This window comes from Osmerus mordax, chromosome 2 (genome assembly GCF_038355195.1).
Source record: "Osmerus mordax isolate fOsmMor3 chromosome 2, fOsmMor3.pri, whole genome shotgun sequence".
NCBI classification, from domain to species: domain Eukaryota; kingdom Metazoa; phylum Chordata; class Actinopteri; order Osmeriformes; family Osmeridae; genus Osmerus; species Osmerus mordax.
In genome coordinates this window covers 23760541-23882436 of record NC_090051.1, presented here as the reverse complement: position 1 = coordinate 23882436, position 121896 = coordinate 23760541, and the positions used below count along the sequence as shown (strand labels likewise).

Below are 121896 nucleotides of genomic sequence, written 5' to 3'. Positions count from 1 at the left end.
AAGTGAAGCGTGTTGCATTGAAACTGTGCATGGCTCGCTGGGTGTTTTTCCTAATAGTGCTTTGTCTTTTCATAGGCAGTTTGTGGTTTACCGAGAATATATTTGAGTTTCACTCAACTATTTAATCGAAGTCAAATATAACTTTTCATACAAAATATCGATTCATTTCAATATGGTACAGTAATATGTTTACTGTGATGCCCTCATTTGAAACACAGAATTACATCTCAAAGGATGTAATCAGTTAACTGTTTTTCCTCTAATTCATGTAAAGGATTCATAAGAAATCACATTTCCACAATGGTGGAGATTGTGGCCACTGTCTTCCCTCAGGTCACCTATCACCTCACGTAGCCCCAGACCTAGATACACCAGGAAGAACTAGTAGGACACTGCTTTAGAAAATTCTACAGAAAGTCTACAGAAAACTGAGAAAGATGGATTTTCCTCACAACATACATTTTTTTATTCAGTTATACATTCCAAAGCACGGCATCATAGCTTCACATCCCTGCCTTCTGTTGTCATGATGTTTCAGTGTCAGACATCACAGACTTGCTCCCCGAGGGCTGCACTAGCAGACACATCTCTCCTTTCAACTACAAGGAATTTGTCTTATTTCAGAGACTCAGACAATGCATCATGTCTCAGACAGTACATACCTAGCTGGCTACACATAATTACACTCAGCAACTCTTCTGTCCACTCTCACCAAGTTCAACAACTAGATGGAAAGCAGAATCCATATGTCTTTTCCTTACAGTTCTTCTATCTAACCCTGCTGTAGAGTGTGTATTAATGTAGTGAGCCTGGAATGCCGGGTGAGCACACATCCAGTGAGCTGCAGACACGTTGGAACAGCAGCCCAGGGCTGACAGACAGGTTACAGTAACCGCTCCACTCGGCCTGCTTCTTCTCAAATCACCTCATTTCCCCACAGGGGAAGGAAATTACTCGATGCACACAATGTCTGAATTAAGGAAGTAGGGATTTGGATGGTATTTTTAATATGACGGCAGTCTCTTAAATGTCTGGGACAGTGATTAGGAGAGTGGTGTTTCCAGGTGAACATTTTGTTTGTTTCCACCTCTGTCACCCAGACTCAGGAACCCCCAAGACCTCTTCAGACACCAGATCGTGACCAGCTACGCCCTCTGCTGGCTGCTGGTTGTACATGTGAGAACCCTGACCCATGAAAGCACCACAGGAAGACAAGTGCAGTTGAATATCCCAATCTGTGAAAAACGTTTCAGAAACAAATCTCAAAAACTGTGAAATAACGGGTCCCTCTCTACAGTTGGAATTGTTTTCACCTTCCTGGTTTGCACCTTCCTCTTACAAAGTCAGAGTCCACCATTGGTTCACATCAAAACATGGGAGATGCTACTCAGTGTCTTAGATAGCATTTGCGGCAACCCCATAATGCATTCTACATTGATACAGACTGATTTCAGATGATTAATCATTAAATATAATATAGATTGTGATGTATACCAAGATGGATTAAAAGTGTAATTGGATAATAGGGGAGGGCAGTTGTGTTCTGTGCAGGCTTATGTTTACATTTACATTTATTCATTTAGCAGACGCTTTTATCCAAAGCGACTTCCAAGACAGAGCTTTACAAAGTGCATAGGTCACTGATAATAACAACAAGATAGCCCCAAAAACATTGCGGGTACCAAAACATGAAGCACATATTGTGAACAACCAAAATAAGTGCCAAAGGGAAGAACCATAAGAGCATGTAGTTAAACAAGTTACAATTAAACAACATGAATCGCTGCAAGTGTACCTGTAGAAAAGCAAGCAACAGTAAAAAATATTTCACAGCGAGTACAACAATTTAAATCAGTTACCACTAACCAACAAGAGCAACAAGACTCTAAGCAAGAGTCATTGTGATCCTTGAGGAAACTAACATGGGCTCCAGCACACCATTCCTAAGTACCGGTGTACTCCCGGAACAAGTGCGATGTTTCTTATCAATGGACACATTCCTCCAGACCCCCCCCCATTCTCATGTCAAACCCAAGACTGACACACAACAGGAACAGCTTGACATCTATTTGAACATCAATTACCCTCATGTGTGAACTGTGGTCTGTTCTAGATGGGCCCAACCTCTCTCTTGCTCAAGCAAGACCTGAATAAATAAACCAAGGTTAAGACAACACCGTGATCCTTCCTGTGTCAAGTTCATTTTTAAGAGCCGATGGGTTTTACATGGAAGGACTTAGTGTATGAATGACAGTGCATGTCCTGGCAGAGGTTTGGAGTTTACACAGCCTAGGGTCATGTAAAATGAAATGTGAAAATGAAATGTGAAAATGAAATGTGAAAATGAAAAATGTATGTGATTCTAACCCCCAAACTCAACATTCAGTCATCAAAGAGGAAAGTCATGATTCATGTTGACAACAGCAACACTAAATGTATTACGGAGAGAACTGCTAGTAATAATGTCTCTTTCTTTTATTAATAGTTTAATCTAATTTTGAGATAACTGAGGTTCTTGAAACTGTGCCCTTGGTAAGAGAAGACAAGAAACATTCAGTTTAAATATGGGCCATCTTGATATCGAACATGAAAACTAACTAAACGATGGCTTACATATCTGTTTTATATTCATTATACAAACGAAAAACATGTAATTGAATCGACGTCAATGACACTGATTAAAACACTTGAACAAGTATTCTGAACACCTTAACGTACACATGAAATCAGAGAGTGTGAATATGTGCGTTAGGACCCAGGGGGATTCCCTTGTGTCTGGTAATATCGGCCAGTCTCCGTCGCTCCCGCCGCCGGCCGCCAGAGCGCTGATCAGCTGTTCATCTGGCGGAGCACCGCTCGTGGACCAAGAACACTGGGAAAAGTTTTACAACTTATTTTCCTAAATATTCCATGTACCCTGTCACCGTCACAACTAAAAAGCAAAGATGAAAATCAGGTATTTTTTGGGAAATAATTCATGCTAGCAGAAATTGAAAGACATCGAAGAAAGATGTTGACGATCATTTGATGTGCTACCTCGTTGCAGGTGTTCCTCATGGTTGGAGTGGATAGTTTTCTGCGTCTTGGTTCTGGTGACTCCAACAGCATCGCAATGGCCAGGTAAGCTGGAATCAGAACATGCCAATGAAGCCTTTATACTTTAAATTATAAGTCTATCGTCTTCTTGGAGTTTCCTCAAAAAAATCAGATGGCAAGAGATTTGTATTGTTCAGTTTTACAATCATTTAAAACAACCGGCACTTATTTTTTACGAATGACCACACGTGGTGGTGATTCCACTAGGATAGTTCATCCTTCTCTCATGTGATGGTCGCAATTCTTCCCTGGTCGCATCGTGCACAACAGAACATGGTTAACATTGAGCGGATGATCCTTTTACACTGGCTCACGCTTGTGAACAACGTTCAACGTTCTTTTGAATATAAAATTGAAGCATTCTGTTTGCATCATTTACTAAATCAGTGACTGTCACCTGAACACATTTTAGTTTGGCATCTCATATGACAATCTAGCAGGTCATCTTTCAGTTACGAAAGAGCATAGAGTACAATTAGGCCACAATACAGTGACGTTGATCTCAAATGACCAGCAGTGTATGACTAACTCTGAAGTGACCCAAATGGCTTTGGACTTGAGACGTTTTTAAAGATCGAGCTTTAAAGATCAAAGTCTTCCTTCAGAAACCTGCATTCCAACTGTGTTTGTTCAACATCTTGCTCGTTATCTGACCAGAGGGTTGAGACCCTGGATTGGTAATCTGGGTTGAAAGATGAGTAAAGCACAGTGCGAGTAGGGAGGTGGGCTGGAGAACACAACACTCCTCACACACTTTATAATTCATCCTTCAACCTAAACGCTGCATTCCAGTATATATAAATTCAATAGAAAGTTTGTCAGTTGATTGTGCAGTTGTCAGATGATATGCCATGGGAAATTGAGAAGCGTGTCATGAATATTTTATTAATGGATATTGCAGTGACGGGTATAAACTGCATTTACTGTAGGATGGAAGTGTCACAAGCTGTAGATGTAGGGGAGAGATGTGTGCTGCTTCCAGGGGTCATCAGTCTTCATCTCCATTTTCTGGATGTCAGATGAACATTCACATTTAAGGGAAACAACAACAGTCTTGAGTAGTTTCACGTCTGGAACCAATTTGGCCTTAAACTGTACTGTCTTATCCAGTTAGGATTTATGCACTGTGTGAAATGTCACACATTGGTGGAAATATTTTAAAGAGGGGGGATGGCGAGGTAGGTGTACGGGGACCCCAGCCAGCTCATTAATGGCTGAATTAGAATCTGCATTAAAAATCACAGCAGACATGTTGTCCGTGTCGCGTGCAGAGCAGAGCAGAGCAGAGCAGTAGACGAGCTGGCCTGATGAACACGGTCACAGCCTGACTGGCTGCAGTTAAACGTTTGTTTTTCAAAGTGTTTTCACTTCCTATGAGAACATACTAATTTTGATACAATGCTGCATGTGTCTCATTTTTTATTATTCATTTAATATGAATGGACAACATTCTTCTTGGTATGTTCTATCAAAGGGATATATCCAAAAAGATAATGCATCAAAATGTCAGATGTTCAGTTTGCTAAGTTGGTCTTTTGATAGTTTGTTTCCACATTTTGAAGTGACACTGCATGCCGTTACTCAAGTCCATTCATTGTACCGGTAATTGTGAATACTGTAATGACAAACTGCAACCACCGAGAAGAGGAGGTCTCGAGCAAAGATCGACCTGTCAAAACATCTGTTGACTTGTTCCTGATAGCTTTGGCCCCTGACAACATCTGCCTCCATTCCTCCACTCCTTTGTGGAATGGGGCCTGATAAAGACACTTAACAGCAGCTTCAGCTCTGGCCAAACCTTTTTTGTATTCTTGCATCACATCATCATCATAACATCATGGTTTCCAATATCCCGTGGTTCCCTTTTGCTTGTGACATCTGTAGAGTCATTTGCACGCTTGAAGTGTTATTAATAGGGCAAAACCAACTTCATAAACTGTTGCCAAGCATGTATTTCTTTGCTCTTGGTGGATCTATTCGTGTTTTCATTGAGAAAGTTGCTGCTGTTTGTGCATTGGGTTCTAAAACCCTGCATGACCTTTTCTGGTGTGTAAATGGAGGCTGTGGGGGAGTTGAAACATGTTAGGGTTCCTGCTTGACTTTGAAGCTGTTGTAGCTGACTCAGTGTCTAAACACGTTTTGTAGTGGGAAAGCCCAAAAGTCTGTTCAAAGTCTCCCAACTTCAGTCTAAAGAGATCTGGATGTGCTGATGTTTTGTTATCTTGAATGATACATTTTATGCTGCTCTTCCCAGTCAAGTCAGCCTGTATCATTTAGTAGTTCTTCTTCTAGTCATTTCCTATGGTGGATTAAGGGCAGAGGCACATTCCACAGGTGTAGAGAACCCAGGCTGTGAGGCCATGGAGGGGACTCGCTGGACCTTGTAGCATCTAATCCAGGGATTTTCCAGTCAATAAACTGATGTTGTCTTGGCTCAAGTATCTGCTCAGTCATGAGCTAACTGCAGTTAGGATGCATGACAAATAATTCACCCCCCTGAATTGTGTGAGAATATTTGGCTGCTGGACATGTAATGTGCGCTGTGAGTGTGTGTGTTGGGGGTAGGTGTGTACCTGTGTGAGTGTGTGTTGGGGGTAGGTGTGTACCTGTGTGAGTGTGTGTTGGGGGTAGGTGTGTACCTGTGTGAGTGTGAACTAGCCCTCTGATAGCCATTCATTACTGAGAAGGGAAGACAGGCTTGTGTTTCTTGGACTGTGAGGGATTGACCCCACCATGCAGTCCTTTCTTCCTCCTCACATCACTGTGACCACTTCCCTTTCTGGCCAGTCAGTGAGAGTTAGTGTGTGGGATGTCGTCCAGACAATGGTTGTCGGATCACGATGTATGGAAGTGGCAAGTAATGGACCACTCTCGCCTCTTAAAATCCCATTGGATGCCCTGCTGTAAAAACATGACATTCCACTGACAAGTGTCCCTTCTGGACTGATTTAGAGAACGAAAAGAAACTGCCAAATCGTTTTTTCGTCATTGTAGTTCCGAAGAATCTCGTCTTTCTCTTTTAAAAGCATGAAATGTGCTGGTTAGACCACACCAGGGGACTGGCGTCTAAACCACCAGGACTCTGAGAAATGAAATGGAGACCCAGTGTAGTTTACTTCACTAAGGATGTATTATGACATGAAAGCCAGGGTTGCTATATCCTGCTTGGGTTTCTTAATCCAACTCATCTGGACTGTGTTTTGTTCACCTGATCAGATTTTGGTGACCATGTCGGCAGAAGAGCTAGGGCTAGGCTTTCCAGATACGATCGGTGGTTTCCCTAGCCTCTTAGTACGCGTCAGTGTTTCCCCTAGGTTTACAGCTTGGAGGGGGTGGGGTCGCGGTGGCGGGGGGGGGGGCACGGACACAAACACAATGTGTGCGATACAGAGAGGAGGTTTAAGTTTTTCATCATTGTAATAAAAACGTCTTCATTTAGCATATATTTATTCAAAGCAGTGTACAGTATAGAGCGGGATTTGAACCTGCAATGTCTTGATCTGAACTATTGTCAATTACCATTTAGCTCAAATGCCATTTTGAAAAGGACCAGCATTACATATTTTATTCTGAAACCTCAATGATGCTAGAAATGAAGAACTAAGTTTCAGCAAATGATCAAAAAACAACAGCATGTGTGGCACTTGAGTATTCTCTTTGTTGTCGTCTGTCTGTTTGGAAAAGAGAACTGCTCAGATGTTCCCAGCAGGGAGCCTCTGGAAACATCTGTTGTGTTTGCCCGTGCTGAGAGAGCATGACCTCCAGACCTCCTGATCTCTGATGTTGTCTGGGTGACCCTGCCAGGGCTGTGCTCTGTGCCAAGAGCTTGGATGTGTTCAGGTTCACCAGACACCTCGGGGAGAAGGAAGTACTTTCAACGGTGCTCCACTGTACAGTCATCATACTAAACCTGCCCCATAGCAGATAAACAGGTGTCATTGGCCTGACCAGATCTTGGTTGGATGGAAATCTGTTTGAATGGGAGGGTGGCCAGGCCCATTTGCCAGAGCAGATAAAACATGAGCTCGCTAGTTCACAGGCTATGGTTGCTGGATGGCATAAAATATTATTTTAGCAATTTTTTGTGCCAATGCCAAGATCTTAAGACATAAATGAATGTATTTGGGACAAGTTGTAAGAAGATGGAGGGATCAGTAAAACTTATAAATATTATACAGCTTACTGACATTCTTTGATTATACAAATGGTGCTGCTCTCATGCTTGACTCTTGAGTTTGTAACTTGACCCCGATAAATAATACTGTGTTTTAAGGCGTCAAAGGAAGATGTTAGAGCAAAAAGCGTAACTATCCGACACGCTGCAGTCTCTGTTACCCTTAGAATATGGTTTTGTTGCAGTTGCCATGTGTCAATAAATTGTGGTCTGTGGCTTTGTCCTGTGTTTGCCATCTCCCTCTCAGGATACACAGCAACCTTCTGAAGGTCGCTGACAGCTGGTATCTGTATTTTTACGTGCTGTCTCTTGTGAGCTTTTCAGGTGCTTCTCTCTCTCTCTCTCTCTCTCTCTCTCTCTCTCTTTCTCTCTCTCATGCTGACCTGATGTTAAAATGGTGGGTTGAGAGAGCCAAAACACAGAGGGAAACCATAATTGCTCCCTTTGCTTTTAAAAGAGTAGGATTTGTAGTGCCACTTCTTCTGCAAACCCAACCATCTCCAGCGCTAATGCCCCCCCAGCACCTTCTCCACTCATCTTTCCTGTTCTGCTGGAAACCCTCACTTATCTGACCCTCTCTCTTTCCCAGCCTTAATCCAATTGACAGCTAGCACGGCAGCTAAACGTTGCTCAGAATGCTCCAAAGCTTCCAACATCCTCTAAAGCTGTTGGAGCAAAAACTAAGACTTTCTGAGACTGTCCTTTTGCTTCCTTTTCCTTCTGAAAGAGCTGAAATGATGGAAATGTTAGTAATAACAGTACAAGTAATAATTCTTGATACGGTATTCATGTCTTGGCCTTTTGCAGTCTCTCACTGTGGAGAAACAGGGTAGACCCTTTTTAATGTAGACACAAAGTGTGACCTTCAATGTTTTAGGGCTTCACCAGGCAACACATTTATTTGCCTTTTAAAAGTAGTTCTAGATGTGTTGTTGCAGTTAAATATTCCCTGGTCTTTGAAGTTATTTAGTTTGATCAGAAGTTGCATTAACTGGTACACTTGTGTTGCTTGGGGAGTACTATGTTCCACTTAAATCTTAGATTAAAGAGAAATTGTGTTTGAGTTCTCACACTTTGGGGACTGCTTGCAGAATTATGTTACCCTGTCTCATTTGAGTTGACTTTCAAGATATTTTAATAGATTCTCTGAGATATCTGAGTAAACATGAAACTAAGATTTGTGTATTACTGCTGTTAGCTTTTCTCTGTATAACACTTGGCTGAGCCTGCTGTGTAACAGATGAGGTCCCTCCCATCTCCCTGGTCTGTCTGTCGGTCATGACAGCCTGACTGGCCACAGACACGGTCAAGTGCTGGTTGCCATGGCCATCAGGTTCAGATTTGTCCCGACACAAAGCAGCGTTTGGCCCCTGCATGAGAAACCAAATATCTCCGCCTGGCTGTTGGTCCCTGTGTCCAGCTTTAACGAGTGTTTCCACAGTCTCTCCTACTGCAGGATGAGAGGTGTAGGGACAAGGGAACAAGGAACAAAATAACATACATAGAAATATATAAATAGAGCATTTTAATGCTTGAAGCTGTTCTGACATAAGGATTTTTGAAACGTCCATGAAAAATAACTTTCGTTATTTACATTTATGCATTAAGCAGACGCTTTTATCCAAAGCGACTTCCAAGAGAGAGCTTTACAAAAGAGCATAGGTCACTGATCATAACAACGAGATAGCCCCAAACATTGCGAGCAGCCAGTTATGGTGACTATCCACCTAGAGACTGTACATACTCCCCTCAACGGTACAATGGTTTTTATGAATGAAGAGTCCATTCACGACTTTTGCCGAGGCCCTGTTGGGGGAAACTATTATACCGTTTAGATCTCCCTCATAGTTCTGTCCCCCTCCCTCCCTTCTGCCCCCCTCCCTGCCTTCTGCCCCCCTCCCTGCCTTCTGCCCCCATCCCTCCCTTCTGCCCCCCTCCCTCCCTTCTGCCCCCCTCCCTTCTTATCTTCTTATTGACTCTCGGGATGTTCAAGCCTTTTCAAGACATTACCAAATTCCTCCCTTTCAGCCGTCCTTCAGAGCGCTGGTCTCCAGAGAATCTGTTCTTGTCTATCTCACCCTGCTCTCACCCTGCACTGGATTTGCAGTGTCAGTTACCTCTCTCTCTCTGTCTCTCTCTCATGGTGTGATGTGAGAGGTCAACCGCCTACATTTGAGCTTGTCTGGAAAGTTGCGAGGTGTCCTTGTCCCTGTCCTTGTCCCTGTCCCTGTCCCTGTTGAAGCCAAGCTACCCACGTCTCAAACAGACGCTTCACCTCATTTCATAATAGAGCTACAGATGTCTGAGAATTACTCTTCTATTATCCTGAATCAAATACTACTTGTAAGTTAACCTTTTTCTTCCTCCTTCCCAAAAGTTGGTCAGTAACATGAGATTGTATGAGAGCAGCTGTACTTTCAGAGAAAGCCTTCTCTTGATGCTTGGTTCAGCAGGGGAAACTGTAGCTCGACATACCTGTGTTGGAAATGGGTCTGTTTTGATGAGCTCATTCAGTTCTTCCTGCTTTTTCTCAAAATAAGATATTTGTTGAGGATCTAAAATAAGGGCAAAATGGTTAGATGCAGGAAAATTACTATAAATCTGATTAGCGGTTTTAGTTCTGTCCCTGGCTGATTTCCTGATGCTGAGTCATGCCACTGTCCCCTCGTGGTAGCACATTCCCTGCTGAGAGCCAGCTCTCTCCCAGAGAAACAGCCCTCCATTCTGGTGCAAGACTGGCATGTCAGGCCATGGCTTTAAAACCCTCTTCTTGGCTTGTAGTCGAGGACACGTCCTCCTCTTGGCAAAACCAGTGGTAATTTAGAAGACGAAAATGTATGCATACCATTGGGACAATCCTCCCTTAGTCATTGGACAGTGTCAACATGAAGCACCAGGTGATATGAGTTTCTGTGCAGACTGTCTCTGTTTTCAGGGCTCGCAGCAGAGAGACCGTCGTAAATGCCTCTTGTGAACAGTTTTCCGAAGCTGCTATTGTCTTGTTTCTCGAGTCAGGGAGCTGGCCGGACCCTGAAGGACACCCTGTCTCCCCCCTGTAGACCAGGGCCAGCAGGCAGGAGACCAGCAGGCAGGGGACCATGCATTGAGACCCGGGAAGATGAGGGGACTTCAGCCAACTGGGTGGTTGATAAAACATTTTGTGAGCCAGTGAAAGATTTGCTGGTCCATTCTGTCGGAGCCAGTGGTGTTCTCCATGTGTCAGGAGGGTGGGCCTTTTACACGACTCATCAGAACACTTCTGTGTAGCCGGCATCTTGCTTTCCTCCTCTCAGACTGAGTGTATCCTGAGGTGAGATGCCTTCATATTAGAGCCGCAGAAATAGACCCTTGTATGGACCCTTGTTTCGCTCTGAACTGCCATGTGTGGGAAGTGGTCTAGCCGGCCCTGTCCTCTGTCCAGCCGGCCCTGTCCTCTGTCTAGCCGGCCCTGTCCTCTGTCCAGCCGGCCCTGTCCTCTGTCCAGCCGGCCCTGTCCTCTGTCCAGCCGGCCCTGTCCTCTTTCCAGCCGGCCCTGTCCTCTTTCCAGCCGGCACTGTCCTCTGTCCAGCCGGCCCTGTCCTCTGTCCAGCCGGCCCTGTCCTCTTTCCAGCCGGCCCTGTCCTCTTTCCAGCCGGCCCTGTCCTCTTTCCAGCCGGCCTTGTCCTCTTTCCAGCCGGCCCTGTCCTCTGTCCAGCCGGCCCTGTCCTCTGTCCAGCCGGCCCTGTCCTCTGTCCAGCCGGCCCTGTCCTCTGTCCAGCCGGCCCTGTCCTCTTTCCAGCCGGCACTGTCCTCTGTCCAGCCGGCCCTGTCCTCTTTCCAGCCGGCCATGTCCTCTGTCTAGCCGGCCATGTCCTCTGTCTAGCCTGCACTAATTAAGGCCTTGATACTGTCTTTCTAATGAAAGACCTCTTTGTTCTGGCGCGCTTCTGCACATGTAAACCCCCCGGACCTGATGCAGCCCTGGGCCAGAACGTCATCTCCCCCCTCGTTAACACGGATTCAGCTGAGGTTTGAAGGTGGGCTGGGGTTTTCTCCCAGAAGACTTGTTTATTGTGCTCCACCCACCAGCGGTGTGTCTAGTCGCCTCTCAAGGACTTTACTGTGTGGATCTTAACGTGTGTGTGTGTGTGTGTGTGTGTGAGGAGGGTTGGGGGGGGGGGCAGAAAGAAAAGGTCATCGTCTACTTGGCTCATTAATCCATGACTATTAGATGTCTTAGGCTGAGTGTTACCAAGCAACAAGGATTAACATTGGAGAATGGGCAGTCACTGTGCTCTGCTGGTCTGCTCCGCTGCTAGAAAGTGGTGCCAGCTTTAAACCTCAAGTTTATGCTGCTGAGAGACTGACCCGTCCATTGTTATTTTAACAATTGTGGGGAAATACACACGCTTCATTTGACTCGTTGCCATCCTTCTTCATTTCTTTTTTTTTTTACTTTCTGTTGGGTCTAGTGCCATCTCAGATTTCAAGGACTGCAACTCCAGTCTTCTTCCACAGTGTGGACTGCAGAGCCTCACAAAGAGAGGCTCTCAAAGAGAGGCTCTCCCTTTCTTTTGAGTGATTTTCTTTCTTTCATGGTCAGATTTACTGTCAGAGCCCTGATCTACGCTGACATGATCTTGAAGTGCGGCGCGAAACTGGAACTCAGCACTTGAGCGAGGCCTCCTCTCTTCTGAGGAACTAGAGGACAAAGAGGCCGGACGGCTGACTGAGGCAGTTTTCATGCAGACCTGAGCAGTGCTGGAAGTGAGATCTGAATGCACATTCTTTCCCCATGAATCCCCCACCGATACGGGATCATATTTACTTATGCATTCAGAGGCGCCAAAAAGAGCCAGACGTTAATGGAGGCAGAAGGGAGAGGATGTGTTACTGTATGCAGGTGTACTTCTGCCCGCGTCCGCAAGCTGCTTGGTTATATGAAACCTGTACAGGCAGGTAGAATATGTGCATACTTGATGCATTCATAAGAATGAGTTTCAGTGCCTCCGCATGGCATTATCTCAGCACAACGTGGCGTTCAGAAGTGGGTAAGGGTTGAGCCACTCAGTCAACATCCTTCTCCCATCGTGAACGCTTTTAATACTTTATGATTTTTTCAAAGGAAAGGAATACACAAGACTAGAGCTGCTTTTCTAAGAGACACATGGAAGATAAGCACCAGTGGTAGTGTATGAGAAGTAGCCCACCACTTATTTAAGCCCTTCTGAGTAAATGGTATTGGAGGACAGACTGAGGTAACAGCTGTAGTTAAAGTAAGTACAGGACTCTTCATGTGAGAAGGCTCTAATCTAAGAAAGGAAATTGAGGTGTTTGACGTTACAAGATGCTGTGGTTTAGGCCTGAAAGTGTGGCTGGTTTTTAATCTCACTTCATCCCATTTCATCTGGTCACCCAAATGTACTTCCTCTTTTCTCCTAATTATAACTTGACACCTTCATGATCACTTTGGTGTTAGTATTTGTCGGTGGTTACTGGGTCCTTGTTGTGTATCATTAGAAAGCGCAGCAGTATGTCAGCAGTATATTGCAGTTTGTCATCCAGCAAGCTAGAAAACCCACTGTGGGATGTATTAAGATCTGAGAAGACATTTATTGGGTCTTATATTTTATTTATTAAGTTACTCTGCTCTGTGTCTATTTGGTGGTCAGTGATTTGGGATGCAGAACATGTCTGTTACAGTGGATGTGCTGTAAACCCTCTCAGATCTGAGGGGATGTGCTCTAAACCCTCTCAGATCTGAGGGGATGTGCTGTAAACACTCAGATCTGAGGGGATGTGCTGTAAACACTCAGATCTGAGGGGATGTGCTGTAAACACTCTCAGATCTGAGTGTGTGGGAGGGAAAGGGGGACACCAAAGGAGCCACATGCCAACTTCTTGGTAGTTGAATATAAGCTGAAACATGATGGGATGTTTACTGGCAAGCCTAAACCACACAACTGACAGGATATTACTTACATCTGCAATCTTGGTATAAGCTTCTCAAAGACATCTAATATGCTGAAGTAGAAATATTCAGCTAGGAAGTTCTCACAAGTAAAATATTCTTTACAAAATTGTACTTTTTGATTCGCTCAGAGAGACACATGTTGGTAGATCTATTCTACCTAGCCATGTTTAAAGGGTTTAAAGGGTTATCATTGTTTATATACTATACAGTAACAGGAAGAACTAGTTTAGTCTTCAGCCTATTCTACAACATTCATCTTATGCCATCAATCTCAAGGTTAAAGCGGGGATGGTAAGTCAAATCAGTTTCCCTGAATGATTGACAGGGGAATGCCAAGAATGCTATTTAGTCAGTGTCATCATGCAGTAGCCAGGTGGGCCCCTGTTTCATTAGATATTAGAGCTGGTCCTGGAACACGGCGCTAATAGAAATATAGCTGGAGTATTAGCTAGTCTTAGACCCTCACCTTTAAACACTGGTTAGGAACACTTTTACTTCACATTGGTGGTTTTCAAACTGTACTGAGAGGCCGAGAATCAGGTTTAAATGGACTGAGAAGGTACAGGTCAAAAAGTAACAACACACAACCTTGCTGTAATCTGAACGTTTACATGTTTTGGTGCTCACAAGACAAACCTGGCTGTGTGTTGGCATCAGCACACAGGAGGTCACATGCAGGCCACAAGCACACACTCCTCACATCTCTAAAGATGTCAACTGACCAGCAGCCTTGTTGCCTGGAGACACCAGGGACTGTCCAGGGAGTCACACAGCCACACATTAATTCAACATATTAAAATGAAGCTTAATACATGGTTTTGTGTGTCAGTGTGAGTTGCTGTCTCATTAGAACCAAGCTCTGCACTAGGCTTCCTGCTGTCCTAGCTTCCTCTAGAGATTCTCTCCAAGGACACAGGAAGTCCGGCCTGAGCCCAGGACCTCCTGTCTGACGTCTCATCTGAGGCGCCGCGCTGCAGCTCCCACGTCCGCGCTGCGGAGGAATGTGGGCCGGCCATGCTGCCTCACCTTGTCAGGTGACAGGGATTAGCGGTGTAATTAGTCCACTCCTCGGGGAAGTGACAATGCCTGGGTCTGTTCCCACTGCTATCTGCTTAGCGGATCAGCAGAGCCACCCAGACCCCTTCTCCTCTCCCCTCTTTCCCCCCACTTCTTCAAAAAAGTGTCCCCCCCCTTTATGATCCTCCAGCCATATTCCAGCCACCTAACTTGTCTGGAGTGTTCCTCTCCGATGAGGGTTGCCTTGTAGGAAGGTTTTCCCAGGCCTGCAAGATCTTTCATGTCTTTATACAAGCACTTCTCCCTTCTCTGTTTGAATAGCATCAAACCTGAATCAGAGCTTTTCTCCCTGGCTCGTTTCCATGGCTCGGGTGAGTTTCAGTTTGAACAGAAGCAGGGTAAAGGAAGCTTGGGGAAGAAGTGGGTCAAGTGGAACGTAGAGGGGCCTGAAGACTGCAGGGTGTGAATGTTCTACACGTTCTCTCTTCAGCGCAGGCTACAAGTGTCCCCTCTCTGAGGACCTTTTGTTTGTTGTCTCAGTGGTCAATGCTTCTACCCTACAGTTGGCTTCATATGTTTTGTAGCATACAGGATGCTACGCTAGGCTAATCTGGACAGGCACATTGTAGCATACAGGATGCTACGCTAGGCTAATCCAGACAGGTACATTGTTGATCACCGTAAAACGTATATTTTGAAGTTGATTGGGGCCCTTAGGGTACTTGTCTGGGAGTGTTGTGTTAATGACGTAAGGCTGGCAAGACAGATCAAACTCATGTTGAGTAGGAATGCTTGAAGCCATGGTAACTGTTTGCTGAGCACTATGTTTTTATGTTTCCATGTATCTGACGACGAACACCTGACAGGATCTTTGATGGACTGATGGGTGGATTCTGAAATGGGCCCTTCATTACGTTTCTCAGCATTACTCTGTTACTTCAGATGTGCTGCTGAAGTGTGTAAATTGCTCACTCGGAAGGCATCTTTCAAGTGAGACACAGTACTTTTGTAATTTTAAGTTTTGCAGACAGGCAGAAAGCAATTGTGAATTTCGACAGTTTTCTATTGGAGTTTAGTGTGCTGGCTTGCCTAGTCATCAGTATCCAGACTCTAGATGAATATACAAACTTTATAGTTTGTCTCGTTAGCCTTTTTGAGGCACGCAACAAAAATACTGAGAAGAAAAAGCTGATTGTGTAATGTCATTTAAATGTTTTGTGAACTATAAAGATCAACCCTCCATAGTTTTTACAGTCAGCGAGTCATCAAGTTTTTCAAGGTTAGGATATCAACAGAAATCCAGAAGTCTGTATTTCTAACAGGTTCTGTAAGGGTTTTTTGCAGATAGAACTAGTGGAGCACAGGGCTTTAGACCATCCACATCACATTATCACCCTGTCAGCAGGGAGAGCAGTTTAAAGTCCATCTGTGTTTAGAGGTACACAGGTACTGTACCCAACCCTCCCAAGTCATTCAACAGGTCGCCACTGAAACTGCCTCCCACAGAAACAGCTTAACAAAAATAGAGAACAGGTTGGTATTTCATTTCAAATTCCATGTTGGAGAGCCACTATGGAAACGTTTAATAAATAATGTTGTGCTGAAGTGCTCTGTGGGCGAGAGAGTGTTAACGGACAGCAATGCTAACGCTGTCATTCTAGAATGCATGGCCTGAAGGCAAGAACAACTTACCCTCCCTCTCTTCCCCCACATCCTCTAATACCTACCCCATCCTCTAATACCTACCCCATCCTCTAATACCTACCCCATCCTCTAATACCTACCCCATCCTCTAATACCTACCCCCTAGGGAGTCAGGTGGCTGAGCGGTGAGGGAGTCGGGCTAGTAATCCGAAGGTTGACAGTTCGATTCCCCGTCATGCCAACTGACGTTGTGTCCTTGGCCAAGGCACTTCACCCTACTTGCCTCGGGGGGAATGTCCCCGTACTTACTGTAAGTCGCTCTGGATAAGAGCGTCTGCTAAATGTAAATGTACCCCATCCTCTAATACCTACCCCATCCTCTAATACCTACCCCATCCTCCCTACAGCCCTCCTGCTAAGGGGGTACCTGCCATGTGTTTGGAGCTCACAAGCCAACACTGCTCCAGAATACTGTGTTGGCATCACCCAACTGTCCTGCAGGGTGTCCTGCAAGACAGCAGCCTTTCAGGGTGGAGATGTGTGTGTTTAGAAGTGTGGGTAAGATATACCACAATGACCTGCCACTATTCTAACCCGAATGGGCTGTGTATAAGGTTAGGGTTAGTGTTGGGTTACCCGCCCCACAGTGCCACAGGCTCTGAGGTATTCACATGCATTCCGGCCACGCATTCCACCCACTTGGTACATCCACTCTGCAGACCTCCTGGATTACTGAATGCCACTTAACATCTCTGATCAGAACAGAAGCAGCAGTCACTGTTAGTTATTAAACTTGGTTTCTAGCCCCATCGTACACTGCAAAACCTGAGACAATATTTGCTACTGTAGGTAGATGAAAGCACTGGTTTGATAAAACACGAAGTACACCTTAGGGCAAAATTGTGAGGTAATTTTATAGGCACTACTTGATTGCACTACTTACTGAGTTGAACAGACAAGCCCTCTCAGAACAGTCACTGTCTACATGCAGGGATGACACACAGACAGACCATACCTGACACCACCCCTCCTCCACCAGGATTCTGTTTCAAAGGTGGGGGTGTGCTGTAGGCTGATACCGTACAATAGGGGAAGGGTATCAATTCTGGCCCTGCTTTGCTTTCTCGTTCTATTCATGTGATGAGCCTTGAGTCGTCTGAGTACAAAACAACCAGCTCCTCCTCCATGCATGCTGTTTCCCTGTCCTGTGTTGTGGCTCCTGTACAGCTGATGAGTGGATGTGTCTCTTCAGGAGAGGAAACAGCAAACAGCAGCTGTTCTCTCCTGCATTGTTCAAATCCGATGCCCCACTTAGTCTTTTTATTTTGTATTTTTATTTTGTATTTTTCTTCATCCATTCCCTTTTGTGCTAATCCATATCATTAAAAGTATTTTACAAGATGTTCAGCTCCGCCACCACCCCCCCGTAAAACTAATTGGAGAATGTACAAACTGCATCCTGTGTCTGATGGGCTCCCATTATGCCCCAATTAAGTTCCCTGTTTGATCGTCCTCCTCTATAACTAATTGTCTCTGGTGCCCTGGGCTTCTGTTGTTGTGTTTATTCCCCTGATGAACGGGTCTTTGTTGGTGTGGAGAGAAGAAATAGGCCGATCACACCCCGGTCCAACTCCTCCTCCTGTTCACCTACCTCCCCTGACTGAAACCCCCATCCCTCCGGGGGTTAGGGGCGAGCTTAGGCGCTGGTGAAAGTGTGTGTGTGTGTGTGTGTGAGGAGGGGATCTCCCCCATACCCCTGAGTGTAGGTCCTTTTATCCTGCCTCCTCCTTTTGATTCATCTAAGATTCTCTCCACTGAGCTCGAATGGCTGTTAGCTCAGTCGCTAAAGACCAGGCAAGAGGTCAGGTCAAGAGGGGGCCTTCACACACACACACACACACACACACACGGCCCATCCAGTAGGGTCTCCGTAGTGAAGTATCCTGGACTGTGTGGAATGCTGGACAATAGAGGTCGACTTCACTCCCCTCAGTACCTCTGAGAGAGGACCAGGGAGAGAGACAGCAGGCTGTCTAGAGGACCAGGGAGAGAGAGACACCAGGCTGTCTAGAGGACCAGGGAGAGAGAGACACCAGGCTGTCTAGAGGACCAGGGAGAGAGACAGCAGGCACTGCCTCTGTCTGTACGCGCTGCAGCAGGGCAGCCCTGCCAGTTCTCTCTACACTGTCACATCTTTCATGTTTCAGGATGAAAGGGGATTTTCCAGCCCACTTCTCCTCCGTAAGGACAGCTTAGCAGAGTCCCCATGGGCTGTTTAGGCTCCACACCCTGGTAGCCTTGTATTTACACACAAAGCTGTTATAAACGTCAGGTCTCAAGGCCCACCCTGGTCTACAAGGTAGTTGTGGGTCGCTTAGACGACCTAACCTTGAAAATGTGTTTTTTTACAAACCACAAAATAGAGCACAACATTTTACCACAGCGTATTTCCTCAGGAAGCACACCAACCGCAGTGCACAGACGTGGACATGTGAGGCTATGGCATTCATATCGTTCAACCTACTCTTACGCTACATACGCCAGTGATATGCTTCTCTGTTTTCTTGTTTTTGGAATTGAGTCAAAAGCTCTGATGGGGTCTTGCCCCAGCTATTGGAATATTTGTGATCAAATAAGCTGAGTTTTCTCTCTGAACGCTTTCCCATCGAGCGCCAAATCCAACAGGTCAGAGATGTTTGACTTGTCTAAGCTCTCTGCTGGAGAGGATGTCAGCGTGTGCTCAACATCCTGCGAGTGGAATGTGTTCCCCAGCCGCCACGTTTATTTGGATTCTGAACCGTAAGTTTGCAGATGCGATAAGCATTAATGTGGTGTGTGACTCTTTTCTACATCTTAACCTGGTTTATTTATCATCACAAAATCCAGGAGACTTTTTTCTGGAACAAGGCCTAAGTGATATTTTTCTATAAGAAGCTTGGCATAGTGTGCATTGTGCCTCTAGTAATTTTTGAATTCTGTCAGAACTTTCTGTCTCATTTTGCAGCAAACTGTGGGTGTTCATCCCCAGATGCAGAGAACAAGCTGAGGAAAGCCCCGATATATGAACTAATTCACTGATTGAGAAACCTTCCCAGTGACGTTAAACTGCATCATTAAATCTTGTCATGCAGTTGATCTGGAGACAGTATTTTCAAGCAGAGCTCTGTGTAAATCTTAATTTCCTAATGCGTTCCAAAGTGTAAAGGATGTGAACTAAATCCCACATGTGGCTGAAGACGCACTGTAATTTCCCTCTGTCAAACCCACATATTATGTTCCCTACACACTGTACCAATTATTCTGTTATTTAGCCTGTCCCCCCCACCCCTCACCCATGGAGCCACAGAGCTCAGTGTGAGCTGGCAGTTTGTGCGTTAGCTCAGGTCTCTCTTAGCAACGCTGCAAGCAGGACTGAGGGGGTGTCAGTGATACCTAGCAAGGCCCTGATTCCTTCCCAACCCGCTCTGAGCAGCCTGCACTGAGAAGGCTTACTGCCTGTTAGGACTCATTCATGCAGTGTAATGGTGACATGTAGCCTGGGAACCAGACCAATCGGAGCGGATGGTTTATCTGTTCTGGTAGATGGGTCTAGCCACCCTCCCTTTCAAACTGATTTCCATCTGACATAAAAAGTGCCGGGCCAATCATGACAGTGATTCTGATATGGGGCGGGTTTAATACAACAGAGGAGGGCAGTGAGGCGTAAACAACCAAAATGATGCTTTCTTGCTATGATTGGTTGCATCTCCTGCCCTCTCCTCTCCTGCCCTCTCCTCTCCTCTCCTGCCCTCTCCTCTCCTGCCCTCTCCTCTCATGCCCTCTCCTCTCCCATCTTCCTCTCCCCTCCTGCCCTTTCCTCTCCCCTCTTCCTCCCCCTTCCTCCTCTCCCCTCCTGCCCTCTCCCCTCTTCCTCTCCCCTCTCCTCTCCTGCCCTCTCCTCTCATGCCTTCTCCTCTCCCATCTTCCTCTCCTCTCCCCTCCTGCCCTTTCCTCTCCCCTCTTCCTCCTCCTCTCCCCTCCTTCTCCCCCCTCTTCCTCCCCCCTCCTCCTCTCACCTCCTGCCTTCTCCCCTCTTCCTCTCCCCTCTCCCCTCCTGCCCTCTCCCCTCTTCCTCTCCCCTCTTCCTCCCCCTCCCCCTCTCCCTCTCCCCTCCCCCTCTCCTCCCCTCCTCCTCCTCTCCTCCCATCCCCTCCTCTCCCATGCGACATGGTGCTAATGCCCAGCCTGAACCAACATGATCGGAATGCTTTTTTTCCCTTCTTCTTCTGTAGAAAGGCTCTTTTGTTCCGTCAAGATAATTAAGTTGGAATGTATTCTCTTCGGGGGGGGGGGAGAGAGAGAGACTGTCAGTGGGTGGGCGGGGGGCAGGAGAGGTCTCATCTGCCCTCGACACCCTGCCGTACTCGGCCCAGCCTGCATGGTGCTGTTCTCCAAGGTGTCATCACCAGGGTTCTCTCACAGTAAGGACAGCGATGAAACCTGTTCCTGATGGATCCTGCATGACGGCTAATACTGAAGCTGACACACTCCTTTCAGTTCACTTCTCTGGAGGTGGTTCCTACTGCTATTGTCTCATTCTTTCTTCTCTTTCTTCTCTCTCCCCCTCTGTTTCGGTGGTTTGGCACAGCCTCCCTAGCTCTCTCCCTCATTCCTTCTCTGTGTCTCTCTCCCTCTCTGAAACTCACCAGGACACTGTTTCCTCCTCCTGGTGGTTTGGTCCAGTCTTGTATGGAGCCTTTATTCCACAAACAAACACAATGACTCCTCCTTTGCTTACACAGGATTATGTAAATTAAGTTTCAATGAACATCCAAAACCACAGCATGTCCTCTTCATCCCCTGGCCTGTTAGTGTGGCCTCATGCTGGTCACTCCCAGGCGAGCGGCCTCATACAGTTCAAGTGTGTTGAGGATGCTATGGTCCCGTTCCAAATCACACTGGGAGTCTGACTGGACCACAGGGTCTGACTGGACCACAGGGTCTGACTGGACCACAGGGTCTGACTGGACCACAGGGTCAAAAGACAGAGGGAAAGGTTGTCCATCTTGACTTTGTGCATTTTATTGTGAACCGCTTGATCTTAACACAGAGAGAAATACACAGACAGACATAAAAGCATTCAAGCGCACACACACCGTGCAAACACACACACAGTGCAAACAGACACACACACCGCAAACACAGACTATCCGCTCTTGAGACCAACACCTGGATGGTTTTTATCTTGCGTGTCTTACTGTGATTGAAGCCCATCAGATTTAGCCAGACAGGGTAGGCTTTCTAAAACACACTCAGTGTTGTTTCATGTGAAACTCATGCATCAGAAGGAAAACAGTCTGTCTAATGTAAACCGACCGAGGACTAGGGTTTAAGTCTGTGGAAAGCTGCATTAGCACCTGGAGATACTGGTTCAGCTCAACTGGTCCTCCGGTCCTCCTGCCTCTGAGGAGCTGTCGGGATTTAGCCCTGACTCACATCTTCACACGAGGGGGGATTTCTCTTCCATGATGAGTCACTCACTCTCTATTTGTGTCTATAAACAAGTCAAGTCAATATTGAGACATGAAAACCAAATATATATCTGAGGCCAAGTACAGCTTCGCCTCCAGACCAGTCAGTACAGTTGATGATTTATGGCGCTTGTTATGAGTCTTTGTGTCGTGTGTGTGCTTGTTTGGGTGTTGAGGTGGGAAGGGGAGGTAGTGTGAGGTGTGGAGGGTGTGATATTATCACTGTAAATAGTTGTGAGAAAGTGCAAAGGTTCTTTCAAGTTTCAAGGTTCTGCTGTATGAACGAGGCATCTGAGAGCAGGGTGATTTGGTGTAACTCATAGAGGATGCCCTGCTAGCCAGGAGGTGAGCGTGATTGACTATAAAACACACCTCAAACCGTCTGCAAGCCATGAAAGAAGCAGCCCTTTTGTGAAGTCGTGTTGCAACCCATCAGCTTCTGCTGAATACACGTCCTTGGGGGGCGAAGATTCAGTTTGTTTGTTTGGAAGCAGAGCCGCCGGCACCCAAAGACAGGCCTGGTTTTATGAAGGGAGCTGTGCCACGGTCAGGCTGGTGTCTGTGTGTGGGAACATGAATGCTGGTGGGTTATATAGGGGCAGACATGCAACTGGTGAAACCAAGCAGGCAGCTACACGGTGTTATGCAGGCCCAGCACAAAGACTAGAGGAGTTAAGACATTAAAGACAAGCTGTTGTGAACCATTATCATCCTTACTGCTTAGTTAGGGGAGGCCTTACAAAGTGGAGAGACACAGACACACACAGACACACACACAGACAGACACAGTATCACAGTATCAGGTGGAGGGGCATTAAGGGGCTTCCTTTAGCAGACGGCATGTTCCAGCTCCTTGTTCTGTGATGTACACACACACACCCCCCCCCCCCCCCCCCACACACACACACACACACACGTGTAAACATTTGCATGCACCCACACACGCATCCTACACTCTTTTAGATGCTGCATCAAGGACAGATACTCTCTCTCTCTCTCTCTCTCTCTCTCTCTCTCTCTCTCTCTCTCTCTCTCTCTCTCTCTCTCTCTCTCTCATACCCCTCACTTACTGCCTGGGAAAATACCAAGGATAAACAACAGTAGATTATTCAGATATAAATATATACTGCACAGAGTCCTGGGGGATAAACACATCCTCAACAAAGGCATGTCAGTTAGGAGTTGTTGCGGATATTACTTTTTTCAAAGACAACAAGGTTTATGGACTAACTTCCTGGGATGTTAGTCTTGTTTTCCGTGCTGGAAACGGTTCCTCTGAAATGTTGTTTTGGGGGAATTCAGGGGGATTTCACCAGCTGCTCTGCCACTCCAATCGAGATGTTAATCCCTCAAGTCAACACTTTGACTTCCGGACATCCGGCGGTTGTCCAATCTTCCAGAGCTTTCCGAGGTGAGAGTGAGGAGCTGACAGCAGTTGTGTGCCACCTGTTTGGCAGTACTCACATCATCACAGATCCTCTTTCAACCTTGCCTTTTTCCTCACTTTTCCCTTTGAGCCACCAAACTACAATACCCTACTGTGTGGTGTGTGTGTGCAAGTGTGTGTGCGTGCAAGTTCGATGCTGTAGCTGCAGGATGAGTCCAGGGGGCAGAGCAGGAATCCCAAGTATGTGTGGTGCAGGACAGGACCTGACACCTGACCTCCACATATGACCCTGACGCCTGGTTCTGTTCTGTCAGATATCTGGAGGGGTTTCTCGTGCTGAGGATGATTTCAGTTTTGTGCTTGTGGTCTCCTGTGCTGTCCCCTGTGACATCCTCACCACACCCTCTCTGTCTCCTCAGTCCTAAGTAGAGCCCAGTTTCAGCCTCATGTTCCAGCAGCAGCCTCTCCTCGGTGGCAGGGGATGGTTTGGACCAGAGGTCGCCTGGCCAAGGTGCTAAAGGGAAGAGGACAGTGACTCTGGTCTGAGTCTGGGTCAGACACAACAGTGGGCCTCCCTCACTGGAGCCCAAACCTACCCTGACCACAATGGGTTTGGCAGGGGTCAAGTGGCTGAGCAATACCGTGTGTGTGCGTGTGTGCGTGTGTGCGCGTGTGCGCGCGAGCGTGCGTGCGTCTGCCTAGTACCCTCCCCTCCCTTCAGGACTGTTGTTCTTGTCTTGGTCTGCAGGTGGGGGAGGGTGTTAGTAACTGGGTCCTTTTTCCTTTTAAAGCAGTGTCGCCTCGCTTTAGTTCACATGTAGACCATTCAGCACCAACAGCACCTGCTCTTTAACAGGCCGCTGTGGTACGAGCACTAATCCAGAGAGCCAGCGGGCGCAAGGAGGAGAGTTTGAACTGGCTCCTGTCCGAGTAGCCCGCCCCTCGCCTGAGGTCTGCTCTGGGAGTGAACCTGCTGACCGCAGAGTGGCTCCTGCGGGCAGCCACTAAGCCGGGATAATGACAGTCCTGTGATTGAGAGGCTGTGGGTTTCAGTGAGGTCAGCATGGCTGAACGGGCTTCCTGCTGCTCTGGGACTGGCAGCTCCCTCTGCTGGTGGGAAGGTAGAAGTCAGGCCGTAGTTGGGTTTCTTAAAGATCCTGTAAAGCAGATTCTATGATTTGCTTCTCAGTACATTATATAAGTGTGAAATGAGTTCATGAAAGCATGTGCAAAGCGCAAAATCTTTGTCCCACTGAAATGTGTAGTTAGACCGTTGAACAGTTAGTCTTCCGTTTTCGGCTCAGGTTTTGTATAGGCGGACCGATCTACGTCACAGCGACCTATCTACATCAGATCAGACGGTTGCATTCTGTTACTCAGCTGGTACGATGCAAAGACAATAATTAACACATAAGACACTCAGACTGCAGGTAGGTCTGTTCTGATATCTGCAATTGATTTAGCTAGTTGTTGATGTTGTTGCTAAATTCGAGGGGGCGGAGCTTCAGCTCCTTCAGGCGACACGCCCCCCAGTCTCAAGCAGAGAAGAGTGCTGATTTTCTCACGATTTCAAAGCCTAATTTAACATACTTGTCTATGTTTTTTTTTCATTCGAATTTGGATGGGTAGTTAACAACACATTCGTCTGTGATGTGATGAACTTAAAACTCATTTTCACCATCACATCATGACACTACTGAGGCCTGACTTGTTTACATGTTTACACGAACATAAGCACTTCATTATCAACTGATTACATCAATAAACATCCCAATCAATCACAGTTTTTTTGTTAAAAGCCACATCCTCTAACACAAGTCCCTTCTGTGCTCAGTCTCTGAAGCGTGCTGAAGTCACCCCAGCAGGACGCAGTGTTGCTCTGCACGTAGCCTCTGTTCCTCCAGGCCGTCTGTCAGCCTTGCTCCTCACAGCCATGTTCTCTCAGCCGGGCTGTTTGTGTTTCCACAGGTGTGTGTTTGGAGAGCGCCTCACCTCATCATGTTTGAGTGTTTGCTTACTTTGAAATTGCCTGCTGGAGGGCCAATCAGTGACAGGGAATAATACACCTGATTAGATCAGAAACTATGGCTGCCTAGCAACAAGCAGCACTTCACTCTGAATCTGAATTTACGTATGTGACCTTTTCATTTTAGCACTTTCTTAATACAGTATACTTCCTCTACAGCATGTGCAACATTACTAATATTCCTTCATATCTCCTTATGATTTTAGTTTCTCTTTGAGTGGGTTACCATTACTTTGATGATAGCGTTCAACACAACTCCTAAAAAACTTATCATCAACAGTTACATTATTTTACAACAACCCATTCAGGGGTAATATGTCGTATACCCAGCAGCTGTGTGGTAGGCCTGTCCTGTCATTGCCATGCTTGTGATTTCCATTGAACTCTGTGATGAAGACCATGACGTTAGCCACATCCTACATGATCACAACATCACTGACTCGCTGACTAGAAGGGGACACAAAGGAAAAGTTTCAGGTGAGCTGGGATGATGGGACTGGTGTCTGGCCCACCGCTCGATCACTTCAACAGGAGGAGCCACTCTCTGACCAGGAGGGGGAGCCACCTGCATGTGGCCCCCCACTCTCTGACCAGGAGGGGGAGCCACCTGCATGTGGCCCCCCACTCTCTGACCAGGAGGGGGGGCCACCTGCATGTGGCCCCCCACTCTCTGACCAGGAGGGGGGGCCACCTGCATGTGGCCCCCCACTCTCTGACCAGGAGGGGGAGCCACCTGCAAGTGGCCCCCCACTCTCTGACCAGGAGGGGGGGCCACCTGCATGTGGCCCCCCACTCTCTGACCAGGAGGGGGGGCCACCTGCATGTGGCCCCCCACTCTCTGACCAGGAGGGGGGGCCACCTGCATGTGGCCCCCCACTCTCTGACCAGGAGGGGGGGCCACCTGCATGTGGCCCCCCACTCTCTGACCAGGAGGGGGGGCCACCTGCATGTGGCCCCCCACTCTCTGACCAGGAGGGGGGGCCACCTGCATGTGGCCCCCCACTCTCTGACCAGGAGGGGGAGCCACCTGCAGGTGGCCCCCCACTCTCTGACCAGGAGGGGGAGCCACCTGCATGTGGCCCCCCACTCTCTGACCAGGCAAGCTGCTGCTAAGCTGAGTGGTGCAGACGTAACCCCGGGGGCTCCGGGGAGAGGAGCAGGAGTACAGAGGAACATTTGACTGTTATTACACAACCGTCCTCAGCACCTTTTATTGGGCTGATAATGCCATCACCATGGTGATGGCACCAGTCCCATAGTTTAAGACATATCGTTTTGATGTTGTGAAGGGTATATTGCTTGTTCTACTGTAGACTCTGTTGCAGTCAAGCAGAAGAGGATGTCTAGATTGTATGTTTTAGGTGTGCGCAGGATTACTGTTGTGTAGTTGCTGGGTCTGATGTGGCTGGGGATCTCGGGTCCTGACACCAGGACGACTGCCCCTCCCAGATAGCAGCTACCAGCTGGGATCCTGGGAGTTATTACAGGCATGGCCTGGACCCATGATCTGTGGGTGTCCTACTGACAACTCTCTGTGTCCTTCTGCTCAGCTTCTGTCCTTCTCTCTCTCTGTCTCCTTCTCTCTCTGTCTCCTTCTCTGTCTGTCTCCTTCTCTGTCTGTCTCCTTCTCTCTCTGTCTCCTTCTCTCTCTCTGTCTCCTCTCTCTCTGTCTCCTTCTCTCTCTGTCTCCTTCTCTCTCTCTGTCTCCTCTCTCTCTCTGTCTCCTTCTCTCTCTGTCTCCTTCTCTGTCTGTCTCCTTCTCTCTCTGTCTCCTTCTCTGTCTGTCTCCTTCTCTCTCTGCGTCTCTATCTCTCTCTGTCTCCTTCTCTCTCTGTCTCCTTCTCTCTCTGCGTCTCTATCTCTCTGTCTCCTTCTCTCTCTGTCTCCTTCTCTCTCTGTCTCCTTCTCTCTCTGTCTCCTTCTCTCTCTGTCTCCTCTCTCTGTCTCCTTCTCTCTGTCTCCTTCTCTCTCTGTCTCCTTCTCTCTGCCCTCACTCTCCTCTCCTGTCTCTCTAGCTAAGACCATGGGATACATGTTCTCCTGTTGTTCAGGAATGTGTTGGGGGAGGGAGGGGGCAGAGGGGCTGCTGCCTGCCTCAGCATGACTGTGGAGAGACCCTTCAGGACTGCCTGTCTGCCTGCCTGTCTGCCGCCTGTCTGTCTGCCTGCTACAGTGCAGTTGTCAGAAAGTCAGTCATTTAGACCCTCCCTCTAACTCTCCTTAATTTTTCTCCTCCTCTTCCTTTCTTCTTTTCTCCTCTTCATCTTCCTCCTGCTCATGTCAGATATGTCATCCTGTCCATGTAATGATACAGTTTATGCACATTTGGTTTAGCAAATGTACTACAAGCATGCACCTCATCAGAGCTGGGGGGAACAAAGGAAGTCAGGTGGCTGAGCGGTGAGGGAAGCGGGCTAGTAATCTGCAGGTTGCCAGTTCGATTCCCCGGCCGTGCCAAAATGACGTTGTGTCCTTGGGCAAGGCATTTCACCATACTTGCCTCGGGGAGAATGTCCCTGTACTTACTGTAAGTCGCTCTGGATAAGAGTGTCTGCTAAATGACTAAATGTAAATGTAAATGTAAACTGAGCAGGTCAGAGGTTGATGCTGCTTCTAGTGACGTGAGCGTCATTGGAAGGTGTTTCTGTCCTTATCTGACAGTACTGAGGTCACTGGTATCCACCCCGCCCAACACCCTCATCTCTCCTGTCACCTTCAGCGCTTTGGGCTTGAGTGTTGGTGGGGTGTGAAACTGGTTCAAATGAAGGGTAGGATGGGTGGGTGACCCCCTGAGCTGACTAGAGAAGGAGGCAGGGAGGCAGGGGGAGGCAGGGAGGCAGGGAGGCAGGGGGAGGCAGGGGGAGGCAGGGAGGCAGGGGGAGGCAGGGAGGCAGGGGGAGGCAGGGAGGCAGGGGGAGGCAGGGAGGCAGGGGGAGGCAGGGAGGGGGGACTGGCTTCTGCCCTGTAGACTAGTTTGTCAGCTCAGCTGTGGGGAGGTGATGCGGTGAAGAGAGACCTCACACCACCTCATATCCACGTCTTATCTGCTACGACGGCTTTTTATACGCTGTGGGAGAGTCCTCTTATCTAGTGCTTCCTGGCCTGGCATCAATCACCCCCTGCTCTCCTCCTCCCTGGCAGGACAGCCCTGCTCTCAGCCCTGCTCTCAGCCCTGCTCTCAGCCCTCCTCTCAGCCCTGCTCTCAGCCCTGCTCTCAGCCCTGCTCTCAGCCCTGCTCTCAGCCCTGCTCTGGAGACTGCTTCAGAAGTGTGTTTTGAAGAAGCTCTGACTGTATTTCCTTGTGTTCACAAGTCTCACAGTACTTACTCCAGGCATTAATACTCTGAATCAGTTAGTCTAGACACTGAGGAGGGACTGAGAGATCTGTCAGCAGTCGACAGTCAGGTGGAGATCAGGAACAGCAGAGGATGAATCACCTCCACCACCAGACGGTTACAATCCCCACCTAAATCCTTCTTGATGTCACAGTTGGTGTCTCGATGTGTGTGGATGATGCTGTGGAATAACCATGCATCCCAGTAGGGTCTGGGAGAATCTTATTCCTTCTCCCCATACTGATGACCCTTCTCAGTCAGCTTGATTTCTGACTGGGTACGCTAGCTCGAGCTCTGTAATGAATAATTTCATCCAGGAATGGAACATAGCTCATTTTAAGGGAGAGTTAAACTATGGTGAAATGTGGATTGTGTAAAAGTGAAGGATGAAGGCAACATGACTTCTCTAATGATCCAGGGTGGGGATTGGCTCCAGTCCAGGCTTGTGTGTCAGTGTTTCTTCCTACCTTTGCTGTCATAAGGCCCTCATGAACGTATATTGGTGGCAGTAGGCAGAATGATTAGTTATTACTCGTTTGTTTACATGACTGCGTGAAACAGTGTGTCCTTACCCTGGGGGGAGATGGTATCAGACAGGACAAATCACAAGCACTTCCATGTATGTGTTTGAAGTCTGTGGTTCATTTAGGCCAGGAGATGTTTATTCTGCTGCTCTGTGACATGCCCAGTTACCCCAGGGGGTACAGCTAGTGCTGTATGTGTCTGTGTGTGTACATACACTCTGTGTGTGCGTGCGCATGTAAACATGCCGGTGGTGAATGAAGTAACAAGTAACAGAACAGTATGTGATGCTCTTCTTATCTTTACCCGTCTCTCTCTTGCTCTCTCTCAGTATAATCTGACTTCCATTTCCGCTGCTTGCTGTTCATTTGTTCATTCTCAGAGTTTGTGACATGTTTACTTTCCTATGACCCTGGCTTTCCTGTGTCTCACAACAGGCCCTGACTACGTAGGGGAGGGGGGGGTGCAAAAGGCCCTGTACGGGGGTGTAAAACCTTCCCAGAGAACCTCCTGTACATGTTCGTCTACTAACGTCCAACAACTTGGATGAAAAAAAGTTTCAAAAGGTTAAAAAAATATTTTCCAAAAAATAAAATCAAAAGGTTTGCATCATTGATGAGTACTTGATGATAACGCTCCTATACTCTACTGTTCTCGATCTGTTCTCGATCTCTTTTAGGCTTTTCTGTTCTCCATTTCCCTCTCCTCCTCTCTCACTGTGTGTGCAAAAAGTTTTGAAAGGTTGAAAAAATAGTTTGGGGAAAAAAACATTTCCTCCAAAACTATTAATGATGTTTTGAAGGGCTAAAAAAATATTTTGTCAACAAAAGTTTTGAAAGGTTGAAAAAAATCAGACTTGAGACGAGCCTTAGACCAGCCTTTTAGATCTTATCTGAGACCAGCCCGTTAGATCTGATGTGAGACCAACCTGTTGACCAGCCTGTTAAATCTGACCTAAGACCAGCCTTTTAGATCTAACCTGAACATCTAAAGTGTATTTTTTAATTCATGTATTAATATGATGTGAGGTCCAGTTACCAGCGAGAGACTAAAGCACGTAGTAGTCGGTACGTCAACTTTTACCAGAGTCTTTTTAAACATGAGTATCTGTACTTTTACTTCAGTGAAGGATGTGTGTACTTTTGCCATCTCTGCTCAGATATCCATACATTATTCACAAACGCAAAAAAAAGTATGCAGCCTTTGAAAGTGGCTGTGCATTAGGGCACTTGATATGGAGGGATGTGCGAGGTGGAACATAATACTTAGTAGTGACAGATAATTGTCTGGCTCAAGACCTATTGAGTTACTTTCAGCCGTTTTTGGTTGGGCATCTTAATTAGGAGGCTCATTCAGGGTTCCATTGATGACTGCAGCCTCCACGCTGCGGCCGGGTGGGGTTACAGAGGTATCGTCTCTGAGGGGAGGGGGGAGGGGGGAGGGTTAGGAGACAGGAACAGCAATTTGGGTATTTCTTCTTTCTCCGCGATGCCTGTTGTTTGCATTAGCATGGCAACACGAATACGAGTCATACAAGCTTAACGCTTAAATGAATCAAGTTAAAGGCAGACCTCTAAAACACACTCAGTCCCCCTGAACAGACTCCTAAAACATTCTCTAAAGGTCATAATCGCAGTTTAACTGTGACATGGCTGAGACTGACATTGAGGTCCCTGTGTGACCAGCAGCATGTGGTGAGGAGTGGTGAGGGGTGAAGGTAGCAGGGCTGGGGAGGGGAGGGGAGGAGGGCTGGCAGGGGAGGAGGGCTGGCAGGGGAGGGGAGGAGGGCTGGCAGGGGAGGAGGGCTGGCAGGGGAGGAGGGCTGGCAGGGGAGGGGAGGAGGGCTGGCAGGGGAGGAGGGCTGGCAGGGGAGGAGGGCTGGCAGGGGAGGGGAGGGGAGGAGGGCTGGCAGGGGAGGAGGGCTGGCAGGGGAGGGGAGGAGGGCTGGCAGGGGAGGGGAGGAGGGCTGGCAGGGGAGGGGAGGAGGGCTGGCAGGGGAGGAGGGCTGGGGAGGGGAGGGGAGGAGGGCTGGCAGGTGAGGAGGGCTGGCAGGGGAGGAGGGCTGGGGAGGGGAGGGGAGGGGAGGAGGGCTGGCGGGGGAGGAGGGCTGGCGGGGGAGGAGGGCTGGCGGGGGTGGAGGGCTGGCGGGGGAGGAGGGCTGGACCCCCACACGGGCCCAGGGGGCTCCTTCAGTACCCAGATCTCATCCAGACAACCCCCAGTCTCTCATCCCTGAAGAGCTGTACACATTCTTCCTCTCCAGCCGAGACGGTTCTCACCCACACTATGGCTTCCCTAATCCTAAACCATAGTGTTATTTGTTTGTACTGTACAGTTGGTTTACTCTGCATGGTTATCAAACAACGAACAACTAAGTATTTATGATAACATGTAGAATGTGGGTTAGTTTTTACTGATCCTGCACAACCCCTGGAAGGTCATACTGCATTGGCATTAAAACCACCAGGATATGAGTCTCCAGGGACTGTTCAGACCATGAGAAACGTCCAGAAAGAGCAAAGATGCTTCAGTTTGAAGGGAGAGTTAGCATGATGTTCTGAGACAGCATTCCTCTCAGACTGCCCCACTGTAATTACCTGTTCCACATAAAAATACCTTTTAAGAGAGCAGGGACAGGATCTTTTTTTAATGACGCTTACAGATCAGGTGTTAAAGTAACAGCGCCTGACATGACAGATGGTTAAAGGCAGTTTTCTTTGTGCATTGAAGAATCTCTTGTTCCCAGATTTCCTGTGTTGAAAATATGATCGCTCAAAGTGTGAATGCCTAACTTCCATGAAGTGGAATTTTTCTCCCTTTTAGGGTCTTTTCTAAGTAAGCAAGCTTTCCGATTTTGAGGACGGTGACAGCTTGACAACAAGGATATTTTCGCCCACCCACTTTAACGGCTCTTTCAGTACAGAGTCTGAAAACCCTACGAACTCTTCTCCCTTTCTCACATCTCTTGTACACACCTTCAGGCCCAGCCTGGGATTTTGTATCTTAAATAAAAACACAATGTTGGATTATTTATCCAATAGCATCACTGCCAAAGCTCTTTTGTTCCGTGCAGTCTGATTCTCTGAGGGGATTTTTGAGTCACAAGGATTTAACAGAAGAGTACTCATAAGAATGGTGAGAGAGGGGGAGGGAGAAAGGAGGAGAGGGACGGAGAGCTTAAGGGACTCCCCAAAGGAGATGTGCAGACGGCAGTCTGAGGATCAAAAGAGAGGACCGTTTTGTCCTCCCTGGGGAGGATGTGAGTCAGCCCTCTCATGTGAGTCAGCCCTCTCATGTGAGTCAGCCCTCTCATGTGAGTCAGCCCTCTCATGTGAGTCAGCCCTCTCATGTGAGTCAGCCCTCAGGGGGAAAGGGAGCACATGTGAGTCAGCCCTCAGGGGGAAAGGGAGCACATGTGAGTCAGCCCCCAGGGGGAAAGGGAGCACATGTGAGTCAGCCCTCAGGGGGAAAGGGAGCACATGTGAGTCAGCCCTCAGGGGGAAAGGGAGCACATGTGAGTCAGCCCTCAGGGGGAAAGGGAGCACATGTGAGTCAGCCCTCAGGGGGAAAGGGAGCACATGTGAGTCAGCCCTCAGGGGGAAAGGGAGCACATGTGAGTCAGCCCTCAGGGGGAAAGGGAGCACATGTGAGTCAGCCCTCAGGGGGAAAGGGAGCACATGTGAGTCAGCCCTCAGGGGAAAGGGAGCACATACCTACTCAGGACAAAATGATGTATTATTTTATAATATATTTGTCAGGTGGCTGAGCGGTTAGGGAATCGGGCCAGTAATCTGAAGGTTGCCAGTTCAATTACTGGCCGTGCCAAATGACATTGTGTCCTTGGGCAAGGCACTTCACCCTACTTGCCTCGGGGGGAATGTCCCTGTTCTTACTGTAAGTCGCTCTGGATAAGAGCCTCTGCTAAATGACTAAATGTAATATTGTATTTTAATCTGATCACCAAGCAGCTGGGTTAGTAGATGTTTTGGCTGTTTGCAGCATACAGTAGATGTGTTTGCAGCATACAGTAGATGTGTTTGCAGTGTACAGTAGATGTTTTGTATGGCAGAGATAATCAAATAAAATAAAATTTATTTGTATAGCCCTTTTTACACGCAAGCATGTCACAGAGGGCTTCACATACGCCCATAGAACTGCCCCTCAACCAACCTAAACCCTCAAGGAAGACAAGGAAAAACTCTCAACAGGAGAAAAAAAATGGAAGAAACCTTGGGAGGAGCAATTCAGAGAGGGATCCCCTCCTCCAGAGACGGTTGGTGAGAGAGAGGAGCAGAACACAGGCTAAACATAGTCATACAGTGTCGATGGGTTTTGAAACACCAAAATCCATTTTTCAACTTTATAGATGTAGGACAGGACCGGGAGACTCGCGACCAGGTCCAGCGTTGGCTGACCGACGACCAGGCAAAAAAAAAAACTCAAACCCCCCACACCATAAGGGATGTGTGTGGGGGGGGGACAGAGAGAGGAGAGCAGGGATTAGAGAATGCCAGGAGCAGCTAACAGTTACAGTCATAATAGAATGAGATCCCCACCGGTCAAGTGTGGACTGGTGCAGCAATTTAACAGAGCAAAAAAGGGGAATTTGATGCAACCCCACACACCAAGACAGCGACAGCCCCCCTCGTTTGGAACATGAAATCTGTTCCAGGGGAAGAGAACTCTAAAATAAGTTATACTTATAGAATAAGGATGGAAACAACCCGTCCCCCGTTGCCTCCAACTAGTAACATACTTACCTTTAACAGTCGTAGAATTGACTAAACAATAACGTTTTTAACCTAATTTTAAATGTCGAAACAGTATCAGACTCCTTAATTGAGACGGGTAATTTGTTCCAGAGAAGAGGTGCTCTATATGAGAACGCCCTACCTCCAGCTGTTTTTTTCTTAATTTTGGGAACCACCAGATAGCCGGCATCTTGAGATCTAAGTGTCCTTGCGGGGCAATAGGGTGCAAGGAGACCGGAGAGGTACAGTGGTGCCAATCCATGCAGAGATTTGTAGGTTAGTAGTAGAACTTTGAAGTCAGCTCTGGCTTGGATAGGGAGCCAGTGTAGAGAGACAAGAGTAGATGTTATGTGATCAAACTTTCTTGTTCTGGTCAATAGTCAAGCAGCAGCATTTTGCACCCGCTGTAATTTTTTTAGGTGGGTAATTGGGAGGCCAGAGAACAACACATTGCAATAGTCCAATCGGGACGTAACAAATGCATGTATTAGTTTTTCGGCATCATCCTTTGAGAGAAATTTTCGTATTTTGGCAATATTACGTAGATGGAAAAATGCAGTTCTGGTAATTTGCTTAATATGGTACTCAAACGAAAGGTCTGGGTCCATTGTGACTCCTAAATTTTTTACTAGCTGGCTTTGAGAGACTTCTAGGTCTAAGGTCAGATTGGAAAAATTATTTCTATATTTTTTAGGACCGAAAATTTGAACCTCGGTTTTATCAGAATTTAGAAGAAGGAAATTTGCAGTCATCCAAGCTCTCAACCTAGAAACACATTTTTCCATAGCATGTGGAAATTCTCCAGACTTTATAGACATATATAGCTGAGTATCATCTGCATAACAGTGAAAATTTACCCCAGAGCTTCTAATTATGTTTCCTAAAGGCAGCATATATAGTGAAAATAACAGAGGGCCTAGAACTGAACCCTGTGGTACTCCGTATTTTACAGTGGAGCTCCTGGATGAGCAGCCATCATAGTGGACATATTGTGATCTATCAGATAGATACGATCTAAACCACTGAAGTGACGTACCAGAAATCCCAACATAGTTCTCCATAAGTTCCAAGAGAATCTCATGATCCACCGTGTCAAAAGCTGCACTTAGGTCTAGAAGAACCAGGACAGAGATAGAACCCGCGTCAGAGGCTAACAGTAGATCATTGACTACCTTGGCTAATGCAGTTTCAGTGCTGTGGTGGAGACGAAATCCAGACTGGAGAGGTTCATAAAGCTGATTTGAGGAGAGGTGCTCAGTGAGCTGTTGTGCCACAGCCTTCTCTAAAATTTTGGAGAGAAATGGCAAATTTGAAATTGGCCTGTAGTTGCTAAGACAACCTGGATCCATGTTTGTTTTTTTAAGAAGGGGCTTAATAATAGCTTGTTTGAAATCGTTGGGGACTTGGCCAATTACAATAGATTCATTAATAATACTAAGCATGGGTGGTCCAATAATAGGGAGAAGTTCCCTACAGAGTTTGGCAGGGAGGGGGTCGAGAAGGCAGATAGTGGGTTTCGAGGAGTCTATCAGCTCGATGAACGCTTCCATAGAAATAGGGTTAAAGTGAGTGAGTGATAATACAGTCTGTCAAGACCAGTGCCTAAACAAGCTTCCAACCTTTCTCAGGAATGCAGTTCAAATTCACATATTCAACTGCAGATCTGGGATGTGCAACCACATTTTACAGTAAAAGGAATTGTTTTGTCATTTCAGAAGTTTTGCAACATTTCCCTCAGGTCTTGAAACCATTATTTTTTTTCTCATTGGGTCATGTTGATTGTTGCTGTCATTGACCTTGGCATTGGCAAATTATACAATATAATTCAATTGTCGGTTTTTGACAGTTTTATCTTGACGAGGGTTGCTCTCCTCCTCCCTAAAGGTGCATGAAGCTTGTTTCCTATGAGGAGGGTTAGTGGCACCAGAGAGTCAACATGAAGCTTGTTTCCTATGAGGAGGGTTAGTGGCACCAGAGAGTCAACATGAAGCTTGTTTCCTATGAGGAGGGTTAGTGGCACCAGAGTCAACATGAAGCTTGTTTCCTATGAGGATGGTTAGTGGCTCCAGAGAGTCAAGCAGCTTTACAACAAGCTTCGGCTTGTCCGAGAGGACAGATCTGGGCTCTACTGATGGACCCTCTGTGTTCCTCATGTTTGTCCTCAGTATTGTCAGAATGTCTTTCATCTCTTATTCTGTACCTTCATGTGTAAATGGCTGTTAAAAAGGAACACAATGCTTTGTTGTGCTTCTGTCCACAAACACCAGACACAATGTTGAAGGTATTTTGGCCTGAGTGATTGAGAATGGACAATAATATGAAATGCCTTGAAAGAGTTCAAAGACATATAATTAATTATTATCCTATTTAGAATCTCAGATAGCAGGAACAGATGTCCTACTCATGCCCAGACTAACAACACAAGGTGTCGTAAACCAGGGTCAACCAGAACTGTAGTGACCCACGGCAACCCTGGGTCACTTGTCAGGCTGCAGGGTAAAGTTGTCAGTCTGTTGTCAAGGCCCATCCTCGGACCACCCCACAACACCAGGAGCACCAGCAGCAGGAGAGATGATCTTCCCTCAGCTGGTCTGCTGACTCCCAGAGAGCCAGGGCTGCTTCCTCTAGCACACAGCTCCCCTCGGCACACAGCTCCCCTCGGCACACAGCTCCCCTCGGCACAAGCCGAGGGCTGTCGGCTGGCCCCCAGCTCTCCTCAACCAGTCTGGACAGGAAAACGACAGCAGGATGACTCTGTTACCACACACAGCATAGAGCGGAAAGCAGGGGGTGTGTAGGAGGGCAGACTTAGTGGAAATTAATTGTGAGGTAGGGCAGAACGCAGAGATTTATGAGGGGGGAGTATTGGGAGGAGGTATGCAGGAGGTGGGAGGGAACCACTTCTTACCCCCCTCATCCACCGTCTCACCCAGGATCAGCTCTGAGCAGCTCTGTAGACGGAGAGCAGCTCTGTAGTCTGAGATCTGAGATCAGGGAGTTCACGTGCCAACTCAGGGAAAGTCCCTCCAGAGAAGAACACTTTAAGGATGTCTGATCTAATCTAATGAAGCGAGTATCAGATACGTTGTTAAATAATCTTGTTTAAAATTGATGATTGCAATATCACTGTCAATGCAGTTCAGCTGTTTGTGTTTGTTTTGAACTGGAGCTAACCCACACACAGTATGTAATCTTATTGAATGTTTTTGTTTCAAGTCTCTGATTGCAGTATCAAATCTCAGAAGTAAATTGCAGTAAACTGCCTTCCTTCATATACTCTCCCCAGTTTAACAGTGTTTGAACTTTTAATCTATAGGTCTGCAAAGTACCTTATTTTAAAGTTTGCACATAAAGCTCAAGTCAAGGGGAACAAATTGCCCTTTTTTTGTTAAACATTGAAAGGCGAGGCAGACACTTTTCTAAAGGTGTCACTCAGCAGGAGAGAGGCTTTTCAGCGGCACGACAAAAGGAGGAGCTGGAGGGAGGAGCTAGGGGAGGGGAGATTAGGAGGGCAGCCAGTAAGGAAGCAGACCCCCTCCACCCCCTCTCCTCCCTCCTTTCAAAAGGACCCTCCTCTTCAAGTCTTCCCCTTGCCTGGTGGGCTGTGTGGTGACTCTGCAGGCTGACTAAAGGAGAGAGGATCTGTACAGTTGGGCATGTCAAAGTTCACTTTGGGGGCCTGATATTGCTGGATGTGCTTCTAGAGGGCAGGATGACTAAGATGGGCTTCCAGCTGGGGGTTTCACTCCTCTTGGTGTTGTGGCTCGGCCGCTCTCAGGCCTGGTTCTTTTCCTGGTCCGACACCACCACCGCCGCCCCGCCTGCTGATCGGGAAGGCTCGGGCAGCGCAGGCGCCAGCGGGGATCCGGACAACATCGCGGGGGTTGGTGTGGAGATCATGGATGTCGCCACGGGGATTCGTAAGTTTGTACAGACGTGGGATAAGGACACGGAAGGCCGCAAGCTGACCACCGTGAGGCCCACTGCCCCGCCCAGGAGAGCCAGCCAGACTGGACCTTCATCAAGAGGAGGCAAACCTGGTAATGGCATGTCTTCACTAGAGGGGAAGGGGTTTGAGCCCAGTCTCCTGGGATTTTCAGGGGAAGAAAATGGATCTGGGTCTGGATCTGGGTCTGGATCTGGGTCTGGATCTGGGTCAGGATCTGGATCTGGGTTTGGGTCTGGTCAAGAATTATCGTCTAGGTCTTATTCAGGGTCTAATAAAGTTGTGTGGCAGAGCCAAGAAGCAACCGTTCTGCCTACTGACCTGTCAGGGTTAGTTGAGAGTAACAGCACTTCTGCGCCTGACCAGCTAAAGCTGGGCATCTTAGAAAGTTCATGGGATGGACTCAACACAACAGCTGAGGGTAATGTCACTAGTCAACCGCTAGACAGTCAGATTATTCAAAGCCTAAATGTCCCTCTTGAAACAACCGTCCTGTCAGGTTTGGTTGAGAGTAGCAGCAGGGTTCCAACAACAACAGATGTGCCGAAACTGGACCTTTTAGAAGGTGTGTTGGGTGAACTCAACATGACAGAACACGCGAGCAGTTCCATCATAGATAGTGAGCTGGTCCAGAACCCTAACGTGTCTCTGGAGCCATCCAGCAGCATCAGAAACACCAACATCAGCTTCAGTCGGAATGCTAACGATTCTAACTTGACAGAGTATTCTGTGGAATACACTGTCTCAGGTGATTCACTAACCCCTTCTCAAGGCTCTGTGGTTGCTAGCCAGGCCCCGGTACCTGAACCCCCTCGCTGCCTGCTCATGGACAGCACCTTCCCCTTCTGCTTGTCCATGGGCTGGGACAGCTTCTCTGTTCCCAACCACCTCAACCACAGCACCGTGGAAGAGGTCCTCGCTGTCCTCCACGACTGGGCGTGGCTCTTGCGCTCGTCCTGCCACCATAGCTTGGAGTGGTTCCTCTGCCTCCTCCTGGTGCCCCGGTGTGGACCCCGGGGCCTGGCCCCCGTGCTGCCCTGCCGGGGCTCCTGTGAGCTTCTGAGGGACAGCTGCTGGTCTCTCCTGGACCAGGGACGCCTCCCGGTGGAGTGCCACTCCCTCCCCGAGGAGCAGGACGATGGCTATCAGTGCTTGTCAGTTAGTAACCAGAAAGGTAATCATTGGTTAGAATGGATCCCTTGATACGGAATCCATTTTGAACCAGACATCAAATATCCTCCCTCCCCACTCCTGCAGACAATCCCTCATCCCCTAACACTGTCTGTTTGTTGGCTCCCGATCCTTTGACCTTTATACTTGTCAGTGTTCAGTGGGACTTGGTCACTTTAGTTTTATGTGCACGGTGAAAGTAGTAAAGGGAACTAATTTGTTATATTTGTATTTGCCGACGTCTCTTTAGAGGACTGTGAGCAAATGCTTAACAAGCATGGCACAGACGCTTCATTAACAGCCTGAACCAGATGCATGTCAATGAATGTCTATAGTCTCCTGGTTGCATGTGACTGAGCACTCTCTCTCACACACACACAAACACAGGCACATATACACATATATACACACACATACACAAACTCACATAGACACATACATACAGGCACACATACGTGCACACACACACACACACACACACACACACACACACACACACACACACACACACACACACACACACAATGACACAGTGGATCAATAAATAATATAATAAAACTTGCACAACTGATTTGGTTTTCTGTAGATCTTATATGAAATAATAAAGTGAAATGTGATTTTTGTTTGTCAAGTTGCAGACTAAATAGACTTCTTTTACACAGAGGCCTGTTAGACTGTAGACGTCTGAACTGTTTTAAATAACTTGAGATCCAAGCAATGCATGTTTCAGGTACTCATGGTTTGATGATTTGAATTAACTGAGTTAGACTAGCGAAATTAGCTAAAGCTTGCCCTTTGATCCTTTGATGAATCTATATGAAGTCTGTATGTATAGGACCTGTAAGTTGAATGGCTGCAAGTGCAGGCAGAGGAGGGAGCCACACCTGGAGAGGAGCAGTAAATCCTGTACATTCTCTCCTGGCATGTGATCAACACGTGATTACATCTCTGCATATCTGTAGCAGGCAGTTTACTGCACACGGGATTTCACTGTCAAGACCATAATAAGGAAAATCATTTATTTCTAGAAATGAATGCATAGTATGGATATTTTTCATTGGAGAATGCACCTTGGTTTAGGAAATGCTTGTGGACATTTTACATGTTTAGTTTTAAGTAGACAAATTAAGCTGCCATGTTCCATCTCACGCATGATAATTGATTTGAGGCAGGTTGCGGTGTGATCTTTACTTGTATTCCTTATGTGTGGAGTTGTATTACTTGGACTAAAGTTAGCTTCTTTTTAGTTTGCCGAGTGCTCTCTAACAAGCTGGTCTATCATATAATAATGGATTTGATTGGTTTTCAAGAAGAATGAAAGTCACCTTAGTGTTTTGAACAGACAAACAGTTGGTCAGTTTTGAGAGCTGTTGGAAGGTTGTAACTATGGAGAAACAAGCGTGTCTTGTTTCAGCTGCAGGCTGCTGTCTTCTGCTGCTGTGCTACAGCCACTCTTGCTGCTGGACTCCATGTCTCTGGTGCTTGTTCCTTGTACCTCTTGAGCTACTTAGAGGTGTGGGGGGATCCAGTGAGATTCTCTGAGCTATTTGAGGAATGTTGGTAAGTAAATGATAAGGGTTAGGGTTAACTTATAGTCCCAGGTCCTACAGTGTGTGAGGCATGTGTTCCTGGTAAAGCCTGTTGCCTTAAGGTGGAAGAGGACCCATGCTATCAATATATCAGATTCAACTCTTCTCACCTCTCTCAACCTTTATGGAACCATTCATTCAGGACTTGTCAAAAGACAAAAGGTATGTCACAGATTGATGGTTGAGTTCAGGTGTCAAACATAAATCTGAAAGATTGATCTAGAAAGACATGCTCTCGTATCTGCTCATACCTTCTATGAGGCGTCTCAAAAAATGCCTGTAAACCCCCCCAAAATGTTAATCTATTCATTTAAACTATAAATAACCAATGCTCCAGGCCTCATGTTCCCTGTTAAAACAGCAACCGTATCCACCTTTTCCAGCCATTCAATTGTAGGTTCATACATTAACTACTTCCCTGGTCATCAGGCTCTGGTTTTACTAGATGGAGTGAAGCTTGAACAGCCACATTAATGTGTCCCATGACCCTGTGAGGACCTGCCCTGAAGCTAAACTGCTCTACTTCTTAGTTTTTATTATCTTAGTGACCTAATCTCGCCTATTTCCAACCCTCCATAATCGTACAACCTCCCTTGTCAACTGACCAAACTGGCAGTAGTGTATTGTTGTAGTTTTGTCATGGTTACTATATCAGTCTTGCTGCTATCCACAGCTCCGCACGGCGTTGGTGGGACAAGGCACGGCTCTACTCCTGTCAGTACAGTGCTCCTCCGGCCTCCCGTCTGTCTGACTCCCTCTTTGTAAGTTCATCATTCACTGGTGATGAACTGCCAAGGAAGAATCTTTCATCATCTCTCTTAAAAAATGGTGTACTGGAATGTTCTGGGGGGGGTTCTCACTAGGGGCTGCTGTAAAGACCCTACACGGCGCAGCAGACTACAATGGGGCATTTCACACACATCTATATGTGAATATATACGTGTGTGGGAGAGTTGATGCCCGTGGGAAGATTGCAAAGATATTGGCCTGTGCTTGAATGAATCAGAGGCCTGTCGCATGCTATCCTCCTGACAATAGCAGAGCGCCCCACTGGCATGAAAGCAGATTGTTAACGTGCATTAGCTTGTCCAGTTATGTCTCTTCCATGGCAACTAGCCTTTTCCTTTGAAGGGCAAGCGGTCACAGATTTAAAGGGTCGGGGTCAATTGCGTTTTAACAAGGTCAGATCCAAGATATGAATCAAAAAGAGCGGTGGGAAATTCCTGTTTGAGGCCAACAGACAACTGCTCAAGTTCTGTTATTGACTTCTTACTTTTTTTCCCCATGAATTAAAATGTATGTGGAGTAGTTTCAAGTGAACTGCTATAGTGGTCTGTTGGCAGCCAAAGGAAGAATCCAATCCCAGAGTCAGGTCAGTCTCCTGGGGATGGAGGATGTATGTGTGTGTGTGTGTGTAGTGTTTTTATGTTTTGTGACTTTGTATTACCAGGGGCGTCCTGCTGTAGTGGGTTCTGACACTGATTAGAGACAGTGAGATCCCACTGTAGTGCGGTATTGTATCCTGCGTCAGGAGTGGCACTAGCCATGCAGAAGTTAGCCCAGTCTAGCCATGGAGAAGTTAGCCCAGTCTATGCTCTCAGAGGGTTCCAATTATGAGTACAGCGTATCCTAAATTCTTCACTGCCAGAAACTCATTGCCCCTCTGGTTTCAGTTTTAATCGAAAGGCTTATTAGTGGTACAAATACAGAAACATTCATTGTATAAATACAGAAAGGTTTCAAGGTGAGGTTCAGTCTGGTCCAGGTCCATTCTGATTCAACACACTGCAGTTTCAGCTTCATATACTTACAGAGACAACTAACTAAGAAATAACAAATTAACAGGCCGTATATAATTCAGTCATGTTTCAAGTGATATACTTTGGAACATTGCCTAAGAGGACATGAAAGACGTTGCAGTGAGGAACAGTGTAAGTGCTGGAGGATTACAGGTATGGTACTTAGAGTATCACATTACCCCCTTAAAGGGCAACCACACCGCTGGAGGTGATCACATTTTCACCGATTGAACTTCCGCTCTTCAGAGAAGGCTTACATGGAGTCAAGTTTTTGTAGAAGGTTTTCAGTATTTCCAGTAATATTCATTTTCAAATGATTTGAAGTTGACCAAATAACTTGTTTTAAATAGATAAATGTGTCTTCAAAGCTTACTTTTGAATTGGCCTATGACAAAGGAGTATTTGTGTTTAGTATCAGTGCTGAGTTTTGTTAGAAAAATCCTGCTGGTACTGTGAGCCCTTCTTCTCCCAGCCAGGGGTGATGTACCAGTCAGGGGCTTGTGACTGTCTTAAGCCCTGTTAATGTGATACAGGATTCACAGTGTTATGTGCAGTGTGATTAAAATAAGTATTCAGTCAGGCCTGAATGCTTTAATTATCCAACATGCTGCACGACCTGTTGCCTGTCTACAACTGTAAGACTTCCTTCCTGTCATGGAGGTTAGGTAAGCTACACTGTCTCTGTCAGTCTCATTGTTTTTATTGCCGTTACCTCAGCGATAAGGAATTCGAGAGCTGGGTTTCTGCTAAGTCAATGTTGCTTTAAGTAAACTTGTGCAATGTTTTCAAAAGAGGTTGTATCAGTGTGAGATTCTGAAGACTAATGACAAATCCAGGCTCACCTGTCTAGAGGCAGCCGTTGGTGTGCTGAATGATAAGGCAGACAATAGCTGCTGGTTGGTTAGCAGCTTGCTTAGTCTTTGAATCAATGTAGAATGTGCATAACATAATGCCGAAAGACAAATCGTAGGCTGGTCAATCATTACTTCCTTTTTACAGTAAACAGATTCTAATTATACGTGCACAGTACACATTAATAACACTGAGGTAACTGTACAGTGCTTTTATTGGTCGTTTCCCCACAACTCTTAGTGTATGCTATTAGGTTCTGGGAACCTTTCCTCCAATGTCCAAAAAAACATTGTTTACTAACGAACTTGATGTGATGTTTAATTCACTTGTGAAGCATTGAAGGATCACCCTGATAGCAGAGCTCGACTTCACGAGAGACAACGTTTGTTCAGTGCTCAGTGTCCAGATTTGACCTTTGACCCCATGAGCACAAGTCTGGACCACAGACGAGAGGGTTAGAAAGTGAGAGCTGTTGTCAGAAGGGCCTGAGGGATGTTGGGGCTGGTATTGCAGCTGGGTCCTGATGGTTCTCCCCTGGTGAGACCTGGAAGGAGATCTGCCTCCAGACACGGTCCCAACCACTAATCCTCAACTGTCATTTCCCTTTCTCTCACCCCCACCCCCACCCACCCCTCCTCACCCCCACCTCTCACCCCCACCCTCAGAGTGAACTTTAGAGGAAATGTTCTGGTGAATGCTGACTTATCAAGTGCAGCAACCATCTTATACAGCTGTATGTAGGTCAGAACACACTCTCAGAATGTATATGTTTCATATCTGTGTATGTTAAGGTGGTGGGAAAATGTGTGGAATTTGGGGCTTGTGATCAGTAAATGGTCCTGACAAGATAAACTAGGACCATAAAGCCTGCAAGCCTCTCTTTCAGAGGCAGGTTCTTTCTTGGTCTAAATGACTTGTTAAGCTGTCATTGGTTGACAAAAGGTTTTTGGAGAAGCTGAATGGAGATTCTAGTTAAAATGCTAATGTTGAACTCCTTGAAGACTGTGTTTTTGATCAGTTGGACTGAATGACTCCTCTGGCCTTTCTAGAACACTATCTGGGTGTATTCGTATGGACAGCAAAAAAAAGGATTCCTTTAATGGGTAGTTGGCCGGTCTAAACCTTTCAACCGTATTTTGAAAAAACGTTAATTGCTGGAAAATTGTTTTCCTTTTTAATCCTGTTGCTAGCACTTTTTTATTGTTGACTGAAGGACATTTTGAAATAAACCTGCTGTACACTCGTCCAAATCCACGAGCCTGTCAGTATCCCCACCACAAAGGGTTTTAACAAACTGATTGCCATATTGTAATTTTTGTATATATCGGGTTAGGGTTAGTTCACCTAATATTGTTGGCATCTGCTAAATACACTATATTGGTAATATCACAGTGTGCACTTCTGGTGAGGGAAGTGAGTTGTGTCTGTTATGAGGGTTTCTGTAGGAATGCGTCAAACACACTCCGACACAACAGGTCAATTCCAGATGGCACCAGGGCCCAACATGTGCTGCGTTGCAGGCAGAACAGAACATTAGATGACCACATCTTCAAGAAGAGAGAGAATCATGTAAGATAAAGTGGTGAAGGAGGCTGAATGTTCCAGAAGGAATGCTGTGATCTCTGGAAGAACCATGCTCTGTTTTTCAGATGTGTCCTGCATTCCTACTTATTACTGTCCCTTAACTTTAATCTGCCGGGAAATCAGTTCTCCTCAGCTGTCCTCTGCCAACTCCTCTCTATGGTTGTGTGAGAACGTGCAACATGGTGGATTGTGTCTCAAAGGTGTCCAATGCAATCTGCCAACGTTGAAACGAGTCGCCTACTTTTCTGTGAGGAAGTGGAGTATTGCACACTTCGGTTGGACACTGTGTGACTAAGGCAGGGTCAAATTCCTTAGTCCAACGTTCAGGCAATCCTCATCAATGTAATCTTTTCCTGAACTTTGTCTGCTGGCATGCCCTTGTGAACTCGCCCTTAGTTATGCTGGCAGAGATTGAGTGGTTTGCGAGGACTTGTGCAGACCCACTACTAGTCCCTCCAGGCTGTTCTTCCACTCCATCACAGTCAACATTTAGTCATTTAGCAGACGCTCTTATCCAGAGCGACTTACAGTAAGTACAGGGACATTCTCCCCAAAGCAAGTAGGGTGAAATGCCTTGCCCGACTCCCTCACCGTTCAGCCACTGAGTGGCTGGGACATGGGGCTGGGTCATGGGGCTGGGACATGGGGCTGGGTCATGGGACATGGGGCTGGGACATGGGGCTGGGACATGGGGCTGGGACATGGGGCTGGGACATGGGGCTGGGTCATGGGGCTGGGTCATGGGGCTGGGTCATGGGGCTGGGACATGGGGCTGGGACATGGGGCTGGGTCATGTGGCTGGGTCATGGGGCTGGGACATGGGTCTGGGACATGGGGCTGGGACATGGGGCTGGGACATGGGGCTGGGTCATGGGGCTGGGACATGGGGCTGGGACATGGGGCTGGGACATGGGGCTGGGACATGGGGCTGGGTCATGGGGCTGGGTCATGAGGCTGGGACATGGGGCTGGGACATGGGGCTGGGACATGGGGCTGGGACATGGGGCTGGGTCATGGGGCTGGGACATGAGGCTGGGACATGAGGCTGGGAGAGATGACAATTTATTGTTTGCTGTCAACGAGGCAATGGTCAAGGACCCACACCTCCCTAAGGTGGCTAGAAGTGGGCCTCCACGGAATGTGGAGCCATGTCTAGGTTTACTAAACTGTTCATTTCATGTTTAGCATTCTTGATCTAGTCACAACATTGGTAGACACCAACTGTGGGTTTATCTGTGTTTTTACATTAGATTTTAAGCTTATTTGTGGTATACATTTAGCCATTGACTGCTTGAATGGCGACATTAAGTATGACCCCCAAAAAATGGTTTAATAATATTCATTGCAGATCTGACAAACCTCTTCCAACTTGTTTACATGGCCTTTTAGAGGCTACACAGACCTAAGAGTTGATCCAAATACCTCATGTTTTTCCTTTCAACAGGCTAGGACTAATGATCCACAGTGCCTATTGTGAAAACTCCTTTTGCTTTGAACATGGTGAACATAACATGATGCAGTACAGTTCAAGACATTAGTCATCAGGTGGGACTCCTTCAAAGGGTTGTGAAGTGTCCTGTTTCGATCGCTAAACAGCAATTTCAGTTATCAAAAACACTGAGCAGCTGACTTCCTTTTTTTGCATATGATTTGGCCCTTTCAACTAAATCACACTTTTTTGTAACACTGTTTTTTATAAATGTAAAAATCCAGAAGTGTCCTATACTTCAAAAGAAACTGCTTTACCAAAACCTCTCTGAAAAATGGCACAGAATGATGCATGGTTCTCCTCACCGTGAGGATAGCGTTCTGAGGGGAAACTTGGGTTCTTTGTTTTCTACCCCTTAAACGTCTTCTATTCACTGCCCCTATGATGTCACCCTGGTGACTAGAGCCCGAGGGCAGATATTTAACCCAGCAGGTCCTCTAGTGGGACACTCGGCTGATGCCACCAAACCTTGAGGATTTTCAGCATTTTAGTTTTGTGACATAGTAAGTCAGAAAAAAAAAAGAAATCTTTGTCAAATGTTTTTCAGACTTTGTTTATTTATTAATGTAAACTGCTATGATATATGGTAAGATATCGACAAAATTGAAGTCAAAATAAAGAGGGAAGGATGTTGAACTAAGTTCACTAACAATAAATTGTGTTGCTATGGTGCAGCTATGTTGCCTGTCTCTAGTCAGGAAACACAGGGAATCTGCAAGTGCACAGGTTTCTTAAAAAGGCTATATAGAATTCCCCATATCCCCTAGTTACTAAGAGCTTGACTCCCTACAATTTCGCTTTTCTGAAGCAATATTTAATAGAAGCATGTATTCACAAGGGCTCTTTGGGCTAAAGGCCTTGCAGTGTCTGTGAGATCAATCTTGTCATATTTTTCCCATGAGAGCCTTTTGTTTCTGCCCTTTTTGGCAATGTATAAGTACATTTTAATAAACGAGCACATTATTTTAGGGTCTTCTGTAACAGAAATGGGTCTGTTTTCAATGTGATAGTCTCGCTATCGGGAGAGGATCCCAAGGTCTTTTATAAAATGTTTTCGTTGAAATATTTCATTTGGGGTCATGTTGGAATGTACAGTATTTGCATTGTAAAGTAATGCATTAACAGTGTTTTTAGCTGGGAATCCAGAGTGGTTTCCTGAAAATTTTTGTAACATTATTGTTGGTGGGAAGGCCAAAGAATCACATTTTCCAGTTTATGAAGTACATTAAACGGAACCTTTTTCACAACTTGCCCCATTTCAAGCCCTCCGCCCCCAAACACACGTCACAAAACAACACAGTGTGATGACAGTCTTTCCCTTCCCCCTCACACACCCCAACTCACCAGAAGACCACCCACCTTCAACACTAATCAAGCTCTTGCTAACACATCCTGCCATGCAGCCCACCCCCATCCTGTGTTCCCCAGTTACTGTGACCTCACTTCCTGTCTCTCCTCCCCTCCAGACGAGAGCGGAGTGTCTCTGCTGCAGTTGATTGGTGACCCTCCCCCGGAGGAGATCTCCCGGGTCGAAGGGCCGGACAGGAGCCCTGCCTACGTCTTCGGCCCGGATGCCAACACAGGCCAGCTGGCTCGCGCCCACCTGCCCAGCCCTTTCTACAGGGACTTCTCCCTGCTGTTCCTCCTGAAGCCCACCTCCACCAAAGGAGGCATCATCTTCTCCATCACCGACGCCGCCCAGTCCATCATGTACGTGGGCGTGAAGCTGTCGGCCGTGCAGGGCGGCAAGCAGAACGTTGTGCTCTACTACACCGAGCCTGACTCTACCGAGTCGTACGTTGCGGCCACCTTCGCCGTGCCCTCGCTGAGGGACACCTGGACGCGCTTCTCCATCAGCGTGCGCGACGACAAGGTCGTCTTCTACCTGAACTGCGACTCAGACCCCCAGGTGGTGCGGTTCGAGAGGTCGCCTGATGAGATGGAGCTGGAGGCCGGGGCAGGGGTGTTCGTGGGCCAGGCTGGGGGGGCCGACCCGGACAAGTTTCTGGTATGTACGGCTGGCTCTCTGGTCTTGTGGTAGAGATGTAAGGTTGGAGGGGTTGTTGAACCAAGTACTCTAAACTGAGTTCAGTGTTGCTTATCTTAAGTCCTGTGAAAGAACAGCATTGGTGTCAGGGGTAAGTGGAATCGGAAACAAGCCGGACAAGGAAGGAAAGTTTTTTTCAGTCTCTAAAAATGTTAAATCTGTCGTCTCAGCCAAAGCCAGGCATGTGAAACGGCTTCCTGCCTGGGTGAACCCCTGGATGATTTCATCTGCCAAATTGGCCTGCTTTTAAATCCAAACATAAAATGTCTCACCCCTTGTGAGGTGAGAAGCTAATTGCCTCGCCTCAGTCGGGTGCAGTCCACTCCCGCTGACCTCAGCAGCTGACCCTGTGACCTCTGACCCCAGGACCCACCTCTGAGGCAGACAGGTGCACTACAGCCCTATATTTAAACCAACATGAGATAATAGTATTTACGACACTATGTTAGTCTAGAGGGAAACTATTTTAGGTCATTTACACACAAGTCTGGTATGCAAAGAGATGTTACATTTACATTTAGTCATTTAGCAGACGCTCTTATCCAGAGCGACTTACAGTAAGTACAGGGACATTTCCCCTGAGGCAAGTAAGGTGAAGTGCCTTGCCCAAGGACACAACGTCATTTTTCACAGCCTAGAATCGAACCGGCAACCTTCTGATTACTAGCCCAATTCCCTAACCGCTCAGCCACCTGACTCCCGTTCAGGTGTCAGATGTTGCAGTGAGTAGAGTGAGAATGGATGATCAAATGTTGATGTAGATGAACATACTGAAAATCATGATTTACTTGAACCTTGATGGAAGATTTGTATTACTTAAACATTGCATTTGACTGCAGATCATGAGGTTGCAGGTTCAAATCCTGTACATTTCTTTTTGTTTCTCTGGCTAGGAGCATCTGCTGATTGTATACCATACAGGAAGTCATCCACATGGCTGCTGGTGTAGCTGCATGTCCACGACAAGCACAAACCCAGCTCACAGAGTTAGCATCGTCAGAACCAGTCCTGTGTTTACTTGGATCTTAAGGAGAAACTCTGGCAGATTGATTTAAGACTAAATTACATTTACATTTAGTCATTTAGCAGACGCTCTTATCCAGAGCGACTTACAGTAAGTACAGGGACATTCCCCCGAAGCAAGTAGGGTGAAGTGCCTTGCCCAAGGACACCGCTCAGCCACCTGACTCCCGGTGAATCAAGAAATTAGGTGAATCAATATGAAAATCTCTCTCCGTTGTAATGCTTTGATGGCCATCTTTGTAGGAGCCAGCTGAGATGAGATGTTTAAATAAATCTCAGCAAGTCTTTGCCTGAGGTCAGACATTTAGTCCTGAAGAGTTTCTTTCTCTGTGGGAGGGTCACTCCACACTCGTCACTTAACCACCTCTTGGTTGGCCCTCCTCTAAAATGGTCTTGTGAATTTCATTATTTAAATCAAATCATAGCTGATGAATAACATTTGCATCTAAACATATATTTTTCAAGTTTATAAAAATAGACATTCCATTCTTGAATTTAATTAGTCTTTTTTTTTGTCTGGGAGTAATACAGAATAGAATATATTTGAGGACAGTTATGTGTCTTCTCATATTGTTGTCCAGTAATGCTTTTTAAAATGGCGAATAAATTGTGCATACAATAGTTAATAGTTTTCGCTGTAAATGTATAGATTCAAGAATTACTAATGTATGTGATGGTATGTAAAGCAATTCAAATAATTTACTAACGATTGTAAATGTGGATTCCATAGAACAGTACATTACGTAGAACACACAAACACTTTCTAGTTCTTGAATAGGGACTTCCCAGATGCATAAATAGAAGCCATGCAAAAGCCACTTCGTAGAACTCCTGAAATCTTTGCGTTCAACCTTGTTACAGTGGCCCAGAATTATGTCCTCATGAACTTGCTTTAAAAGCTATTCTGGGACATAGAATCATGTGATCAAATCAGAGACATGGAACCCTGACCAGGTTACACAGCGAGTGTGATTACCCAGATGGTTGTGCTCTTTGATGGACATGAACACAACATCGATGTGGGTAGATGAACTATGTTTTTATGGAACATGAATTGATAGGAATGAACTGTGAAGGAGATAGTGACAGACTGAGTTCCTGATAGTCTCAGAGTACAGTGACAGCTCTGGGGTGGTCTGGAAGCGGGGACTGCCACAGTAAACCCTGAGGTAATGATGTAAGTGTGAAGGGGAGTGTGAGATCAGACAGATCTGGGGTCGTCCATGTTCAGGTGAGATGATCAGTGCATGGGAGGAAGGCTTATTCAGGTGAAGAGGAGACGGTAGGTTACTGTACCTCGCCACGGTGACGCCTCGACAGCCTGTCACCATACCCACAAACATGTAGAGGTTGGCTTTATCAGATGTGTCTGTGTGTGTGTTCTCTCAGGGGGTGATCGGGGAGCTGCAGGTGGTGGGAGACCCCCAGGTGGCTGAGAGGCACTGCGATGAGGATGGGGATGACTCTGACGGGGTGAGTGAACTCTGACCCCCGGGGTCACCCATTCGCCCATTCATCCACGAACAGCGGTGCAACATCACAGCCTGCTGGCTCCTCAGCCTGCAGAGCAGGAACGAAGCTCTGCAGGGAAGAGCTGGACCAAACCAGGCTGTTTCTGAGGGAGTTCTGCTAGGATGGGTCATTGCAGTAAAGGGAAGTCATCACTACTATAGTGCCCTTGCATACAGAACTTGTGGATTTTATTAAGACACTTCCAGCGTCAGACATTTTGATCATCAAATTCAAAGCCATAGTGAAGATCCCAGCTCTTGTAAAGATGCAAGGAACATCAGTCAACAAGATTTCAAACTACGGCCTCTAATTTTGGTCTTTTATGTCCATCTTTTATGTCCTTATTTGAACAGTTATTCTCCTAATTGGCATCAGTTTACACATCCTGTACAAGACACAGCAGAACAGAGATGTGTTGGTGTGTGTGTGATGAGTTTTCTACTCTATTTTGAGTAATAGGTTTTGCGTAAACCAGATGATAAATGTTCTGGTATCTTTTTACTGCAAATTTGTCTGTCTGTAGCCAGCTCATCTGGTTTGCAGTGTGACAATATTGAAGAATACTTCTGTCTCTCCTGGCAGGCTTCAGGAGATGGTGGAAGTGGGGACATTGAGAAGAAGCCAGCATCGGTATGGACATCGACCAAAGCATATTTAGTTTTATTCTCTAAGTTCTTCTTCTACATTTTCTAAGATAAGTTTTCAATGTACAGGACAAGGCTCAGGATTAATGTCCTCTACGGACAACTCTGGAAGTTCCAAACATTGTTCTGTGCGACCGGATACACCATAAGTGAATAACATTTCCTCCTCAACCCACTCGTCCCTGGGTTAGATTAAAACCTGCAGAGTTCAGAGTGAACTTCCAACCTGGATGTTTCAGGCAACCTAAATCTGGTGCTTGGTTGACTGATTCTTTTTCTAGATTGATTAGATGTTAAAACATGTTGACACAGACAATGTAGAGGTGACTGCTATATATTTGTGTGCCTTCCTGTCCAGTCTCTCACTACTCTACTAAATTCTCTCACTATCTTTCATCATCACAGCCTGGAAGTGGATATGTCTGGAACGGAGCTAAATGGAGTTGGGTGAACAAGGACACGGTACGTTCTCCTGTGTGTTACAGTACACACACACACACACACACACGCACACACACATGCACAACACCTTTATGTTTAGAAAGGTCAACATTTTCTCTTTCTTGCACTCATTGACTCTGTTTGTACACACACAGACACACACACAAACACAGAGTGTAGTCTGAAATGAAGCGCTACCTGTGACCCAGAAGCCCAGTGTGAGCATGCCCAGGCTTGCCAGAGGAACAAACAGAAAACCAGATGGCAGCTCTGGGCCGTGGATTCACAGAGCTCCATTTCACTCCCAGGACTGTTTGGGTTTCTTGACTGTTTTCTCGATCAGTATTAAAATTTGAGTCTGGAGATGATGATTCTTCGTGGGGGAGGTGTAGAGGGGAAACATGGCAGGGGAAGGTGCCGGAAGCAAAGCTCTCCTCTCTGCCCCCTCACTTTTATGATTATTGGAATATTGATTGACTTTAAAGTCTTTTATGCTGGGGGTTTTCCATCTCCACAGCAAGTGTTTATTAGTATGTAACACGCTTGTAAAAAGTTTCCAAACAGCTGGCAGCTCACTTCCTGCAGCACAGGCGTGTCAGGTGTTGCAGGATTAGGCGTCTCTGCCCTGTCACTGCGCTCACAACGTCTTGCTCCCTCACAAGCTTGGACAAGTACTGACTGAGACCAGGAGAGGGTTGTCTCAGGGACCAGAACTTTCCATTGTGTCACAGTGGAATTGATCTTGATTGATGGTTGCCGTGAGTAATCACTGGGTAGCCTGTTTAGTCTGAGGTTCCATCAATCTCCCTGCTGAAGAGATGGGCTTGTTGTTACACCACATGGTAGCAGATTTAATTTACCAGGTTTATTAGAATGTGTTGTGATTTAAATTGTGTTGGGGAAAGCTGTTTGTTAGATCCATACTGTTCAAAAGCACATGCAACATCCTGTTTGATTGTAAACAGCACCATAGCAAACACATTTTCATGATTATTCAGTAACATTGAGATCATGCTGCTGTAGGTGAAGTGAAAAGTCCACTCAGCAGAGCACAGCGGGAACTTCTTCAGCTTCACACAAGAACACATTTGTCATCATGGAAAGAACACTGGAACACCTACAGTACATGAAATCTAATATGTGTAGACTTCCCTCCATTTAAGACGCTCTTTGTGACAGCAAAGTCAACAGACTTTGTATTTCATTTCATGAGGTACATTCATCACGTACCTCACCGGATAGTGACCTTAAAAGTTGCCAGATGTACGTGCGGTAAAATCACAACTTTGTATGCTGTGTGCAAAATTGGGTGCAACATGTTTTCATTTTACAAATCATTTACAAGTTATGAAGTGTCCATCTCTGTAAATTGCTAAGAAAGACTCCTTCTAAAATCCATCATCCCCTCCCAACCCCCTGGGAGCTCTTAAGGTTGTCCATTTTCCCCAGCCATAACGGACGTGAGTGGGAGTGCATGAGGGGTCTGTTAGACACATCAGGTCATTAAGCACTAGTCAGATTCCTCACATACTGTAGTCAGTCCCAGGACCAACAGGGGGGAGAATGTTTGACCACAGAGGCAACAAGTAAATTATTTCAACAGTGATAAACTTCTCCCTCCCCCCGCCCCCGCCCTCCTAGTAGGCGTGGATGCTTCTCTCAGATTACTCAGGTGACAGTACAAGGTGTTATATACAAGACAATGTCATTTGTAAAGAAGGAGAGGTTAGGGTTTCATGGTGTCTCTCTCTCTCGCCCCAGTGCTGGGAGTCTAACAGCCTCCTGCAGGGTAGCCTCTCCTGCTCCTGGTGATGGCAGATGTTTGGCAGAACATCCTTATCTTTACACACAAACACACACACACACACACTCACAAAGACATGGTCAGATGCAGACTGGGCATGCACAGACACGTACACACACTGCCTCCACTTTGCCTTGACCCCTAGAGTGGGACCTCTAAACAGAGCACATTCCTACAGCCATACGTGTCCCTCCTGACCTGAGAGCCCTGCTGGGCTGCAGGGGCCCTGGAGCCCTGCCTGCCCAGAGAGCCTCAGACTGCCTCCTCTCTGGGGAGCCCTGCCTGCCCAGAGAGCCTCAGACTGCCTCCTCTCTGGGGAGGTCTGCCTGTCCAGAGAGCCTCAGACTGCCTCCTCTCTGGGGAGGTCTGCCTGTCCAGAGAGCCTCAGACTGCCTCCTCTCTGGGGAGCCTTGGGGAGGTCTGCGTCAACTGGGGAAGTTGGAGATTCAAGGAGGGAGAAGGGGAGGCAGGTTGAAGGATACTCGGGCCGCGGGCTGTTGTCACTTGAAATCTGAGGAGGTATGCCCTCACCCCTTCAGGAGTTTGACACCTGTTATTTGATCGGCAGGGTTTGCTAGTTCAGCGGTGCGTATCTGGAGCCCCCCCCCCCTCTTTGTGCTAAATAGAGGTTCTCCTATACAGTTGGAAACACACTGCTGTGGCATTTATACAATGGAACAGTAAATGAACTAGCATGTTTAGTGTTGAAGGTTTGGTTGGTTTTGTAAATGCAGTCTAATGCATAAAAACAAAAAATGAAAATGGCATGTCCCATTCATTATTTTGGGTCTTAAAAAAAGTTTGTTTCCCTCAGAGGGATACATGTACTCATGCTGTGCTTATGACTGACAGCAGACAACTACTCTGGAACCCACCTCAGCTTGAGTGTTTTCTAAAACACACAAACCTGCCTCTGCTATCACAGCTCCAGTCCCACACTGCAGACAGAGACACTGTGTGTGTGCTAGGTCATGAGTGTTCATTTGTTTATGCCAGACTCATCTTTATTTAGGCCAGCCAACCATTACCAGATTTACAGCTCATAAAACAGTACTGTTTAAATGGATGCATAGGTCCCTTCAAATACAGGGGCATTCTATGCTGTGTTCTGTTCTAAAATATGGTGTCTACAAGAAATAAATATCTAAAGTACCGGTATATAGATTTAAGTATGTATACGCACACGTATTCAGCCATACTGAAGTATGGGGCAGTGTACTCATTCCTGGTTCGTCCACTACCCTGTGAATTCCAAATAGAAAAATGACTTTTGCTTATTTTTTGTGAACAATTAACTTATCAAGTGTGCTTCAGTACCTGATGTGCAAGCTTGGGGTTCCATGTTTTGACAGACCACACCTCCATCTTCCCGACCAATCCAGCAGCCACCTGTGACCAAGAAACAAGAGGGTCCCACGAAGACAGAGACAGGTGAGCCCTTCCACCTCAGACAGACACCTGCCTCTGCCTTCAAGCCCTAGAAAAGGGTCACACAAGCCTGCAGAGGAGGAACAGACAAAGCTGTTGCATTATAATTCCTCAGAGAAACTGTTTGTGCCCCTGGTACCTGATGCAATTGTTCTAACAACAGAATTCGACAAAGTGGTCAAGTGTTTAAATGGTGGATATCTGATTGTAGAGTAGGATTTGTTAAGAGTTATTGTTTGTCAGGCCTTGGTTTTGAAAGTAGCCTGTACTCTGAGAAAGTGTAGTAAAGTGTCTCCATCTGGTGGATGGAATATGACTACAACTGTGATCCTGAAGTGATCTTGTTTGATGTCACTGGTTTGGAGCACACTGAATTGACATCAGCATGGGATACATGCAACATTTAACTTTGTATGGGTTATACAGATGTCAACTGAAAAAGCATAATGTTTTATGTTGATCATTACAATGTTACTGCACATGGAAAACAGATTTCATTCATGAATAGCACACACTTCACCCTCTGGGCCTACTGTAGTGCAGTCTTGATGTAATGGCATTACGCTTATTTAAATGATAATTCAACAAAAATCATTGTCCCAGCACATGGCATTGCAGACAGGACCAGATTTCCGGGTCCTCAGGGCTGCTTGTTGAGGTTGACGGGCATGCCAGACATGCATGGTCATGGGTGTATGGGAAACTCTGGATCTGTCTGCATGGTGAAGAGTATTATCACACCTCAGGAGATCCAGGTCAAACCTGGATGCATAAGGAGAGATCTGGGTGAGAGAGCATGCTGGCGTAAGACTGTGCATCCATCCAGGAGGTTATTGCCGCAACCTCTAAACCTAGTCAGAGCCCAATAAATTACAGTGGGGGACAGTCCGAAGCCCTCTCAAACAAATGAAAAAGCCATTTCCTCCTCCGCTTGGCTGCAGGGGATGCATGTGGGCCAGGATAAGGGATGCAGCCATTCATCATTTTTCAAAACGTCTTTTCACGAAGAGTAATAACTTTGTTCATCCATTGTGTTCCAGGTGCTGGACGGGCGAAGGGGGAGAAGGGTGACCAAGGGGAGAAGGGAGACAGGGGTCAGCTGGGGCCCAAGGGAGACTCCGGGTCTGGCTCCAGCGCTCGAGGAGGCACAAGCGTAGAGAAGGTGGGGTATTTTGGAAGGACTGTTTGTTTTTGGTCAAATTGTCAATAAAGACCCACTAGAACAGATGCTCAAGCTATAGAGTAGAGGTTTCCTGCACTTGATATTGTTTTCATGAGGCACAAGCTCAGAACACTGCCTGTGGGGAGTGTTTGGGATTATTGATGGTTTATGTCATGACAGCTGTTATTTACAGTATATCACAGGCTGACGTGGGCCTGCTCTTGTTTCAGGGTGAACCTGGAGAAAAAGGGATAAAGGTATGTTTGCTCCTCTATTCAATCACACTAAAGTGTAATAACAAAAGTGTAATAGCAGCGGCGCATTAGCAGCGGCGCATTAGCAGCGGCGCATTAGCAGCGGCGCATTAGCAACGGCGCATTAGCAGCGGCGCATTAGCAGCGGCGCATTAGCAGCGGCGCATTAGCAGCGGCGCATTAGCAGCGGCGCATTAGCAGCGGCGCATTAGAAGCGGCGCATTAGCAGCAGTCATAAAAACAGTAATAAAAGTAAAGTGGTATGTTTCTTTCTTTATTTGGAAAACATGGTAACTGATCCTTGCAGTCCGGTTCTGTTACCTCCTGATCGACCCCTGACCCCTGTGTTCTCCTGCTCAGGGTAAAGCCGGCTTCGGCTACTCTGGACCAAAGGGGGACCCTGGTCCTGCCGGCCCCCCAGGCCCCCCCGGGCCCCCGGGGCCCACCACAGAGCTGGTGGAGAGGGAGGATGGCTCCAGGGTGAGGACTGTGGGGGGTGGCCAAGGACCGGCGGGACCCCCCGGCCCCGCTGGACCTGCAGGAGCGGACGGGGAGCCTGTGAGTAGATCATGTGATGTCCTCACCCCTCTGTCATCATGTGATGTCCTCACCCCTCTGTCATCATGTGATGTCTTCACCCTTCTGTCATCATGTGATGTCCTCACCCCTCTGTCATCATGTGATGTCTTCACCCCTCTGTCATCATGTGATGTCCTCACCCCTCTGTCATCATGTGATGTTTTCACCCCTCTGTCATCATGTGATGTCTTCACCCCTCTGTCATCATGTGATGTCTTCACCCCTCTGTCATCATGTGATGTCTTCACCCCTCTGGATAGTAGCACATAACACATAACATAGTAACACAGTTTTACCCATGTTCCTGCTCTTCAATTTAAAATAGCTTTGAAGTTTGTTTGCAAAGATCAGATCTCAGATCAGCTTTTCCTCACTGTCACTCTGTTTGCAGGGTGATCCTGGAGAGGATGGGAATGCAGTAAGTTCCTGTCAAGAGACAGATTCAACATGAAAGCATTTATATTTTGTATATTTGGCTGTGACCTAAGTATTAGTGTTGTGTGTGTGTGTGTGTGTGTGGATGGTTAGTTCTGAAATGTCTGCCTGCTTTACCCAGGGTGCAGTTGGGCCACCAGGGTTCCCAGGAACCCCAGGAAGCACAGGAGCCAAAGGAGACAAGGTACAACATCACAACACGTTTAGGAGATGGGGGACGGACCCTACAAACACACATCACAAGCCTTGGCCTCAAAAGATATCTGAAAGGACTTGATTATTGCAGATCTAAGCCTAGGTAGATCTAACCAGTGGTGGTCCCATCTTCCCCCTGATTGGTCAGGTTTCTACCACCTAGCCAATCAGAGAGCACCACAGCTCCGCTACTTTTTCAATTCATGTCACAGAGGGCTTCATATACGCCCATAGAACTGCTCCTGAACTAGCCTGCACCATCAAGGAGTGTGTGTAAGTGGATATTTCTTGCGTCTGTTCCACAGGGCGAGCGAGGAGAGGGGCAGCCAGGCCTGAGGGGGCCCCCAGGACCTCCCGGCCCCCCCGCTGCGTCCAGACACGACCGGCCCGTGAGTTTACATCCCGCCATGTTGTTTTATCAATATTTTGTCTGTCTACAAACAACTTTGGAAGTGTCATTGGACTTGGTGACAGTCATAAATTTGGTTTTGAGGTTGAGTAGAAGGTAAATCTTTAAGTTGTGACTGCAGAGCTTGGTCCTTTAATGTTGGTTCCCAAATGAGAGTATGCATTTTAGTGGTGATTATGATGTCTCGTGAAATGAAAATGTTCTGCTTTTTCAGACGTTTGTGGATATGGAAGGATCTGGCTTCCCTGACTTGGAATCTATTCGGGTGGGTCGACTTTCTTTTAGCGTCATCCTCTCGCCTCCCTCCTGCCTCCCTCCCTCTCGCCTCCCTCCCTCTCGCCTCCCTCCCTCTCGCCTCCCTCCCTCCCCCCCTCTTTTCCCTCAAGGTCACACTGAAAGTTGCCTGATCCCTGTTGGTTCAGCTGTTGAAGGGCCTAGCACACCTGTATAAACAAGCACAGACACACAAAAAATTTATGCATCCCGCTGACCAAACATCAGACTACAGAAAATAGAGGGTCTTCATGGGATATTTATTGGAGTTGGGAAGTGATTCGGCTGATGTATTTACTTTCAACAAGTATTTCATCAGATTCAGATTTGGCACATTCCTATTTAGCTAAGGTCTTCACAAATCAAAATGAGATCATCTGAATCCCAAAGTATAGGCATACGTGTACACAAAATGACGTTGCTGAGATCAATACTCCTTTACCTTGTCCATCATAGATGTGTTACCTAAAACTGCTCCCATAAGAGTGTATCAGCTGACCGGTCTGATGTGTCTCACGCAGGGGCTTCCTGGCTTACCTGGCCCCCCAGGACCTCCCGGCCCCCCCGGCACCCTCTCTAAAGGCTCAGATGGTCCTGCATCGTTCGGAGCCCAAGGGCCCCCCGGACAAGACGGAGCGCCCGGTCAACCGGTAGATTCACACAGTTATCGTATCTGTGCACTAACCCAGACAGTCACTAACCCAGACAGTCACTAACCCAGACAGTCACTAACCCAGACAGTCACTAACCCAGACAGTCACTAACCCAGACAGTCACTAACCCAGACAGTCACTAACCCAGACAGTCACTAACCCAGACAGTCACTAATCCAGACAGTCAATGTTGAGGGAAATTTCTTCAGTCTTCGCTGTGATTGACATCACACCATTCTGACCTGAATTTCAACCAAATCAAAACCGTTTGTTTCCAGGGTCTGCCTGGCAAGCCTGGTATGGATGGCCGTCCAGGAGCTGTAGGAACCAGGGGCGAGAAGGTAACCACTCAGACACGACTCTTCAATTCATTCCTTTAATTGCTTTTCATGTCATGTCCTAATAACTTTAGTCACTAAAATCTAAGCGGATAGAATTTCTTAATTTCCAGTATTTAACTGAAAAAAGGTTAGGTTACTGGTGTTCTCAAGGCCGTTGCCCAGGCCTCCCTTATTCCCAGATCCAATTCAATTGAGCGTCTTATGTGCTGGATTGATTAATCTAAACCATGACTTAAAGGATCTGTTGTTAATGTCTTGGTGCCAGATACCTCAGGACACTTTCCAAGGTCTTGTTGAGTCTTGCCTCGGGCGTGTGGGCGCTGTTTAGGTGGCACACAGAGATAGCAGGCCATACTGTTTTGGCTCATCGGGGTGTATGGCTACAGTTGTAACTCCTACAAAAACTTTTCCAGGGTTTGAACCCTTGAATCTGATCAGGAATGGTACTAAACATCCTCTTCTTCAGGGGGACCCGGGGGAGCTGGGCCTTCCAGGAGCAGTGGGGCAGAAGGTGGGTATTTCCACATTTGGTTTGAAGACACATTCTCAGTCTTTACATGAAAAGGTCTTACGAAGTATTGGTCAGACTTCCACTCCAACCTTACATGATTATATTTCCATTCTCTAGCCAAGCTCCTATCTTTCATATTTCTCCACCCTGCTCTCCCACTATTCATCCTTCCCTTCTCCTAAACCTGCTCTCCTGGAGGTACTGTGTCCTCCCAAGCTTGCCTGAGTGGGCCTCCTGAGCCATAGTGTGTCACACTGTCCTTGGGAATGGATATTTCTTAATAGAACATTTACATTTAGTCATTTAGTCATTTAGTCAGAAACCCAACTAATTGAACATGTATGATGTTTCTGTATGATTTACTCGCTGGACTCGTATGGTTGGCATGGCTTTTACCATCTGAGGGTGCTGTAGAACTCATGCACATGCTTACTGTTAGGACTGGTTTGCGGATAACGATGGCCTAACATTCTGTATACACTGCAGTCGACCTCTTGTTACCTCTACCATAAAGAGCAATACAGAAGCATGGAATGACTATATAGTATACACTTAGTAAAGTAAAGGATCTTGCAGAGTACACACTGTGTGGTGTCCCACCTCTCTGTAGGGATCAACAGGAAGCCCTGGTCCATCTGGCCGAGCAGGAGAGAGCGGATTGGCTGGTCTTCCTGGACCAATGGGACCCATCGGCCAACCTGGTCCGGCAGGCCCCCCTGGGAGTGGCTACCGTGTCGGCTTTGTGAGTGTTGAGATGTAGTATTTGTGAGTGTTGAGATGTTGTCTTGTTGGGTGTTGAGATGGAAAAGCCATTCATGTGGTGTGATATTGCTGTACATTCACTCAAACCAAACCTGACAGGGCTTGACAAAAGTCTTCAGCTTAGTAAGCAAAAACAAGCAAATCTTTGATCTGTTATTTTAAAAACATTTATGGTGCAAAGTGAACATGTCTCTATGATGTGACATACAACACGTGTGTTTGTGTGTGTAGGATGATATGGAGGCTTCTGGTGGGTTTGGTATTGGTGTTCCTGGAGTGAGAGGGCCAGACGGAAGACAGGTGGGGGACCAGCTGTTAATGTAGATCTGCTGTTAATGTAGATCTGCAGTTAATGTAGATCTGCTGTTATTGCAGATCTGCTGTTATTGTAGATCTGCTGTTATTGTAGATCTGCTGTTAATGTATATCTGCTGTTAATGTAGATCTGCTGTTATTGTAGATCTGCTGTTATTGTAGATCTGCTGTTAATGTAGATCTGCTGTTATTGTAGATCTGCTGTTAATGTTACCGTTGTTAAAGTACAACGGTACTTAGGAACGGTTCGCTTGACCCGATGTTAGTTTCCTCAAGGATCACAATGACTCTTCCTTAGAGACTTGTTGCTCTTGTGGTTAGTGGTAACTGATTAAAATTTTTGGTTCTCGCTGTGATATATTGTTTTATTACTGTTGCTTGCTTTTTCCCACAGGTACACTTGCACTTATAGCTGTTCATGTTGTTTGGTTGTGACTTGTTTAACTACATGCTCTTATGGTTCTTCCCTTTGGCACTTACTTTGGTTGTTCACAATGTGTGCTTCATGTTTTGGCTACTCGCGATGTTTTTTGGCTATCTTGTTGTTATGATCAGTGACCTATGCACTTTGTAAAGCTCTCTCTTGGAAGTCGCTTTGGATAAAAGCGTCTGCTAAATGAATAAATGTAAATGTAATGTAAATGTAATGTAGATCTGCTGTTAATGTAGATCAGCTTTTAATGTAGATTTGTTGTTAATTTAGATCTGCTGTTAATGTAGATCTGCTGTTATTGTAGATCTGCTGTTATTGTAGATCTGCTGTTATTGTAGATCTGCTGTTATTGTAGATCTGCTGTTAATGTAGATCTGCTGTTATTGTAGATCAGCTTTTAATGTAGATCTGCTGTTAATGTAGATCTGCTGTTATTGTAGATCTGCTGTTATTGTAGATCAGCTTTTAATGTAGATCTGCTGTTAATGTAGATCTGCTGTTAATGTAGATCTTCTGTTAGTGTAGATCTGCTGTTAATGTATATGTGCTGTTAATGTAGATAAGTTGTTTATGTAATTAATTAGAAAAACGGTGGTTGTTCTTAATGACTGTTTTTACCTTCAGGGTCCTCCTGGGGTACCTGGACTGCCAGTAAGTGTTGCATTATTATTATCTCAATATCCTACAATTATTTCTCTCGAATGTACATTCTCAAGCAAAAGTGTATCAGTTTAAATGTCTTTTTACATATGGTAAGCATGTTGGTGTTAATCTTCCACTAGGGCAAGTCTGGTTTGCCTGGGTTTCCTGGTCAGAAGGGAAGTGAGGGGTCTGAAGGACGAGACGGCCGGCCTGGTCTGGACGGCTTCCCTGGACCTCAGGTACCCACTGCTGCCTCTGACACAGCAGGCACAACCTACTGACTTTCACTGTTACAGCGCAAGTCTTCCCCTGACTAAGTCTGCTTCCTATATCATTTTCAAGGGATCAAAAGGTGACCATGGCGACAAAGGTGAACGAGTGAGTACACAAACAATTTCCAGTGGAATTAAAATGTTCCTTGTTAAATGTTCCAACGGATGCCTAGAGTGTGAAGATTCCCAGAAACATACCTGGAGGTTTTCCTGCCATTTGTCCTCCCTTTGCACCCCTTGTATGTTGGGTAACCCTGGGTATGTTGGGTAACCCTGGGTATGTTGGGTAACCCTGGGTATGTTGGGTAACCCTGGGTATGTTGGGTAACCCTGGGTATGTTGTGCTTTAGGGAGAAGCTGGTCAAGATGGGACTGGACATCCAGGGCCGCCCGGCCCGCCCGGACCTCCAGGACAGATCATCTACCAAACCTCAGGCAGTGTGAGTCTCCAAACACAGCAACAACATCGTAATCCGTGGTCACCATTAGGATCTGTGGCCCTCAATGAAGGATTTGGAAAGCCACTGTGTGTGTTAAAGCTCTGGCTCTTGAAAGGATGAAACATTTAATACAGGCAGACAGAAGCAAGCACTAAAAATACTAAAAAGCTGTTCTGTTTATTAATAGAGTGCAAAACCTGACTGTGTTTTTCTACAGTATGATGGTGTCGCTGGAAGTGTTGGACCTCAGGTAAATGTTTCTAGTTTTCTGAAATGTGAAGACAGGATATCCTGTACAGCTGCACATCCTCTTCAGTGTGTTTATATTGGTGGCTCACATGTCTCCTTAATTGACCAATTGCAGTAATTATTCCAAAAGAACATTATTTGAAAGGACTCCAACAATTTAATGGCTTTAATTGCAATGGAAATTAGTCTGTGACTAATATGAAACCATGGCTGGTGATGAAAACATAGATGATCGAACTGCAAACCATGAATCAAGATGACAGCCAAACATCTGCTTCCATGTATGGGTGTGTCACTGTAGAGAAAACTACCCACTACTTAGCCTTCCATTACATTTTCCATGTGTAATTGTCTTATTACATGATTAACTACATCATCTATTTTATATTCAGGGTGGACCTGGTTTACCTGGCCAAGCTGGATTCCCTGTAAGTCAATTATGTCATTTCTTTACATGTTGTTTTTAGCATTGTTATCCTAACCTTTCACGTAAACATCATTTAATATTCAAACTGTTTGGATGTCATTTCTCCAGGGCCCTATAGGGCCGAAAGGGGACCAGGGTGACGCAGGCCTGCCAGGATACGGAATTAAGGTCTGGAATCTGGCCTCAGCGTTTCATACATGTCTGCCTGTCATTAGGCCTCTATTAGCTGTCATAAAGGAAACAATGTGACTAAGGAGAACTTCAATTTAACAGATTAATTATAGTGTCAAGTTATTGTTTCTCATGGATTGTTTCTTTGTTGAATTTAAATTGTTTTGTTTCTACGTCCTCCTGCCAGGGGGAGAAGGGTGAGCCCGGCTTGATCATCGGACCTGATGGAAGCCCACACTACCTGGGAGGAATGCTGGGTGACAAGGTGAGTCCACACCACGGTCTGGATGCGTTGGCCAACCTGAGTGCCTGTGTGTGGTGTTAATTAACTCTCTCTCTCTCTTTCTCTCTTTCTTTCTCTCTCTCTTTCTCTTTCTCTGCAGGGCGAGAGAGGCCCTCCTGGACCAGTTGGACCCACTGTAATTACACATACATCAAAACATTTACACAGATACAAGAAAAGAGTAGTTGACAGTATTAACTAATTCAGACAGGTTAAAAAGCAGTAACCTCATCATTGACTTTCTGGTATTCATGTTTTTTTTTTTTTTTTTTTTTTATTCTTTAACAGGGTCCATATGGCCCTGCTGGTCCAAAAGGTGAAATTGGAATGCCTGGGAGACCAGTGAGTACAGTGGCTACCACAACGTTATGTTGTCCCATCTGGCAGTTGCAGGATGCTCTCAACAGCAACACAATAATTGGTTGAAGTTTCCTTGTCATTGGCCGATTCCACAGCCGGTCCTTTCCCTGACGATGGTGGTGTAATTACCTGTATTCATGTTGTGACCACAGCACCTGCTGTAATTGGTGTGGAATAGATGTTGTGTCTAGTTACAGGTGTGTAAAAAAGTGTTTTAGAAACATGGTACCTATCATTACCCTGTGGTGTAAACAAACACTTAAGAGAACATAACAACGGCTAGGTTGAGCAACTTGATGTGAGGGCATTGGGAAACAAATTGGTTCTTCTGAAGTGTATAATTTCAGTTTCTTTGAAAAGAAAACTGACTATTTTCTCTCCACCGCAGGGTCGCCCGGGTGTAAATGGATACAAAGGTGAAAAAGGAGAGCCATCTTCAGGTGCTGGCTTTGGCTACCCAGTAAGTCAGCTTTAATACGTTCACACAGAATAAGGCTGTCTTTTTGAACCGTGTTCGACCAAAGACAACACTAGCATTAGCCAACAGAATATTTAATACTCATACAGTGGTGACACAACAACCATGACATGATTTAATCTCTTCCTGTATGGTACCTTTCATGGATTGGATTCAGTATAATTTATACAAAAGCCTGTGTTGTATAGTGAAGCTTTTCCCTGGTGTGCAGGGTGTCCCAGGACCTCCAGGCCCGCCTGGTCCTCCTGGACCTCCTGTCTCCCTCGACCGTTTCAACGTACGCTCCTACACATCTTAAACACTGTCACAATAACATGTTGTTTGTTCTTACCTCAGGAAAAAAGCCCCCTGACAATGTCCTTTTTCCCATTTATTTTAGAGATACGACGACGTCTCCAGAAACTATCCAGGTACAGCAAGACAGATAGCTGTTTTTACATCAAAGACAATTCCCTTGGACAGAACTTCCTGAAGCGGAAGATTAAATTCTGACCTGATGTGAATACCTTGCAGTCAACAGAAGATTTCAACGTCTTAAAGTACCTCTTGAGAGATAAACAGTTCTGTTGATCTAGCTATCATGGAGGAAAGATAGCTTAATGCTCAATCTATTGTCAAGAGATTAGGCATCTATACCACATGGATTTGGGGAATTTGCAGATAAAACACAAAATATTCCTGACACCGCTATCAAAAAGGATGGGTAGATTTAAAAGTGAGAGGGATTGTACAGCTACATCCAAGGGAGTATTTGAATCTCAACAGTGTATGTAGAGTTTTCTTATGTTTCTGGTTGTTTTCTGTAGCAACAAAGGGGGAGAAGGGCGACCATGGCAATCCCGGTGTTCCAGGGTCACCAGGTTCAGTACATCTCTACACCTCACCCTGGTCCCACTTTCAGTGATGTCCATCTATGCAATACAAAGTATTTCTTTTTTTCAGTAATGTGTTATCAATGTTGCTTTCGTTAATTTTTAGGTACCGGCTCCAACTACGACATTTACAGTTTTAAGGTAAGTATCTTGGATCTAGTAAGATGCACACTTGATTACATGTAATATCACCAACACATTGCCTTTACAGTAAATCATGTTTGATTAATTACGTAAGATCTAATGCATCCAAATCCAGGCCTTGCTTGAAGTCAGGCAGCCTGCTGTAGCTGCAATTCAAACCCATAAATAGTCCAGTATGTAGACATCCCATCTTGACAGGGGTTTGGAATTTCGCTCTGGATAAGAGTGTCTGCTAAATGACTAAATGTAAATAACAGGGTTGTGTTTTGTTGCAGAACGAGCTGAAGGGGGAGCGCGGGGACGGGGGGGTGAAGGGGGAGAAGGGGGAGCCTGGCGGAGGTTATTACGACCCTCGCTACGGCGGGGGGCAAGGTCAGCCAGGACCGCCCGGAAACCCAGGCCTGCCAGTGAGTCAGAGAGCTCAGAGGAGTGTTACTTCATCACTGTTATGTTCATAACTATGAGAAATATTCAATCACTGGTACTGCTACCGGAGTCTGATGTCTGCTGAACATCCTTGTATGGTTTTGTTTGGGCATATGGGTTCTGGTGAGATGAACAAGCCATGTCGCATTAGCATGCAGTTACCTAGTGCAGTCTTTTTCAAATGACAAACCCGCATTAAGGTTTCCCTCCTGTTCTCCCCAAGGGTCCAAAAGGAGACTCTATCAGAGGCCCCCCTGGCCCCCAGGGCCCCCCAGGGTCTCCAGGGATTGGGTATGACGGGCGGCCTGGAAACCCTGGCTCCCCGGGCCCCCCTGGGCCTCCGGGCTCCCCCTCCCTCCCAGGAGCCTACAGGCCCAACCACCGTGAGTCAGAAGTCACTCTCTGCATAACAGTCTGATGCCATCTTAGAAAGGGATGCAACTACATTATCACTGCCATCCTTAGACATACCTTTTATTTCTGCAGCCATCAGTATTCCTGGCCCTCCAGGGCCCCCCGGGACCCCTGGCCATCCCGGTCACTCCTCAGGGGTAAGCTCTCTACATTAACACAAAATTGACAAGTCAAGATTTTGACTTAATTCATACGGTCAACTGGTGCATTGATCCTGAGCTGCCAGCTGAGGCTAGAGAGATGAGACTTGAGAACTCTCCCACTGGAGGGAAGGATTCACCCTTGCACTGGACTTTCAGCATCATTGGCTGCTGGTCAGGTTACATTTCTTTATAAAGAATGTATTTTCTTTCCCTAGGTGACAGTCTTAAGGTCGTATGACCTTATGATGGCTACTGCCAGGAGACAGGCTGAAGGAACCCTCATCTACATTGTGGACAAGACCAACCTCTACATCAGAGTCCGTGAAGGATTCAGACAAGTCCTGGTACGGATAGCAGATATGTTTGTGCGAGGCCAAGGCTACAATAAATTGTGTGTTGTAAAAAGTAACATTTAAAAAATAGATTATTTTGATTTATTGGATTGTATTGGATTTTTTTTTTTCAGCTTGGTGACTACAGTCCTTTTTACAGAGATCTGGTAAGTTCAGAATGAATTTTTATAAACACATTTCACAAGCTGGGAGAGAGATAAGGAAACGGATTGGCATTCGAAAAAATAATAATAACGCTGAACAAAGTGGATGTAAACCTGCCAGATAATTGTCAGACTCCAGTACATTCACCAGAGGTGCCATATTATTAGATGTGTTAAACCGGCGTGTGTGTCTGGATCTGCAGGACAACGAGGTAGCAGCGGTCCAGCCTCCTCCGGTGGTCCTGTACCCCCAGTCCCAGGACCAGTCGCCCAACAACGGGGCCGAGCACTACTCCCAGGGAGGGGACGCGACACGCCCCATCGAGCCTCCCCCTCGCCAGCCAGACCCCAGATACCCCCCTCAGTACGACCCCAGGTTCCCAGACCCCAGGTACCCCCCTCAGACTGATGGGCAGTACAACCCAGTTCAGCCAGAGAGCCGGTACCCAGTGACACCTCAGCGCCGCCCCAGCCCCCCCGTACCCCAGCCGGCTGGCCACGTGCACACTTCAGGGCCCGGAGTGAGTACTGGGAAACTTTAGTCAGAGTCATCTGTCATCGTCATTCAAAAAGATGAACTAGACAAATTATTATCTCTAAAAAGATAGCTCTATTTAGAGATAATTTGCATAAACACATTTCCCAAGCTGGGAGAGAGATAAAGATAGCTCTAGATCGCTCTATTTAGAGAATAGAGTAAAGTAGCTCTTTCACTTGGTACATCTGCTTCAATGTGTAGGGCTTTTTATATTGGCCAAACAACCAAAACTATGCAACAGCAAGTCACACATTAGGTGCGAGAAGCATCATGGAAAAGCATCTCCAGTCTTTAGCAAATGAAAGGTGGGGACAGGATATCTTCTAGCCTTAACTGCAACATATCCCTTGTGTAACACACCTTTCTCCCTCTGCCCCCCAGCTGCACCTGATTGCCCTGAACGCGCCCCAGGTGGGGAACATGCGGGGCATCCGCGGGGCCGACTTCCTGTGCTTCCAGCAGGCGCGTGCGGTGGGCCTGAAGGGAACCTTCCGGGCCTTCCTGTCGTCCAAACTGCAGGACCTCTACAGCATCGTCCGCAAGTCGGATAGAGACAATCTCCCCATTGTCAACCTGAAGGTACTATAGAGCTGCTCTGCAGAGCCATTTGAAAGAGTTGCCATTTTCAATGAAGGCCATAGAAGAATCTGGAATTCTTCTAAGACATTACATGCATATGAATTAGTATTTTGTGTGGAAGCTAATTCCCAAATGGTTTGGGAATATGGTTCCTGAAATTACCTTTTACATTCCAAAATCAATGTCTTGTTCTGAATTTGGTCCACTGACTCAAGATCTTTATAGTAGACAAAAATATTAAGAACATTTAAAGCGGTGTGCGTGAAATCCCAAATACTCAAAATGAATGCTTTAAAAGAGATTACATTACATTGAGTCATTTAGCAGACACTCTTATCAGGAGCGACTTACAGTAAGTACAGGGACATTCCCCCGAGGCAAGTAGGGTGAAGTGCCTTGCCCAAGAACACAATGTCATTTTTCACGGCTGGAATCGAACCGGCAACCTTCTGATTACTAGCCCGATTCCCTAACCACTCAGCCACCTGACCCCCCCAAAGGATTAAGAGGGAGATGGAAATCAGAAAGGGAAAGTTCATACATAATTAGTTGTGTTTAACCTTTCCTGCTGCTCTGTGTCTTCCAGGACCAAGTGCTGTTCAACAGCTGGGAGTCTCTCTTCAGCCAGACCGCAAGCAGGATGAAGGACAGCGTGTCCATCTACTCATTTGATGGCAGAGACATCCTCAGGGACAGTGCATGGTGAGTGTCCATCTCCTCAACATCCTGGACCAAGGAAATATTCACACCATTCTGGTTGTAATAACCGTACAGTCTAATTATAAGAGAACAGTCAGTAGGGCCTAGCCTATTGTATAGTTAAATGCACAATGGAACAATGTGTCAAATTGAAAGCATGTTTCAGAAGCTCAACATTTCATTTGCGGCAACAAATATAAAACAATAGGTACATCAAGTAAATATGCATAACCAGTAAACTGAGGCATCAGAAAAATTAGGAAAAAATAACCTAAACAAAGGTTGATTTCAACTCTGGTTTCCAGGCCAGAGAAGCTCATCTGGCACGGCTCCAGCCCCCAGGGCCACCGCCAGCCCGACAACTACTGTGAGACGTGGCGGGCGGGTGAGCGTGCGGTGTCAGGCCTGGCCTCGGCCCTGCAGACCCAGCAGCTCCTCCAGCAGACGCCCAGCGGGTGCTCCAGTGCCTACATCGTCCTCTGCATCGAGAACAGCTACATCACCCACTCCAAAAAATAAACGAGGCAGAAGAGGGGTGGAGGGCTCTAGAATATGCAATACAACTGGTCCTAATTGGCCTTTTTGCTGACCTTTTTTTTGTTTTTGTTTTTTTGGTCCATGAAAAGCTGCCCTGAAAACGTATCGTACGACGAACTGTGTTAGTGTCTCTCGCCCGGTAGAGAAGCTTCCCAATGTCTACTCCACCTTTCCATATGATGCCAAAGAGGCGGGTCGAACAGAAAAGCATTTCTTCTTATTTTGGAGCATTGGCACATATTTTTCCATGGGGTTGAACAAGTGGAGAACGGTGAGTGTTTTTAAATTGTATCCATAAAAAAAAAAAAACTTGTATATGATATGTCTATTGTGATGTTTATTGTTGTTTGGTTTTATTAATGTTTTTACTTTTACAAACAGTCTTTGAATTTGGTATATTCAACCAGTTGTAGCTCTAATCTTTGCGTATCATTTTCACTTTTATTTCCATTTAAGGATTGTGGGTTACTAAGGGGTACAACAACTTTTAAATATTATTTTACAAATAAAGAAAATAGATATTTATTTTTAAATGAAGTTGTGATGGCATAGGATTTGATTTGAGTAAAGAAATGACAAAATACCCTGATCCATATTGTAGTTGGCACTTTTTCCACAGAAGATTTTTTCTAAACATTTACGCATTCTAGCAAGCTAGAATATTAAACTTTCTCTTGAAATTTGTATTTGGTCAAAAATAACTTGTGGAATATTAAATACTGCTATTCTAAGTGTTGTGTCACAGATGTATAAATGTGATACATGATTTTGTTTACCCAGTATATAATATATATAAAAGAAAAACTTTTCATATCACCATTTTCTGAGCACCAAAATCTCATCTCCTATTTCGACATTACTTACAATATACTAAGAACACAGTATATATCCAAAACCATGTAAGACAAGTTTCTTAAGTCTCCATCTAAATTGAGGCTCAGACAAAATTGATTGAAAAGGTCAATTTCCCTGTTAATAGGAAACATTTCCTGTTGATAAATCTGTTCAATTTGATGCTGATTCTTTTTTGAGTGACTGCTGACTGATGTTTGTGGAAACCAGATGTAATTTATGACACTTTGCAGTAGACTCATAAGTAGACATTAACTTGGCACTAGTGCTACTGTTGTTGTGACTGGACATGTATGAACCTGTGGATATCCATTCTCTTTGTAACCAATATGTGCTGAACCATTTCTCCCAGGCACTGAATAAATGATAAATGTTTTTCATCCATGAAATAATTACACATAATTGGGATTACATTACAGAGACAGTTGTCCCTTTCAGTTAACTTGGCATATGTCTGACATCTTTAAGATTTCTTCAGTAGTACACAGTGGTAGCATGGACAAACTAAACAGGGAGAGAAACATATTTAAAGGCATGGTAGCAGTAAAAAGGCTAGTGGAGGAGGGAGGTCACTGTTCACTGTGATAGAGAGCAGCTAATCACACACGGAATCCCGATGACAGCCCAGGCTTTGAGGTAGAGGAGAGTGTGTGTAGTGGGGGAGTGTGTAGGGAGACATGACTTGTATGGTTATAGCATGCAGAGTCCGGTCTTGCCTGACTGGATGGAGACTAGTGCTATACTCTCTAAACTGCAGATCCACACCCTGTGGATGAGATTGCCATCTCTCCTCTCCACCTTACCCTCCAAAAGGCCTGTCCACCTTGAGGTTTATGGTCCACTCAATGAGATCTAGCTGGGTGGCCTTGCCAGCTCCTCCAACACAAATCACTGTCCACAGTGACAGAAGGGTGCTCAACGTGTCTGTCAGATGTTCCTTGAACATAAGCCCCTTTAAGTAGGTCTCCTCCTTTTACTATTCACCTATACCTCAGCACCAATACAAATATATAACACTGGCGCAAATTGTAGGATCGCTATTGTGAAACAAAATAATGGTTGACAGTATTGAAAAGGCTATTTCTAGTGATGTCTTAAGTGATGTCTTAAAATATATATATTTTAAGACATCACTAGAAATAGCCTTTTCAATACTGTGAATGTGAATAGATTTTTTCCCGGGGTGGGGGAAAAAATCTATTCACATTCACAGTATTTTATTTTATTTTATTGTGAATCGATAGGACTGAATCACGATTCATATGTGAATAGATTCACAATAAATAAAAAAATAATATGTAAGTATATATTGAATTGAAATTTGATTAAAAATCGACTTTTCATCAAATTGTGACTCCAAGAATGGAATGGAATCGTGAGGTACCAAAAGATTCCCACCCCTAATAGACGGTAAGCTGTACATTTCTGTTTAATATTTAACCGTGTTGCAGAAATAAATAAGTCTATTCAAGAAAAGTCTACTTACCGTCACTGTATTTAGTAAACGAGTTCTTAGAAATCCTTCAGAAAACTTTCACTTGTTTTGTAAGTATGATTAGAAGGCAGAGTATTCTGTTTTATAAGTTGGCATTAGCAGAAACAAAACGTACGTTGTCCTTTGGCACTTAGTACCCGTGGTGTAGTGGGTTGAGAACAAGAGCTTAAACCACAACAACCTGGTTTTAAATCCAGCACAGAGCGTAGTGCCAAACACATCCGTGGGCCCAGATCCCTGTAACCGCAGCGCACTCCCCGACTGTCCAGATCCCCTCTCCCAACTGTCTTTCCAGGTACCCAACTGTCCTACCAGGAGACAGTTGGGAGAGGGGATCTGGACAGTCGGGGAGTGCGCTGCGGCTACAGGAGTCTAAAAAGAAATTTACCTTAGTAAAAAAAATCTGTTTTATTTATAAGTCGAAGAGCAAACATTGAGCTGAACGAAGATTTTTCAGTTAGATTTGAACACGAGTCCCCTCACACAGTAGGCCACATCCTTAACCACTGAGCTATCAGGGATCATAACAAGCTCCACTCAACATTGAAATTTGACATTGAACTATCTAGTTGTAACAACCTGCAGAATTGGGGTGTCAGAAAACCAGAAGAAAGCAGGGCTCCCCTGTTGCTCGCTGGGTTAGTGTGCATGCTCTGAAAGCTGGGGCAGTACGGCAACAGCCTGGGTTCAAATCCAGCCTTCACCCTTTTCTGTATGTCTTCCTCCCTGTCCATTCTTTTCCTGTCATATTTCAATCAACTGTCCAATACAGCATGTCAGACACAATCCACAACTCAATTAACTGAGGGAATTAACCACACAACTTTTTTTGTCAGTTTTGTGTTTTTTTTCTTTATTAAGGAAAAGCATAATTACTACAAATTACAAATAACACTAATATCGAATCACATCAGCCTACAAAGCGGATATTATGAATATTAAATGTTATAAAACATCTCATTCAAGTATATTTTTATAGGGTATTTCACACTGTTCCTTAAAGGGGTCATAAGAATGCAAAACCGAGTTTACCTTGTCCTAGTTGAATGACGACAGTTCGGTGGGTAAAATGGACATAGAGTGAACCTCAAAGTCCATTGACACACATTGATTGCAAATCTCACAATTTGAAACTGCCGCTGTAAAACGAGCTGTTTCCAAAAAAAAACAGAGTTGACGTAAACTCTGAAATTTGTGACCCCAAGAATCGAATCGTAAGGTACCAAAAGATTCCCACCCCTAATATATATATGTATGGTATGTAAAAGTGGGCATGTGAGAATACTATCCTACAGTCTCGACTGTTTAAACATGATTGTATTAAGACGACGTTCTCCAACCAAATCATCAAATCGGTTCAAAGCAAATTTTCCACTTAGGGTTTGTCCTACCTAGTCCAGCCCTCACACATTACCCACATGGCCATGTAAACAAAACAACATCCCTATTTGTAATTTCCCTGTTAACAGCCAGACTTGGGAGATGCAGGAAGAAATTGCAGGCAATCCATGCCTTTCTACACCTGTCACCTTCACTGACTACTAAAACCCTCCCTTTCTGTTTGTTATTCACTACTAACCAGGTGTATGGGTCATGAACTGTCTAAGTGTAATCTCTCTCATCTCATGACCTTATTGTGACAGGAAATCTATGGAACACAGACTAAAGGACGCTATGAACTGTTCCATTTCCTGTCACAGACATTGACAACACACACACCAGCTTCACAACACCCTGGAACCCTTGTGGACAGGTAGGTCAGGCTGTCAACAGGAGATGACAACAGTGGGAGCAGACAGAGCAGAAATGGATGAGGTTTCAGAAGAACAGGGAATTGGGTCACACTACTCACTACTACACTACTCTTTGAATATCCTCTTAAAAGTGCTCAGAAAAGCTCCTTCTACTGAAAGTCGTCAGGTGCTTTAGCTTCGATGGAGGTAATTTTTAATAAAAAGATTACAAGTCGTCCCAATTTGACAAAATGATAGTTGCGGGGCAGGGGGGGGCGTTAATAGGACAGCGTATTTAAGGTTCTACATACGGAAGTCCAGTTTCAATGGAACTTTAAGGGTCGATAGATTGTATAAAAATCTATCCTAGCATCTCTATTCTGTTGGGCTTTGTTTAAAAATGCACTTGAGTTTGATGGCTTACTGTAGCGAACATTGTCACTCCACGCCGCAAAGTGTGTTGAGTATGCTCCTCATAAACTGCAACAACATGCAAATCCAGAGATACCGTCAAACCTGAGCACAATCCCAGCTTCCTCAAGTGTCTCATCCCATCAAACAGCAGGCTGCTGCTACGTGGATAATATTAATTGACTGTAGGGACTCAGTGTCGTTGCGCTGTCTGCGGGTGAAAGAAAAATAACTAGCATTACACGCTGCTCGCAATCCGTCAAGGTCTTCAGCTGCATAGATCTTTCACCCCCCAAAAAAACATAATTTGCCAAGTGATGTACTACACACACAGTCTGTGTGACTCAGACAGAGGGAGAGAGTGCTGGGAGGAGAAGGAGAGGGGGAGGGGGGAGTATGTTGGTGGGGGGGGTCTAACATCCTGCAGCTGGCTTGCTGTGAAGCTGCGATCACAAGGGCTGCCATGGGAGGGCTATATTTAGGGGCTGGTAAGTAATAACTAAGCACATCCAAATGATCTACAGACGGTAATGATAGCAGAGTGAGACGGCTAGATGTTGGGCTTAATTACATTTGGGGCGGAAGCTGGAGGCCCAGGCTGTCAGGGATCTGTGTTCTGTACACTGGTGACTCACAACACCACCTAACAATATCTGAACAATACATGCAGAGGTATAATAGGACCTTGTGTTAGTTTTACAGCATCATGCTTGCCTTGTGGGTCTACTGTATTATCATCCACAAAAGTCTATCAAACTAAACCAATAAGATCAAGAGAAATGTACGAGTGAAGATATTCGTGAACGGAATTCTTTTTTTAATAGTTATTTATTGCTTACTAGTCTATATGTGTGCACTTAAAAAGCTACTCACTATAACCAGGTGTTTGCTAGGCAAGTCTGTCTCCAACGACTACTGCTAACCAAAAAGGAAAAGCTCACTACCATGCAGTAGGCAGGCGTTGTACAGTAGGCTTCTAAACCCCACTTTTCAGAATTATTGAGTTTAATAACACGTATGAATTTACCACTCCTTGCATCCTGCTGTGATTTCTCTGGCAGTTAAGTTTTGCATTTTTACTTTAAATATTTGATGAGGAGGATGGAGTGGATGTTCCTGGTATCACTCTGACATTCCTGACCCTCCATCTGTACAACAACAGATCAATATGAGATGATGAGAGATGCAGTGTAGAGATATGCATGTAGACATAATTACTAGGACTGTGATTTATAAAGTGTACAGTCGTGAAACTTCTTCTCAAATTGTCACTGTAGAATTTGGTCACATACTATATGTATTATGAGAATTGCTTTCACCCCCCAAATAGCAAGTCCATAATAATATATATCAGCCTGCAGCAGCTCCCCTACAGGGGTACTGTAACTACATAATTTACCCAGGTCAGGATTGGCGGTTTGCAGGTATCTTGCTTAGCTCACAGCTCACTACCCTCTCCCATCTCCGCAGCGGGCTACATATCTGATGTGACATCTCCTTCCATCTTTCATGAATTTTTTATGCCTCACCCCCCCCGCCCCCCACCACCACCACACAAAGAAGGGGCGTGTTACACCTCACCAAGCCCAGTCTATAAAAGCATTCTACTGTACATCCCAAGAGTTTCTATTGAGTCAGTAACCCAATCTCTCTGGTGATCACCAGGTATTCATGGACATAGACATGGTGGCTTGTCTGCTTTCTACATGTTGGACAGCTTAAGAGCATCTCTCCCACACACCTCCCAGTTCTGAGCACCTCTGAAATGTCCTCTGAGAGTCCTCACATGCTGGTGTGTTGGTCCTCATTGACAGATTACATATCCCATATAATATCTCAAACCTCACAATCTAGTTCATATTCGACTAGACCCAACTGCAGAACAGCAGTAACGCAGTGCGTTTCCTCATCCCATGGATAAATCCGTAGATATCGGATTCCACAGGAAGACGAATTTCAGGGCATAACTTGTCCAGTGGCCAGCTGGATGCCACACTCGTGCTCTGCACGTCCACATTACGATGCTCTCAGGTATTGACAGCACTATCGATTTCTCAGCCCCCCCGTGAACACTTCTCAGAAGTCTGAGATTTTAGTCATTTTAGGAGACAGTCCCAACATCTTGCTTGCAAGTCAGGCAGAAGCGAATTGGATCTTTTTGGGGAAAGGCATATTGTATTTGTAAAATGTTTGATTGTCATTATTAATAAAAGTTTGGTTTGACTGAAATGACCAACTAGTGAAATCAACTTGAACACCCCTGTTCTGTTATCAGACACCTCTTTGTGACAGCATAGTTCCAAACCACCTCCGCTACATGTCACTAGTGTTACAACATGCCATGCATAATTCAGACATGTTCTGATGCACTCAGGTATTGACTGCATCATTGATTGCTCGACCCGAAGACAGTATTCTCTGAAGTGGGAGTATTTACCAGAAAGTCTTCAGAGAAACGTGTGGGAAGAACACAAGGGGAAACTGAACCACGGGTTGAGCAATGTTTCTGATGAGTTCGCAGCAAGCGGTCCTGAGATAATTCCATCCTGCTCATAGCAGATCCACCTTTCAACCCGTCAGAGGGCCGCTGCGCTTTGGGGAAGCCAAGCTGGATGTGTCCTTAGCATGCAGCAATATGGTGTTAGACGTTTGTGTCTGATCGTTCCGTCCAGCCGATGGATGAGGGGGGGTGATGTTCATTCAGAGATCATCCTTGACAGTTCGTCATCGATCATTTATCAAGCTGAGAACTGTCCGGAGTCATCGATCTGAGGAAGTAAAATAAGACTTGTGTGAAACTGACAGTGTGAGGCTCAATGTCAGACGCTGTCCCATGCTTCCTCTGCCAAACACTGGATCCCGTTTGAGAAGCAGAAGAACGTGTTCTGTATTAAAAGAGGCACATGCATCGCTGGACAGGTGTGTGTAAGCCAGCATCCATGTTCTGTATACATGAAAACATACAGTGTGTGACAGTGATGCATTATCACAAGGTTGTGTATGCATATTGTGTGTGCGTGTGTGTGGCGTTAGTGTATGCATACTGCATGCCCTGATCTGTCCCAAACCCCTCAGCCTCCCTCAGCCTCCCTCAGCCTCCCTCAGCCTCCCTCTGCCTCCCTCTGCCCCCCTCAGCCTCCCTCAGCCTCCCTCAGCCTCCCTCTGCCTCCCTCTGCCTCCCTCTGCCCCCCTCAGCCTCCCTCAGCCTCCCTCTGCCTCCCTCAGCTTCCCTCTGCCTCCCTCAGCCTCCCTCAGCCTCCCTCTGCCTCCCTCTGCCTCCCTCTGCCTCCCTCAGCCTCCCTCTGCCGTGCCGTGCCCATGCCAGAGCTGCAGTGGAGCATGCAGTGTTATTGTGGTGGGTTAAGTGCCTCAGAATCTAATTACTGTAATGTCTGTTACGGCCCTAAATCACACTTATTGGCTAAGTGCACTGGTTTGTCTGTCCTTCAGAGGCAAGGCTTCACGCTGCTCCCAGAGTAATTATTCTGATTGGATATGAGCAATTGCACTTATTGGTTGGAGCATGGCACCGGCTGCCTTGCCTTTCATTGGCTGTCGGAGGAGCCCCTCTGCTGGGATTCTATTGGCTGCTGAGAGAGAGAGGGAGTGGAGCCTCGTCCAATCGTCCTCCTGTGCTGGAGCATGTGAATAAGGACTCTCTCTTCCATCACTGGAGTGACTCTGGTATTGGTGTCTGCCTCAGAGCGCGTGTGTGTGTCAGCGTGTGTGTGTGCTGGAGAAGAGATAAAGAGAGGGAGAGAGAGAGAGAGGCGAACAGCGGAACTTCTCCCCCTCCAGCCTCCCCGTCTCCCCGCTCCTGGCCACTCCGTCCTCCCCTCCCGGACTGCCTCCGAGCCCCCGGACCCCCAGGACTCTCCTACCCATCAGCCCCTTTGACTCTCCTGACTTCTCCATCCGTCTGAGCAGGTAGGAGCACGCTGGGCACAGGGAGGCACTGCAGAGTCTGCGTTACGGTATGAGAGCCATGCGACTCTCTCTGATCTCCCTTTCATTGCCGTCTTTGAATCTCTTGCGCGCTCTTTCTCTCCCTTTCTCTCTCTTTCTCCTTTCGCAGACACTCTTCCTCTCTCTCTCTCTCTCTCTCTCTCTCTCTCTCTCTCTCTCTCTCTCTTCTCTCTCTGCTGTCTTTCCATCCCTCTCTTTTCTCATACCATGTTTGCCTGCTCTCTACTTCCTGCCTCTCTCGTTCCTGCCTCTCTCGTTCCCCCTCCAGCAGTTCCTCTCAGAACGGCATTTTCAGGAAAGTGGCAACGAGGGAAGATAAAAAGTAGGAGGTCACTTTTCACGCTGTTCCTTTGATATGTTGCAGAAAGTTCACCTCTTTCTCTGCTCATCTCTCTGCTCATCTCTCTGCTCATCTCTCTGCTCATCTCTCTGCTCATCTCTCTGCTCATCTCTCCATCTGTGTCTTTGTGGAGCCCCCAGGGCTCCAGAGCAGGAACTAACGCAGGGAGAAGTCAGTTAACTCTTTCTCATCAGACCTCCCAGGGCAGGAATCGTCTTGTATAACCATAGTTTGGTTTACTGAAAACGCATCACTAATTGATTTACATTGTTTACCCCCTTGTTCGCATCCACTATTTATAGAAGGCTGAGTGCTGGCGTAGTACTGCTAGCTAAGCTGCTGCCCCAACGAGGAACAGACCACCACCAGAACCACAAACGCATGACATTGCACAAACGCATAATGACTTTACAACGCTACCGACTCGGCTGATTGAATCAAGCGATCCAGCGAGCCAAGCCCACATTAACAGGGTCTATAAAACATGTTTGGAGAGAGCAGAGGAACAGAAACTGCTTAGGTCTCCACATGGGCCCAGGGAAGAGGCTCTGCGACCCAGCCCAGACATCAATACTGCTGGCCACAGAGCCAGAGATCCACAGAGATGTCACTGTGCTCCTGAATGTCTAGGAGTTGTCTTGCCATCATTTTAACATCTTGTACGTGTAGATCCTTGAAGTTGATAAATAACAATATGTTGGTTTCAGTACATGGACTCTAGACTAACTATCAATGTAGTGTTTATGTACATAAACTTTAACAGCTGCACCACAAAAACAAAGTAGCAGTTGCTGGTTTGATACTGTTAAATGTCTAGATCTGCAACTACAAAATGTGTTTTTGCTACAGTATGTGCGCTATACAATACCTATTGTACAATAAGGTGGCATGGTAAAAGTGAATCACCATGAAGTTACATTTAGTCATTTAGCAGACGCTATTATCCAGAGCGACTAGTTCTCAAGAAAAACTTTTACAAGCCACACGTTTTCACCTTGGCTCCTGTGCTTCCGAGGAGGGCTTTCCCCAGTGTACAGGGTGACCTTTCTGTTTGGGATAATCAGTTTTTAATTTGCTTTGTAAAGAAGCATCTGCGATACAGCCTTCTGAGAGAACAGGACCTTCCAGAGATCCACTCTCAAGGGAGAGCAGTTTCAGCTGCAGTATTTGTGTTTTATAAAGACACAGAAAGACTTTGAGCCCTGGAGAATTCCTTTAGACTGAAAAACAAATTTGCCGTTAGAAGTGAAAACCTTTGATACAATTACACATTTTGTGCTGTTAATCAAAGTTGAAATGCCTATTAAATACATATGATAAATATATACCCAGTTCGAGTAGTTGATTAACCAGGGAGAGTGAAGAGGTGATGATTAGGTGTTTTGGAAATCTGTTCAATTGAACAAATGTCTATTGTTGCACAGATATCTCTAGAAAACCTGAGCATGATGACATCAAACGATGAATATCAAGTGAAAGTGATCCATATTTAAGACTAGGATTCTATATTTTCTCAGCTGTCAATAAAAAGCAAGAAGGCCTTTAAAGGTTGAGCCAGGCAGCTGTGCTGTGAGGTACACAGAACCTGATCTGTGACAGGAACGGTTTCCCTTGCAGTGGCCCATACTTACATTTACATTTACATTTAGTCATTTAGCAGACGCTCTTATCCAGAGCGACTTACAGTAAGTACAGGGACATTCCCCCGAGGCAAGTAGGGTGAAGTGCCTTGCCCAAGGACACAACGTCAGTTGGCATGACCGGGAATCGAACTGGCAACCTTCGGATTACTAGCCCGATTCCCTCACCGCTCAGCCACCTGACTCAACTTTAGACTTCTGACTCCAAAACAACACGTTGATGAAACGAACAAACAGTGCGATGTCCCCAGGGTTCAGAAGGGCTTCCTCAGTCTTCAGAGCTCAGAGCACTCCCAGGTCGAGTCCCTTTCTAATGGGGGGTTTCTATGAAATGTCCCTTGCCACTATAAATTGCCATTGTTCTTTAAAGGTCATACTGTACTTGGGAGCCTCATAGAGCCTCATTTAACAGCAACTAAGAGGCCTCTTAAACCGTACAACTGCAGATTCATAATACGCAGACTATATTTACGCAGGCTAACACTTCATGATACTGTATCGCACTCCCTTTTTGCTAGCTGAATCTCTTTGATTGCTGAATCCCTCAGTCCGTACCTAAATAAGGCCAAGCGTTCTTTTGTCTTCAGATGAGGCATGTAGTTCTGCAATTATCATTCAACTCACTCTGTTATATGCTCCTATACCTAATATACCTACACCTATTTGAAAGCCTTTGTAAGAGTTTAGAATGATATATTATATTAGCACACAAAAGTGGGTGTGCACATCTCTCTCTCTCTCTCTCTCTCTCTCTCTCTCTCTCTCTCTCTCTCTCTCTCTCTCTCTCTCTCTCAGTATGAGGCGAATGCAGGTTCTGAGGGTATGGATCATGATGGCGTTATGCCTACAGTACGTCAACACAAACTCATTCATCCTTTTCTGTGTCGACTGGAGATACACTGGGACACCTTGGAAGCCAGAGGCAGAGTTCAAAGGCAGAAATCCTGTTCAGAGTGAGGAACACATTTGGTTGTTTGAGAAAAATCTTACTGGATACAAAAGCCACGTTTTAACATATGAATATAGTCAACGCTTCGAACCTCCGGCATAGTGCACAAAACTGACACCGAGTTCCATTGATATTTAAAACACCAACTGTCTCAACCAGCTTTTCTTTCTGCAGTTTCATATCCTCCTAGTCGTTCCTCCATATAGAATCCCATGGTCGGAGAGCAGCTGCTCCCTTTGTGCCTCGGCCCGTTCCTCCTCCTCCTCCTCCCCCCGTTCCGGACCTCACACTGTCCTGGCTCTGGGATGGTGAGGGAGCCGGTGGCGCAGCGAGAAACAAGCCCTGACACTCTGTCTCCTGTTCAGCAAGCAGGGACAACACACACACAGCGCTGTGCAGCAAACTGCAGCTTTGGGATACGTCACAATCACGGGAGGGAGGAAGGATTTGGAGAAACCATTTCCATTAGGCTAGTTGTAGATGGACTTACAAAGCACTATTCTTTCGTGAATTTCTTGAAAAGTCTCTGTTCCGTTGAAGGCTGATTTTCAAAATATAGATTTGACCATGCAATATTTTTGGTACACTGTAACTTGGGTTGTAAAGCATGCTGTGATCTACACTTTAAAAGGAATAGCTGCGAAAAATGTGTACATCCAGAAGACTAAATCTTTATTAATCCCCCAAAACAATGATGGAGTAACTGGTAATTAAAGGCTACAACAAAAGTACGGTTGTTGAGAACAGTTTGTGCAAGACTAGCATGTCATATAGTAATACCATAGTACTACTGCTTCTGCATTTGGAGACGGTTTGCTGCATACAAAATGTCAGTTGGAACCTTTTAAAGTAAATCAGATGATGCACTCCGGCCACTGCTGTATGCTGGCAGGAAGTTGTGACTGATCCTGGCTCAGGTTCAATACCTCCCTCTTCCCTCTTCCACATCAGCTGCGACTGGTAAGGAAGGTTTCCCTGTCTGTGCTGGGGTCGTAACTGAAAAACCGCCCGGCTAGTGTCATAACTCATGAGCGAATGCAAAAAAATATATTAAAAAAGCCTTCGCCGTGAGGCACTGAAATTGAATGCTGCACCTTTTCAAAGTTGAGGCTATCGGGAGGGAGAATTATGGCTTATGAAATCTGGAGCCCTTTGTCTCTGTGAAAACCCACTCTGCAATGTAATTTAAGCCGGCGATGGGCCATGAGATCAATCAGAGGGGGGATAAGGAGGAAGCGGAAGGGAGGATGGAGGAGGGAGGAAGGGAGGAGTATGGCAGGGTGGTGTTGTGAGGATGGCTACCCGCTGCTGTGCTGATTGTGGGTTGAGTGGTGCAGTCGTGGACATTAACAGGCCCTGCTGCCTTCATGTTACAGCAGGCCACACGCAGGGCTTTGTAGAAGTGCTTCAGTGGGAAATGATGTGAAAATATTATAGTTGGTCCCCGTGAGGCCCCGACTCTTGTGATGGGACCATCTGCTGTGACATTCCTGGCATTGGCTACTCCATCACAACTGGTGTGCTTAGTTGAGCTAGATGTGTTGTATGTGTTTTAAATCTACCCTTCAACATGCTGACAACAGAGCAGTGTTTTCACACAACTCAGAAGTAACCAAGGTCTCAAACGCCACAGCAATATGTTTGTATCGTATGTCAGTAGCCTATGTCAAATTGTCTTACATGGTCAATTATCTTATCCTGTCACACTTTGGGATTACTTTTCCACTCAGACCACCAAATGCCAAAGACCTACAGCAGTGTAACACCTTGTCCTCAGCTAGAAAAAAAACAGACTTTTCTGCAGCTTAGAGTGGAAAAACGTGCATCTGGTGATGTCAGGAGAAAGTGTAACGGATACTCTTAAAGCCCCGTCTCTTAGCTGGCTGCTTCCTGCTCAGCGTTTCTGCTTGATTAAAAGCACCCAGGAGTTGTTAAAAGACGGTGGGCGCGAGCACGAGGCCCTGACAGCTTAACACACTGATTATTCAAGCTTCTTAGGCTAAGCCATGGCACTCCAGTGATGAGCGTCTGCTCTCCCTCTCACACAATCTCTCTTCTTCGTTTTCTTCATTCATTCTGTCTTCAAATGAGTGGTGTGAGCCAGGCGAGAAGGCAGACCTGGTGTCTCCTGGCTTGTGGGGATCAGTGACACAGTGATTCATGCGGCCTCAGGGCTTTATTTAGACATGATCTGCAGAGTGGCGTAGCCTGCTCGCTGGCTGGCTCGCTAGCTAGCTAACTCTGCGCAGCGCTCCGAGGTGACTGTTCCACCCGGCCTGACTGTGTCAGTGGGTCATGTGACGGCTCCCCGCAGGGCATGACACAGAGGCAGTGTGACACACCACTGGTTACCCAGGAGGCCACCCTGTCGCTTGTGAGGAGAGTCACTGTGGTTCACTAACACTGCAGAGTACAGGGTTAGAGACTGAGCACAACAGAAGCACAACAGAATCTAAAATGTGCTCTCAGTTGTTGTACAGAAATGTTCAGAAAATACCTGTAAGGACGTCTGTAAAAGGTAAGGCTTTCGTTCCTCTGCTAGTTGGCTTCCGGCAAAAGTCGGCTGACATTTTAATGGTACTTGGCTTGGTGTTGTTGGCCAAATGTTGGAACTATGACAACACAGACATGTGTTCACACCTTTAGTGACCATGGTCCAATTCCTCCTGCATCATGTGGGGTGATGGTCTCTCTATCTGTGCACTACTCTACCGGTCTGCGTGTGCTGGTACAGGACTGTGTGTGCTGGTACAGGACTGTGTGTGCTGGTACAGGACTGTGTGTGCTGGTACAGGACTGTGTGTGCTGGTACAGGACTGCGTGTGCTGGTACAGGACTGTGTGTGCTGGTACAGGACTGCATGACTGAAGCTTGGCAATGCCACTGGAGAGATCCAGCAAACCATCGAGAACATCTGAGAGCGTCCTCTACTCATGGCTTAACACTTGATTTGAAAATCATTAGCAACACATGGCTGATTTGCTTTACATGAAGAAAATTCAACAACAGAATTACAGAATGATTTGGATCGTGCTGGTCTATTGCAAGTGATCCTTTCCTCCTGGCCTCCCTCCGGCCTGCTGGCCCAGCCCCAGGACCACCACAGTGCCACACCTGACGCCAGATCGGCCCTGGTGGGTGAGAAGGGAGGGAGGGTTGGAGGGGGGAGAGAAAAGGTCAAGTCCTGCAAGACGTCCTACCTATCTGTTCGCTCTCAATAGTCAGTCCTACATACAGATACGGTAAAGGCAGCAAAGAAAATCTATTTCAGTGTAGCCTAAACGCCTGTTACATGGTCAGGTCCTGTATGGGCTGTACGGTCCAGGGATATGGACACAGCAACCTTTAGGAAATGTAGTGTGTTATACAGCACCCAGCTGTGCTGCACTGGAACAGACCTGAATCACAATACGCTAAAGTAAAATCCTTCTAATCATTTGGTAGGCAGAATACAGTTCTATGGTCCTGTCATGGTCAACCCTGATTTCAACACAGTTTGAACTTCAAACACCAGGTCTGCCTCTCATCTCATCCCTCCTTTCTGAGGAAGAACAGAAGATGTGCTCTCTCTTCCTTGACACACTTTCCTGAGCCCTTCGGGGGGTTTTGCCGGCTCCCAAGGCATCTGCACAGTCAGCAGGAACACTGTGTGTGCATAAGCAGATGTAGAGACGGAGAGCTGCAGGAGAGGGAGAAATGCCTCTCAGCTGTTTGCGGCCCGGTGTCAGACTTACGCGTGGGTCGAGGGGTAGAGCAAGGGAGGAACAGATACTAGGAAAAGAACTTCAAATCCCATTATTCACGTTACCCCCTACTCTGCAACCGATTCATTAATCACAAAAAGTTTTGCACCCTCTGGGGGATATTTAATCTAAGCTGGAAACCCAACTGTATTTTTGTGTCTGTGTGGGTTTTTTTCTCGGTGGAGAGTAAGACAAAATAACATTGCCTTAAGCGCTAAGAGAAGTTACGATTATAATGTCAACAACACAATATTAAAACTGAAGTGAACACATAGCTGAGTATTATTATCTATGCTTCTGTACCACTTTAGAAGATTATATTTCTCCTCACCAAAAACTACTTGTTAGTAGTAACCTTTTCTTTATCTCCCTCCCTCCCTCCCTCCCTCCCTCCCTCCCTCCCTCCCTCCCTCCCTCCCTCCCTCCCTCCCTCCCTCCCTCCCTCCCTCCCTCCCTCCCTCCCTCCCTCCCTCCCTCCCTCCCTCCCTCCCTCTCTCTCTCTCTCTCTCTCTCTCTCTCTCTCTCTCTCTCTCTCTCTCTCCTCTCCCTCTCCCTCTCCCTCTCCCCCTCTCTCCCTCCTCCACATTAAGCATGAGGAGATCCTTCCCTTACTGCTCTATTATTCATCTATTGGAGTCTTGAAAACTGTGTCACAGCCAGCTTATACCTAGCAGCCCTGAGGTCTAAAGAGGCCTGCTCTCCTTCCCTCCCTGCATTGAGGGGAAAGATGACAGGAAGTGAAGGAAGGGGAGAAAATACAAGGTGTTTTTACAAACCTAGGCTATCTGATAAGATACCTTTAGAAAACCTAACACCGAATCTTTTTCTACTTGTTGTGGGGTCTGGGAGGAGCCTATGTTTGGACATTCACCTCCAGGATGCTTGACCAGCATCAGAGAGGTGAATGTCCAAAGAGTCCCAGGACCCTGACAGTCAGCCAGCCTCCCGGCTGCTTCAGCCTGGCCTGGACCCCCTCCTCCTGACCTCCTCCTCCTGACCCCCTCCTCCTCTTGACCCCCTCCTCCTGTAACACCTCTGGACGAAGAGAACCAAGGGAGTCAGGAGGCTGAGCGGTTAGGGAATCGGGCTAGTAATCAGAAGGTTGCTGGTTCGATTCCCCGGCAGTGTCAAATGACGTTGTGTCCTTGGGCAAGGCACTTCACCCTACTTGCCTCGGGGGAATGTCCCTATAAGAGCGTCTGCTAAATGACTAAATGTAAATGTAAGGTCTCCACAGAGGTGTGTTTTAACACGTTCCAACACGGACAAGGCCAAACTTTGAGAGAAAAGTGCTTGCGGCATGAAGTGGATCGCAATTAAGACTTATCTTCTTGATTTTTGACATTTTGGAAAGCTCTTCATACCAAGTTGAGCCGCAATCTGTTAACCCGCAGGCAAATCTGAGTAGCAGATTACTGAGCGAGTGGCGTGATGTCCTCCCACTGAGTTTGGAATTTGATCCATCGGCTAATTCTCTTTCATCGAGAGCTGCAGCATATGACATCATGAGGCCCGCACGGGTGCACGCACACACACACACTCGCTATCTCCTATAGATAGGCAAGGCACATGACATCATGATGCTCAACTCACAAGAACAGACACAAGAGATGAGACACCTCCTTCTACTGAAGCTCTGACTGCCCTGTAGAGCAGGAAAGAGGAGCTCTCTCTCCTGTGTACTGGGGGAATGGAGGAGGGACTGACATGAATAATATTCAAATACTAAATCTGAACCTTTGAAATTTCCTACAGAGCTTTCTCTCAGTAGGATTAAGAGTTTAGAGACTCAAATCATCAAAGAGCTTTAATGACAATTGCTTTAAAAGAAGTGGGTTTGCGGTCTCTCAAGAATGTGCAGAGGTGTCAAACGTTGCTAAATGATACCTGCTCCCCCATCCAGACGTCCTTTCTCCTCATATTGAGTCACTCACAAGCTGGTTTACAAAACCACGTCATATGTAACCATGCTGAGAATAATATGCGGTGAACAGCATTTTTGCTCTGAAAAGTAGAGTATGTGGACTATTTAGAGGGCATCAAAGCAAAAACATTGTTGCAAATATGAGAGATGGCAAGATCCAGGGAAATTTGCATTTTGAGAAATGTTTTAACGGATTAAAATAACACTGTAAATGTGATAATCTGTGCTAAAATAAGAAACATTTTGACCTAGGGAATTTGTGCCTAAAGAATAATCAGAGGTTCAGATTATATTCATGTCTAAAGGTTTTGAGCAGGGGACCTTGTTAATCTAGTGAGATCAGGCAGCAATTAATCAGATTAATATCCACTACTTAGTATCCTGTCATCGTACTGTCCATCTAATCAACCTTGACAATGCAATTAGAGAGGTGTGTATGTGCTGACAGAGAGAGAGAATGAGTGAAAAGAATTGAGAGTGAAGAGGAGAGCCCAAAAGACGTAATAGATTTGACACCCTGGCTTTGTGCCACGCCACACCTCAGGGGGCAGTTACAGTTCTGGCTGCTTCTCTATAACAGGAGAGGATGGGATCAGGGTTCTGGCTGCTTCTCTATAACAGGAGAGGATGGGATCAGGGTTCTGGCTGCTTCTCTATAACAGGAGAGGATGGGATCAGGGTTCTGGCTGCTTCTCTATAACAGGAGAGGATGGGATCAGGGTTCTGGCTGCTTCTCTATAACAGGAGAGGATGGGATCAGGGTTCTGGCTGCTTCTCTATAACAGGAGAGGATGGGATCAGGGTTCTGGCTGCTTCTCTATAACAGGAGAGGATGGGATCAGGGTTCTGGCTGCTTCTCTATAACAGGAGAGGATGGGATCAGGGTTCTGGCTGCTTCTCTATAACAGGAGAGGATGGGATCAGGGTTCTGGCTGCTTCTCTATAACAGGAGAGGATGGGATCAGGAATGAGTGTAGAAATTGAGCGGTCAACATTCTCTTTTGGGTAATTTATCATCTTTATTAAACATGTCCCATCTTCACAAAACTGTAAGAGTAAGGGGAAAAACCAGCTGTGCAATTTCCATCCACACAGGGAGTGATATGTCTCTTGGTGCGTAAAACCCATTTGGCTGACTGTGTATTGATATATGATTATAATATACACAATGACTGTTTCATGAGAGCGTCAATTTATAAAACCTTCCTGTTCTTACATCTTAAAAAGGTGCTGAAATAAGGAATGAAAGGAAAAGAAACAGTTTTTGCATACATGACGATCCTGATGCATAGATGCAGCATGTGTTAGTCTTGTGCCGTGTGTGTGGGCTGGGATCCAGACGAACACGACAGCATAATGATGCTTCAGGGGGCTTCACACATGTTTCTGGTACAAAACAGACAAAACTGCTTTTATTTTGTATTATTTTATTTAGTAATATTGTTACTTATAGTAAGTAAATGACTTCACAAGGTTGTTAATCGTCCCAGTGTATAACTATATGGCTTAGTAACCTTCCTCTTCAACAGAGCAGCGTGGACAGGGCATATCATACACACACAGACCAAGGTGCGGCCATGCACGCAGAAACGCACACACACACACACACAGGAGAACTATGCTGACCATGAAGAAAGGTCTGCTCCTAAGGCATAAATATGTCCAGGTTGAAGATGTACCACTGTGAGAATCCTACTCCCCCCCCCCCCCGGCGCAAAGCAGACCAGCAGAGACACACTCAAAGAGGGTCAGGTGGAGGGCATCGAAGAAAATAGAAAATTACCTCTCTATTCATGACAGGATTATGCAAAACCCTTTCATACAGCATCAATGGCTCAATTGATGCATTTTGCCAGACCGTCTGCAGAAGCTGACGTGTGCTCAAGGTGCTTTATGAAAGCTTTAATATTGCCTTTGCTATTGAAAATACGTGTTTCTTCTGTAGGGTCAGAATGAGGAAGCAGATAATAACATGAATGCATGTCAGCCCTGTGTGAGCACTGACAGACACTGACATGAGTTACAACAGTGTGCAATTACATTTGTGCTTTTATGTAATTTGTGTGGAAGAAATACGTATATCCCACTTTTTGTTTGATTCCTTTTTAAATACAGCAGGCTGGTTTGTAGATGTGTTGACTTTCCCTGGTCAACAGTATCATTGAACATGCACCTTTATGTGCTTGTGAGTGAGCTTTTCCCATCATGTCTAACTTACTGTACGTAAAACCACTCAGTTAATCCCTGTACAGTAGCAAAACCCCCAACAAGAAGTAGCGAGTCTTCCCACCCAGCAAACAGGCTCTGTGAGAAACACATCAGACAGCTGCACAGCATGGTGGGACACCAGCAGGTTTGCTTGGTGGAATGTCTTGCTGTTTCTGCTAAAAAGTTTGATGAGCCTGGCTAAGCCCTCCTGCCAGACTGTGGTGTTGGAGTCACCATGTTACACTACAGCACTGAGCTGCCCCCTCTTCAGACTGTTCTTAGTTAGAAGCACTTTCCCTGCAGTAACCCTGTGTGTGTGTGTTTGTGTATGTGTGTTGTAAATGTACTGACGACTGTGCCCTAACAATCTGACAATGCAGTTGAACTTTGAGCACAGACCCATCCTCTCTTTCCTAACCGGATCATACACTAAAACATGTTCCAACCGACAACGTAGCAGTTTAATATGTGAACAACATGTTCATCCATCACCGCAGGGGCCTTGCATCTTTGCAAGCCTTCCAGAACACATCCTGCTCATCATCGATATCTAATACCACAGTTCACATCCTTTCATACCACCACAGGACGTGTCCCAACCTAGCATGAAGAACACTGGGGCACAAACACGCTCACAAGTGGTTCTCCTGGACACGACCACAGACCAGTTTAAGCACATCTACGTGTGTTCCTTACAGCTCCAGTAGGTGTGATACAGGGATAGGGCTCCGGGCAGTGAGGTAGCGGTGCTTCCATGAGGAGGCTGTGGCTCGGACACCAGGCCTCTAGGGGGCAGTGTGCTCCAGGGTCCCTAGCATGAGCAGTCACATCAGGCCGGTAATCATCTGGAAACTCAGGCGTGTCGTACAGGATTGTTCCAGAGGCAGCCATTCAAACCTCGAGAGATATGGTCAGTGTAGCGCTCAGTTTCAGAATCAATTCTGTGAAATTAGTTATTTCCCATTTATCTAATCAGAGTTATTCATGCTTGTTGTAAGTTAATTTATGTCTGATGGGGAGGGTTTCTGAAGCAATCCGGTGGATCAAATCCATATTTCCGGTGAATACCCGCTCTAATCAATCACAGTGTCACAGTGATGGCCTCTGAAAGTGCTTTATGGAAACTCGTGTTTCATTTGTGTTCCACGGGCCCGGTTCTGCTGGGGTCATGTGACTCTTCCTGCCACAGTTTGAAGGGAACAGGAAGTGAGGTCATGTAACTCTTCCTGCCAGTTTGTATAGTATTGTATGGCCTCTTGGTATCTCATGGCTACACTCTTCTGGGTGGCCAGGAGGAACACAGCAAATAGGAGCAACAGCACTTTACCTAACTGAGGCGTGTTGTTTTGAGTTGGCTGATATAAAACTATTAGATTTTTGAAAGAGTGAAGCAAAATGAAAACACTAAAGCACAGCATGGCTGGAGGGCTTCCATCCCAGTGTTAACTCATCTTTATCAGGACATTTAAGTGGAATATATGTTTCAGTTGGAAGCCAAAGTGCGTATCTTTTTGATAAGTACATAAACTGAGACTGGGATCTCCCAGGGCAGTCTCGACAAAAAGAAATATTTTCTTCATCATTTGAAGCAAGCTTTACTGGGCCTTCTATCCATTATTAATGTTCACAATATAAATAGTTTAGGTGTGATTAATATTTCACAGTATGTTCTGTAAGGCAAAACAGATTTGAGAGAATAAAACACTAAACTAAATGAGATCATGAAACGGCAAAAGAAAACTGACAATAGATGAAGAGAGGTTAACCTCAGGGAGGTGTTGTTGAAAGGCTTAGTTTGACTGAACTGGCAACTGGTTGCGTATGTTTACATTTGTATTCTGCCTACATATTTTAATCCTCTGATAAGCCATTATAAAAATATTAATTAACCCACTCTCTCCCTATAAGAGATTTAGTTTACTTCACACTCACACACACCTGATTTGGGCTTTGGGCAGAGTGTGTGTGTGGCGCTCCTTAAATCAGAAACATCCACGCAGACAGTGCTCTGTGAGAAGCAGCTTTGCCCCCTGCCCCGGTCGTAAAGGTTAAATACTGCCAAGGATCTGTTTAAGAGCCTTCCACCCAGCCCCTCCCCCTTCTGTCCAGACTGGCCCGGCCGAGCGAGAGCCTTTGGGCAGGGGGGGCTCTGTGGAGGTGAAGAGGTAGTGGAGGAAATGTCTAAGTAGAGGGTGAAAGAGAAGAGAGAGTGAGGGGATGAGAGCTCTCCTTTTTAGACATCATTAAACGTTAATACCGTCTGATTCCTCTTCTGCTGCGCTCTAATAGTTCCACCTCTGAGACGCCACCCCGTTCATCTCCCCGCCACTCAGATCTCATCGCAGGCCATCTTCTGAGGAGGAGATTAGCATGTGTGAGAGATGGAAGGGGGGGTGCAGAGACCGTTTAAAGGGTTTAATTATCTGCTTGTGTGTGTGGGGGTTAAGACATGGTAATGGTACTGTGCTGAAGTGTGTGTGTGTGTGTGTGTTGGTACTGTTAATTATATGGTACAGGATGTAATGTACTTGTCTGGTGGAGGGGTATGTGTGCGGTGATGTGTGTGTCTGGTATTGTGCGTACATGTGTGTGTGTGTTTTGGTGGAGATGGTGATGTGGATGGGTGGTGTTCAGTCTACAACACCCCTTGTCCCTGTGTAGAGATGATGTGGATCTGTTGAGAAGAGACCTGATAACCCAGTAGGGGGCAGTACTGTCGTCATAGTTCTTACGGAGGAGAGCGCTTCGTGGGAGTGTGTGTGTGTGTGTGTGGCGGGGGTGGGGTGGGGGGGGTGGATGTGGTTGTGTTTGTGTGTGCTAAATGAGAGAGAGGGAGAGCAAGAGAGACAAACCAGAAGGAAGGAAAGAGAGACTGTGTGTGGGAGGGATCATTTATGAGTGAACAGTCAGTCAGTCCTCATGTAAAACCAACAGAGGGTGCTGTAACCTTAGAATACCATGTGTCTGTGTCATCAGTGCTGTTCTCACACCTGAAATCCCTCTCATTCACAGGATTCCCCTGTTTTCCCTGGGGTGTCATCTTGGACCTGTTCATCCAACGAAAGCTCTACGTAAGATTCCATTTCAGTTTCATACCCACTAATTCAAGCATTTCAGCGCATACTCTACTTAACATTGGGGAAGACCAAACCATTAGATTAAAAATCAAGACTGTATTTTCGCAAGATGTTTTTTTTTCTTTTTTCTTCAGATCCACCACTGACGATCGCGGGAAGAAATTCAAGCATTCAGCCAAACCATCTGAAGAACTCAAGTCTGCTTCACTCAGGTAACTACAGTGGAACACCAAACAGACTCACCATAGAAGGCTGGGACCTGCAGGGTGTGGAGAACACCTTCTCTACTTAATCACTGAGGAGGCGCGCTGTGGAAGAGCTCGCTGTGGAGGAGCGCGCTGTGGAGGAGCGCGCTGTGGAGGAGCGCGCTGTGGAGGAGCTCCCAGCTGCGCTGTCCTTCCTCCACCTCGCAGCAGCAGACACACACGGTCTCTCAAGGACCGGAGCAACACAGGACTCTGATGGGAGCTTTTGGCTGCATGTGTTTTTCATATTAGTCACTACAGCTTGCTTTTAGTTTTCAGACAAGAAATGTTTCATGAGGTACATAATTATGCCTTTTACTTTGTATTCCTACTTGTTGTTTTACTTCCACTTGCAAATCACATTGTGTTGCACTGAAGACTATGAAATGTGCTCCAAGTGTGAAGTGTTGCTTACTGCCGTTCTGATGTTGCTCCTCAGGAAGAGGCCACGCCTCCCCAGTCCTCTGGAAGGTGGACAGCACAAGGTCACATGACCTGGACCAGAAACCCCAGGAGAGTTTTGGGACCCCTGGTCAGAGAGCTTATTCCTCCTAAAGAATGACCTTTAAACACATAAGTTTCAAGGAAGCCCTTTCTAAATTAGGTCTAAATGTCTACATGCAAACACTCCTGAGAAATGGCAAAAAAAGATTTGCCCTTATGAACTGTTAATTTGTATCTTATACTGTGCAAATGTGAACACAGCATGAATCCATCAAAAACATAAATCACGCATTCACTGGCAAACATTTATGCAATCGTAAACCCACAGACAAGCACAATAACTCAAACTCACATCCTCAGTATAAAGTGCCTATAAATCTCGTATTTCTGTTTGATTAAAATCGGCAATATTGGACAGCAGATAACACCTGGTTAACACAATTGTGTATTTTTACAGACTGTGTGTAACTTTCAATCCTTATGTACAACTCACTAGACTTTCACCTTTTGCATGCGTGTTTGGGGTCTGTAGAATGGGCTGGCTATCAACCTGGGGAGAAGTGTAAAGGTTGATGAACTGATCCGTCCGGAACCACAAGTCGACTTTCCCCTCCTCCACCTTCAGCTCCCTGCCTCCATATATGAGAAGCCTCAGCCGGGATCAGCTCTGGTGAGTTCTACTAGCTGTTCTTGTGTTGTAGTTCCAAATACTAGATTCCTGGTACACGGCTAGATTTCAATTAGGAAGCAGAACTTCTTCGGGGGCTGAAGGGCAGATGGTTGTGATGCCATGCTAGTGTGTTGGAGTCTTCATGCTAGTGTGTTGGAGTCTTCATGCTAGTGTGTTGGAGTCTTCATGCTAGTGTGTTGGAGTCCTCATGCTAGTGTGTTGGAGTCTTCATGCTAGTGTGTTGGAGTCTTCATGCTAGTGTGTTGGAGTCTTCATGCTAGTGTGTTGGAGTCTTCATGCTAGTGTGTTGGAGTCTTCATGCTAGTGTGTTGGAGTCTTCATGCTAGTGTGTTGGAGTCTTCATGCTAGTGTGTTGGAGTCTTCATGCTAGTGTGTTGGAGTCTTCATGCTAGTGTGTTGGAGTCTTCATGCTAGTGTGTTGGAGTCTTCATGCTAGTGTGTTGGAGTCTTCATGCTAGTGTGTTGGAGTCTTCATGCTAGTGTGTTGGAGTCTTCATGCTAGTGTGTTGGAGTCTTCATGGTCAACTCAAGAAGCCGTTTTGTAACTGATTCCTACTGAACAGGTCTCACACTAAGTTTGTGCCTCACCGATAAGCAGACATCACAATGCATCACAGTCCGCACAGAGTCATGAGTAAGTTTGATTGCAGTGGCAGTTTGATGCCTTTGCTTTCAATCCGGTGTAAAATGTGCTGACAGAAAGTGCTTTGTCCAAATTCCTGCCCCACACCTAGCCCTCAGGGCTCATGCTGAACTGTAAGGGTCTGAAATGCTGGAGTGTGTGTATTTTCCTCTGTGTTGTCCTGAGGTGGCTGTGTGTTCAGCCTCTCCAGGCCTCACCTCCTCCAAGGTTCTCCGCCTCCTGTGGGGAGCTTCGTCATCGCAGCAGTTCTGCCACTCTGGCAGGTTCTGCTCAAGGGCAGTAGGTGCTGCTGTCAGACCAGAAACAACGCTAGCTCTGGCTCCCTGCATCGTCAGCAGTGGGAAAAGGGATGGCTGACAGAGGAAATTCTTCTACTGTGTGTGGTACCTACTGTACACAACACACTAGATACAGCATGTCCTGAACTATTGCAGTGTCCATGCTGCAGGTGTGGGGGAGTTGATTTGGCTTCAAGGTAACTGGAGTTTTAGGTGAACACGCACAAAGAGGCTGGGCTCTGTTCACGCAGGGTGGGAGCTCAACATGGTGGCAAATATTTTCGGGCAACCGCAAAGCGCTCATCCAAATCAACTAGGTACGTGGGGCCTGATTCCAGGACGTCGAGTTAGATTGAACACAGTAAAGAGTTGTAGTCAGAATCAGAATCAGAATGGGATTTATTCGCCATGAAAGTTTGCACAGACAAGGAATTTGCTTTGGCAGGAAGGTGCATACAATAAACATATACCTAAAATTTAAATATGTGGACTATCTATACTAAGGGTACATAAACTAGCAGTACTAAGTGGGATTAGAATAGAATTAAATATACAATAAAATAAAATATAAGTTGCCGTAAATTACAATATAAAAATACAAAAATACAAATATAAAAAAAAATACAAATGTACAAGATACCATTATTGTAATGCAGTGCAAAAAGCAGTGTGTTTTAAGCAAGAAGTCATTAGAGTCAGTGTGGTCCCTTGGCCTTGTTGAAGAGGCCAACAGCGGAAGGGAAGAAACTGTTTTTGTGGCGTGAGGTATTGGTCCTGATGGAGGGGAGTGACTGAAACAGGGAGTGTCCACGGTGGGAGGAGTCGGCCACAATCTTCCTCGCTCGCCTCAGGGTCCTCGAGGTGTGCAGGTCCTCGAGGGTAGGCAGATTGCAGACAACCACCTTAGTTTCCCTGACAGATTGAGCCCAAAAAATATAAATATTTGATTTTAGTCTTTTTATTGTCCTCTCAAATGTTCTTTCTGTCTGCAACGATGGTGTTAGCAGGGACACATTCTCACATGGTGTTCAGTGAAGTGTGTGTTTTGTACTGCCTCTCTTCTGATACTGTGTGCATGATTTCATTTCCAACACGCACACCAAGCCAGTGCCCTAACCTAAATGAAGTTGTGTTGACAGGGACACGCTGTACACATGCTGTCTCTTTTTCATTTCCTGCCAGTCTGCGTATTGTGAGCATGCATTGACAGTCATCATTGTCCCAGACTTAGAGAATACAGCACACATTACTGTTGAGGCACACGCATTCAGACACACATCCACTAACACACACACCTCTACATAATGTCATGAGTCAAGAGCTATGATCTTTACAAAAGAGCATAGGTCCCTGATGATAACAACGAGACAAACTGATGATAACACGAGCCCCAAACATTGCGAGCAGCCAAAACATGAAGCATACATTGTGAAAAACCAAATAAGTGCAAAAGGGAAGAATTGTAAGAGCATGCAGTTAAACAAGTTACAATTAAACAACATAAAACTCAAAAAGTGCAAGAGTGTACCTGTAGAAAAACAATCAACAGTAGAATATTTCACAGCGAGTACAAGAATTTAAAACCGTTACAACTAACCAACAAGAGCAACAAGTCTCTCAATAAGAGTCATTATGATCCTGGAGGAAACTAACACACACATATAGACAGTCCCACTAGAAGCTTTTTCCAAGCTTTTAACAGCCAAATCAAATGACTCTTATAATGAGCTTGAAGAAGAAACCCTTAATTGACTCAATTATTAAAAGGCAGAGGCAGGATATGAGGGCATTTTAGGATGTGAGCACTCTCATAGTGCCAGTGTCTGTTCTGCATGAACATATCAATGGTGGGAAGAGCTTCATTTCACAATGACACACACAGCCTGCGAGTCATATGTTCACTTGTGAATAAGCAGGTTTGACTGTGTGACTGAGGGGTGTTGCTGCTAGGGGGCAGTGGACACCAGATACAGGCTTCTCACTGCTTGTGTTTATGCTTAGAAAACACTCAGCATACTAAATCTGTTCCAATTCCTATTCTGAAATCACATCCCCAGAATCCAGAGAATATCCAGCCAATAATTTCTTGCTGTGAATGTTGTTGTGTTAAGTTGTGAGTTTGATTGTCTTTTTCCAACCTATGGTGCCTGTATACCTACACATACAGGAACCTCTGCATGTCCTGTAACACCCCACAGAGGGACCCCCACCCACGCCACGCCAACCCTGTGGCTTTTCCAAGTCAATCATTGTGCCGCCACTATGACACACTCGGCCTAGCAGTTAATCTACCCTGCAGCATTCTCTCCAGCCACACTCACATGAAAGCAGTCACCCCCGCCTTCCTTCCACTTTGCTGCAACTGCCACTTGGGAGGAGGGGTACAAACAGGTAGCAGTGATGGAACGATTATGGATGCCGGTGGAGATAGCCTTGAAATACCCCGGGGCACTGCTCATCACACTGTGGTTTGGAGGAATATCGGGTCATACAGGTCGCTGGTATGCACAGTAATCATTACTCAGAACACAAGGTCAGTCCAATTGGTCTAAATGTGGTTTATGTCCAACATGATTCCTTGAACATAATTTGCTGGAAAGTAGCATACAGCTCCAAAATTATAAATTGACTTTACACTAGCGCTGAGCTGCCTGTGCTGCTAAACAATTCTCTAAGGGCTCTTTAGAGGACTTTAAAGGTTGTAGGATTGATTAGTGATTTCCTTAATTTACACTGTCTAAATGGGGGTGGGTGGGTTACATGTATGAATAAACAGGCTAAATAGAGAGTGGAGTCCCTCAAAAACCAAAGTTTATTTTTATTATAAAAATTTATTTTTAATAAACTCAAGAATGAATGAGCCTGATCTGAAATGACAAAACCAGTTGAGACTTCTCATCTCTGGTAGAGTGGACAGCCACCCAAAAAGCTATTGAGGGAGTCTAGAAGACACTTATTACTTTACTTTTCTAAATAGAAAACCTCCACTTCACCTAGATGGGTCAGTGTCATGTGGCTAAGCATACATCACTGTGACAAGCTCACCTCCATAACAGTGTTTGTCTGGCTCAGTGGCCTGGCCCAGACATTTATCAAGCATCCTCACAGCATTCTCCTCCACAAACATCTGATTCAGATGCCCCTCTGTCTGGGTGCCATTCAAGTTAGCCTGAACTGATGGGATCTTGTAGAGCTTATATCTTGTGGTGACACAGATGGACTTGTGGAAATATCTCTCCAGTCAGGTAGATATGCCACCCATGAGATGACACAGGAAATTCATTTTCACTGAAAGTATTTATTTTCGTAACTGAATCTGCCGCTTGCCCACTCATCCCTGACACTGCAGTGTACAGTGCTTTATATTATCCAGTTTAAAGAAACACACCCTCAAAATAAGTGTCCAATTTTATTGGCTGTCCACCAAATGGATTAATCGTGTTTAATGCTATTACCTGTCTATTTTTCAACTGTTAAGTTTGATTAGCAGAGCCATCAGTAAATACTGGCGCCTTCCAATTTCATTTGGATGGATTTGACAGTTCCATAAGCTGAAAGTGTAGGCCTACCACTCGATTTAAAATACTGAACAGAAGTAATGTTTTTATGTAGTATGACTGATCGCAAGCTGCATATCACAGATTAGAGTCAAACTGGGACTCTGCAGAAGCACAGTGGTGACTTAAGGGCTGAAAATAGTACGTCCATCTTGCGAATGATTTTCCTTCTTTGGATGATTGGAACTGAGACTGGAGTTTGCCTCTTTCTACTCTGATCCTTTCAAAAATGTCTCACTCTTCATGTAACACAATCAGATCACATGTCCCACTCTTCATGTAACACAATCAAATCAAATATTCAAGGAGGCTGGCACCTTTCATTTCAAACCACCACCAGAAAGAGAATTGATTCCCTCCCAATATAGTTTTTGTAAACAGCAGCCCAGGGATCTAGCATTGATAAGAGGTTGCAGAGTATTAACCAGGAGAAAAATGACAAATATGTTACTTCATCAAACAAAATCATCCACAACAAAGGGAACAGTCTAGGGGCCTAGATTATCTTCAGTCTACAATACTTGACTTGTTCATAGATTCTTTAGGAATAATTATCCAAAACCATAACTGGGATTTTTTTTTTAAGCAAACTTTGGGATTTTGAAAGTGGACTTGCAAAGAACTATGGTAAATCAAAATATTTTTTTCAGTGCTACACTGTCCTTGCAATCCTTCCCACTGCACCAAAACACACTATTTCATAATGCTTTGTAAGCTGTGTTGCTGGGATCAAGGGTTGAACCTGGCCTCTCCACATACATCTCTCAGCCAGAAGTCTTGTGTTATTACTGCAGGTCGATCAACAAGGTGCTGGGTGGGAGGTCAACTCCTATTAACATTGACTCTGTGAGAGGATCAACTTTGCAGAGGTCTGTGTTTCATATACCAGTTATCGAGTACTGAGGGACAGAGACAGAGAGAGAGGGGGAGGAGGTAATGAGAGGGAGGAGGTAGGGAGAGAGGGTAGAGAGGGAGAGGTGGTAAAGAGAGGGAGAGAGAGGGGGGAGGAGGAGGTAGAGAGGAAGAGAGAGAGGGGCATGGGGGTAAAGAGAGGGAGAGAGTGGGAAGAGGTAAAGACAGGGAGAGGGAGGGGGGTGGAGGTAAAGAGAGGAAGAGAGAGGGGGGTGGAGGTAAAGACAGGGAGAGAGAGGGAGGTGGAGGGAAAGAGAGGGAAAGAGAGGGGGGTTCAGGTAAAGAGAGGGAGAGAGAGAGAGGTTGAGGTAAAGAGAGGGAGAGAGGGGGGGTGGAGGTATAGAGGGGGAAGAGAGAGGGGGGGGGTATGTGGGTCTCCTTTAATCCTGTTCTTTAAGTAACTGACACATTTTGCAATGTTAGTAAAACGCTATGTTGCGAATCAAGAACTATAGGCAAAACCTCTATGGAAGGTAAATAACTCGACCTGATTTTTGGACACACTTGTGACAGTGAATGTGCACAGAATGGCAGCAGTAATTGTGCTTCGTTCTGAGGAGGTCATTAAAACAGTTAAGAATGCCCTGTACCTACTACACACTAATGATCATGCTCTGAAGACTATGGATCGTAAAATCACAACGTCCTCCAATTTTCCTCTTCTCCTCGCCAGCCTGCCTTTCACGCCTATCTGGACCGATTAAGTGAGGGAGAGATGAGGATGTGATTGGCCTCTGCCTTTATCCTGGATCCACCTTACTGGCCATGTAGGGACTGGCTAGGTGACCATGCTGTAAATCATAATGATGATACAATAAAATATCTACATAACATAATGACCAGATATATCCCAACCAACTGCTTTTTTGTGTATAGTTAGTGCCATCCCGGTCACACAGTGATGGAGAACATGGAAAAGTGCCACAACACTGTTTCTTTGTATCAACAAAGCAGCTTCCTTCAAACACAAGTATTTCCTGATTCATTCCCATTTACCATGGAGGAGTGGATGTGGCCATGGGTTTATCATGTGGTCCTGAATCTGCAGAGGGTTCTGTAGTTGCTGATGAGATGTGGATGGTGAATGACAGCGGGGAGGCATGCCTCTTCAGAGGGGCTTGTCCTGGGGCTTGGCTCTGAGACAGATCAAACTAAGCAGGCAGAGGAGCAGAGGAACTGGGTGGTGGTGTAGCAATGCAGGTTCAAGCAGTTGACAATGACACTAACTTCTACTTGTCACAAAACGTTGTGGTGCCAGTGCCCAAAATCAGGCATCCTGGACATAATTTCCAAAGCGAGAAATCCCTGGATGTAGCGGTCTGAAGAGAATGTGCAGCATCTGTAGACGGCTCAGCTATCGTGCCACCCAGACCCCACGCCCATTCCTTAGGGGCAGCACCCACAACCCTGCCCCCTCTGCCCCCCCCCCCCGGGGGACTGGGGATCTGGGGCGTACTGGAACCACCACGGTCTGACAGGCAACATTTCTCCAAACAACCACTGCAGACATTGACTATGGCTGATCCATTACTGGGTTTTGGTCAATTTATGTGTGTTTTTGAGCATTTTACCCAACCCGAATGTCATGTGCCGCAATTCTGGCCCACATGACCAAATCTCAGAGCCAATCAGGTGTCAGAGTAGTGTCTGGGCTGAGTCAGAAGACAACGAAGGCGGGGGGATTATTTTATGACTGCGATTTTTCTAATCTTTTGTTAACGGTGAATGTGTCAACTGTTTGGACCAGTACAAAGGTAGATCTTTTTCAAATCACAGTAATGCATTTCCATTTCTGACTATGTGATGTTGAGTACAGTTTTGGTCAGATGTTAGTATTTAGATATATGTTGAAGATCGTTGATGTGTCCTAGACATTTTGAGCGATATTTGACATGGACGCAAGTTCAAGATGAATCCACACCTAATGTGGTACATTCAATTAGATTCCATTGGAATGATACATTTATCAGAAAAAAATATTGAAAAATAGAAATTTCCATTACTACTTTCATTTGCTAGGACCATGTAGTTTGTTATGCCAATGTGGAATTCATGGGGAGTTTTCACCATGAGAGAGATTATATTACATTGTATCCTCAATGCATTGCCCTTAGTTGTGGTTACATGAGAATTATTTTTGTTATACAAGATAACATTTGCCATCAGTACATTAACTGAAGCTATGAAGTTTGTTTTGTAATACACCTGATAGAGGTCAGTTCTCTGTTGTGCGAGACACAGTGTCTACAACCATCAGTGCAGGCTCCGGTACAGTACGACACAGATGAAGAATCCCCACCCCAGTCAGAATAGTACCATGAACATTAAAAAGCAGCCATGAAGAGATGGACCATGTTGTGACAGACATATTGGAGCGTAATGCTACGATGTCTCGCGGGCGGTAACACATGAGCAGTGGGTGTTATCTGCAAGTCACATCTGCATTATCCTCCCTGTGAACGCCATCATTGTGCTCAAATCTGCTAGCATCACATGCATAGTGTCTAGTTCTACCCAGCAATGGTTCTATGAGATAAATAACCATAGTCCTGTACCAGCACATAGCCTAACTTAAGAGGGCAAAGCGGAGGGGAGCAAGCGGAGCAGGCTAAGCTAGCAAAGCGCACACTAATTAGCGATCTTAGCTGTTCATGCTAATGCTAGGTGGCGTTGAAACAATGTGAGCAGCCCACAGCACTTGATGGTAATTCAGGCTGAGATTTAACTGAGTCCAACTGATCTTGGATGACAGGTTTACAGCTATTGAGCCAAAGGGCTCTACTCCCCACCCCCCTCCCCCCTCCAGACACGAGCCCTAACAAAGGAAACGGCTCTCAGGCTAGGAAGGACCCTCCCTCCCTGCCACGGCCGGTCACATGGTTCACTAAGGATGTGAAGGCCTCATACACGCTGCTATACTCAGACACAGGCTGCTTGAGAAACAGGTTTAAAACACATTGGCCACATGCTTAGGATAGCATTCATTAATAACATTAAATTTATATTAATCTTCACTAAAAGCTATGAAGTGCATCATTGCTATGTGTTTATTGTCTGTCGACTGCAGTGGTCCAGCCACAGATGGATGCAGTCGTCATATTCTAAATCTGTCAACGACCAAAGCAGAAGACATTCCTGCATACTTCTTTGGTGTGTCGAGGCTTAGCAGTAACGCAGGTTTTTCTTTCCATACAACAAATTGAGTAAATCTACTCAAGGTTATTCATATTTATTCAGCTACTTCAGTTAGCCTGCTTAGGAAATGTTCTCTTTAATAACACCCTGTCATGGGAGCCCTTGCGGTACAACAGGGAGTCAGGTGGCTGAGCGGTTAGGGAATCGGGCTCGTAATCTGAAGGTTGCCAGTTCGATTCCGGGCCGTGTCAATCGACGTTGTGTCCTTGGGCAAGGCACTTCTCCCTACTTGCCTCAGGGGGAATGTCCCTGTACTTACTGTAAGTCGCTCTGGATAAGAGCGTCTGCTAAATGACTAAATGTAAATGTAAACATGAATGTGCAACGTTAGCATACGGAAAAAAAATCGAAGAAGGTTTCATGGAATTTGTGTAACCAACATAACATCCTTAAAATATTGTTTACATTATTCCACAAAAGATAAAGGGACACAGAACTAAGAAAAATAAAGATAATAATTTTAACGGCAGTATAACAGTATTCATGTAATAAACCTGAACATGCAATGAAAGGTATCAGTATGTAGTGTGTTTGCCATCTGGGGAGAGGAAGGCAGCGAGGGCGGGGTGTGGGGGGGAGACAGGAGGCAGTGGGCCCTGTGCTGCTGATGAAGATAAATGTGGTGCTTACAGGTGCACTAGGCACAGTCTCATAAGAGTTACTGAAGAAGACAAACCTTCCTGCTGTAAAGACCCCATGAGTGGGATTATAAACATGCTGAGGTTGCGGTGTGTGGGATTAGGACCCTGGGAGACCAGGATGCAGTCACTGTTCCTGTGGATGATGACGCAACATCAGTTCCCGTCACATGAAAACCCCGGATAAACGTGTGACAGTTTAGTGGACCTTTTGTAGTTCAGCTCTAGAATATTCCATTCATCACCAGCTAGAAGCTCAAATGGCTGTTTTATGACATTCCTAGTAGTCATTAATAAGGCATGTCACTAGCTAAGATATGAACCAAACTATGAAGTCAGATAACTTATTGATGTCAAAACACTTAGAACAACCGAACAGGCTATACGTCAATATACCATTAAAATCCCACAGGATATACACCTAGTGATCGCACCAGTGGACATAGATTTCAGTGTTGACAAGGACAAGGTCATCTCATGGCGGTGACACCAACCGAGCTCGTAATGGAAACAACACAAATGGTATAAAAACTATAGAGGGTGAAGCAAAGCAACCACTGACTGGAGAGGAGGTGGAACTCAACTGAATCAGTGTTACAAAAGCAGTAAAGGCCACATTGCATTGTCTGTTTGAGAATTTCATGTAATGTTTTTGTGAAAAGGAAACTTGCCTTGCTTTGCTACCTTCTAACAAAAAACAAATTTCACAACTGAACACCAGTATGCTTGTTTGGATGCATTTTGTAGTCCTAAGAATGAATCACCGCTCCTTTTCCAAACCTTTGAAGGCATAGCCCGTTTGGCCTTTATAAAAAAGAATCCTTCCATCTACACCTGTCAATCTGAGCAACTACAGTCACGGAAAGATGGAAATTTCGTTTATTTTCCCCGTCTGAATATCCTTAGTTCAACTTTAACCCATTCCTCCTTGTGTAATCCTTTGTAGTGGGTGAAGGCTGAGAATGTGGCGCAGAGGGCCGAATGCCCGGGGTTGTCATCTGCAATAACAATCACTTGTTGTCTGCATCCCCTGATGCACAGCCAGGATTACTGATGTGTAATGCAACAAATCATGCTCAGGCCCCTTGCCTAATACCCCTCTCGCTCCAGCCATAACTACTGTATCTGAGGGCCCTTCTCACTCGTCTCAACACCCAAAAAGAGAGAAAAATTTGGTCTTTGAAGCTCAATTCCGATTTTGCACACCATCAAGGTTTTGACTCTGTGGCTGATGGAAGGACAGCTGGTGTCCCCAGATTCCTCTATGATGCAGAGGGTGCCAGTGTTATCATGCTGAGGCCAATGTGATGGATATCACAGTGAAATGCTTTAGGAAACAACCGCTGTTGGCAGCTGGCACCAGTGTTGGGCATCGAAAGCAACACTCCTGCATCAAATCTAAACCTTTCCTTTGAAATTCGAATACGTTTGCATCAATACACATATACGTGTACACGTACATCTCATTTAGACCGTAAAGTTTCACGTTTATCATCAATTTTACCTAAGTCCTACGCATGTGGTTCTAAATCTTAATTTTCATAAACCCAGTGTTTCACTGTTCTCACTGTTTATTCAGTCTGTGAGGACTTGAATGGTTCCTGAGTATGTTGATTTTAAAACAGAGAACGAGAGAATGAGCATGTGTGAAAAGGGATTAATTTAAGGGCCACTAAAGAGAAGGATCCAAAAGCCCCTGAGCTGAAAGCTTGACCCACTTCTGTATTCTGAGGGGTTGTAAACCATCCACATCAACATCCTTCCCCTACTTGTCAATGCGTAAGAAGCAGATCTAAAACTACCTTTACTTTGCGAATGTGTTGCAAATGAATCAAATATTTGTAATATTTGAGACTAGGAATTGCTTGACTGGTGGAATAAAATAAAAACAGTTTCCTCAGTCACATGGTTCAGTTTCAGTCACAATATAAGGCTGCATAGCCGTGCCTTGATGACACTTCAGATCAGAAAACCTTAACGTAGGAACAGCCTTAAGCATGATGACGCCATTATGCAAGCGTGAGGCCATTATGGGTTCATTCTGCTCCATGCACCACAGATATATCTTTATGCAGTCTCACTACTTCTGGGAGATTGGACAACTGCTGGCTGTAAATTAAGTATTTTCCTTTCCCTGACATCTATCAAACTGGCTTTCTTTCATGAAAACACCAGGAGTAAATAACACACACTTTTTTATGGACACGCTTCCACATTCCACACACACACACACACACACACACACACACACACACACACACACACACACACACACACACACACACACACACACACACACACACACACACACACACACACACACACACACACACACACACACACACTCTTTAAGAGAGCTTCTGCAGGGTCTTATGTTAACCTGTTTGATCCATCCTGTTAGCACCTCCTCCCCAGCAGGCCTCAGTTCATCACACCTGATCCCTTCATCTCTCTCCTGTTTGTCATCTAGGCGTCGTGTAGGACTCACTGGAACCACGCAAACTCTGCTTCTCTTGAGTACAAGCAAGAGCCCGTCATTGTGCTGCCTATCAGAGAAAGCACACTTTATTCTTATCTTACAACAGAGCATATGTTCTTAATTTTGTTGAGTTTTGGAAATGGGAGTAGAATGAAAACCTATAGACCTTATAGTTTAATCTTTGTTGTCCCATAATTGACCTGGTTTCAGTGCTCACCCTTGTGTTGTACAGCAAGTTGGTGAAAGAACTTGATTAATCTCACAAGATGAACGGGAACTTCCACGCAATTAGGGATATTGTAATAACTGGATTCCATATGCAATGTAAAATAAATGCTAAAATGTTAATGACCCAGATTGAGACTCCTGGAGAAAGAAGCCTGGTTGGGCATAATCCTAGTCTTTAATCCATGGCTGTCTCTCCAGGTGACTGGCCGGCTGTAGCACCATCACACTCCTCCCCTTCCTGAGGACCACACACACCTGTCACACCACCCACTACTACCAGGATGGAGCCTACCAAAGTCCAGTCAGAGGGGGGGCTCAATGTCACCCTCACCATCCGCCTCCTCATGCATGGCAAAGTAAGTACACATTCACTGTAGCTACCGCTGCACTCAACATGAATCTTGCCTTGCATGGTTGTCATGTGTATTCATGGAACATGCATGAAAATATATTATTCAAGCATATTTGCACATGGCTGTGAAACATGCCAGGGTCATGAGGATGAGTAAGAGGATTGAAGCAACCAGCTCCTTTTACATGTGGACATCAGACTAGCGTGACTGCTAATCTGCCTCAATAATATTTATACAGCAAAAATAATTCCTCATAAGCGTCCTCTCAGCCAAACAATAACTATAAGATCAGGTTGTGGTTGTCCTTACCTGATGCCTGCAGCAGTCAGGCTCCAGTATAGGGGGATGTTTAGCATGTGCAGCGGGGCCTGCCTGTGTCTCAGCCATCCTACAGCAGTGGGAGGGAATGTGACCTCGCTGGGGAGGTGAAGGAGTATTGGTGCTGGCAGCCAGGGCTGACCCTCCCCACTGAGCCCCACCAGGGCTGACCCTCCCCACTGAGCCCCACCAGGGCTGCCCCTCCCCACTGAGCCCCACCAGGGCTGCCCCTCCCCACTGAGCCCCACCAGGGCTGCCCCTCCCCACTGAGCCCCACCAGGGCTGACCCTCCCCACTGAGCCCCACCAGGGCTGACCCTCCCCACTGAGCCCCACCAGGGCTGACCCTCCCCACTGAGCCCCACCAGGGCTGCCCCTCCCCACTGAGCCCCACCAGGGCTGACCCTCCCCACTGAGCCCCACCAGGGCTGACCCTCCCCACTGAGCCCCACCAGGGCTGACCCTCCCCACTGAGCCCCACCAGGGCTGACCCTCCCCACTGAGCCCCACCAGGGCTGACCCTCCCCACTGAGCCCCACCAGGGCTGACCCTCCCCACTGAGCCCCACCAGGGCTGACCCTCCCCACTGAGCCCCACCAGGGCTGACCCTCCCCACTGAGCCCCACCAGGGCTGACCCTCCCCACTGAGCCCCACCAGGGCTGACCCTCCCCACTGAGCCCCACCAGGGCTGACCCTCCCCACTGAGCCCCACCAGGGCCATGAAGACAGATGGCATGCAAATGTTTGGCTGACAACACAACCATTTCACCTCTGTAAGCAATGCTGTGAAGAACTGCATTTTAGTTGGAAAAAAATGTACATGCATGGAGGTTTCTTGATATTTGAGTATTATTTCATTTCAGGAGGTTGGAAGCATCATTGGCAAGGTATGTATGAATGTTATGCTTTTTTCCACATATGTTATTCGTGAATATAAGCACACATTCTGACCAGTTAGGTATTCTGACTCACTGCTTTCCAGAAGGGGGAAACCGTGAAGAAGATGCGAGAGGAGGTCAGTTTCCATCTCACTAACAAGGCTGTCATTTACAGTTCATTCATTTAGCAGACGATTTTATCCAAAGCAACAAAAAAATAATGCACATGGTACTAATGATGTGTTGTTTTCAGAGTGGTGCACGAATCAACATCTCTGAGGGCAACTGCCCTGAGAGGATCGTCACCATCACAGGCCCAACAGATGCCATCTTTAAGGCTTTTGCCATGATTGCCTACAAGTTTGAAGAGGTATTGTGTAATCATTCTAACCTGGATATATCTTACATCATTTACTAAAAATCTGTCGACATCTGTCAACAAAACGCCCATGGGGGGCAACAAACTAATTGTATCTGCCTGTTAAACGAGTCATTGCTGAACTGAGTGACTGAGTTCAGTGACTGCAGCACCAATTTCAGAGAAACGTTTTTCCTAAAAGTAGGGTACTCTGCAATTACTCAACTAAATGTATCGAAACGGCAACATTAAAGCTATTTTGAGACCGTGTCACACATTTCACACTGTTTAATCAAAACATTTTCTCATTTTGTAGGATATAATCAATTCCATGAGCAACAGCCCTGCCCCCAGCAAGCCCCCTGTCACCCTGCGCCTGGTAGTGCCGGCCAGCCAGTGTGGCTCCCTCATCGGGAAGGGAGGCTCCAAGATCAAGGAGATGAGAGAGGTACACAAACAGTTTCTGTCGCTTTCTAATCTTGTCTTTCACCTTTCCATAATGCAATCTCTGTTCCCACATGATAACAAAGAAGATTGTTTTATGTTGCTGTCATTTGACTAATAGAGACTATTCGTTTCACCAAAAAGCTAGGGAGAATGGCTGTAAGTGTATTAAATGGGATTTTTAGAAGATTAACCACAAGCTGTTGTAACGATTGATTCTTCAGCAAAACAGCTACGACTCATCAACACGACTCATATTCCATTGATTATTTTTTAATTCTGGTTCACATTTGAGGAAATCTACCTTGTAACAACTTGAAGCATAGACTTGATCAAACACAATCGCTATATTGTGTTATATTGCCTCATGACATTCTCCTGCTGCAGTCCACAGGTTCTCAGGTCCAGGTGGCAGGTGACATGCTGCCCAACTCGACAGAGCGTGCAGTGACAATCTCTGGCACCCCAGAAGCCATCATCCAGTGTGTCAAGCAAATATGTGTGGTCATGTTGGAGGTAGAGTATTGGGGAAGAATGGACCAATTTAATTTCAGGATGTGTTATGTCTACTAAGTAGCACGTTAGCGGTTAGCTAACACTAGTTTAACATCCATTCTTGTCAGACGTCCCTAATATAGCTAAGCTTGTTTCAGACTAAGACTACATTTTCTTGTAGAGTTAGACTATCAAATATATTCACTGTACAGTATATAATAACCACATTTCATCAGTTGCATTTTTTATTAGGGATCATGATGGTACCATTCACTGTCCTAGCAGGCGAGTAGCACTCAGAAGTATATCGACTATAGCTAGCCTATTGTGCTAGTTTGCTAGCTAGCGATTTTGCGACCCATTGCCACTATAATTAGCTCTAGATCTTACCTCACTTGAGCCTCTGTCAATCCACAAAGACTAGAAAAAACAGATCCGATACAGCAAAGTATAGTATCAGGTAGGCTAGGCTATAGGGCAATAACTCCCGCCACAAACTAGTAGGCACTGCCACTGGGTGGGCGCCATGGATTAGAACAAAAAATTGCTCAAACCTTGTTTACAGTAACCAGCGGTCTCACAAGCAGCAACCAAAAAAGCTTTAAAAAAGACCAGATAGTCAGCAACTTTGACCAGCTTGGGTCATCACAAACAATTAATATGAAAAAACGTACCCATGATGTTTTTATCCAGCGGCTGTCCGTTTGAATTTACCATAGCTACCTGCACGTGGCTAGCCTCCATGTTAACATGTTCACTTGCTTGGCTAGTATTGGAACTATAGGGACTTGCAGCACAACACTGGTAATAAATGGAGCTAGCTTGCTCCATGTTGCTGCTAGCTTTTAAAACTCTCGCCAGCCAAATCGACTCAGAGAGTGGCAAGTCCACTTGTAAGGGGGTGGAATCAACGCCAATCCTAACAAGACACAGTTCTGCTTTGCAGTGATGGGGGAAATGTTTTTTTTTTCAACCTTTTCATAATTTTTTTTTCTAAACTTGTTGTCGATATTATTTTTTCAACCTTTTGAAAACTATTTCTTCCAACCTTTTTTCCAAAACTTTTTTTCTACCTTTCAAAACTTTTTCACACGTGAAGTGAAAGGAGAGGATAGGAAAGGAGAACAAGAAGCCTAGAGTGTAACTCAAGCTGCTCAATTACAGTGACATTAATCACACAAGTTACACAACACACAGTATATTTGGTGAGCTTCCTAAGTGTCCTTGATGTAGGTCAAGGATCAGAGTTGGTCTTTTATGTCTCTCAACACACCCACGTGTCCTTACCTAACCTCCTCTCTCCCCTCTGTGCCCTCTCCCCAGTCCCCACCTAAAGGTGCCACAATCCCCTACCGCCCCAAGCCTGCCTCCACCCCCGTCATCTTTTCAGGTGGCCAGGTAAGAGTTAGCCCAGAAACATACCCTGCCTGTTACTGCTCCCAGCCCAGAAACATGCAAGTTTAGGAAGGAGTAGAACCAGCTTGCTGCGGGTCACTTCTTAATGGAAGGCTGTTAAGTTATGTTGAAAGCAGTGGTTTAAAGGGTTTGAACTTGCGGCCATCTAAGAATCCCCCCCCCTCGCTGCATTATGTGTTATAAATTGTCCAAATTGTTCTTTGAGAAAGCAACTTTGAAAACTTCTGTTTGGAAGTAAAAACTCAAATGTGTATGCAGTGTGTGAGAAAGGCCAGTATGGGAACAGTTGACTGTTGTATAACCAACCCGGCTGCACCCCTAAGGGAATGACTGGCATGCACGCTTTTTAAAAATCTAAAATACCTTGGAAAGCATTACTGAATGTGATTGCTACTGCTGCTGCAAATTACTTTTTTCATTTTCTGACTAACATTGATGCTACATATTGAAATAATTTACTAGTCTGGCTGCTTAGTGTGAAAATACCTAGATTTTATTGTCTTAGTAAGCTCCTGAACACTGTCACTAGGAGTAATGTATACATATTATACTGTACATACAGTTTTCAAAATATAATGTCAATGCTGTAATTATTTGCTCAATTGGAATTGAGCAAATAGAAGAACTATCTTTAGATTGTTTGAATGTAATTCATTTAAAAGTTGTCTTTGTACATGTTATTGTTTACAGGCCTACACGATTCAGGGACAGTATGCCATCCCACACCCAGATGTGAGTTTGCTGTCGTACTGTACGCTGCCGCTATCTTGTCATCAACAGTAGTCTGCATGGCTTTCTCGTGCCAGTGGCTACATATTAACGAGCAATAAAACACAATTTTAAAAGGTGTAATTCAATTTATCAGAAATGATCCACATTGGACTTCATCCTTTGGCAGATACTATTTAAAAATGTTAAACAGATTAAATGAGGATCCCAAGCTATAAAATATATCCACACGCCAGAAGACTCAACAGTGTCTAGATTTGCTGAACGGTTGCAACGTAGAACATTTACATTTATGCATTTAGCAGACGCTTTTATCCAAACCGACTTCCAAGAGAGAGTTTTACAAAAGTGCATAGGTCACTGATCATAACAACGAGATAGTCCCAAACATTGCGGGTAGCCAAACATGATGCATACATTGTGAAAACCAAATAAGTCCCAAAGGGAAGAACAATAGGGAGTCAGGTGGCTGAGCGGTTAGGGAATCGGGCTTGTAATCAGAAGGTTGCTAGTTCGATTCCCAGCTGTGCAAAATGACGTTGTGTCCTTGGGCAAGGCACTTCACCCTACATGCTTCGGGGGGAATGTCCGTGTATTTACTGTAAGTCGCTCTGGATAAGAGCGTCTGCTAAATGACTAAATGTAAATGTAACAATAAGGGCATGTAGTTAGACAAGTTACAATTAAACAGCAAGAACCTCAAAAGTGTAAGAGTGGAAAAAAGCAGGCAACAATCATATATTTCACAACAACAAGAACAGTTGTTGATTGTGGGGAACTAAAGGATGTGTAAGCAAAGCGCTGGTCTGGGGTGTGGACACTACCTACATTCCACAAGGCCATCTAGTCTCCATTAATAATTTGACTTCATCCGTCTTCGTCGTGAGTGCATCTCCAAAGCTATCGCATGTCAGATCCTTTAATTCGGAAGACAGCAGTGATTGATGATGAAGGAGTCATCGGTTGACGTTACGATCACTCAAGAAGGTGCTCTCCACCCTCTCCACCCTCATTAAAGCTCCTCTTAGAGGGTGAGAAACCTTCTCGTGCGCCTGTCATTCTATTCCGGATGCAGGTGACAGATGGCTGAGGAGAGTAAAAAGTTTGATATGGGGAAAGTGTAGGACTGACAGAAACATGAAGGTTGTCTGTCACCACAAGGTTGAACATCTTTGGCTCTAGTTAAGAAATGGTTATGGGGTCAGGTATATTTGTGGGGGACAATAATTCGAAGTTGAGAACAAATCAGGACACCTGGTTTCTATAAAAAAGACACTGTTTAAAATACTGATGGGGGTTTCCTTATGTTTTTTTCAGTAGTGATCATGAAATGTATCATGTCCTTCAGGATCAATAATTTAATTTGTTGTAGCTACAATGTGGGACGCCTCAAACCAGACTGCATAAAACTTTAACCCCTCTGATAATTATACCACGACCTAGGACAAAAAATCAAACAACTACTTCATCATCATAATTGTTGAAAACCCAACTGCCAAAATAACAAAGATCAAAATAAGCCTTCAGGTTCTCTCTCTCTCTTTTTTTGTCTCTCTCTTTCCTTCCGTCCTTTTTTGTTCTCTCATCCTCCGCCACAGTCTGTCATGTCCTCCTTTCCTCACATTTCTTCACTTTTGGTTGACTTGGTTTCTTGGTGACCTATCTTGTAACAATAACCTCTTAGTTATCCTATCCCTCCCTGTTACCTCCTTCAGCAGTTGACCAAGCTCCACCAGTTGGCTATGCAGCAAACCCCCTTTACCCCTCTCGGACAGACCACCCCCGCTTTCCCTGGTACGTACCCACAAGCCCTCTCCTGCCTTCTCTCTTGCACCTTTAGAAACACTCTCTTTTCTCCCTTCCCGTTCCTTTAGAGCACCCTGCCCCTGGTGGATGCTCTGCCTGTGAAAACTCAACTCTTGTCCTGTTATAGTTTCCTTGTTTTTGCTGCTCCCCTCTGCATGATGTGGTTTCTCTTCTGAGGCAAGGTCTCACCCCGGGAACATCATAGTTTTAACTGTGCGTGTGCACTGGGCTTTAAAACATCATGTTACATCACAGCTGTCCTTGCTGGTTCGTGGGAAGCTTTCTATCCACTGTTCACCAAATCGTACGTACACATCACACCATCGCAGACTCTACATCCAGGTTTTAAAAGATACTGAATTTTTCAACAACAAAAAAATGGACCTCCATTTATTACAATGCTTATTTAATATACAGCTACAGGTATTTTGAAAACCACAAAACCAAGGTCTTATTAATAAAGATGCATTTTATACCTTTACAACAGGGTCATCTACAAGGACTTGACGATTACCATTTCATAACACGACAAGAATGATTGATTTAAAAAAACGACCTTTTGGCTCCTTCAAAATAAAAGGCTAGTTTTTATCTGTGTTACAGAAAAAAGAATTACAAAAAATATCGATTCAATTTTCTGTCCTTGTGCCCTCCGGTTTATAAAATGTGACAATAACCAAATATTTACCTAGAAAAATATATTTGGCCAAATCCCGATAATTCTGCCTTTGAAATGTATGCAAGGGATGTGGTTGATGCTGAAGCAAAACAGTTTATTTGCTTTTCACCTTTTGACAGAACATGAACAAACTCCCCCTTGCATGGGTGATTTGGGGTCCGTCTTCCCAACACCCAAGTCTGGACCCAGCAGCTCTCAGTTCAATACAGCATGACTGGTTTGATGGTTGATGGTTGGTGATAAGTGGTGCTGTGCTGTGCTCTCTCTCTCCTCCCATGCTTGCCTGCTGTGCTGCTCAGGTCTGGATGCCAGTCCCCCAGCCAGCACTCATGAACTCACCATTCCCAATGATGTGAGTAGAGGAGTAACCCATCCACACAACAATGGTCCAACCTCTGTTGAGGTGAATTCCATTTCAACTGATGAAATGTTGTTCAATTGTAAACATCCCCCCGTGTGTGGAACCTCTTCATTGTTCTGGTGAACTGTGTAATCAGCATTTCCTCAAAGCTAAATGGATGTTTGACCTTGTTGAAGACTTGTTCAATAATGGACCTTCTTCCTTACTACCAGAACTACTTTAAAATTTAGATGTAATTGATCCCGACCCTTTTATGAACTAATAATGCCAATCTATTCTTACACGCTTGCCTCAAAGATTTCCCTGAAAGATACTGCCCAAGGCCTTTCAGCATGTCCTCTAAGAACCTTTGGTGTGTCTTCCCAGCTAATAGGCTGCATAATCGGGCGCCAGGGAACCAAGATCAATGAGATCCGACAAATGTCTGGGGCGCAGATCAAAATTGCTAACGCCATGGAGGGTTCGTCTGAGCGTCAGATCACCATTACAGGAACCCCTGCCAACATCAGCCTGGCCCAGTACCTCATCAACGCCAGGTAAACATCAGCCTGGCCCAGTACCTCATCAACGCCAGGTAAACATCAGCCTGGCCCAGTACCTCATCAACGCCAGGTAAACATCAGCCTGGCCCAGTATCTCATCAACGCCAGGTGAACCTTCACCTGGCATAGCATGACGCTGTCTCTGAAGTGAGCAAGTTCACACGTGCTGGCTGGTCTCACCACAGGGTTGCTTCATTAGCAAACAAGTCTTTTTTACCTCCAAATAACTTCAGTGTCACTGGTGTGTCCTCACTGTTACCATCACTACCAGAGTGTTACAACAGAAATCTAAATCTTTTAAAGTAAGCCCCCCGGATGTTTGGCCCAAAACACTCCCTACGTCTAGAACAGATGTAAGGAACATCTCCTCTGTCTCCCTCCCAAGCCCTTCACTGGCACCTCCTCTGACTCCCTCCCAAGCCCTTCACTGGCACCTCCTCTGACTCCCTCCCAAGCCCTTCACTGGCACCTCCTCTGACTCCCTCCCAAGCCCTTCACTGATCAATACCCCTGTCCTCGCAGGACCAAGTACAGTCACCCTAGGAATGGTGAGGAAGGGAGTTTGCTGCTAGATAACATGTCTCCTACACCCAGGCTTCTCAGCTGTAGACAAAACGCTGCATTCTCCTGCTGCATGACCACTATCTGCTCACAGCTTTCCACAAAGACTTTCTACCAGCAAACAGAATAAATAGCATTTTTTCAGAATGATACTTCTGCAGAAGCAAAGCACATAATACACAAGCTTCCCCAAAAGAAAATTAAGAGATTTTTTCACAATCTAACAACATTACAACATCTAAATGTTAATATGTGAACTGAGTCAGTCTGGGTGATAGATTTTTACACAATCTAAATGTTAATACGTGAACTGAGTCAGTCTGGGTGATAGTGAAGGTTTAAGCTGGTTTGCATTGACATGCTCAGGAATGCACAGTAAAAACGTTGTTGTCATTTCTGTAAGCGGTTTTCATGGGGCCGGTGAGGAACTAACGGATGCTGCTTTCCCACAATCCTAACGGCAGGTTCAGGGACGTGGCAGCTATGTGGAACGACCCGTCATCTATGACACCCTCCTGAAGTCCCCAAATCTGTTCCCTTTATCAGAAGCCAACAGCGACAACTGTGTGCTAATTAACCCCCACATACTGTATACTCCAACAGAACATCTTTAGTCCCATAGCTAATGTCCTTAGTTCTTGGCCATTAGACTTTAGTAGTAGCCTGATTCTTAAATAAGGGTTTTGCTAATTCAAAGCTAACAAAAGTGTGTTTTTACTTTTGGTTAATGTGCAGTAGTTTAGTATAGTATTGAGGCATGCTGATTGGATATAGTAGTTTCCTTGTCAGGAAAGTAAGAAAATGTATAAAAAATGGAAAATTAAAAGAAGAAAAAAAAAGTGCAAGCACTGTAATTACATTTGATTCCTGCAGAGCAATGCTGTTGGAAATAAGTGATGTGATGCTGTTTTGAAGGGAAAATGCTGTCATATGTGAGAGAAAAATTAAAAAGCCTGTTGTAAAATGTAAGCAGGTTTAGGAGCGTAGCCATTCTGAAGGTAAACATTAAGTTGACAACTTCTGTCAGTGTGTTTACCAGTACTTGCTGAGTGCTTTTGATTGGTTTCAATCAAAATCAATTGCTAAATCCATATGCATGGAAACATTATAGGCTAACAACATCAGAAGACCTTAAAGATATAAATCTGCAAAGCTTTCACTGTTGAATGAAAGTGTCTAAGCTTATCAGAACGTCTCTTTGTTTTCTATCTTTTCCCTCCATCCTTCCTCCCCCCTTCCCCAAACTGTTCTAGGCTGACAGAGTTCACTGGAATGGACACACTCTAATTTCTACCCATCATCCTTCACTGCATCACATGACCCTTGAGCCAATGACATTGCACCTAGATATTTCATTTCTCTCTGTATGTGGTTCTCCTACCTTTTAAGTGATTCAGGTTTATATTCCATGTGAAGATGTATCTTTGTAACCCTCACTGTTATCCGGATTCTTTTCTAAACTGCTCACGACGCTACTACGTTGAAAGGACTCTTTACTTTTTTGACACTCTAGTACTGTCCATAGCATCACTTGTAACAGACATTGCCATGCATTTAATTTGTATACATTTATTTGTATTAATCGTGAAAAAAAGTGAGTTATTACAGGCACCTAAGAGCCATTTCTTGAACAATGTTTTTTCCCAACCTGTAGTGTAAGGCTGTTGAAACACATTTTTGGGGTGGGTAGATGAGAGTGTGTGTGTGTGTGTCATGTTTGCTCACCAGTGTGTCTGGCAGGCTGACATCTGGGATGAGGCTTTTAATTCATGTGACATCTATGCATTTTGGATTCACTTTCAACGACTGTGGTGGAACTGACAGAAATTCACAGAAAAGTTCAGACTGGATAAGGAATGCTGATTGGCTTGGCTGAGTCCTTCTGCCCCACATAGTCCCTTGTCAACAACCTTCCTGAAGGCATCTGTTTGTATCCAAATATGGGGGGGGGGGGGGGGGGGGGGGTACTGTGTAGTTACTTCCTCCCACTGAAAGTGAATATCAAAATGTTTTAATTCACAGAAATCATCTCTTGTACTTGTAAACGGCTGATATGTGAAGTTGAGTTGATACAGGGAGGCCATAATATCTCAGTAGTAGTGATTACTAATCACAACTGCTATAAAGCACTTCAGAAAGCTTTCAGAAAATGAACAGTAACTGTCAGTGTGCTGCCTGTGGTGTCGTGGTGCTCTGTGCTTTACTTTCCTGTGTGTGGCTGTGGGGTAGCAGGGAGAGCTGGCTGAGAGTGTCCCTGTGTGTGGCTGTGGGGTAGCAGGGAGAGCTGGCTGAGAGTGTCCCTGTGTGTGGCTGTGGGGTAGCAGGGAGAGCTTGCTGAGAGTGTCCCTGTGTGTGGCTGTGGGGTAGCAGGGAGAGCTGGCTGAGAGTGTCCCTGTGTGTGGCTGTGGGGTAGCAGGGAGAGCTGGCTGAGAGTGTCCCTGTGCCATCCATCTCAGTTGCCTTTTATTTCGTTTCTCATCTAACTCATGATCACACAAGCTCATGTATACATCCATGTTCTTTAAAACAGCATTCAGCATTTTTTAAGCATGAGAAACTTTATGAAACCGTTACAGCTTGAACTTTTGTATTGTCTGTAAAAATAAATATTTTTTTTCATTGTACTAGAGCAGCAAAACATGTAAAGGTCTTTTTCTTCTCTCATGTCAATTCTGCGGTATGAACATTTCTGAGTTGGATAACACTTAAGTTTGATGATTCGCTGCTTGCAGGTCTTTATTAGATTTAACTTATTGAGGTTGACTTTGAAATGTTTTGTAAAAAGGAAAAAATAAAATTCACTTTTTTCCCTTGATCTACGTTAGTGGTAATGGTGTTTTAGGACAAAATCCATGTAAAACATGTCTGACAAAGACTATTTTCTTGTTCAGCATAACTTGGTCATCTTTGGAACAGGAAATCTCATAAAATCAGTGAATTCTAAAAGGTAAATCGCAAAAAAGGGATGTAAGCCAAGAGTTTAGGGGATAGAGCATTTGACTGGGCATGTTGATTTGGATAAAAGGGCTCCATGAAAGCAACATGTGACGTCGTCTTCATACTGAGCCTGTGTGTCAGAGACCCACCAGCTCCCACAGCTTCATACTAGCTATATTTACATTAACCTACTTCTATCCAGTTGAGGGCACACAATGCATCACCCATTAACAAGGTCAGGGGTCACCTCGGGACAGCCCTCAGGCTCCACAAGGTAACAACTGAAACAAAGAAACTTTAAATTCAATTTCTGAATTCAGATTGGAAACATAAACTGATTCAAAGATTATTAATTCATATTATAAATCATTGTTATTATGATTTGATAATGAAATATTAAACATTATTAGAATAGTAATAACAAAATAGATTGCTAAACTATTTGAAACAGTTCACGTTGAATCATATTTCAAGCCACTCTAAGAAAAGCAATCATTTTTTTGTCTGAAGGCAAAGTTTCCTTGAATGACCTACATCTAGATTCTAGTGTGTGATTGGTTGAAGAGCTCAGAGGTGGTGTTAACCTGCTGAGAGGTGATGTCTGTGCCTTATGCCTGGACAGCCTACGGACTCAACCATCCAAGGTTACCTGAGCCAGCAGGGATGCCCGCCTGCCATTGGCTACATGGGTAATACATTTCACACGCCTACAACGACACATAAAAAATGCATATTATTCATCTTCCGAGACAAGGTCACCTACAGCATCACATAATCAATGAAAAAAGTAAATGGCTCTTAGAATAAGTAAACTGTGTGGAAATTAAATCAATCAGTCAATACAAACAGATCCAACATCAATCTTATCCGACCAAAACAATACTAGTAACTTTACTTGTAATACATGTAATTATTATCGTAGTTACTGTACATGTAAGAACCCGTTTTGTGTTTATATTTACACTACAAACCCCAGACAAAACATCCGCCATTACTACAAGACGTTCACAACATGTTTAATGGGTTGTTTCAGTTCACTTCTATTTTGGTGTCTGCAATGTTGTTAATTGCATTAGTCTTTGTTTTATTTGTTACCAAACTTGAGCACGGGCGACCGCTTGTACTGGGACCGACCTCTGGGAGGCTCCAAGGTCCACAGGCATGTCTCCAAATTAGCAGCATCACTCTGGGGGGGAACGAGAGGTCACCTTCTCCTGAGCTTCGCCATCAGTCCTAACTAGATGTTTCACGCCTGGAAATAAGCCCAAATTAAAGCACCACTTGATTGCTCTCCCCAAGTCCCTAAATCATTTTTACGGTGCATTCCTTGACTCTAAATAAGGCTGAGTAATCCTTGTAATAAACAATTGTCAACCTTGCCAGGGAACTAGATTAGGCTGCTAGGGCTCTTATCTTGCGAATACTGCACGTGCAAAATTTGTTGGGACATTTTGGCAATTTTTCAAGTACACATTCAAGGACATCTCACCAATCCCTATCTGTCTAAGGGTGTTTGTGTGCTGTCTGATTTCTTCAATACAGGCTCCTTATCTGCCTAAAGTCTTCCCTGTTGACTGTAGTTTTTTGTCCTTGATAGGGATGGGTGGAGGTTTCATGCTGAAACTACCAGAGATTGGGTGCTACCTTAAAAAGAATGACATTTCCCAATGGGAACACATCTAGTAATGCTACGCACAACTTAAGCTATAATCAGAGCTCACTGGTTTTTGGGGCAGAAATATGGAGAGAGAGAGAGAGATAGGAAGAGAGAGGTGGAGAGAGAGCTTTGTACAGTTCCATACGTGAATATTTACCTCCCGCAACACCATAAATCAATGTGAAGATCTCTTTGATAAATACCACAGCTCAAAAACAGTATTTTTTATGAATACTGTCTAGTATACAGTTGGTTGGCATGGTAAAGGATGAATGAGATTATTACTTTTTAATGTAGTGGTCCAAATGTGATGACAAGTTCAATCGTCCACTTTGAGCTGCTTTCAGTACAAAATAACTGAAGTTTTGACTGAAGTGACTATTGTTCTCAACCCTTTCATAATGTGACTCCCTCATGTCCTCATACTTGCCATCCAATCAGGGCTGACATTTGGGAAAGTCCTTTGAGGACTGCCTTCAACCCATTTATTATCAAAACACATTCCATAATCAATGTTTCATGTTTCCTAATTTAAACTCAATGGGTTCTGATTGTTGTTTTGGTAGGAAGCAAGAAGTAAACAAGGATACAGTTATATGACACTGTGAAATTAGTGAGTTGGTGGATTGTAGCTATGGAGTGACATGTTTATGATCCCAATCAATGCACACCTCAAAGTTTGAGTGTTTTTGTGACTCAAGCCTCTCTCAATCCACCTCTTCTTATAAATGAGATGCAATTACAGGGAGATCATTCTACAGATGTTTTTTTTTACAGCCTACAGGGAACTAGAATTACTTCTGTCACTAAGAGAGAGGTTTACAACATAACTATAAGTGGCTTCCTGTCCGGAAGCTGGGAGCTCTCCGGTGAAGTGTTTGCCTGTGGACGGAAGTGTGACAGGCAGGAAGTGAAACATACAGAGGTTTGAATAAGTTAATTTTAAAGGTTGAGGTTTCTGTTCTGGGACCCAGTTTGTGGAATTGAATTAGACCATTTTCCAGGCGCATCAATTTGCTCTCTTTGAAGCAGGACCTTATGACACTGAATGATTGTCTATAGGCTTAATCAAACAGCTGTGAAATCCTATTGAACGTAATGCTGTATTACAACCAACGGGCCCCAACATATATATCATTATTAACCATCTTACAATCACTTTCTACCAACAGATATTTTTGCTGATATAATTTTTTTCATATTGTATATTTACACTTAAAACACAGTCCTCTTGATTATGAAATTACGGCAGCTTTGATTACATTGCAAGGATTGAAGATCCTTCAGATGAACTGCCTCAGTTCTCTCCACCTTCCTGAGCTCTGAGATCACCTTGACCCCAAGGAGCAGCGCTTCATTTTGATTTACCACACTGACTCTGATTCATCTGATTCATTCCCAAAAGTATGTCCCATTATTGTGTCAGAAGTGACTGGAGCACTGTTAGCCACTGCAGTGCACATCCTCATATCTGAATATATGAACCCTTCACTGGGGATATCGAGGGAGTTTGTAAATGGAAAATTATAGAACATAAATCACTTGCATCACCACTGCAAATCTGACTGATGCCAGCTGAGGGATGGTTTAGGGAGCGGTTAGTGGTACACATGGATGTATTACAGTTACTAATCAGACAGTCACGCCCCAGTAACCCTGCTGCTGATGTCATTAGGTGTCAGGGACTCACTCCCTCCGAGGCTGCAGCGATAAGAGTATAAGTGTGATGAATCACTGGGGACAAAAGGCTGCTCTAATCAGGATCTCACCCAGTCCAAAAAGATGGATTCACTTTGTCACCAAACTGATGCGTTCCAATGCATTAGCCAGCTAAGAGAAGCAGAATTCACTTATGGCAACAGACACGTGTGATTTGTCTCATAGGAACTTGAGAGTTTGGGGAATGTGTTTCAAGGCAGGTGCGATGACAAACAATTGTCAAGTTGGCAGGTAAGAAGTCAGGGTTTATCATAAATCAAATCAAAATGTATTTGTATATTTAAATGTTGATTTGGTTAGATTTCTGATAAACCCTGACTTCTTACCTGCCAACTCATCCATGGTCATCATCATCGTCCACTCAGTGTTCCGCTCTGCCACAACCCAACAGCACGCTACGAACACACACGTGTTCACACACTGACCTGGAGAATAAAACACAGACACACGCCTGTGGTGCTTGGCTGAGTACAATTAATGTGTATCACACCTGACGCTGATTGCAGAGGTTGAAATTTAAGCAGGACGAAAAGTGAGATTGGCCATAATCTGTCCTTAATGTATGTCAATTGCATTAATTTATGGTGTTTCATTATACTATTCAGAATAGGGAAAGCAGTTGGATTTTGGTGTGCCTATGGTGTGTGTAATGACCAGTACTGTGCAGTGGGTGAATGGCTTAGTGGAGAAGACAGTTATATTTCTCATCTGTGGAAAAACTTTTGGTCTATAATGCCTCCTATACTCTGCAGGAAGGTTATTTAGAGAGATTGAAATTCAGAGGAGTTTGTTCCATCAACACATCAAGTCTCCTCCATCAGTTCTCTGTACAACAATGCAACTAGTTACATTTAGTCATTTAGTCATTTAGTTCAGACACATTTAGCGTTGTGGGTAGTAATCTCATGGAAATGTACCTCCAACCAAGAGATTTGAGATTGAACAGCTAAATAAGGTCCTGTGGTAGCAGATCCTGTTACTAAAATCAGTTCTTCATGTTGGACCTGTTGCCCTGGGGACTTCTGGAGAGAGAGATGGGGTTCAGGAGGCTGTCTAGAAGATGTGACATGTTGTGTGCTAAAACTTTACAATTTGTTACAAAAATGCAATTCTCCATTTGTTTTACAAAAGAGCAGAACAAACAATTTCAGACTGTAAAGCTCCATTATCAGTTATAGACTGTGATGCATTAGTTTTCATCTTATTTTGTAGCCATTTAATAAATCAGTTAGGCAGCTTGTGATGACGGAGAGCATTTTATTATGACACTTCTATATTGAAATGCTGGCAGAAGTGAAAGTTAATCCTTTCAGTTTAATACAGAGAACATTAATAATAATATAGCTCTGCTATCAACTTTATTGCCGTTTCAGTTATTATGCAAAACAGAAGGATTTTTTTATAGTAATTTAATCTCATTACAATTTCTTCAGATGTGCATATTTTTTGTTATGCTAAACCTACATCCATGGATCTGCAGTTGCTTTTATTTACAATAATAAAAAAATGTATCAACTGAATCATGAGGTCGAGGACTATGACAGCTAATATTTTTAACACCTCTACTGGCTCTACACATAACTAATTTTGCAAATGACTGAGAGGAATACATAGGGCGGCATGTTTTACGGCGCTTGACGCTATACCTCGGCGCCTTCACAGTTGCGTATTTAATGTAGGCAGGCACGCTTTTGTGTCGGGTAGGAGAATGTGAAATCTTGGCAAACGACCGCATCTCTCCTTACGCATTTCTCCTTTTG

The 121896-nt window shown here is 45.4% G+C and overlaps 2 protein-coding genes across 4 annotated transcripts; both read left to right on the top strand.

The window, feature by feature from the left end:
• The first annotated feature begins 2853 nt into the window (after positions 1-2853).
• Positions 2854-70463, top strand: col18a1a (collagen type XVIII alpha 1 chain a). 2 transcript variants are annotated; one of them, XM_067258772.1, is made up of 43 exons: positions 2854-2956; positions 3047-3120; positions 47311-47852; positions 50304-50387; positions 51009-51056; positions 51476-51532; positions 54668-54746; positions 55784-55905; positions 56136-56162; positions 56520-56717; positions 57130-57156; positions 57295-57357; positions 57674-57757; positions 57992-58042; positions 58572-58700; positions 58982-59044; positions 59511-59555; positions 60166-60297; positions 60549-60617; positions 61690-61716; positions 61848-61946; positions 62050-62085; positions 62330-62419; positions 62637-62669; positions 63061-63096; positions 63204-63263; positions 63454-63531; positions 63650-63685; positions 63838-63891; positions 64298-64369; positions 64599-64664; positions 64767-64797; positions 65194-65247; positions 65366-65400; positions 65679-65810; positions 66053-66212; positions 66316-66380; positions 66602-66730; positions 66853-66885; positions 67086-67403; positions 67802-67999; positions 68586-68701; positions 69004-70463. In XM_067258772.1, the coding sequence occupies exons 1-43, from the start codon at positions 2946-2948 to the stop codon at positions 69215-69217; spliced, it is 4077 nt and encodes a 1358-aa protein (XP_067114873.1). In that variant the 5' UTR covers positions 2854-2945; the 3' UTR covers positions 69218-70463. The 2 variants fall into 2 exon arrangements, with proteins under 2 accessions (XP_067114873.1, XP_067114874.1); XM_067258773.1 differs by lacking the exon at positions 63838-63891.
• A 21048-nt stretch (positions 70464-91511) lies between these two features.
• pcbp3 (poly(rC) binding protein 3) lies at positions 91512-116602 on the top strand. 2 transcript variants are annotated; one of them, XM_067252789.1, is made up of 16 exons: positions 91512-91567; positions 91708-91785; positions 92258-92350; positions 92795-92932; positions 105082-105239; positions 106418-106441; positions 106537-106569; positions 106686-106802; positions 107107-107238; positions 107622-107750; positions 109053-109127; positions 109836-109877; positions 111590-111668; positions 112659-112711; positions 113087-113256; positions 115077-116602. In XM_067252789.1, the coding sequence occupies exons 5-16, from the start codon at positions 105165-105167 to the stop codon at positions 115108-115110; spliced, it is 963 nt and encodes a 320-aa protein (XP_067108890.1). In that variant the 5' UTR covers positions 91512-91567; positions 91708-91785; positions 92258-92350; positions 92795-92932; positions 105082-105164; the 3' UTR covers positions 115111-116602. The 2 variants fall into 2 exon arrangements, with proteins under 2 accessions (XP_067108890.1, XP_067108881.1); XM_067252780.1 differs by lacking the exon at positions 115077-116602 and adding an exon at positions 114288-114479.
• Positions 116603-121896: the final 5294 nt, after the last annotated feature.

Bases quoted from the DNA above. Each gene is read 5' to 3' on its own strand.
- col18a1a (XM_067258772.1), top strand. The intron at 62,420-62,636 runs GTGAGTCTCCAA...GTTTTTCTACAG, and splicing joins TCTACCAAACCTCAGGCAGT to TATGATGGTGTCGCTGGAAG. The intron at 66,731-66,852 runs GTACGGATAGCA...TTTTTTTTTCAG, and splicing joins AAGGATTCAGACAAGTCCTG to CTTGGTGACTACAGTCCTTT.
- pcbp3 (XM_067252780.1), top strand. From the start codon at position 105,165: ATGGAGCCTACCAAAGTCCAGTCAGAGGGGGGGCTCAATGTCACCCTC. The intron at 106,442-106,536 runs GTATGTATGAAT...ACTGCTTTCCAG, and splicing joins TTGGAAGCATCATTGGCAAG to AAGGGGGAAACCGTGAAGAA. The intron at 112,712-113,086 runs GTGAGTAGAGGA...GTGTCTTCCCAG, and splicing joins AACTCACCATTCCCAATGAT to CTAATAGGCTGCATAATCGG.